Source organism: Tenrec ecaudatus, chromosome 2, assembly GCF_050624435.1.
Source record: "Tenrec ecaudatus isolate mTenEca1 chromosome 2, mTenEca1.hap1, whole genome shotgun sequence".
Lineage (NCBI taxonomy): Eukaryota > Metazoa > Chordata > Mammalia > Afrosoricida > Tenrecidae > Tenrec > Tenrec ecaudatus.
Window position 1 is genome coordinate 125,244,995 of NC_134531.1, and position 144,179 is coordinate 125,389,173.

Genomic DNA, 144,179 nt, shown 5'->3' on the forward strand with positions numbered 1-144,179 from the left:
GCAAACAGACTTGGAATGAACCGGAAAGAGATTCACATTTGTGCCCGTTTCAAGAAAGGCAATTTTTAAAAAAAGGCAATTTAGCAGAAAGCAAAGTCTTGAACACCATCACTAATCTCACATGCAAGTAGAATCATGCTGAAGATATTTTTAATGATAATGTGCATAGGGCACAGCCACAAATTCTAACTGGATTCAGGAGAGGATGTGGAACAAGAGACATTCTTGCTGATGTCAGATGGAATTTGGCTAAAGAGAAACGGAAATACCAGGAAGATACTTGCCTGTTTTATTGACTATATAATTGGACTGTATAAATCACAACAAGATTATAAAAATGTAAAGATCGTGAATTTCAGAGCACTTAAATGTGCTCATGAGTGGAAACTGTACATAGACCAAAGGAAGTCATTAAAATGAACAAAGAGTAACTGTCCCTTAAACTCAGGAAATATGTGTGTCAGCCTGTGTCCCTTCATCATACCTAACCTGTATGCTGCACAAAACTTCAAAGAAACTAGACTGTAAGAGGTATGGGGATAGGAGGACGGCTAATAGCCCACAACACTTAGATGACACAAGCTAGCTTGCTCAAGTAAAGAGGACTTGAAATACTTGCATTTGAAGATCAATAGCTGTAGCTTTCGATAAACGATTGGACTTCAGCATAAAAAATTATTTTAAAAATCCTTCCAACTTAACCATCAAGCATCACACTAAACTGAGAAAATACTGAAGTTGTCAAAGTTCTCATTGTACTTGGATCCACAACAATTGTTCATTGAAGCAGCAGCCAGGAAATTAGATAAAATATGGTGTTGGGCAAATCTGTTGAAAAGATCTTCATAAAGTGTTAAAAAGCAAAGATGTCACTTTGAAAACAAAGCCAAGCCATAGTGTTTTTGACTGCCATATATGTGTATAAAACCTGGACAATGAACAAGGAAAACAAAAGAAAAATGGATTCCTTTAAATCATGTTGACAAGAGTAATCTATCACTAACTGCCAGAAGAGTGAACTCCTCTGGACAAGAAGAAGCACAGTGAAAATGCTCTTTAGAATCAAGGATGGAGAAACTGCATCCCAAGTGCTTTGAACACGTAATCAGGAGGGACCAGTCCCTGGAAAACAGTGTCATTGTCGGGAAAGAATCAAGTGAAAAGAGGAAACCACATTGAGAGGGCTATCCCCAAACCCACTGCCATTGGGTTGATTCTAACTCATAGTGACCCTAGAAGACAAAACAGGACACCCTCTTTGGGTTGCCAAGGCTGTAAATCTTTACAGGAGCATGAAACATCGTATTTCTTTGTACAGGGAATGGTGAGTTTGAACCGCTGACCTTGCAATTAGGAATCCACTACAACCCCAGGGCTCCTTTTGAATTCACAGTGTCTACAAAAATGAAATCAAGCAAGAACAGCTGTAAGAATGGCACAACACCGAGCAGTGTTTTATTACACTCCTTTTACTTGGACATACAGGGCATCACTAATAAATAGAAACCAGCCCCCAAAATGGAACAAAATTCCCCATTTATACCTATCTACCTTGAACACGTATGAACTTTTTTTCCATTGTAAACTGTTTTGTTTCATTTTGTTTTAACAAAGCAAATAAGTGGTGCATTGGTCACGCTTTGTTTTCTAACTCAAGGTCAGCAGTTGGACACCACAAGTGGTAAGAGGGAGAGAAACAGGGCTTTCTACTCCTGTAGAGTTAAAGTCTCGGAAACTCACAGGGGCAGTTCAATTTTGTCCAGTGGGATCGCTATGAGTCCACATCAACTCAATGGCAGTGAGTTTTGTTCTTGTTTTTTTTCTCTCAACATGACATATTCGCTGCTTAATCCCCTCAATTGCTAAGTGAAAGGGTGGAAGTCTGAGTCTGGGGAAATGTCTGGCGATATACCTTATGAAACACAGTATTACTCTGATTTACACGAGGTCACCGTGAGTTGGAAACAAATCAATGGCAACATTTTTATTTTACTTTTTAAAATTATATTTAAATATAATAAAAAGAGAAAATTTAGTTTTTTCCTAAAATAGTCCTCAAACATATTTTGTATCTGTCTATAAATAAATGTTGAAACAGTAATATAAAATATTATCTTATTTTGAATGTAAGTGGGTTCTTCTAATTCATATCAATAAAGGAGAAAATAAAGGACCTTCAATTGTTTTATATCAGGAAAATTATTTATCCATATGAATCCAATGATCGACGTATAACTCCCTCCTAGGGGGTTTTTCAGACATGCAAAAATAATAATTTATAAATTATCAAGGGTTCATGAGGGAGGGAGGATGGGGAGGAGGTGAAAATGAGCTAATATCAAGGGCTCAAGTAGAAAGAAAATGTTTTGAAAATGATGATGAGAATATACGTACAAATGCGCTTGACCCAATGGATGGATGGATGGATTGTGATAAGAGCTGTAAGAGCCCCCAATATAATGATTTTTTGAAACCTCATAAATGATAATGGAATGTTAAATACCAAAAAACTTGAACTCAGGTATCACTAACATTGGTCACATTTTTCTGCCAATTAATGGGATTGAAAATGCACCAAAAAAGTAAGAATCTTGCATAATTAATTTTTATTAATGACTATAATTGAATTCATAAATCATCTAACCTTTAAAATTCAGCATGAAGTGCACATCCTCAGATGGAAAAGAATCACAATGTATTTCCTAATTCAGACAAGGAACTCCTCGTGGATTTGTCCTTGAATCCTTTCCTGGGAAGCAAAATGGTATAATGAAACCATCAGAACCTTAATTGAGAGCCCCTGGTCTGAGTCTGGCTGAGCCACTTGCTAATATTGTGACATATAAGCTTGACATATAATATTGATAAGCTTCTTTATTAGTGAGACAAGAGCAATACCAATTTTGTGGGATTGCTATGAGAAATAAATAAGTAATGTAAGTAAAAGGATGTCACAAAATGAATACTTTTAATTAATATATAAATGATTAATGAATTTTAAACATGAACATAGTCACTAATTCTAACTTATTTATAATCAAAATAAATTTCTTCCTATGCATTCTTATGTATTCAAATGGGGAAGTGGCCACAATGACCAGACAATAGTTTTTGGAGTGATGTTCTTATGAAAACCACTAGTTTGTTCAAACTTTAGTTAAAATATAGACATTTTTGCTTTGCATGTTAAAGCAAGGTAGTAAAGGAAATGAAGTCCTGAGAAGTGAGCATTATAATTGTTCTACCACCTTTATAACTTCTGTCCAAATATCAAACATTCCCTCACTCTTGGTTACATATGAACAGGGATAAAGGAATAGTGGGACCTCTACTGCAGTATTACATTAGAGTTTGATTCATCAAAAATATTGAAAATGACAATGTGTATGTTGATAAAGGGGATCAAAAGGGGTTTGAATCATGTTGTCTTTTGGAACAGTGCTTCTCAGAGTGCAACGTACTACATAAAGCACTTCTGTGCCTGGGAAAACTGCCATATTCCTTTCTAAGTTTGGTGCTTTATTTTGTGTGCTTTTATTTTTATGGAATATCTCCAAAAGTATCTTCTTTTAATATGAGGTTTATTTGTTTGTTTGTTTTTACTGACTCCGTTTCTTATTTTCCCTGGGATAGCTTCATATTTTTCGCCGTAACTGTTCATTTAGGTCAGTAAGTTCTAATAACATGAAATTCCACTTGCAGCGTTACAGTTTTTCACTTCTTTTCTACATTTGTTTGTCTTACTAATTTCCTCTTTCAATTATGCATTTTTAGATAAGATGTGTTTATTTATCACTGAAAGAGGGACACATTGCTGCATGTTTTATTCACTGTGAGTAATGCACAAAGACTGATAACTAATAGATTTCAAAAGAAGTGATATAGGATCACCAATCACGTTGCGCATCGGTCATTTGCAAAGTGATTTTCTAGTCTGAAGATCTAGTGGCAAAGTTTAAACTTTATGCAATTACTTATGTTAATACAAGGGGTACCCGCCCCCCCCCAAAAAACATGTGATGTGAAGGGGAGAGTACATTTAGTACATTTGGAGTTTGTTCCACCAGATCAGACTGCTAATCAACTTTCTATTTTGAGGCTCTGAAAAGATTGTGTAAAAGTGTATGGCAAGGAGGCTCGATCTGTGGCAGATGAGGGACTGTTTTGCCATCGCAGCAACGCGCCTCCTCACCAAGCATTTCAATGAGCAAGAAACCAGCACACCTCTCCTGCCCCACACACCTTACTCACCTGGCTTCACTGCAGGCAACTTCTTTTTGTTTCCATGAATGAAGAGGGACATGAAAGGACAGCAATTTGACGATGCAGAAAAGGTGAAGAACAAAACAAGGGAAGTGCTGTCAGCCATCCAAACAGATGAGTTTGAAAAATGTTTCCAAGAATGCAATTGCAGGTTTAACAAATGTATTAAGTGGATTGAAGAGTACTTTGAAGGTGATAAAGTTATTTCATTAAAAAATTAAATACTTTGATTTATTGTGATAACTAAAATCAAACTGTTGTTTGATTCTCGTGAGGTGTTGTCCAATTGGCTCCAACTCATATTAACCTTATGTACAACAGAATGAAACACTGCCAGTCCTGTGCCATTTTCCCATTTGTTGCTATATGTGAGCTCATTATTGCAGCCACTGGGTCAATTCATTTTGGGGAAAGATCTTTTTAAATTACCCTTTATTTTCCAAGCATATTGCCCTTTTGCTGCAGATTTGTCCAGTTCAATATATAATTTCACCATAACTGAGTAATGTCAGTGTCACACATTTAAAGAAGGTTTGTGTTCCTAAGCATTTAACTGGTAGTTTTGCACTTCCTTACATTAATAATTGCACACAGACCTCATCCAAAGACGGGTGGTTATAAGGCATAAGGTGCTGTATGAATCTGAAGGGGGAAAATGCCTGGTTGGCAGTCTGTGAGAAGATAATATTTTTTAAGTCAAAAGGAGGAGGTGGGTTCATTATGGAGAACAAACAAATGAAAACATCATAATTATATATAATAAATTAAGACTTCCAAGAAAAGTTGATAAAAATGTAGAGATTCAACATTGCCAGAAAAGGAATGTCAAAGAGTCACTGAAACTTGCCCTTGATCATAGAGTAGCTAAGGCAAATGAAAGCAATGATGACGTCAAAGCACTGTAAAAATTAAATATTGTGATGCAATCTGTCGAGATCTAGAGTTAGAATGCCAACCGGGAAGAACACCTCTGTCTATCTTAAACTGAAAGAATTAAAAAAATGCAAGCCTTGAGATGAAATATTCTATGGACAAAACATTAAGTGGTACAGGAAGCATCGAAATAGGGTGGAAAAATGCAGTTTCTGTGCCAAAGAACTGGTCGACATTCCACTATTTCAAGAGGTAGCTTATGAGCAAGAGTCAATGGTGCTGAAGGCAAAAATCCAAGCTGTATTGAAAGCATTAGCTGAAAACAGGATCCGGAAATTGATGGAATACCAATTGAAATGTTTCAATAAGGTGATGAAGCACTAGAAGCAGTTACTTATCTACGCCATCAAGTCATTTCCACCTTATAGCAACCCTATGTATTCTAGAATGGAACACCGCCTGGTCCTGTGCATCCTTATGATTGTTCTCAGCCTTGAGTGCCTTGTTGCAGCCACTGTGTTCATCTGTCTTGCCGAGGGACTTCTTTTTGACTCACCCTCTACTTCACCAAGCATAACATTCTTTTCCAGGGACTGGTCTATCTGAGGGAAAGGTCCAAGATATCGGAGATAAAGTCTCATCATCATTATCTCGAAGGAATATTCAGGCTCTACTTCTTCCAAGACAGCCTTGTTGGTTCTTTGGATAGTCCCAGTATTCTTCAAAAGCACCGTAATTCAAATGCATCGATTCTTCTTTGATCTTCTTTTTGCAATGTCCAACTTTCACACATGTAGGAGGCGAGTGCATCTTAGCCCTCTAGTTTTTCAACACTTTAAACAGGTCTTGTGCAGCAGATTTATCCACTGTCATGTGTTTGATCTCTTGATAGCTACTTTCATGAGCAATGATTGTGAATCCAAACATAAACTTCTTGACAACTCCCATCTTTCTCCATTTGCCATGATATACTTATCGGTTCAGTTGTGAGGATTTTGGTCTTCTTACATTGACTTGTAACTCATAATCCTGACTTGAGTACTTTCGCTGACAATCTATCTAATATGTCCCACCCCTTTGATTCTCTACCCTAGAGAAATGGACTGACATTATTTTCGTCTCTGAGTCTAGCCTCACTGTGTGTCCTCCTGCCACAATTTTTGCCATTTTGCTTATCTACTTGGAAATTTCTCAATTCCTTTCATCTAGTTACCTCCTAGTTAATCTTAATTCTGCAACTGCCACTTAAACAGATAATGTATCTTCGCTTTGCCTCTACAGATCCACTCTTCACCCTTTTCCACTTTTCTCCATAACTCAAGATTCTAAACTTTAAGGAGCCATCAGTGTACTTCCTTGCCCTATGATGATTTAAAGAGATTTACTCTCCTAATTCCTTCCTTTTGTGCCACTGTAAACGATGTCATCCCTTTACTGAAGGGAAGGGATGTCCCTATCAGGCAGCTTTTTCTGCTAATCTCCTTTAACTATATGTTCTAGTATTTCTCTAACTCTTCAAGCATGGGTCTAGAGCAGCGGTTGTCAACCTGTACGTCATGACCTTTCTGGGGATTGAACGACCCTTTCACATATTTCCAATGGTTTTAGGAACCGAGATGCTGCTCCTCTATCCGTCTCCAGGTGGGTTCGCCCACATGCAGATACGCCCACAGATGAGTACCCGGTGTGAAGATTGTTACCCATGCTACACCATGCTCCCAGACAAAATTTCATTTATTTGTCATTAGAAAAAAACATTTCACAATATATAATTGCATATAGTTTTTGTGATTCAGAACTATGCTTTAATTATGTTCAATTTGTAACAATAAAAATACATCCTGTATATCAGATATTGACATTACAATTCATTATAGTAGCAAAATTACAGTTATGAAGTAGCCACAAAAATAATTTTGTGGTTGGGGGTCCCCACAACCCGATGAACTGTATTAAAGGGTCACAGCATTAGGAAGGTTGAGAACCGCTGGGTTAGTATGAAATTGCACAACTCTTGTCTTCTCCCATATCCACCCATCTCTCTATATATCTGTTTTATTATGTTATTTTCAAATCACCCAGTTTGACTATTCTGTGTGTTGTCCTTCAGGACCTTAACATGATCCTGTGGCAGCTTCTTTCTCCAATATGAACTCTTGATATCCTCCACCATGTATACTGTGAATTTTTCCTATTTGTTATATATTTTGAATATTTCCCCTTATTATTCACCTGCCAAAATTACTGCCTACCAGTAATTTTTTTTCCTTTCAGGCACACCAACATCTTCAATATCCCACCATTTGAATTGAGTCTCAGTAGTCATTTAATTCCCATAGGATTTTATTTATGCCATAGCCGTTTTCATTCTGTGATTGCCTGTTTATTCATCCATCCATCCTACAAGACTCTGAAATACAATATCTTTGGTTTCTAGTCCTCAGGGCCTAATAAACTATCTGGCATATGATAGCTATTCAATAAATGAATCAAACCGCAAAGCTGTGTTTATAGTCAAGCAAAAGTAGTTGAAAGGTATTCAATAATATATAGCATATTATCAAGATACTTACCTTTTTATCCAAAACAAAATTTTTTCAAATATGACACTTTAGTAGAAAATATAGTTATATGACTCAAATATTTCAAAGGTGTATAAAGTGATGCGATTGCCTTCATCAGCCATTAACTTCTTCCAAAAATCATTATATTTACATATATCAATTATACTTTATTGCGAATTATATATCTTTAGTATTGCCAGAGAAAACTTGGTATATTTATATGTAAGAATAGCTCTGAAAACTGGGTCAAGAAAGGTTTTGGTGAGAGGGTTTTTGCAATTAAAGAATTTCCCATAGATTCCTTCTTTTATGTAGTGAATTGTAGGGGTGTGGGGAGATGAAGGAGCATGGAGTGGATGGGACTAAATTGCTCTTGAACTGCTTGTTACATGTTTATTTTAGACCATATAAGCGCTAGATGTTGCCATGGAATTGTTTGAGGCCTTTATTTGTCCATATTACAGCCCAACTGATTCTATCCTAATTATCCTAATGAAACATCGTTTCCCTTTCTTCAAGAATTAACCCTGCAAGCGCACCCCCCCTATATTCTTTCTGAATGCAAGTTTCTGTATTAGAGCCAGTTTACCAGGAAATCTGATTGTGACAGACTTCAAAAACTATCTCATGTTAATAAACAAACAGGCATTGTTTCATATTTCCTTCTATAACAATTCAATCATAAACAAATATATAGGTACACACATGCAGCTATGTATCATAAACATATAAGACTTCTCTGATTTGCTTTTGAAGTAGGATCATATGAGGAACTTCTTGGTTTGCAACTCAAAAACATATTGCGTAAATTCTTCCAGGATGATCTTAATGGCTTTCATAGCTTTAGGTCATTCTTTTAGTAAGTTATATTCTATGGCGTGTATAAAACATAATGTATTCAAATATTCATGTTTTGATGGACATTCACTTTTGTTTACAGTTTGCATTTTTTGTTTTTGTTTTTTTTTTTAAGAGAGGAATACTTCATGAGCAATTCTGGAGGAAACATCCTGGTACATCGTTTGTAGATTAGATTTCCAAAAGTGGTCCTAGGTTAAAAAGTATGTATACTTTTAATAACTGTCTCAGATTTCTTTTCAATATGCTATAAAATTCACAGTTGTACCAATAATGCAAGAGAATAACTTATGAAGGAATTCTATATATCTCACTTTGATCGATCTCTTTCTTGCACTCTGACACAGCCTTGTGATTTTATATGAACTTATTTTTACAAGATAAAAATTTGGAAAAGACTCAAAAATATTCTTAACTATTCATAGTATAGTAGAAATGGAGATAATAAAAATTGGAAACATCTTTGATTCTAAGTTTTACTTTGAATTGTAAAGTAAACCTAGTTTTCTTTTAAGCTATTTTCAGAACTGAGGTATAAGATATTATTGATCTACTTGATTTATCTAAGAACATTTCATTTTTATTCAGTAGGGCCAGTAGCTAAGACCTAGCAATCCATGTTGAGTTCTCCTCAAAAGTATGTCCTGCAGCCAATATAAATGACTGCTGGGGAAAAGTTTGCTTACTTTTTCTCTGGGTTCGGAACTTGAATCTGGCTTATCAATTTCCGTTTCTCTGGACTTGAGCCTGCACCTTGCTGATCCTGGAAGTTGTCAGAAATTTGCCATCTTACCTGCAAACCTTGAATTCATTCACCTCTGCAGCCAGAAGCTTGTCATCTGACTTAAGAATCTTGGGTTTGGCAGTTTCTGCATCAAAGGAGTCACAAACCTCCCACCAGGACATCCGACCCATAGACCCATGGAGTCACGCCTCCAAAGCCCATTTCTTTGGTCTAATCCAATCTCTCATTTTGCTTCTCTAGAGAACAGAGTGACATTCAAATGGTCTTAAAAATAACAGAGTGCATTCAATCTCTTTTCCTGTATGGTTTAATATTAGTAAATCCTGACATGTTCAGAACTTAGTGACAACCAAGCATGGGTTAGAGAACCAGGTATTTCTCAGAATTTTTAGGATAAATATTGATTTCTGAAAGCAGAAACCAAGTATGTTCAGTTTCACAAACGTCATACAATTGACATGTCTTTGGTTTTGTTTTTATTCAAAAAACATTTTATTTGGGGGCTACTACTGATCTCATATTGTTTCATAGTTGAACCACATCAAGCAGTATTGTTCCACAATCAGGTTCAAAGCATTCTCTTCCTTCTTGAACTCCTTGACATCAGCTCCCATTTTCCTTCCCTCCCACTCTACCCCCAGAAAACCTTATTCTATGTGCTACCCCTATATGTTCTTTAACCCTGACTTTCATATACTGAAAAGCAGAAAAAAGGTGAAAAAATTTCAACAGGGTCACAATCAATGACAAAATACAAACCCCAATATGAACAAATAAACAAACAAAAATACAGAAAATGTTGAAAACCAGATCAGGCTCAATGTGCATAAGAGGGCAGGTCAGCTAACAAAGTTTTAACTGCTCAGTCAAGTGAAATAGTTAAGGTTTATTGTGCCAAGCTGGCCAATAAATACATGTGAGATTAATTGACGGGCAGAGAGATAAATGGCTCCATGAGCCTCGTCTTTCTAGTTCACTGGACTCTTGCTCTCTGGTGGTCCGACCAGTGTTGCGGCTTCCTTAGCTAGTTCTCTGCCTCAGCTAGCAAGGCTCACTTCCTGCGAGGCATTCTTGAGGAGTATCCACATGGACCTACCCCGATGCAGCCCTGGTTGCTTGGAAACTCCTGGCAGCGCTGAAATGCTTACAGATTCACTGATTCAGCTTGCCTCCTGCAGTTGGCATCATTGCATGTGTTTTGTGAGATTGAGGAGGACTTTGTAGATTGGTATCGAACATATGGGCTAATGTTGGATTTATGAGCTTCGACAGCACTGGGTTGGGATGCTGTCTTAATGTACACTTACCCTTTATATAAAACTCTCCCTTATATACATGGATTTCTGTGGATTTGCTTCTCTAGTCTACTCAAACTAATGCATCAAGGTTTTCATTTTGATTGTCTGTAGTCATCTCTCCCATGCACTCTGCTTGATAACCAGTTTCCTCCCATCCCTCTATTATGGACAGAGGGAAATCACGGGAGGCTTATTTCCTATGTAGAGCCCACAAATGTATCTCGGGTTCCCACTGTCATCCACAGCCTTCTATAAATCAGATTCTCATAGTTTAGACTGATATTAATCTCTTCTTCAGTTTTGAATTATTTAATTTCAAGTCCTTCTGTCACTGATATTGCCGTGTTTCCTCCATGTGTTGATTTAGTTGACAGCTTATTTGGAAACAAGCCTTTAAGTCCCCAGGCACTATTTTATCTGATAGCTGGGCACCAACTAATTTCTTCACCGCACTTGGCTATAGCACTCATATATTTTGTGTTCCCTTCCTGAGGGTAAGCATCAGGCAAGGCCATGATGCAAGGACTAATGCGTCATAAATTAGAGCTAGAATTTACTGTGAGCCCAAAGCCCATTCCTAGATCTATGTATTTTTGTTTGTGTGTTTTTTAGTCTACTTCTGGTACCCTTTCAAAACCTCCTTGTTAATTGATGGTAGAGAGGCTTATCAATCATTTCCCTGGGGCATAAATATCTTCCACTAATATTATCTTTGATCACTCTGGTACTAATTCTTAAAGTCCCGTTTTCAGAGGGATATTGGGCCAATGTAGGCTAACTCCATATCGTAGTATCTGAATCATTCACGTGCACAGACGCAATCCTTCTGTTGCTGGACACTATTTACACAAACAGTGGGAGTTGAGTGTCAGGAAAAATTTGCAATAATATTCATGGAGAATGTCAGTCACAGGTTTGCAGAAATTATACCTATCTTTATATAGTATATAGGGAGGGCATTGATGTAGCAAGACCCTGATTGTCATTCGACTCACAGTTCAACAATCTTGGCACAGCTGTCTCTCTCGCACACCATGAATTCTCAGTCTTAAGCTCTCAGGTTCCGAGTGTGTTGGAGGTAGCGTCCAGTTCGCCCAGCAGATTTTCCACATCAGAGCTCACTGGAGCAACCTCTGGAGCATGCCAAGTGCCGTGAAGGTCCAGGATTCAATGCCCCAGACAATCGATCATTTGTAAAGCTTCCATTTACTCTGGTATGCCATAAGCTAGATGCTACCTTTCTGATTTCAACAACAAAAATGAAAATCTAATGTTCTTAAGTTTATTTCTGCTGACATGCAAAAAGTATACATCACACAAAGTTCAACTATTGTGCCATTTGAAATTCTGTTATGATTTGCAAGGAAAACAGTTTTCCTCCCTGTTTCAGCTAAATTGGAAGTTAATGAACTGCCCGTTCCACTGTAGCATTAACGTAAATAAATACAAATCAACGACAAAGAGATTTAATCAAATTGAGTTGAACAATGCATTTTCCCAAGTACATTTTGCACAAAACTACAGGCCAAGGAGTAATTATTTTTATGCATGGGTACTTGGCAATTTCAACTTGAGAAACATTTTTGCCAAGTAAAGTCAATTCTATTTGCCAGCTCCATCTATTGGTTACTAAAGGCAGAACACCATCTTGTGGACAAGGCATCTAATTGGGAAACCCATCTATTTGAAAATCTCTTATATAATGAATGGTCTAAATTTTTACAAGATTCACAGAGATTGATCGATACCTTCACCCTCATTTTATTAATCTTTGCATATGATGTCAGGCAAAGAATACGGAATGGATTTATCAAAATAACTTTATTCTTATTGAACACCAGCAACAGAATAAATGTTACACTCTAGGATGGTAATTTGTTAGAAAAATGTATTAATGGAAATTTTTCTCTCACAAAAATGTCTTGTTAGTAAACGAAACCTTTCATTTGCCTCTCTAGGAAAGTCTGATAACACTTTTATCTAGTGCAAATATTAATTGCTTATGCCATATGGTCAATATTCAGTCAAATACCTGAGGGATATGAGAATATCAAATATCAGTACGGTTATCTTTCAAGAGAAATTACAGTTTCATGTTTCCTTAAAATCTATCTAAAAATTTAAGGTTGTATTACTTGCAGGGATGTTGATAAGTTGTACATTAAAAAACACAAATGCAAGAGTTTATGAGAGTTCAGCACTAATCCTCCCCCAGGATCACCACCCATCTTGAGTAAATCAATTTCCTCGTTGCCTTAGTTTTCAGGGTTGTCAAAAGGAGCACTGGCAGCTATACAGTGGATTTTTGTAAAGCCATGAGTAGAGTGTATAAAACTGCTGGATCACCCATAATGTAGAATATTGTTAGATTTCAGGATAGAAAAAGAAAACAGGAAAAAAAGGAGAGGAGAGAAGAGGCTACTGGAGGGAAGGGAAGAGGAGGAAGAGAGAGGAGAGGAGAGGAGAAGAGAGGAGAGGAGAGGAGAGGAGAGGAGAGGGGAGGGGAGGGGAGGAGAGGAGAGGAGAGGAGAGGAGAGGGGAGGGGATGGGATGGGAGGGGAGGAGAGGAGAGCAAAGAACAAAAGCTGATCATATTCTAGATTCTTATTCTTGGATTTTGAAGTAACTACAATTTTTTAGTGTCTCTCTGTTTCAATAAACCACCCCTATCTCCTGCCAATATATACCGTATATATTGTTCTTTCTTTATTAAACCCTTTAATTTGGATTCTATCTTGAAAGAAACATCTTGGTGAACACACTTTCCTTGAGACTATGGTCAAGTAATTACACCTACTTAATTCCTAGGAACTGAAGTTGACCGAATAGAACCTAGGGATTAAAAATACAGATTTTGATCAAATAGATCGTACTTTCAATTCTGACTCCTTATTTATCAGTTGTGTTAGTTTACTTGAATTGCTATAATTCCGGCCACTTGATCTTCTCATTTTCCTCCCAGGGTTCTGATTAATATGAAACTGAAGTATGTCAGGCAGTTACCAGTGAGATATGGCCAGTGGAAAAAATAAAAATGGCAGCTTATTATTATAATATTATAAATGGATATTTATCTTTTCTAAAATCTGAAAATAGACTGGAGCATGAAATATTCATCATTCATGATATTTATAAAGAAAAAGAAAGCAATTCTGAAATGATGCCCACAAAATATCTGGGCAAAGGACTTAAATGGTTTAATTTGATGTAGTCTGAATTGATTTCCTCTAAATGACTGAAGCTTTAAAACAACTTGTAATTTCCTAACTGCACCATAGTACACCGAACACAGCATGTGCAACTCTTTGAAAAATTTTAATCTTCACAGGTCATTAATCTATAATGAAAATAATTTATGAGAATTTTTGACTTACAAAGGTGACTTACCTTCCCTGTAATGGATTTGAGACTCCTTCAATTAATGTAGTAAATCAAGGTTCCGTAGACTGTTCACACAGCTTAGTCACGAAAGTTGCCAGATGTCTTAGTGAAGCACCCTGAGGAATAAAAATGATAGCCATTAGTGTCTGTCTGCCTGCTACATGAGCTCTTTAAGAGCTGCCAATGAGTTATTTTTGAAGAGTGAGAGTATTGTTTTCAGCTACATATGTGATTTTCTTAGCTCTGATTACAATTAACCAACACAATAGCCATTCATAAATACACAAATTAAGTTTCAGAGAGCAATTCAATATTCTTTCTTCACATCTCCCATTCCTTTTTGTTTTCTTTGCTAATTCAATTCCTGATCTTCCTTTAAATGTTAAGCTAAGATCCCAGTGCTTCACTAGATTCTTCCATGTCTACACTAGGCTCTGTTGCTATTGTTAGGTGGCATCTAGTTGGTTCCAACCCGTGGCAATCCCACGCACAACACAAGAAAACACGGCCGGTGCTGTGCTATTTTCCCAATTGTCCCTACGGCCACTCTGTCAATCATCTGGTGAGGGCCTTCCTCTTTCCCACTGCCCCTCTAGTTTAACAAGCATCATGTCCTGCTCCAGGGACTAATCTCTTCTAACAACATGGCCAAAGTCTGTCAGATGATGCCCCACTGGCCTTGGCTCTAAGGGGCATTCTGGCTGCACTTCTTCCTGGACACCTTTGTTTGTCCCTTTGACAGTCCGTGGTGCTTTCAATGCCGTATCCATCACCCCCATTCAGAAACACCAGTCCTTCCTAAGTCTTCTGAAGTTGTGTGGACCTAACACAGGAATCTCGCATGGTTCAAAATCAGGAAAGATGTGAGTCCAGGTTGTATTCAGCGGTGGGATTCAGGTTCCATGGGACAGATATCTAATTTTTTGCAGAGTTTGGTGAACTGATGGATAAAATGGCACTTGCCATCAGGGTTCCAGCTGCCAGCTGCCCACTATGGAAATCACAAGTTTACATTCCTTACACTTTTTCATGTTTATGTATTCTACATGCCCAGAGTAATGTTCAGTATGCCCATAGGTGTTAAAAAAAACAAACACCGAACTATGCTTGTAAATTTTTTACTCATTTCATAGAATTCATTACGCATTTGATGAGATGCTATATGTTTATTCCCTTGCATTTGTTACGTAATAAGCAAGTACATAACATAAAGAGGAAATGTGCCAAATAACCAGAGGTTAGTCCTGTTGTTTCAGCTTTGTGTTATGCCCCAAGTTCCCATGAGATATTAAGAGTGAATTATGGAATTCCTGAAAGTGTTCAAAGAACTAAAACTATTCTCAGAACATTAGAGGAAGTTCAGCAGAACCAGAAAGGTGCGGGCGGGGGGGCGTGGGTTCTGAGATGAACAGTGTTCAGAGAAGAGAAATTGCCAGTTTCTAATGTATCCAACGCAATGCTGTTGTCTAATTGGCCTACCTCTAAAGGAGTGGGAGTCCACTTCCACCGTGAAAAAAAAATGGTTAAGATGTAGATAGTGAAGAATATTGCAAGGAAGGACATCAATCAAAAAGCAACAGGAAAATATCTTAAATAGCAGGTTTTTATTTCCCAAATCATTGTATCAGTCTATAATCCAGAACTCATACCAATCAATAGTTCAGTCATGTCAAGCACTATTGGGCCGCCGCTACCACAATCATTTTCAAAACATATTCTTTCTTCTTGTGCTCTGCTTGGCTCCTCCGACCCCACCCTCCCCTGTCATAATCCTGAGGAATGCTTCTTCTAGTTATTATCTCTATAGAGTCACCCAACCAGGGCTTCACATGCCAAAAAAGCGTAGAAAGATACAGAACCGAGAGTAAAGAACACTGCCAACAATAACAAATAGAGCAGAGATAAGCCCAGTCAGGAAAAAAAGAAAGAAAATGTTCAAAACCAGAGCAAGCTCAAGTGTACCCAAAGGGAGATCAAATAAAACTAGGCTTTAACCATTCCAGTCAGATTAAATATTATAATTAACATATTTAATCTCTTTCTGCTAGCATAATCTAGTTTCATGTGCCTCTTTATTCTTAAGTGTTAACTGTACAATAAAATAGCTTTCTGTATATATTTTTTTAATGCTTAACATGGTGATTAGGGCAGCCTACTGTTGTTAAATTATTTGAATCCCAGCACCAGTTGTTTCCTCTCATCGTACCTATTCCATCTGTATGCTGAGCAAATCATCACTGAATCTGGGTTATACAAACAAGAGTGCAGCATCAGGAGAGGAGGAAGGCTTATGAAGTACCTGCCATATGTAGGCAACATACCCTTGCTTGCTGACGGTGAGGAGGAACTGAAGCATGTGCTGATGAAGGTCAAAAATCGCAGCCTTCTCTATGCATAACAATTTAATGTAAAGAAGAGAGAAATCCCAGTGACTGGACCAATAGGCAGCATTACGGTACATGAAGAAAAGTTTGATGTTGTCAAGGATTTTGTCTCTCTGGGATACACAATCAATGCTCATGGAAGCAGTTGTCAAGAGATCAAATGATGTGTTGCATTGGGTAAATCTACTACCCATGACCCTGTAGGGTATTGAAATGCAGGAAGTTTACTCCAAGGATTAAGGTGCACACGACCTATCCACTGTATTTTCAATTCCCTCATATGCATGTGAAAGTTGAACTTTGAAAAAAGAGGGAGGGGGAGGGGGAAAAATGGGAAACCAAGCTGATTCCAGGAACCCAAGTGGAAGGTGAATTTTTGAGAATGACGAGTGTAACGAATGTATAAGGGTGCTTTGCTCAATTGATGTATGTACGGATTGTGATGAGTTGTATGAGGCCCAATAAGATTTATTAAATAAATAAAAAAGAAAAGGTAAAACCTACATGAGATCATATTTTTATTCTGTGAGGGGCAAACCAAGACATATGAACACAAGTAGGCAAAAATTCAGGATTCCTTCAAATCCATAATTTTTAAATATGAATTTAGCATTTACTTTGGGAAATCAATCGGATTTTTTTTCCACTCACAAAAGTATAAGCCTCTTTTGTTCATATTCAGGCTGTTGATCCTGTTACAGGCACAATATTGGAGCTCATTTAGATTGTCTTTCATTTCACATTTTCACACCAATCATAGCTGAAGCACATTACTCTCACTCAGAAACAATAAAGGTAACCTTCAAAAGTACGGTTCCGAAAGTGGGTAATTTTTTTTTCCTGGTTTTCATGTCAGCAAAATATTTCCAACAAGTCTGTAGCTTTTTCCGTGCTAGATTTTTTTATGCAACATCCTAAATAAGCATATTCTTTGGAGGTATATCAAAGAGGTTAAACACTGGATAAAAGTAAATATTCTTATCCAGTAAATTATACTCTTCCATTTATCATTCATTTTCAGAAATTCAGCTACTTTGACTTATGCCTTCACATTAACTAGTAGCTGGCAGGCTGGCTCAAGTTTGGTCTCATGGCTCACAGTTACTCTCGGTGCCTAGTAAATCATAAGCTTTGGTGGTTAATAATATAAGGTGTTCCCATTTTGAAGTTTTAGTTATATAAACTGACTAGGTCACTTAGAGAGGTTGTAAAGGAATCAATGCATATTTAGAAGGACTCTACATATTCTTTCTGAGGCTTTAAATCTTTAGGGGAGCAGGTGGCCTCTTCCTTCTCCCCAGGGTTGGAACTGCCCACCCAGCAATTAGCAGCACCGGTACTCAACAGCACCCCCAGGACTCCATTAAATCCATCAGTGTAAATCCATCACCAAAAAAAGGCCAGATGACATGCTTCCGACAAATAAGAAATCCATGGAGCATAATTTCGCTCTGAGACAAGACAGAGTCTCCATGAGGAATCAACCCAATGGGTAACTTGTTGTAAACACCCCCGGCAAAAAATTATGAAATATCTATAATTTATAATTTTTATCAGCCCCTGCTTCCTTTTGGTAATCTCCTCTAGAAGCAGTTATATGAAATATCCATTAAAAGATTATGTAATATCCCATCCCTATTCTTTCCAACTCGTCCAAGAGTGCTGTCCTGAACTACAGTAGGGATGAGGTTGAGTTGGTGGATACAATACATTTTCCATGAATTTGTTGCTATCACGCCAATCCTAAATTTCTCTGTTCCTCTACGTACAGCTCTCGGTCACATCCTCTGGCTAACAAAGAGTGCCGTGTTTCACTGAGCCGTAATTTGGGATACCTTTTAATATGTAGGAACCCTGGTGGCATAGTGGTTAAGAATTGGGCAGCTCACCCCAAGGTTGGAAACCACCAGGCACTCTGCCGAGAAATACAAGGTTTTCTAGACCCACGAAGGGTTACAGTCTTGTGGGTTTCCACAAGGGAAGTTCTGCACTGTCCTATAGGGTTGTGATGAATCAGAAGCGACTTGATATCAGTAAGTTTAGTTTTGGTTTTTAATATGTATCTTTCAATAATTTCAAAATTAGCACTTTTGCTGCATGGCTACTCCATAAATATTATTCAAAATGTACTTTTATCTACTCACAAATCTCCACTTTATACTTTTCTTATTGAAATCAATAGTGCATTCTAACATGAGCTGACTCATTGGCAGCAAAGATTTCAGAAAAATCTTCTGCTTGTTTCAGTATTGCTTTCAATTGACTCCAGATTGATCCAGTACATTTACATTAAGAATTCTTCATTGAAAGTAATGGAGCTGAGCTCAATCTAAGAATGCTCTATTGCTTTTGAAGAAGTCCAGTCATAAAACTTAATATATTTAAGATCAGCAGCCCATTTTAACTCCCATCTTTTTACAACAATATATGCACTGTTCTTTAACCTAAGAGAACTCACTAGAATTATTTCTAAAATTTATTGTACAGGAAACTTAAGGTTAGTCCAGAGCACCAGTTGAGTATTGTTATAAAGAGTAGTTACATTTTTTAAAATTAAAGGTCCTTTTCTTTTTTTAAAATTCTTCTATCTAGATTCTTAAAACCTGAAATTAAACTCACTTTTATGTGACGGTCTGTGTTAGTCAGAGACTAAGTTGACTAGAGAAACAAATTCATAGACACTCATAGGTGTATAAGAAAGGGCTTTAAATAAAAGAGCAATTATATATTGAGAAAACATCTCAGCCCAATCCGGATCAAGTCCATAAGTTCAATATTAGCCCATATGTCCGATACCAACCTATAAAATCCTCTTCAGAATCACACAACACCGGCAATGATACTGAATTCAGGAAGATCACAGTACACTGGGTGGAAAGTCTTGTGGATTCAGTGGCAGTGGAAGCATCTCAACACTGGCAGGGATTTCCATGTGGCTCCTCGAGCTCCAGGGGTCTAGCATAGCTCCATGTGTCTTTTCAGCAGGAAGAGCAAGCAGAGAGTCTGTGTGTATCTAGCCTCCAGTGTGCTATTTATCTCCTTCATGCCTCCAAATGAGGTCAGCAAGCTGAGACCTTATTGACAGGCTAGACTCCACCCGTTAGCAAGATGACAGCAGATTATGTAACTGCCACACCATCTAATAACAGAGATAACACCTCAGGGATACTATTAGAGAAAAGCACACTCTAAGTTGCTTTTCTTCAGTTCTGGTTATGTGTTTTATTGCGTTTTTCACCCCACCTGATGCTCATGACCATGGTTACAAAGAACACACATTAGAATCTACAAAGTGATTGAGTTGGGGGTATTCATCTAGGAAGTTATTAGAAGAGAAAGGTATCTTCAGAAATGGCAGAGCAACATAATGTTAAAATGAACAATTTTGACCTAATTTGCATCACAGTTGAAATAGATAAAAACATAAATTTACAGCAATTAAGTGGATTTCTACTGACAGTGGTTCTACAGGACAGAGTAGAAATGCCCTCTATAGTTTCTGAGATTATAAACATTGACAGAACACACAGCATCATCTTTTCCTGGATTTGGCCTGTGAGTTTGAACTTCCAATCTTAAAGGTAGCAATACAATGTTTCGCCCACTTTGCCAATAAGGTTCCATAAAGGGTCACAATTTGCTCTAAATGATTAGATTAAGCACTTCTATATGCTTATCAAGATCCCTATCGTGTCGGAGAGTGTTAAAAAAAATTCTAAAGTTTCACAGAATCATTAATTATTTTAACTAAAAAAGTTATAATGTGACCTCCTCCAATGTTTCTGACTAATCCTTTGTTCAAGTGAAAACAAGGAAAGGATACATTTGTGGCAAATATTCCTGTTAGGTGCAGTTGAGTTGGCTCTGATTCATGCAGACGCTATACATCGAGCGCTTTTTAAAGAGAGGCAAGTCCCTGCAAAAGCACAGCATGTTTGGTTAAGTAGAAAAAGTGAAGATGAAGACCCTTGGCTGCAACAACAGCCTCAAGCATCACAATAATCGTGAGGACGTTGCAGGACCTGGCAGGGTTTTGTTTGTTGTGCATAGGGTCATTACGGGTCAGAAGCAACCCACTGCCAGCTATTGACAACAACATGTGTCACGTTCTACTTCTTTTCCCTTCTTCTTCATATTACCCCACATTTAAAATATCACTTCTAACACTTGCTGCCGCCAAGTGGATTCCTCCAACTCATTGTGATTCTATAGCACTGGGTAGATCTGCCCCTGTGACTTGCAAGACTTTTAAGACCCCAGGCCCGGCTCATCAAAGTAGGTTTTAGAACACAGTCTTTGTAAATAATATTCCATCACTTGATCTTAGTGTGCTCAAGACTGTAGTCCTTCGTTGGAATGACTTTGGACATAAACAATATTTAATGGTGACTGTAGGCATTTTGGGTTGTAACCACCTGGAAAAAAGGGTACTGGCCAGGATTCGCTTGAACCTACACATGATAAGGCCAACAATAAGTAATCATCTGGTTCAAAATGCTAACAGTATGAAAGTAGAAGCACCCTGCCACAGCAAGTGCCAAGTGCCAACTGTCATCTTCGAATGCTCCAAAATGTGTTTGGAATGATTTGCTTTCGATTTTTAGTTGCTATTAAAATACAAACTTTAAAAGACCATCTATATTTCTGAAAAATATCTAGACTCCATCAGATTACTAAAATATTAAATTTAAAACATTTCAAGAATCCAGAAAAAAATCAATTTTGATGAAATATTCTTCCTGATATAGTAAGATTTCCAACAGGAGCTATGATTTCTGACTTCTGGACTATGTATAAAACACACAAAAAATTAAGTATTTACTGAGAAAGTTAACCAGTATGTTCATACATTTGTGAAATTACTCTAAAATGTCTGTGAATTAAGACCATAACAGAAGACATTTGCTATCCACTTAATTGACTGTGATGATTCACCACTGAGTCAACGCCGACTGACAGCGACCCTGTAGGACAGGGTAGAACTGCTCCTCTGGGTTTCTGAGACTGTAACTGCTCATGGGAACAGAAAACCCTATCTTTCTCCCGCGGAACAGCTGGTAGTTTCAATGTGCCGACCTTGCAGATCAGAGCCATTGTAGGAATATAGCCATATCTGATGATCTGAGATTTACAAATCATGATTATAGTTTACCTTAAAATAATATAACAATTTTCTATCACAATATTGCCTATGGTGTATTAGAAGAGTATTAATTGAACACCTGCTTATGTGACATGGTCTTCAGAAAATTCGATCACAGGTCAAATACAATGTGTATTTTCCCTCCCTCTCAGTACCCATATGTCTGGGAGATATGTCCTTGTCAAGAATAAAGAAACTAAAATAGTTTGAAAGTCAATTTTTTAGTTTACTGCCATGGCATTTCCCCCATGGCGCTTCTATTTTCCTCCCGGGCTTAATCAATCCATTGCAATGACTACACAGGACTCACATCCGACCTTCACACTGATGGGACTGATTAGGTAAGTAATAGGTTACAACCAGGTTTAGAAACAACCCACGACACCGTTCTTTAATAAGGACCGCATCTTCTCGGCTTTGCCAAACAGACGCACATCCCTTCGGCTTTCACCCACTCAGCTTTGCCCACTCAGCCCTACATTCACTTGGCCTTGTTTGGGTCAAAACTTTAGTTCCGCAAATAAGGGCTCAGGGGCACCCTACCAGGAAACCTCTTGCCCAAACGCTCTGCTCTTTCCTGGGCTGGGAAGCCAGGTGCTCTTTCTCTCACCAGTCTTCTGGTTTTGCTCAGCCTTCTCTGGTTCACAGTGCTCTGGATGGTAGAGCTTCAGCACAAGGCTCTTGGGACTAAGGACCAAATCCACTCATGGTTTTTCTTTCTTGGCACACATATAATCCCCCTTTGTACCTCTGAGATGGCTCATTTTATTCTTACGAGGATGGCAAAAGTCATCCGTCATCATGTGGGCATTACATATACTTTATTGCATGGCCCCATGGGTCATTGAATGGGCGTTAAAGGACTACAGCTAGAAAAGGCAGGTTAATGAATCATTCCACAAACGGAAAATTAGGTTCCCAAATCGTAAGCATTTATTTCCACATCTTCTGGCTAGTTGCTACAAATGGTAATCATCTTTAGTCTCCATTGGTGGGCTCACACCTTCTCTAGAGGCAGTAGTAATTAAGACAGAGGCCTGAAATCTACGCATCTTCATTTGACCCCAGAGTCTCCTGTTAACTAGTTCTGTGACTTTGGACAAGTTATCTGACCTCTTTTAAACTTATTTCCTCAGTTATACAACAGAGATAATGTTAGGTAGCTTAGCCTAAGGAATTGGGAAGTCCATTTACGCATGCCCAGGAGAGCCAGCAAAGGACAAAAGCTGGATATTCCTGCCGGTGGGCTTGGATGGGCGTTACACCTGCAGCAGCCCACCTGGGCCAGGTGACTGCAATTCAGCCAATGGGATCAACCTGGGGTCATTCACCACGCCTCCCCCGGAACCCTTGAAAAGGCAGGGACCAAGAGGGAGAGGGGTCTTTGTCTTGGCTTGCTTGTGCGGTCTGGTCGTCTTCGTGGGAGGAGAGAGATCCTTGCGTGACCCGGAGCAGTCTCTGCCAGGCCGCATGGTCAAAGGAATCCTATGGGTGCCGCGTAAAACCTGATGCTTCTTTGAGCTTTCATTAAATTCACTTGGATCACGAGCCCGGCTTCGGCGTGAAATCTTTCTCGCGTGGAGCCAAGGACTGAGGTTGGAATTTAGGCCCGAGAGAGAAACCTAACAATAATATTAATTCTATTAGTTTTGTTATGGGTAAATAAGTGAGTATAGAATGAGATTAGAATAATACCTAGAATTTGATAAGCACCAAATGTTTTCTATAATTATTTATTCATTTAAGTGATTATAATAGGAAGTAATTAAAAGATTATTAAAGCTCAATTTTTAAAACACAGCTGGATTTTTAAAATAAACAGCATTATTCTGCTTGAAGTAAAGCATTTTCCTTTTTCTCTCTGGACAATAATTTTATTAAAAAATTTTCCCATTAAACCATATTTGAATAAAATTGTTATTGTTTTCATCAATTCAAAAAGTAAACATGTGCCTACTACCTCCCCAATATTCCAACACACATACTTTGGGGAGAAATTCAAAAGAAAATAGGACAGAAGCTTTCCCTGCAGAAGCTAATAATCTAATGAGAAATTAATATTGACACAGAACCAGGTGACTAAAAACTGCATTAGTCAACTACCTGATTCACAGACTTGTTTAAAAATTTAGTAAACAGGCAATAGCCACTGATTACACAGGAAAAATAAAGAGCAATGAACTCTCTCTAGGAGAGAACTATTGATTATACTTGTAATTCCAATTTTCTTTTGTGTGAGTGAGCACACACGGGCCACATAGGCTTCCTGCAACATAGAGGTGTTTTTCTTTGAATCTCACATTAGATTCAAGCTCAGAAAACTCGCATTTCAGGCTGGCCTCCAGGAAAGCAAGTGGCAGAAATTGGTCCAAGTCCAGAAAAAAAAAAAAAAGGAGCAGCGAATTAAAATGATAAGCACTGCATTTAGAAGCTTCCTGCATTTACATGCTTCCCCACAGGGATGTGAATAAGGATGGGCTAGAAAAGACTTTGTGCATGTATAGGCCTGCTTAGCTTCTTGATGTCCCAATGCTTTGCTGCTGGGAGATTTGAAAGGAATAACAATGTGAGGAGGTGAAAATGCTAGACCTCTATGCAGAAGCTTTGTAGAAGGTGGTGCTGAAAAGTGAACTAGAAAGCAAAACAAAACAAAGCTCACTCGAAATTACCCTAACAAAATAGTCCTTGGGCCATGTTGCAGCAGCATTTAAATGGTAGCATTTGAATCAAATGGTAGCATTTAAATCGTGGCCTTTGCTTTAGTCATAAATATAATTTTAAAATTCTATCACCTTTGGAAAAAATAGGATATAAAGTTGTTGATGTATAATCCACATTTTAGTGTAGTTGTCTCCATAATATCAAATCAGCTGAAAATTCTCCTGTTAAGTGTTGTAAAGGGCCTGAGATTTTTACTGTACTTGGATTGGAAACAAAAATCTGCTTATTACTCAGAATATAAGCATTAGGCAGAGATCACCAATTTGTGCTGTTGCTGTTGTGGTTGTTTTGTCCCAGTTCCTTGCTCTCTGACGTGTGAATGTGCCTTCGGGCTAGGTGACACATGTGCAGAGAGACAGATATTACGTGAAAAGAATGTTGAAATCAAGAAACCCAAATGTTATAGAAGGAAAAATAAGAATGTCTCATCTGTGGGAAATTGGACATCCCCTGACAGAAGGGTCATTGGGGAGGAGACAAGCCAATCGGGGTGCAGTGTAGCAATGATGAAACATACCATTTTCCTCTAGTTCTTGAATGCTTCCTCCCGCCACCTCCACTGCTCCCCCCATCATGATCCCAATTCTACCTTACAGCTGTGGCTAGACCAGTGGATGTACATGTAAGGTCTCTCTCTCCTGGCTAGATTTTAGCCTCGGTCCTTGGCTCCACATGAGAACGAATTCACGCTGAAGCCAGACTCTTGATCCAAGTGAATTTAATGAGACTTAAAAGAAGCTTCAGGTTTTACACGACACCCATAGGATTCCTTTTGACCTTGCGGCCTGGCAGAGACTGCTCAGGGTCACGCAAAAATCTCTCTCCCAAGTTTCCTCTGAAAAGACCAGACAAGACAAGCCAAACCCCTCTCCCTCTCGGTTCCTGCCTTTTCGAGGATTCCCGGGGGGAGGCGTGGTGAACGACCCCAGGTTGATCCCATTCACTGAATTGCAGTCACCTGGCCCAGGTGGGCTGCTCCAGGTTTAGCGTCCATCAGAGCCTACCGGCGGGAAAATCCAGCTTTGTCCTATGCTGGCTCTCCTGGGCATGCGTAATGGACATCCCATCCCTGATGCTAGCTAGCTACCTAACATACACTGGTACACTGGTACAGATAGGAACAGGAAACACAGGGAATCCAGAATGGATGATCCCTTCAGGACCAGTGGTGAGAGTGGCAATACCAGGAGGGTGGAGGAAGGGTGGTGTGGAATGGGGAACTGATTACAAGGATCTGCACATAACCTCCTCCCTGGGGGATGGACAGCGGAGAAGTGGGTGAAGGGAGACATCGGACAGTGTAAGATATGACAAAATAATAATTTATAAATGATCAAGGGTTGATGGGAGAGGGGGACGAGGAAGGGAGAACATGAGGAGCTGATACCAAGGGCTCAAGTAGAAAGCAAATGTTTTGAGAATGATGAGGGAAACAAATGTACAAAAGTGCTTGCCACAATGGATGGATAAATGGATTGTGATAAGAGTTGCACAAGCCCACAATAAAATGATTTTTTTAATGTCTCACTTTGCCTCAGAGTGAGATATTATCTTTACTGTCCATGTTACTGGAGGAGGCTCCGAGTTCCAAGCCTCTCTACTCCTAAATTCCTGTCCCATTCAGAAGAAAGACTCCAGGCAGGGAATAGAACTCAGCCAAGAGTCAGGGAAAAGATCTGTAACAAAATAGTAAGTTTACTGAAGGAGGGTAATTTGGAAAAGAAATCCAAAGAGCCCTTAGCTAGTCTAAAAGGCCTGGCAAAACATAAAGCTGAACCTTACATTCAGCTAATGGCATGCCTCCCAGCCATAACTGGCTCTCTGGCAGGCCTTCAGCTATTGGTCGGTCCTCCAGAGTGTACTCTCCTCTTTTTGGGATTGTGCATCCAACACCCCAGTACCCCAGACTTCATGCTGTCTCTTGTCTTAGACTCCAAACCTGAGTCTATTCAGTCACTGTGGGATCTCTCTGACCATTCTCTCCTCCCCCAGTCGTTTCATTATTATCAAGAGCTCTGGTTCGCTTCTATTGAGAAAGAAGAGGGTTTATGCTTCCCTTTGGACTGGAAGGGTATATACAGAAAGAAGCATCTCCCTACCTCGCTTTTGTGGTAAGATCCCTGCCAGTTTCCTTCCACTATCACCTCTTCCCCTCTGGCCAGCCTCTGACTACCCAACATCCTTTTTCCTAAGAAGGAGATACTATCTTCATCTTCCAAGGTTGTTCACTGTACAAATATCCCTGAAAAGGTAATCAGGGAAAAGATAGTGCCTTTGCTCTGAAAACCTCTAGAAATGTAAAAGGTTGATAGCTGCTCACACATGTCATAACTCCAGAATAGTTGACAATGAACAACCTCCTTGAGGTTTAGAAATTCTATTTTGTTGGACAGAGATTTCTGGAAACACAATACCAGTGACACTTATATAGGGGTATTGAAAAGAACTTTATATCAAGAAATCAGCCCAGCCTAACTTAAGGCGGTGGTTCAGATGCAAGCCAGAAGGTCCCTCACATACATGCAGCTTCCAATTGATGAAGCATAAAGCCAAAGTGCAAAGCTGGGAGATCATAGGCAGGTGGGTGCAGAATCATGTGGATGCAAGGTCTGCAGGACCACAGCATGGTGGATGGGTCACATGGGTCACTTGTCTGAGATGTGAGACACAGTCACCCACAAGTAGACAGCCTCAGGCTGTTCCCTTATGAATAGACTGAACTCCTTCCATATTTTCTTGGAGGTGCCAGGTTTGTACAATAACTTCAAGTCAAACCTGTGTTTCTGCATAAGTATATAATAAAATTTTGATACCATGATGCGATTGTTAGGTGCTAGCGAGTCAGTTCTGGCTCACAGAGACCATATGTACAGGAGAATGAAGTTTCCCCGGTACTGCGCATCCTCACAATTGTTCTTATGCCAAACCCCAATGTGTCAACCCATCTCAGTGAGATCCTTTCTTCTCTCTCTCTCTCTCTCTCTCTCTCTCTCTGCTGTCCCTGTACTTGATCCAACTTGAAGCCCTTCTCCACAGACTGGTCTTTCCTGACAACATGTCCAAAGTATGTAATATAAACCATCCTTGCCTCTACAGAGCATTCTGGCTCTACTTCTTCCAAAACAGGTCTGTCCTTTTGGCAGTCCATAATACTTTCAATATTCTTCACCAGCACCATAAATCAAATGCGTTGGTTCTGTCTTAGTAACTTTCACCAGCATATGAGGTGATGGAAAATACCATCACTTGGGTCAGACACACTTTAGTCCTCAAAGTAACATTCATGCTTTTCTAAACTTTAAAAGGTCTTGTGTAACATATTTACCAACTTATATGGGCAGAAAGAAAGAGGAATTAACTTCTCAACGCGTACTGATTATGTGTTTGGTCAATTTCACAATGAAGATATTGATAAAATTCTTCAAATTCTTCATTACTAGCTTTAGTGGGTGGTGCATAATTTGAATAAGAGTTGGTATTTATTGGATTTTGTACTATTCAGAAAGATAAAATCTTATCACTCACAGCATTATGCTTCAAGATGTATCTTGAAATGTTCTTTATAGTGATGAATGCAACACTTTTCCTCTTGACTGTGTCATTTCCAATATAGTAAACCACATGATTTACTAATTCAAGTGACCAATATTAGTCCATTCCAGCTCATTGGTGCCTAAAGCATTGACCTCTATGTGCTTCCTCTGGATTGTTGATGGCTTGCAATGTTCTAGATTCAAACTCACACATTCCAAGTTCTGATGGTTAGCAGATTTGGGCAGCAGATTCTTTTTGTTTGCCATGCCTGTTAGCAAACGAGGGCTGGACGACCTTTATTTCCACAGGGTTTCCTCCATCCTCATCATTATGGCAGAGACTATTTGAGAAAGTAGCTCGTCGTCAGTCGTTTTTAGTGTGCCGCCTGCCTTGGTGGGCTCCGCTTCTGGCAGTTTCTCTGACAATGTCCTGCTGCTATTCATGAGATTTGCAGTATTTGACAATGTTCTGATTCCATCCACAAGATTTTCAGTGGCAAATCCCTCAGAAATGGATGGCCTATTCCTTCTTCAGAGTCTGTTCTTAGCCCTACCCAAACCTGGTCCCTTAGGCAACCCTTCTGGTCTTTGACATAGTGACCAGTGACATAGCTTCCCTTGTCGCAGTGGCACAGAAGCCGCCACAGTGCGACAAATGATCACAGTGATGGATGCCACCATGGTAGCTGGGTTTAATGTAAAGTAAATATAAACTCCTGCAAGAATAGAAGTAAACCTTAAAACAAAAACCTCTAAAGCAGCAATATCCAAAAGAACTAAGTATAATTAGAACTCTTTTTCAGAGTCAATTCAAGCACAGACCCACATTAGCTATCACATTTTCATTAATTAGAATCTGAAATATCTCACCATGCTTGCTTTTTGCTAGTAGACCCGTACCTTGGTTTATTTAATAAGCCAAAGCTTTCTCATGCCCTACAATTATATTTGTTATTGGGAATAAAGGCATGTTTGTCTCCATTTGTTTCCCAACCCAATGCCAATGCTACAATGAAACTAGCTTAAGCAAAAACATGTAGAGAAGGCCATTTTTTGGGGGGGAGGTTATTATAGTAAGGTGTCAAAGATCTAGAATAATGAAAAGTATCAAAACTGATTTACCCTCTCTGATCAAATAAGAGATTTCATTTTCTAAAATGACTTTAATGTGAAATCTAACTATAGTATTTCTCTCATTCTAAAATATAAAACAGAGTAAATGCCTAGTGTCACACATTATGGAGTTAATCAAGAGAATAATTGATAGGGTTTTTTTCTTGTTTGTTTTAGAAAAATAAATGGAATTCCAATGTCTTATTAAGTATTTACCTTACTTGAAAACTGGGAATTCATCTTCTCTATCCTTCTATTTCAACTCCTTACCAAAGATGTTAAAACTCATTGAAATGATGAAATATTTTTTTTTAATTTATGTACTTGTCAATGACTTCCTAACCATAGTAACATACCTTCGGGCTTATAATTGAGGGTTAACAGTTAAACTGTTGAAATATATTTCAAACAACCTTACGTTGATTCTATGAAATAAAATACGTGTGAAAGTGCCTTGCACGGGCTGCTTTGATTCAAAAATCAGAAACGCGGTTCCTGTCCTTCACAAGCTGACAAAGAAATAGACTGTGAAGAATAGATCGAGTACTTAATGTCTTTAATAGAAGATAGAAATGGGGGATTTTCATGAGTTAAATAAGGATGTATGTAAAACATTAGTGCCCTAGTTACTAAAACTGAAAAACCACAATAAAAAAAAGCAAACGCAGTCATTGAGTCCATTCAGACTTCTAGCAACCCTCTGGGGCAGAGTAGAGTGGCCCCTGGCAATTTCTGAGACTGTCTGTCTTTACACAGGTAGAAACCCTCCTCTTTCTCCCATACAGCAGCGGGGGTTTCAAGCTACTGGCCTTGAGGTCAACAGCTTAACACATAACCAACTACAGCACCAAGACACATGTTATCCTAGTTATGAGTAAGGATTTTGTTTATACACCATTCCTTAAAAAATAATTACTTTCTACTCCAGTTTTTCTGACTAAAGACAAAAAATTTCTTCTGTATTCTTCCAGAAGCTCATTGGAATAACAAGAAAATACAAAATGAAGAATATGTAGTGAGGAACATATTGAGTGAGAATGTAGCTTAAATTGGTTATTATTCTTTCTCAATAAAGTCATATTCAGAAATATTAAAGCATCTGTCAAACTTCTGATTCTTTTTTCCCTTCAAAATAGTCATTAAACTTTTTAAAATAGTGACTTGAAAAATTCATGGTAACCTCAATGCAAGAATACTTTCTTCTATTAAATTGGCATTCTATGATGCTCACCTTCCCGACACAACCACTGAAGACAAAGTGGGTGAATAAGCAAATGTGGTGAAGAAAGCTCATGGTGCCTGGCTATCAAAAGAGATAGTGTCTGGGGTCTTAAACAAGCGGCCATCTAGCTCAGAAGCAACAAAGTCCACATGGAAGAAACACATCAGCCTGTGCGATCACGAGGTATTAAAGGGATCAGGTATCAGGCATCATCAGAACAAAAAAATCTTATCATAGTGAATGAGGCGGGGAGTACGGAGTGGAAACCCAAATCCCATTTGTAGGCCACTGGACATCCACTTACAGAAGGGTATCGGGGAGGAGATGCGCCAAAGTGTGATGTAGCAACGATGAAAAATACAACTTTCCTCTAGTTCCTAAATGCTTCCCCGCTACACCCCACCCCACTATCATGATCCCAGTTCTACCTTGCATGTCTGGCTAGACTAGAGGATGTACACTGGGTACAGATAGGAACCAGAAACACAGGGAATCCTGGGCGAATGATCCCTTCAGGACCAGTGGTGTGAGTGGTGATACTGGGAGGGTTAAGGGAGGGTGGGTTGGAATTGGGGGAACTGATTTTAAAGATCTACCTATGACCTCCTCCCTGTGGGACAGACAACAGAAAAATGGGGGAAGGGATATGTTGCACAGGGAAAGATATGACAAAATAATAATTTATAAATTATCAAGGGTTCATGAGGGAGGGGGGAGTGGAAAGGGAGGAGGTAAAAAGAGTAGTTGATGCCAGGGGCTTAAGTGGAGAGTAAATGTTTTGAGAATGATGAGGGCAATGAAAGTACAAATGTGCTTTACACAATTGATGTATGAATGGATTGTGATAAGAGTTGTATAAGCCCCTAATAAAATGATTCTTAATGAAAAGTTCAGGGTAGCAAAAGAAATTTTCAAAAATAAATGTCAATATAACAAGGAATTTACAATGTGTCTTCATTAATTATCAAAGGCAATACCAAAAAAAGTCAGACTCTATTCCAAATGTTTCCATTTTTCTACCAAAATTGTGAGTTCCCAGCTAGAATAATTATTATCTAGAACCCTCAACAAGTCTAACTCACTGCACTGTAAATGCCAGGCAGAGGAGGTTGGTCAACAACCCCCTGCCAGGCTCTATGGCTATATTTGATTCATTCTTTAAAAGTAGAAAGAATTTGTTAGTCTGGGTACTTTAGAGAAATAAATCCACAGAAACTCATAAGTATAAGAGAGAGTTTTATATAAAGGGTAAATGCATATTATGAAAATATCCCAACGCCCTCTACTCAAGCACTTGCTCTATGCATGAATACTTTCTTCTATTAAATTGGCATTCTATGATGCTCACCCTCCCGACACAACCATTGAAGCCAAAGTGGGTGAACAAGCAAATATAGTGAAGAAAACTGATGGTGTCCGGCTATCAAAAGATATAGCGTCCGGGGTCTTAAAGGCTTGAAGATAAACAAGCAGCCATCTAGCTCAGAAGCAACAATGCCCACATAGAAGAAAACACCAGCCTGTGTGATCACGTGGTTCCAAAGGGATCAGTTATCAGGCATCAAAGAACAAAAAAATCATATCATTGGGTACACACTTCCATGATACGATCGCTGAAGACAAATGGGTGCGTAAGCAAATGTGGTAAAGAAAGCTCATGGTGCCCAGCTAGCAAAAGAGATAGTGTCTGGGGTTTTAAAGGCTTGAAGGTAAACAAGCAACCATCTAGCTCAGAAGCAACAAAGCCCACATGGAAGGAGCACACCAGCCTGTGTGATCACGAGGTGTCGAAGGGATCAGGTATAAGGCATCATCATCAGAAAAACACCTTACCATAGTGAATGAAGGGGAAAGTGCAGAGTGGAGAACCAAAGCCCATTTGTTGGCCACGGGAGATCCCCTTGCAGAAGGGTCTAGGGGAGGAGATGAGTCAGCCAGGGTGTGATATAGCACCGATGAAGAATACAACTTTCCTCCAGTTCTTAAATGCTTCCTCCCTGCCAACTACCATGATCCGAATTCTACCTTGCAAGTCTGGATACAGTAGAGGATGTATACTGGTGCAGATAGGAGCTGGAGGCACAGGGAATCCAGGGCGGATGATACCTTCAGGACCAGGGCTGTGAGTGGTGATACTGGGAGGGTAGAGGGTGAGTGGATTGGAAAGAGGGAGCCTATTACAAGGATCTATGAGTGACCTCCTCCCTGGGTGATGGACAACAGAATAGGGGGTGAAGGTAGATGTTGGAGAGGGCAAGATATGACAAAATAATAATTTATAAATTATCAAGGGCTCATGAGGGAGGGGAGAGCAGGGAAGGAGGGGGGAAAAAAGAAGACCTGATGCCAAGGGCTTAAGTTGAGAGCAAATGCTTTGAAATTGGTGAGGGAAAAGAATGTACAGAAGTGCTTTACACAATTTATGTATGTATGGATTGTGATAAGAATTGTATGAGTCACTAATAAAATGTTTAAAAAAGAATGATGAGGGCAAAGAATGTACAAATGTGCTTTATACAATTGGTGTATGTATGCATTGTGATAAGAGATGTATAAGCCCCTAACAAAAAAATATATTTTTTAAAAAGAAAGAAAATATCCCAACCCAGTGCTGCCCAAGCCCACAAGTCCAACATTACTCCATATGTCCCACACCAATCCATGAAGTCCTCCTTCATCTCACAAAACACATGCAATGATGCCGACTGCAGGAGGAAAGCCGAGTCAGTGAACGTGAAAGCCTCTCAGCACTGGCAGGGGCCTCTACATGGGTATTCCAGCACCCAGGGCTGTATCAGGGTAGGTCCATGCTGCTTCTCCTTGAGATGTCTTGCAGGAAGTGAGCCTTGCCAGCTGAAGCAGGCAGCTGGCTAATCCAGCTGCACCCTGGTCTGACCATCAGAAAGCTAGAGACCCAAGAACTAGAAAGGCGAGGCTCACCAACCCATTTATCCCTGTGCCCTTCAATTAACCCCACATGCGTTTTTCGGCCAGGTTGGCACAATAAACAAACTAACTCAGAATTCTTAATGAATTTTTATTACCTCTTTTGGATGAAACTATATGTTCTTGATGACATTTCTCTTAAGTGATGTCAACACTCTTAAATCTTTCAGATAAGTTCAATGGTCTTAACTAATTTAGAACACTGAAATAAATGAATTTTTCTGTTCTCTGATAAAAATTAAGTATCAAGAGGACATACTTCCAGGAAGAACACACTCAGCATATCTCAACTTAGAAGAGTTGAAGAATCAAGTTGTAATATTGAAGGATTATCTGGGCAAATTACTGAAAGATGCAGGAATCAACAAAGAAGATGAAGTAAAACTGGTTGATTTTCAACTCTATCAAGAGGCAGCTTATGGTCAAGATCTGATGGTATTATAAGTAGAATTCCAAACTGCACTGAAAGCATTAGTTAAAAACAAGTTCCCCAGAATAGACTGATAACCAACTGAAATCAACAAACTGATAAAGCATGAGATGCACTCACTATTCTGTGTCAAGAAAATTGGAGAAAGCTATCTTGAAGAGATGGTATTTGTGTCCACTTTAAAGAAAGGTGATTCAACAGAGTACAAAATTTCTCAAGAAATCTCATTAATATCACATTCAAGTAAATTTTGCTGTAGATCCTCCAACAGTGATTGCAGCAGCATATCAGCAGGGAGCTGTCACTAAAGGCCATTCAGAAGCTTTGGAACCATGGACACCACTTTTGACTTCAGATGGAGCTTGCCTGTACAAGGAGACCAAAAGGATGGCTATTTGTGTGTTTTGTTAACTAAGCAGAGTTGTTCAATTCGGTGGATAATAATAACCTACAGAGAGCACTGCAAACAATGAGATTCTAATTTTCCTAAGTAAAACTCGGTATGTCTCTTTACAGAGGGGGTGAAATGATCAGACATACAGCAACAAGAAATGCAGCATGTAGTGTTTGCAAAATGATTTTGAGAAATGTTTCTATTTTCTTCTAGGGAAAATTACAGCTTCTTCTTGTTCTTAGGTGCTATTGAGTCAGCAGAGACTCATTGCGATTCATGTACAATAGACCCAAGCACTGTCTGTCCTGCCCCAGGCTCATAATTACACTTTGGTGTCACTCTGTCTCCTTGGGGAGCTTTCTCGATTTTGCTGACTTTCTTTAACAAGCATACTGTCCTTTTCCAGGGACTGGTCTCTCCTTATAAGGTGTTTAAAGTATGAGAGGTGAATTCTCACAATTCATATCTAAGGAACATGTTAGTTACACTTCTTAAAACACAGATTTATTTGTACTGAAATTTCAATATTCAGCATTCAATATTCTTTACCAATACCAGTATTCAAATGCAGTAATTATTATGTGGCCTTCCTTATTCATTATCCAGCAAATAACATGGCTTCAGTCAGGTGTGCCTTAGTCCTCAAAGTAACATCTTTGCAGTTTAACATTTTAAAGCAGTCTGGTGCAGCAAATTTGCCCAATACAATGCATGATTTGATTTTTGAACTATTGTTTTCATGAGCATTGACTGCGGATCCAAGAAGAGTGAAGTCCTTGACAACTTCAAGCTTCTGTTTATCATGCTGTTGCTTATTGGTGCAGTTATGAGGATTTTACTTTTCTTTACATGGAGTTTCAAGTCATACTGAAGGCTTTATTCATTTATTTTCATCATCAAGTGCTTACATCCCTCTACTTTTAATTGAAAATTTTAAATAAGCCTTCTTCCAATGTTGATGCTGTGTGGTACTGGTGGTGGTTGCCGTCCTTGCCTCTAAGGAGCGCTCAGGCCGCCTTTCTTCCCAGAGAGATTGGTTTGTCCTTTAGCAGTCCATGGTACTTTCAATATTCTTCTCCAGCAGCACAACTCAAATGCGCCTATTCTTCTTTGGTCCTTCTTATTCAACGTCCATCAAGCTGAATGGTTGCTCTCTCCTTGAGAAGATCACACATTGTCAAGACAGTCACTTCCCCTACTGTTCTCGTCAAGCCAGAAAATAGGAGCAAGCAATCCAGATGCTGGAATGCATCCTGGGTTTGGGATTGATAAACCATGACACACAAAGGTAAGAGGAGTGAAGTAAAAGGGTTTGTAGACTGGAAGGGTCTTGGTTGAATAGACCCTGGTGGACTTTATAAAAGGCTGAAATCCTAGGAGAAAATCAGTCAGTAAAGGAATGATGATCAAAGGAAACACACAATGTGCAGCATGACAGCAATGAAAGGATATGTGAAATGGTGTGGAGGCCATGTCTGGGGTCTTTTGGCTTCAGTAGGGAGGCGAATCCAACTCCACACCAGTCCAAGGTTGATGGACGTATGGCAGAGGCCAGACATGCCTCCACCTGCCCTGCTTGTGTGTGCTGCTCTGACTCCAACCAGCTCTCCTGCGGCACTCTGTTTCTCCACCGGGTTAGGGAAGTCCTTGCAGTGGCCACAAAGAACACACAGACAGCACTCATGATCACGATGTTTACTTGGGAAGCTAACACGTCACACAATGTTAAGGATAGAATTCTTTCTCATGCAACACATCGTCCTTGTCCGTTGGCCAGCCTGTCCCTCTCCTGTCCTCAGCTTCTCAGCCACATGGCCTCTCGCCCTCTGCCTTATTCTGTTTCATGATTCTGCTGAAAACAGCCTCTGGTGCCTTTTGGATCTCCACTGCCTCTGCCATTTTGGGCAGGTACCTCACAGAGCATCTCTTGGTGGCTCTTCTTTCTTAATGGTCACAAGATTCTCTCTCACCCTGCTTCCAAGCTGGCATATTTATATACCCACATGGAAGGGCAAAATTGCTCACTCCCCTCTATTTGGGTTTCACACAGCACGACCTATCTGACTGGCCCCTCTGCTCATTTTGTTGGCACTATGAAGACATGGATAAAAGAGCTGTATAAAGTAATGTCACTTGACCACAGTGTAAAAGGCACAAGATCTTTGAAGTTCTAGAATATGATGAGCTTCTCTTGACGAATAATTATGGAAATTAAATGCATTTTGATTAATTTTTTATGAATGTCAAGGAGCTATAAGACTCAGGTTTTTTAAAGGTCAGGTAGATCAAACCATCCAGGTAAAGGCAGAGGAGAGAGTTGAGAGGAAAGCTTTGCTCTAAAGGTGGAGGCACCACTTGGGGGGAGTCAAGAAGACGGCGCCGAGAAGGTAAATAGATGAGGTCACGACATAACACAGACCCCAGTGGACCAAAACACCCACAAGAACTCTGCCACACAACTAAAGGCATTTTTCAACAAAATTAGGCTTTGAATAGTTATCACCCATGCGATACTTCCCAGAAAAATTATCCATAGAGTTTATTTGTATTTTTATAGTTGGTTAAAATTAAAAGATGGATTTTTAAAGCAAAAAGGCAACAGAAAGAAATCTCTCTTGAACAAAATAGAGATGGGTAAGAGATATTAAACTTCACAGCAACCACAGGAAAAGGCTCCAGAGTGAAATGTCTGTGTGTAACTCATGTTAAGATAACTAAGCATTTAACTTTTGGATAAAATTTTAAGGACAGCAATAAAAAATGACTTGATAGATGTCTAAGGAAACAAGAAAGAGAACCCAACCCATGCTGTATGAGTTGATTTTTTCCCCAGGATCTTTTTCAGCAGAAGTGGTATGACACTGATGACTATTTCATGCTTTGACTGTGCCCACTCACAGATAGATGAATAGATTTTTATTAGACATGTATTAGATAAACTTAGAATACTCTAAGCTGCCTGTCAAAGAAAAGAAAGGGGCCATAAATCATTAAATTACAAGAAGGCAAATGTTATTTCAATAGATACCTTAAAAGAGGATGTCACTTTAAAAGCATTTTAAAATTGTCACATTATAACCACATTTTATGCCTACAATTATCAATCTCTTTAAAACGTGAATAAAATGAAATGAAAAATAAGAGTGTGTAACAGCTAGGTAAAGTGCAGCCTTCCAGTACATTCTGACTTATAGTGAACCCAAATAGGTTTAAACCCAAACCAAACTCACTGCCCTCGAGTTGATGCTGACTTGTAGTGACCTTATAGAACAGGGAAAAACTGTCTCTGTGAGTTTTCAAGACTGTAACTCTTTATGAGAATAGAAAGCCCCATCTTTATCTTGCAGAGTAGCTGGTGGCTTTGAACTACTGACCTTTCAGTTAGCAGCCCAACTCATAACCACTATGCCTCCAGGACTCACAAAATTGTAAATCTTCACAATGATAGACATGTTTCTCCTATTGAGCAATAGGTGGGTTTGAACCATTAACCTAGCAGTTGGAAGCCCAATACTTAATCCAAAGTGTCACTGGAGTGTAGGAAATGGAAATCTAATGATAGCTACATATGTTTAAATTCAAAGTTATTTTAAAATTTTTCTATGACTGTGACCTAAGTTACCAACTAATGTTGATAAATATATTGTCACTTCTAATTATTACATAATTAACAATAAGTTTTTAAGAAATATTATGTTGATCACCTTGTGTTTTCATTAGTAAACTGACTAGTTACTTAAAATGTTGTGTAGGATTGGTGTGAAGAGTCAACATGATAAAGCTTATTAAAATTTGGTGAAGAAAGCTGATGGTGCCCAGCTACCAAAAGATATCGTATCTGAAGTCTTAAAAACCTGAAGATAAATGAGCAGCCATCTAGTTGACAGACAACAAAACCCACATGGAAGAAGCACACCAGCCTGTCCCAACTCGATCCCTGAGGACAAGGTGGGTGCATAAGCAAAAGTAGTGAAGAAAGTTGATGGTGCCCAGCTATCAAATGATATAGCATCTGGGGTCTTAAAGGCTTGAAGATGATCAGGCAGTAATCTAGCTAAGAAACAACAAAGCCCACATGGAAGAAGCACACCAGCCTATCCCGACATGAACACTGAAGACAAAGCAGGTGCATAGGCAAATGCGGTGAAGAAAGCTGATGGTGCCCAGCTGTCAAAATCTGGGGTCCCATAGGTTGGAAGATAAACAAGGGATCATCTAGCTGAAAAACAACAAAGCCCACATGGAAAATGCATACCAGCCTGTGAGATGACAAGGCGTCGAAGGGATCAGGTATCAGGCATCAAAGACCAAAAAAATAAAAAATAAAATCATAGCATTGTGAATGAGGGTACAAGTGGGGACCCAGGGCCCATCGAGGGGGAAATTGGACATCTCCTTGCAGAAGGGCTGCAAGGAGGAGACTAGCCAGTCAGAGTGCTGTGTAGCAACAATGAAATATGCAATTTTCCTCTAGTTCTTAAATGCTTCCTCCCCACCCTGCCCCTCACTATCATGATCCCAATTCTCCCTTACATATCTGGCTGGACCAGAGGATGTACACTGGCACAGACAGGAACTGGAAATACAGGGAATGCAAGACAGATGAACCCCTCAGGACCAGTAATGAGAGTGGCGATATCGGGAGGGTGGAGGGAGGGTGAAAGAGAAAGGGGAAATAGATGACAAGGCCTACATATAACCTCCTCCCTGGGGGATGGACAGTGGAGAAGTAGGTAAGGGAGATGTTGGATGATGTAAGATATGATAAAATAATAATTTATAAATTATCAAGGGTTCTGAGGGAGGGGGGAGCGGGGAGAAAGGGGAAAAATGAGGAGCTGATACCAAGGGCTCAAGTAGAAAGCAGGTGTTTTGAGAATGATGATGGTAACATATGTATGAATGAGCTGGACACAAATGATGTATGTATGGATTGTAAAAAGAACTAATGAGCCCCTAATAAAATTATTAAAAAGAAAAACTTTAGTGTAGTGCTTGTTAAAACTTTAAGTAAGTGTTCAATAAATGACATTTTGCATTACCATTGTTATTAAAAACCTATAAACAAGATAGGACAAGCACACAAGGAGATACACTATCATGTACAGGGAGAAGTGTCAACGATAGAAGTATTCATCTTAAAGAGAAAATCCAGAAAAAAGACAGCTCCCAAGAGATGACTTTCTTTCTTTCTTTCTCTCTCTCTCTTTCTTTCTTCTTTCTTTCCAGTAGAGACACTTTCATTAAGCTTTGAACAGGACAAACACAAAACAGAGACCATCACTTGAATGAGGGAAAACTACTACTTGAGGTTCAAATGAACTTCATTGATTCAAGGTCATGGGGCTAATTATAGGTAACAGCAAACAAAGAAATGCATTACAAAATCATGGTGTGTGGTAAGTCAACTAATCACTGTAACAAGTGAGACTAGAAACAGGGAAAAGACCATGTTGGGCTATACACACAATTTCATATTTTGAAAGCTTATAGGTTTGGTTTGGGATCTTTGACTAGCTGGCTACATGGTGGTCAAACTATGATTCATACCATAAGCCCTGAGTCATAGTAAGCAGAACCCCAACTTTTAACTCAACTAGATTAACATGTGGTATTTTCAGTATCTCACTAAAGACACTCCCATAAAAACACACCCAGGAAATGTTCGCCGTTTTCTGAGAAGGCCTGGGGACACAGCTATCCTTTCTGGGCGTCCTTGCGAGTCATAGCCATGTTGCTGGTTTAACGGTCAGAAAGAACTCAAAGGGAGGCTGAATTTATGTTAAGACTCAAAATAGGATTAGTGGTCTCACTGTAGACCTCAGTCTTCCACAAATCAAGTGTGATGGCATTTAAGATCTAAAACATGTCTTCCTCTTATCATTCCTTCCTCAAAAGGAGAAAGACTTTCGAGAACTCTTGTTTGAACATAAGTCTTTACATGCCCAGCTATGCTTTTTGATAGCTGAGTGCCATTTTATTCCTCCACTGTGCTTTACTATTGCAGCCAATCTTCAATGACACCATATGAAGATGAAGCAAAATTACTCAGCAAGGCTCTCTTATTTATAGTCTCTGTAATTCCAACTAAATGAGCAGATGGGATCATGCAGCTAACATATAAAAGGGCTTTAAACAAGAGTGTTGTTCATTTTGCCATTCCGCTGGGTATAAGGATTGGCCATCCCAGAAACAGGGAAAGGAATCCAATCACCATCAACAAAGAACGATCACCCACAGAGTACGTGTGTCATATCTGCCAGAAGTGACAGAGTAGTGGGGACACTAGCAGCACCGGAGATGCCAGCGGTCGAGGAAGAGAGACTGTGAGGCAGAATGGTAGGGAGAGGCCATCAAGTCATATGGCTGAGCAGCTCACGATCAAAGGGAGATATGGTTGCTGGCATGACTGAGAAGAGGCACCACTGTGGACAACGAACTGTATCCACACTGTTCTCTTATCATGACGTGTAGCAATGTCTTAACTTCCCTAGTAAACCCCGGCAATAATGAGTATTTTCGATGAGCTCTATCTGATCATTTCAATGGATTATCGTACTCTGCAGAAAAGTAGAATGTCCAAATAGAAAAAGGAAGAATGGTTGATGGAGGTATATTTGACTTCTGCCTCATGGGAATACTCCTTGGGGGGGATGTGGATGTGCCTTCCCACAATAGAAGCTGGAAGAGATTAGACGTGGTCACCGTAACGTTTCTGCAGAGGTTAAAATGAAGCAAGGGTACATTGTAAGAATGACGTGACCTGTGTCTAGCGTCAAACCTTAAAGTGGGAGCTCAAGTCCATTCATAAAATACGTTGTTTATATGTGTTTTATGTATGTATCTACATAGATACAAGATTCCTATCAAGGGCAGCATATTACTTTCTGATAAATTCCATTAAGAGTAACCTTCATACCACATTTGATCATTCTAATAATAATAGCAATTGCATGATTACAATGAGTGTCATTAATCCAGACAATAGCATAGAGTAAAATAGTAATAAAAATATAAAAGAAATAATTTTGTTAAAACACATGTAAAGATTTACTTGAAAAACTTAATAAAATTTAAATGATAAAACAAAACTACTTCAAAAACAATAAAAATTAGGTACAAAGCATCAAGAACATCTACTCACTAAGGGAAAACTACTGCTCTACAGAACTTAAAGACATTTAAGACAAATACAAAAATATGAAAACAAATGACAAATATAATGGTAGTCTTTATGGATAAATGTTACTACTAAATTCAAATTGTCAGTGCAAAAACTCAAAAATCAAACTCACTTCTTCAGAGTAGAACTGCCTTTGTGAGTTTCCAAGGATGGAAATCATAAGCAGAGTAAAAAGTTTCATCTTTTCCCCCAGGAGTGACTGATGGTTTAGACCTACTGACCTTACAGTTAGCAAGTAGCCCACCTTGCCACCAGGGCTCCTGTGTAAAGCAACTTCAAACACAGTAAACATTTTAAAAAGTCCCACGACATCAATGTCTGTGAGTTGGGAAAGCTGTCCTCTGCTTGTGCCCACCAGGGCATTTCAGCTTTCAGTCCAACCAAGTGCTGCCATTCCTTTACACTGTGTCAACGGTATCGAAGGTTTAACACCTCCTACTCTGACTGCCTGCAGACTGCTGAGAAGAACAAAGTACCAGTCTATTCCAGTGGGGTTCTAATGAGTCGTTTAGCCAATTCTCCTCCAATAAAAACATTTTGGGGTGAAACCAGGTAGGCCTGACAATCAGAAGCCTCTCTCCGGAAAGGCATTCTTTGAGATATTGCACATTGCATAAGCCTCAAGAACAACACACCAGGCAGGATACTAAGATCCTGGAGCCCGTGGACATGATGTGCTCTGATTACAGAGCAGTGTGGCCACAGGAGGCTATTGGTAGGGATAAAGGGACTTGCAATTAAAGCGTAAGGTGGAAATCAGGTAGTTTAAGTCTGTAAATGTGAAGGCAAGGAATCTGAATATATCTAGCTAGTGAGGAATGTGTGTTTATGAATACTGCCAAATTAGTTAGTATACACTGTCAAAAATTGCATGAGACTTTTTTGGATACGTATTAAAATTTTTTGAATTACAAGATAAAGTGTATCTTTCTAATCTTAAAATAGTATTTAGTGCCATTGTAGAAATTTGCTTGCTATTAAAATTAAAATTACAAGATAAAGCATATCTTTCTAGTTCTTATTTTAACACCTATTTAAGCACTTACTGCCATTAAAAATAGCACATAGTAGGTGCTCAATAAATAGGTGAATTTTAAATTTTAATATAATTTTAAATCATTTATCAATGACAAATGAAAAGTAAGAAAGTATGTATAAAATCGGGCCTTTGATTGCGAGCCGTTATGTTTGGCCTTTCCCTACTTAGGTAGCCATTAAGGAGGGAAAAGGAAATGATTAGAATTCATCTCTTCTCTGTTCTTCCATTGGAGATACTAGTAAGCTTCAGAATTGCAACAGAATTACAGGAGAAACAGGACAGAGGTGAGGTCGTTAATGACAAAAAGCAAGTTAAAAAAGGAATGATCACCTTCTAAGTAATATAAACTGATTGGATCACCTTATGGATAAGTACCCTTTGGAAAGCTCTTAAGACCATGAATATCAGTTGCAAACGCTTATCACTGGTGCAATTCTAAAAGGACGTATATTCTCACTGCTCTTGCTGCTACCAACATGGGACTGGAGTCTTCCCTTAATGTCGGGCAGGTGTCTGTGGCACATGGCAGCCCACCCATGGACATTGCTCCCGCACAAATCGGTCAAAAGAAAAAGCCAAAGGAAGTCCAGCTTTATTTAGAGAGAGGAATAAACCTATTATTTGGACACATTGTGTCATACCTTTTGCTAGTATGGTTTCAATCTAATGATAAAGTCTAAAAGAGATTCAAGCTTGATACACCAATTTGAGACATCTAAGCGCTATTATGTTGGTACAATAAATGGAAATACTTTTCAACACAATTCAGTCCCATTAAAGGAGCCCTGAGCACTTACTCTGAGTTGCGACGAATAGAATCCTGCCCTTGACCTTTAGGGGCTTATTATTGAGTGGGCACAGACATTAAAAAAAATCATTCAATAATAATATTCGCTATAACGTTATTAATAATTGTAATAAATAAAACAATCCTATTAATGAAATTTTTATAATAAATCATGTTGATTGTGATTCCTGGAAGCCAATGAGGAACAAATAGACAATTACGTAGACAAAGGAGCCAGAGTGCCCGGGTTCGTAGTCTAACTTTGCCATCATGAACTGTTTAAAAATGAGTCAAGTTTTTGTAACCAATCTGTGTCTCATTTCATCATCTTCAAAAATGTGAATAACAGTACCATGTTTTAGATTATACAGAAGTGCATGCATGTATAACCCTTGGAGGTTGCCTGGTATATTATAAAATTCAATGAAACTACTTATTCCAACTACCTGTGTAAACAAATAACTAATGATTGTCAGAGCATGCAGAAATTAATTCTCTTTAAGGTAATGGGTTTCAGAAAAGCTTAAAAGTACAAATAATAATTAGATTTTAAAGCTTGTTATAAAAAATTACATGGAGCAATGTAGGCAGACAAAAAATGGAATAAGCTAAAATAAACTTCAAGATATGATGTTAATTTGAAGATCTGGTGGATTTAAAGTATTTATGGGACTTCAAGTCACATATTTTGGCCATGTTATCAGGAAAACGCAATCCCTGGAAAAGGACACCATGCTTGCTAAAGCAGGGGACAGGGAAAAAGAGGAGGACCCATGAGGGATGGCTGGACTCAGTGGTTGCAACACTGGCTCCAACATAGTAAGAGTGGTGAGGGTGAGGATGGTCTCGGGTCAGGAGCGTGGTTTTACTGTTGTACGTAGAGTCACCGTGAATCAGACCCACTCAATAGCAGCTAATCACAGCAGCAACAGCAACAGGGGTCCATTCGGGGATACCCATTGACACGCAGGGACCCAGCTTACCAGAAAGGGTATCCTGCAAAAAGACACTTACATGCTATTAAAGATTAGGTGAACATTGAAGAAGAAAAGAGAAGTTTGCAAAAGAGGAAAGAACAGAAGAGCTTTTATGAAAAGATACGTCCTTAGTTTTTGAAAAAATCAACCATTTTTATCCCTCTGACTCCTGCCATCGAGTCAACATTGACTCATAGTGAGCCCTGTGGGTTTCTGAGAGTGTAATTGCTTATAGGAGTAGAAACCCAGTCTTCCTCATGAGAAGCTGTTGGTGCTTTCAAACTGCTGACCATGCGGATCACAGCCCAACTCGTAACCACTACACCAGCTCCTATTTGGATTTAAATAGTTGGTTTATAAAACAACAACAATAACTAAGGTCTGTCTAACTGTCTCACACTCGTCTTTCAAATTGTTGTACTGTATTGACAAGTGTGGTTATGCAGCAAGAAGCTATGTCACGTATTTCAAATACCAGCAGGGTCCCCCCAGGTGAACGGGTTTCAGAGGAATTTCCAGGCAACCAACAGACTATGAGGAAGGAAAGGTCTACTCTGAGGATGTAGGCTTTGAAAATCATCTAACAGTAGCACACCATCAAATATAGTGCCAGAAGATGAGTCCCAGAGTGGAAGGCCCTCATAATGAGCGTGAGGAAGAGAGGCAAAGTATTCCAGGCAGAGTCAGCCCTTATGACATGGATGAAGTACAACTTTCAGGACCTTCATTTATTGTAGGGCCTACACACAAAACGATACGAAACAGCTAAAAATATCTACTAGTATTGAAACCTGGAATATAAGATGTATGAATCTAGGAAACTTACAAATAATCAAAAATGAAATTGACTGCATAAAGATCAATATCCCAGTCATTAATAATCTGAAATGGACTCATGTTGATCATTTTGATTCAGACAATTATATGATTTACTATGAGGGAAATGACAAATTCAAAAGTAATGGCATTGAATCTATCATCAAAAAGGACATTTCAAGATGTATCTTGAAGAACAATGCTATCGGTGATCATTTGATAGTTATATACAGACAAGGAAATCTAGTCACTACATACTAATTTATGTGCAAGCTACTAAAGCAGGTGAACAGAAAACTGAAGAATTTTATCAGTTTGAAATTGATCAAAACATTCATTAAAATGTGTTGGTGATTATTGACTATGGAAATGCAAAACTTGGAAATAAGGAAGAAAATATAACCTTGGTTGGAAAAGATAACCTTGGTGATAGAAATAAAACTAAAGTTAGCATGAGAGAACACTGCCATACAATCTCTTCATCATGTTGGGGGTGGGGTAGGGGAGGGGTGGGTGTCATCAGGTCAGTTCCAACCCACAGTGGCCTGATGCACAATAGAAAGCACGGCTCCATCCTGCACCAGGCTCATAATCATTCCCATTCCTGAACTCATTGTTACAATCACAAGAACAGTTCGTCTGTAAGTCCTTTTTGGATTGTGCCAATGATAAGTGTTTGCAGCTGATATTCATGGTCTTACGTGCTTTCAAAAGGGTACTTATCCATAAGTATAATATAGTATAATGAATATAATATAATGAACTTGAATTCCTTAGAAGGTGATTATTCCTTTTTCTAACTTGTTTTTGTCATTAATGACCTCATCTCTTTCCCGTTCCTCCTGCTTTTTGAAATTCTGATGCTTGCTTGTATGTCTAATGGAAGACATCTGTGGGAAGAGATGGTGGAGAAGCTCCATTTCAGAAGTCAAAACAAAGCCAGGGGCTCATTTTGGAACAGAACATCAGTGCCTATTCTACACCATGTGTAAGCAAGTTCAAGTTGAAGAAAATGAAAGCAAATCCATGAGAGTCAAAATATTATCTTGAGTATATTACACCTGAATTTCAAGAGCATATCAAGAATAGATTCATGAACACTAATGACAGAAAACCTGAAAAGCTGTGGATGACATCAAGAATATCATACAAAAAGGTCATTTAAAAGACAAGGAAAAGAGAAAAAATCAGTGTGAATTTTCAGAAAAGACTCTGAAACTTGCTCTTAATCACAGAGGAGCTAAGTCACGTGGAAGAAATGATGCCAGACAAGGGCTGAATAGAGAATTCCAAAGGGCAGGTTGAGAAGATAGTTACATATTATTTAAAAAGGTGAAAAGACCTAGGGTTAGAAAACCAAAAAAGAAGAATATGCTCAGCATATCTTAAGCTGAAAGAACTGAAGAAAGAAAGTAAGTCCCATGGGGTAATATTGAAATCTTCTATGAGTAGAGTATTGAATAATGCAGAAATCCTCAAATGGAGATGGAAAGAACACAGAGTTACTATACAAAAACAAACAAAGAGAAAAACCCTAGTCAATATCCAACTACGTCAAGAGGTAGCATATGATTAAAAACAAACACAGGATGTTGAATATCAGCAGTTCAGATGAAGCCAGGGACTTACTGTGGAGCCAGATAATCAATTGTTCATATGTAAGCTCAGGTTGAATGAAGAAAATTAAAAACATGTCCACTAGAGCCCAAATACCATCTGGAGTACATCCCACCTGAATCTCCAGAACAGATTGGACTCACAGAACACTAAGGAAAGAAGCCCTGAGACGCTGTGGGATGACATCAGGGACACTCTGAATGAAGAACAAAATGAATGATCATTCAAGAAAAGGAAAGACGGGAAAGATCAAAATAGGCATCATAGGAGAATCTAAAATTTTGCTCTTAATCATAGAGTAGGTGAGGCAAACGAAATAAATGATGAGGTCAAAGAACTGAACAAAAAATTCCAAAAGGAAGTTCAAGAAGACGAAATTATCATGATAAAGGCATGAGGGGATTGAGGAGGAGGCCAGAGTGGAGACCCAAAGCCCATTAGTAGTCAGTCAGACATCCCTATCAGAATGGCCACAAGGAAGAGAAGAGTCAGTCCGTCAGGGTGCAGTAGAGCACCGATTAAACACACGACCTTCCTCTAGTTCTTCAATGCTTCCCACCCACTCCCATGACCCCAATTCTATCTTACAAATCTGGCTCAATCAGAACATGTAGACTGGTACAGATGAGAGCTTGCAACACAGGGAATCTAGAACAGATAAACCCCTCAAGACCAATAAGGGGAGCAGCGATACTAGAAGGGTAAGAGTAGCAGGTGGGGAGTAGTAAGGGAGAACCAATCACAATGATTGACATATGGCCCCCATCCCGAGGGATGGACAGCAAAAAAGTGGGTGAAATGAGACAGCAGTTGGTGTAAGACATGAAAAAAAAAAAGAAGTAGAATTTATAAATTATCAGGGGGCATGGGGGAAGGTGGGTGGGGAAAGGAAGGGTAAAAAATGAGGATCTGATGCCAGGACCTCAAGTAGAAAGCAAATGTTTTGAAAAAGATGATGAAAACATATGTATAACATATGTGTTTGACACAATGGAGAGAAGTATGGATTGTGATAAAAGCTATACCCAATAAAATAAAACTTTTTAAAAAACTGATATTTCATACAAAAAATGAAATGTACAAAGACCTAAAGTTAGAAAACAAAAAAATGAAGAACATACTCAGCATATCTTAAACTGAAGTAACTAAATAAAAACTTAAAGCTTTGAATTGCAATATTGAAAATGTTATGGGAACATTACTGAACTATTCAGAGAGCCTCAAAGAAAATGAAAGAATGCACAAGGTCAACTATGCGGGAGATATTAAAAGGGATGGAATTAATCCAGAGTCACTGTACTAAAAAGAACTGTTTGTCATGCAACCATCTCAAGAGGCAGCATTTGAGCAGGAGCCAGTGATAATAAAGAAAGAAGGCCGATCTGCACTGGAGGCATTGGCTGAAAACAAGGATCTAGGAATTGATAGACCACCAACTGAAATGTTTCAACACCCTGATGCAGCACCGGAAGCACTCACCTGTGTATGCCAAGAAATTTGGCTCACTGTCTAGAAGGGATGGAGATCTGGACCCATTCCAAAGAAAGATGATCCATCTGGAATGCATAGCAATATCATCAATATCAAAATTAATATTAAAATCAATATAGTCGATGTCAAAATTAATATAAAAAGTACTCACAACTGGACCAGTAGGTAACATCATGATAAAGAGAGAAAAGATTGAACTTGTCAAGGGTTCCATCTTGTTTGGATCCACAATCAACACTCGTGGGAGCATCAGTCAAGAGATCAAACGACAAACTGCATTGGGCAAATCTGCTGCACAAGACCTATTTAAATTGTGAAAGCAAGGACTTTACTTTGAGGTCAAAGGTGCACCTGACCCAAGCCATGGCATTTTCAATCACCTCATATGCATGTGCGAGTTGGAGATTAAATAAGGAAGACCAAGGAAGACTGTGTGTGTTTGAATTATGGTGTTGACAAACACTATTGAAAGTACAATAGACTGCCTAAAGAACCAACAAATCTCTAGGAAGAAAGTGCAACCAGAATGCTCCTCAGAGGTAAGGTTGATGAGACTTTATCTCGATTCCTTTGGACTTCTTGTCATGAAAGACCAATCCCTAGCGAAGACATCATGTTGGTGACGTAGTTGCACAGCAAAAAAGAGGAAGACCTTCAACAAGATGGATGGATTGACACGACGACTGCATCTATGCATTCAAACCTAATAGCAAGTGTGAGGGAGGCACCGGACCAGGAAATGCTTCTTTCTGTTGCACATAGGGTTGCTGAGTCAAGACCAACTCAGGGACCCCTACAACGACAACTAAATACATCGATCCATGTTAGTAAAATGTTGCTGAAGATCACTCAGCAGTGACTGCAGCAACACATGAACAGGGAGCCACCAGCAATTCAAGCTTCAGTCAGATGTGGACTTGGAACATGGGAGATCACTGTTGATGCTATATGGACCTTGGCTGAAAGCAAATATATATATTTACTTGTGTTACAATGACTATGCACAACCACTGACTGTGTGGATCACAACAAACTATGGATAGCCTTTAGGAGGATGGAAATCCCAGTACACTTAATTGTGCTCATGCAGAGCCTGTATATGGGCCAAGAGGAAATTATTCAAACAAACAAGAGAGTACTGCATGGTTCAAAATCAGAAAAGTGTGCGTTAAGATTGTATCCTATCGCCAGAGTTATTCAATCTGTATGCTGAGCACATAATCGGAAATACATGAGGGAGAGCTCAACTTCAGTATTGAAGGGAGGCTTATTAACGACCTATGATATGTAGATGACACAGCCTTGCTTGCTGAGATTGAAAAGGACTTGAACCTTACTGGTGAGGATCAAGAATTGCGCCCGTTGATATGGACTACAACTCGGCGTAAAGAAAACCGAATCTTCACAACTGGACCACTGGGGAACGTCATGAAACACAGAGAAGATTTAAGTTGTCAAGGATTTCCTCTTGTTGAGGTCCACATTCAATTCTCATGAGAGCAAGCAGTAGTCAAGAAATCAATGGACCCATTGCCTTGGGTAATTTGGGTGCACATGACTTCTTTAAAGTGTTGGAGAATAAGAATGTCACTTTGAGGCCAAAGTACACCTGGCTGAAGCCACGGTATTTTCAATTGCCTCTTAGGCCTGTGAAAGTTGGACACTGCATAAGGAGGGCCAAAGAAGAGACGGTGCATTTGAAATATGGGTCTGGAGAAGAACATCAAATATACCACGACTGCCAAAAGGACAAACAAATCTGGCTTGGAAGTGGTGTAACCAGCATGCCCCCTTGAAGTGAGGATGGTGAGAATTCATCTCCCGTGGTTTGGACATGTTGTCAGAGAGTTGACTCTCCAGAGAAGGAAAGCAAGCTTGGTAAAGTACCGGGGCAGTGAAGAAAAGGAAGCTGTTCCATAAGATGGGCAGCAACACTGGTTGCCACGAAGACCTCAAACAGCAATAATTGTGAGGATACGGCAGCATGCGGCAGGGAGTCTCTCAGTTGAACACAGCACCTAGCAACAACCACTGCTACTTAATTATGCCACACGTCTGAATCATAACAATATCCATTAATGACTTAATTTTTCAATTCTTAACTGTATCCTAAGGGGCCAAATACATCATAGATAAGCAATGCAATATCTTCCAAATTTATCAAGTACACTCATAGAATTTATTGGCAGTCATAATCTCCCTAATTTAAAAAAGTAAGAATTGTGAATTTAACAAGAGATAAAGACATTTGCTATAAAGTAGGAGTTCTGCAAAATTCCTTGGAGAACTGGAACACAGATTCAGCTCCCCTGATCCACATTTCAGAGCATTAGTCAGCGGAGTGTCTGCATCTGCTGACTTGATGGGCTTCTGTCCCTCCTTGGACTGAATGGAAACCAGATCAGTCCACACTGCTGTCTTAATAGCTCTAAAATTGTAATTGCTATTTAATCACTACTAAATTAGCCTTGGCCTTGATTTCCTGGCAAGCACATTTAATTCATTAGTAGTATACTGAATTTCTTTTTTTTAATTCTATTTTCTACCAAACATGTCATTCTAAGATTATAATATGCCAAGTATGATTTTTGTATTAGAAAAGTATGACTACAGAGTAAGGCAAATAATCTTTTGTCTCAGTATCCTTTTTCACTTAAGACCAATAATGCTATCAGTAAGCATCATAAAATGTAAAACTAAATAATAATAACAGTCCCAATGAATGTCTTTTCCATTTTGCATAGCAAATTCCCTTTTGCATAGCAAATCAACTTCACTGAAACATAATATGTAAATTATGAAACTAATTTAAAATACATCTCACATTCATATTTAAATTTAATCAAATTTCTGTTCTACAAACACATTAAATGTTACCAGCTTCCTTGGTAACCATATCCCTACACCAAGTGAAGAAAGAGCATTCTCAGTAACAGTCTAAACTGGAAACATAAGAATTTTTGTTTGATTCTGCTCTTTTTCTTTCTATTTTTAAGAAGAGTGAAGGGTACATGTGCATTAACAAATAATTTATTTTTTAATTATGAGCTGTGTTAATGACATTAGAGCACAGAGAATTAAATTGCAGTCTGGTCTGAAGAATTCTAACTTCTAGCCATTTGTGTTATTAACTATAAAATATACAGGTAAATCTGGAAAGGCCTTTTTAGTTCTAATATTTAATATAATGTGGCAGTACCGAGGCATGAAACAGGGGAATTACTAAAGCAAATTCCTAAGAGCACTCAAGACCACTCTGAAACGAATGTACCATAAAAGTAAAATCAGTGAACAACATGCAAGCACAGTTTGAAGCTAAGTTCCCAGACTGTTCACCCAGCAAGTTGCTGTCTTCAACTTTCCCCAATATAGATATTATTCAACTGAATGGCTCCTCATTTTTCTTTCTATCCAATAATTGTGTATCACAGCAAGGTGTGGACCAGAACAAGTATTTGTAAAGCAAGGAACATTACAAACACATTCTCATAATTTTAAACAGTAAAGGATAATTCTGTCTTCTGTAATCAAAGATATAAGAAACGTTGTGAGACTTTTTCCACTAGCATCTCTGGGAAATAAAGAAGAAGAAGAAGACTATGTCCACAGTTGTGGATCAAAAGTTTTACTTTGTTTCCCATGAGGACACAAGAGGTCCTTTAATAAACCTTTCTTTTCAAGGTCACTGACAGATGCAATTGAAACACTTGAGAGGTAATTCAGTATTTGATTTAAGAGATAGAGCTGAACAAAAATAAGCATATTGAAAATCACTGGATGTTAAAATATTCACTCAGTTCTGTAACTAGAAAACTTGAATTTGCTAGTGCCTTAGGCACTGATACATTAAAGTTTTAATATAAAAAGTTCTGTTTATGACTTTGCCCTGATGACTTCTTGTCACTCATATGGCAAAAAAAGACCATCTGGAAAAGAGCACCAGGGCATGGGCAATAAGTAATTAACTGCACCTCACTTAACATCTTTTTTCACACAAGGCAGATACTCTGTCTCCCAATGACATTAACTTACTTAAAATGAATAATACATGGCAAGAAATGGGTCCCTGAAGTTCAAAAGGGGGATTTGCCTCTGTTTTACTGCACTGTGCAGACAAGGCCAGGACAAGACTCATTAACGTGTTGTGCATATAGTCTCAGGCCGATGAAGCATAGAATAATTACTTGTACCTCCCAAAAGACAAAGACCATTAATAATGTTACCTCATACACACCTCAAAGATCAGACTGCAGGAAGTAATTACATATAGCAATTGTCTCTAAATGTTTCCACAATGTAACCTGATTAAATTTTTATGATATGCTAAGGTATTCGTACTGTTAATATATTTTGAAAAGACAATGAGTTTAGAGGAATACGAAGAGAAAGGGGAAGTCATTTGGATTCTATTCTGGGCTACATCATTTCAATGAGTTCTTAAATAATGTATTTATTTCCTAGGACCTTAAATGAAAAATTGTAAGATAAAATAAAACAGAATGCTATCTATTAGTATAGTCTAATCTACCAGAGTTTTAATACTACATTGTTAAATTTGAGCATATCTTGATACTATTTCAAATATTTTTGCCAAGAGAGTGTTTATGTAACTCACTTTCATGTGTTAGTATGTCTAAATGGGTTTCCACATAAATCTTTATTCTTTTTCATGCCATTTTTCATAGGAAATTACTATTTGTTATATATGGTTTTGAATAATATTTTAATATGAAATTCAGCTTACATTAAAAAAGAAATTGCCTATAAAATTATATTTTCTAATAAAAGCAAAACATTATTTTAAGGCAAACATACTTCTAGTTTACTAACATACTTTATTTTGTTGAACTAGTGCCTCTGAAAATTTTTCAGGTCAAAAGCAAAATATTTTCTTTAACTGAGAACCTCTATGAGACATTTAACATTTCAGAGTATATTTCATTACTTTTTATGAGATCAAAGTGAATTCAGCACGAGTTTCTTATATAGCTTCCTGAAAGTAAGATTTCCTACAGTTGTTCTTCATAATAGTTATCATTGGAAGGGGAGTCAATGCCTGTTTGCAATTAAGGTATCATTTTTAAAAGAGATCAAATTTTGATTTTCATTTAAAAAGAGTAAGCAAGAGCTTTAATTTATGTAAAATAAATAAACTGTGTGTGTATGGGAGTTCACGTGTTAAACCTAGTATTCAAAAGATTTTCCTTGAATAGCTGGCACAAAATTGTACCTTTCCCCCATCCAGACACCAAATTGGGGGAAAAAAAAAACTCACTTTGGAGAGGACTAGGTGTTCATATTCATACCACTTAATTCTGGTGGCATGGCGAGCTGCACAACTTCAAAGCTGCCACTCAAAGTAGCAGTTTGAACTGAAGCTGTCTGCTTCTTCAAAGAGTTAAATGTCTCAGAAACCCAGTGGGGCAGTTCTGCTCTCTCCACTGGGGCTGCCAACTGGCTTGGAGTTGGAATCAATGGATGACAGTGAGGATTTTTGTGAACTAATCCCTTATTCTCGGGTTATGAGCTAAACACAAATCTGGATTGAAATTTTTCTCAGCCGGACATCATACAATGTTGCAAGGTAGTGGATATACGATACAAATGACCAGGAAAAACAAATGACTTGGTAGCACGATTTTGCCCTGGAGCATGGCACCTTCATACAGGGGCACAGGACATGGGAATCGAGAGGGATTCCAAGTGTGCGCTAAACCAGTATGAAGCCACCTATGAATACCGCATGGTGCCCAGGTTAAGTCCTAACCAGAAACTGCCAACAGAAATTTTAACCTATGCTTAGGGATTGTTTTGTTCATTTATAAAGCCAAACAGAACCGTGGACTTTTGTTTATGGAGATTAAAAATTTCACCAAGATTATTGGTGAAGGCACTGAAACATGAGTAATGCAATTGCTCTCAACAAATTTCACACATGAACAATGCTGAATTGGCCAGTGTTGTGTGCTCTATATTTTTACAAAGGAACGATAAATTGGTTTAAGAACAAAACAGAAGGGGTGTTTTTTTCTGCTATGAGCAGGTCTGGAATCCGTAATGGTGTTGGCTGTGACCAGAAAGACAGTGGTTCTACTCCACCCAGAAGCCTCTCAAAATGCAGACCCAAGGATCTATTTCCCCCAAAATAGCCACCGAAAACCTTATGGCGTGCAGTCCTACTCTGACGCACAGGGAGTTCCAAGGGGTTGGAATCTATCCCATAACAACTGTTTTGTATTTTTTTCACTATCAGGTCTCATATTGTCTGGGAGTAAAACTATTGAAACAATGCCAGGCAGTTCTCTAAGCGCCAGAACTTGAACGGGAGCCTTAGTTAGTTGTTATGGTCTCTGTTCTTTCCAGTTGAGTTTCAACTCATAGTGACCCCATGTGACAGTCACACAGGGTGGAATCTTCCAAGAAGCAGATAACTGAGTTTTTCCCTCAGCGTAGCTTCGGTGTAGGTTCAAAATACCATTTTGGTTGGCAGCTGAGCACTTACCTATTTGTGGTACCAGAGCTTTTGGTTAGTAATTAGATTCCCCAATGTCTATCTGTGAGCAAATCCCCCCATTCTAAAGTGGGATTGCCTTATTAGGAACTGGGATATGATAATAGCATTTCAATTTCAACATCTGGGATAATATCGCATCCTGTTCTGCTTCATTATTGTTGAGTTTACTGTATTTAGTTCATTCATTTTCTCCTTTATCTGAAGTAAGGTACAAAAGGAAGATTTTTAGTCAGTGTGATAAACAGTCTGGGAGTAAGATCATACTGTCTACTCCTATAAAAAGTTACGGTCTCAGAAACACACGGGATTGCTGCTACTGTCTCCTATTGAGTCTATTGGAGGGAGGGAGTGAACAGTCTAGGAAGCTAGATAAACAATTTTAATTCTGAAATGGACCAGTAAATTTCCTGAAAGGTTTTAACTTTTAAAACCCTGCTTCTATCATCTTAGTGGATTAAGTTTTGGACTGCTAGCTCGCCAAGGGCAGCAGTTTGAACCTACCAGTCACTGGATGAGAATGCTGAGCTGTCTGCTCCTACAGACTCGCAGTCTCAGTAACCCTAAATACTAATTCTACTCTGTCCCATAGGGTCTCTGTGAGTTGGAATTGTTGGTTTTGTTTTGTTTTTTTCTGCTTATAGATTCATAGCTTCAGCTCAGGTGAAAGATTCTCTTTCCTCCATTGAAAAAGCATATAAATGTGTATTTATGCCATTTTGAACATTAGGCAATACCAATGCGTTGAATTACCAGCAGGGAGTTAATCCAAAGCAATATTTCGTAGGCTTTAGGAACTTGGGCTCCCCTGAAGAGCTGCTTCCAAGGAGAGTTTCCCAGGGTTTATCCTGCTAGACACAGGCTCAGTAGGTGTGGGATTAGAGCCAGGAATTTGCTTTTAATAATTGCTCAAATTGCTTCTAATGTTGGTGGTCTCCGGGGCACCTTTTGAGAGGCACTGATCTAAAAGCTACGAATAAGCAGCTGGGTAACTCCTGTTTACAATATCAATCTGTTGACATCCTTTCCCTAATTGCTTCGTTTAAGAGTTGTTGGAGAATATTAAAAGAATGAGAAAATTTTGTGGAAAACAGAATAGCACCTCCAATGTTTACTCTCGTACGGATTCTACTGTCAGAGCTTCAAGGAAGTCTTTATACCCTCCTGCCTGAGCTCACAATCTCATTCTCTGGGTTCCTAGGGAAGTGTTTGCACACACACACACACACACACACACACACACGACACATACCCACACAAAGGTAATTAAAAATAAACAAGCCATCGCTGCTCGTGTTCCAGCTAATACATGCCTGAGCTTATTCCAAACAGAACATACTTCCACATGTCTCTCTCTCTCTGCCAATCAGTGGGTGGCTGCAGGCAAGGGCTCTCAGTAAAGTACTCGTCTTAGTCTCACTAGGTTGCCATCGAGCAAGCTACTTTAGAAAAACATTAATTGGAGATGAGCTAACTCAGACAGCTGATCATGCCATTAGTCTTCTAAGCTTGAAATGAAGAGATTCTGTAGAACAAATTGTAACCAGGGACAAGTCTTGGATTAGCCAGAGCCAGATTTAATCAGCACGGTGAGTTCGGAGCGAATCTGTTAGATCAGCTCAGTCCAAGTCAGAGAGGTCAACTGAGAAGGTGACGGCAACTAATTTGGGGAATTCCGAAGGAGCAATCTTAATAGATTTCTTAAATGACACAGGATAGTCACAGGGGCTTGGAATAAAGAAATTAAAAAAAATTAAAACCTGTATTGATGATAAAAAGTCCAGGAATGGTGTGTTTGTTTGTTTGGTTGTTTGTTTGTTTTTCTCCCCATTACAACAATAACCTGCTTTTTCTTCAAGGCCAACAAAGACTGTTCTGTGGGACTTTTGTTGGAAAACCTCCCCTCATCAACCCTGTAGTCTCTGAGCTTGCCCCTATAAACTTCTTTGTATTCCCCAAATCAAAACATTTAAAACGAATATTGTTTGAATCATTCAAAAATACCACAAGTCTTATTTTGATAGAATGTAAATGGAAGAATGAAGAACTTTTCAGGGAAGGGTTGAAGAGATGGGAATACTGCCTTCTGGTGTGTGTGGACTTATATGGAGGAAATGAGAGGAAATAGTAACTGCACAATTTGATATATATATTTTTTTTTGTTTCTTTTTTTCTTTTTTGTTTCTCTCATCTTTGTTACAAACCCTTGTGTCGAGGGCTGACTTTCAATAGATCGCAGCGAGGGAGCTGCTCTGCTACGTACGAAACCCCGACCCAGAAGCAGGTCGTCTACGAATGGTTTAGCACCAGGCTCCCCACAAACGTGCGGTGTGTGACGGGCGAGGGGGCGGCCGCCTTTCCGGCCGCGCCCCGTTTTTGATATATTTTTTAATAGAGGTTTCTATGATTCTGTAGCAATACTTTCTTATTTATTATCAAAAATACATGATTTGCTTCATTATTTTCCCATTTAAATTTTAAATAAACCACCAACTGCAACTTTCTAAAATTTTAGTATAGTTCTTTGCAGTACATGCAGTATTATGTTGCTTCCAACCTTCTTTGGATCAATCTCATTTTAAGTAATCTAGATGTAAAAATATGTATTTGAAGCATGGAAAAGCTACCCCACCGATTTCTAAAGAACCATGAGTAGGCAGTGAGAAAATAGGAACAGACAAAAGATGCTCAAGGTCTGCTGCATCTCATCTTCACCCTTCCTTCCAACAAAGAAGCACTAAGTCTCGAGATGTTTGGATTCCAAAAATAAATCCCAGTTTAGAGAGCCAAGGGTTTTCACAGGTAAGGGTGATCTCAATTTCTAAAGATAAGAAACAAGGGAGAAACAAGCTAATTCAATGAAAAACATGAGTCATATAAAATATATATGTAATATAAATGAAGAAAAATTCTGCCAAGATGGTGAAAATAAAATTTGTACTTAGCATAACGATTTACTGCAGAATTCAGAAACAAATTTGAAATAGCATCTGCTCTTTGGAGTCAACTATATCTAAGAAATTATAGATTCTGAAGGAACAAATATGTTGAGAAAACATAAAAGTAAAATTTAAAAGGGCAGCAAAGAAGGGAAAACAAACACTGCTATCAAATCCATTTTGACTCCTACCTTCGCAGGCTGTCCATAGTTACAGGAGCCTCCAGTCTCAACTTTCTCCTGCTTCCTGGAAAGTGTCTGCTTCCGGAAGCTGCTGGTAGGTTTAAACCACTGACTTTATGATGAGCAGCCCAGGCTTACTCAACCATAATGCCACCACGTCTTCTTGGAAAAGAGGCTAGCTTACAAAATGCACTCCATATTAACAGCATTTCAGATTTGCTGAAATCAGTGAGCATACAGCAAATACCATGGAGATTTAAATCAGTGACGTGAAGATCTGATTGCTGCTCCAGAATTCAAAGATTCAGGATGAATGAAAAAGAAGAGGAAGATGAAGGAAATAGCCCCTGACGTCTTCTTAAATCCCAACAATAGTTTAACTCAACTAGAATAAAAACATCTGCGTTGAGGATGAAAAGCCCACTAGTCGGAGTGAAAGAGAACAAGCTGAAGCCAGAGCGAAGAGTGAACCATGGTTAGATCACAGACACCAATGAGGTGAAACTCGAGGTCCAGGGTCTGCAGCTCATGGCCAGTGAAGCCAAGCATAGGGCCACATGCCTTGAGCCAGAAGTGGAGGGGAAATGTGGGGCTGGGGAGAGACTGAGACTGAGGTGGCCTCCTTGAACATGCAGGGGAGCTGGACCAACCTCAGGAGGGCCTGGCCACTTCTCTGACAAAGCTAAAAGAGGTAGAGAAAGCTTTTAAATAGGAGAAAGGTGTGAAGGTTAATGGAAACCAGGCCATAAAAGATGAAAGTAGTAACTCTGGGATAGCCAACACAAATAAACTAGGCACACTGCACAAGAGCAGATCAGAAGTACGAAGAGGTGACTCACAAGTTACTGTTTACTGCAGGAAATGTGAACACACCCACACCACGGAGTCAGCGGAGCTGGCGGTCTGGTTGTTGAGAGATGGAGATCAGACGGTGGAACAGACCGGAATGTGTCGTGTGCTGCTGAAAAACCAAAACACCAAGCTCACTGCCACACCCACACCACGGAGTCAGCGGAGCTGGCGGTCTGGTTGTTGAGAGATGGAGATCAGACGGTGGAACAGACCGGAATGTGTCGTGTGCTGCTGAAAAACCAAAACACCAAGCTCACTGCCATCGAGTTGATGCCAACTCTTAAGCACCCTATAGGAGAGGGTGGAATTTCCTCCATGAATTCCCAAGACTGTAACTGCTCATGGGAATACAAAGCCCCATCTTTTTCCTCAGGAGAGGCTGGTGACTTGAACTGCTAACCATTCAGATCACAGCCCAACGTGTAACTACTAGGCCAAAGAAGTACTCTTTCCACATCCACTAAAAAAAACCCCACAAATATGAAGGCAGAACGACTCATACTCATGAATAACTCATATATGCAAGGAGGCAGAAACCCATATCTAGTTTGTTGAGAGATTGGTAGGAAACTGGGAGAGACAGCTGATGACTTGAAAGATAAACTGAAATGTACCAAAGTGGTGCACCACTTTACAAAGGATGCTGGACCAGACTCTGCTTTCTCTGATTGACACGTGAAGCACACCAGACCCACCCTGGTTGTTCTCCCTTTGACCCCATTACATCTGCGTTCAGGCTGCCTGAAGCTGACTTTATAAAGCACTGACCTGTCACAGGAATGCTACTTTCTCCCATAGCTTTCCACCCTCCTCTCTAATCACCTCTTTTTCTTCACTTTGCTTCGCTTCCCTTCACATTTCTGCTTTGCTAAATTGTCTTTGCCTCTCTTCAGACACTCCAGGCATGTTAAAGGCTAAGAACCTTTGGGTGCAATATTTCAATGAACATATTGTTGTTGTTGTTGCTATTGCTGTTGTTGGGTGCCGCTGAGTTAGTTCTAACACAGAACTAAACACATCACAGCCCTGCACCATCCACATTTTCCAATTGCTATTTCATCCTTTTGGTTTCCAACTTTTGCTTTCCAATCATCAATAATTATCAATGCATTGTGACTGCAGGTTAGATAAATTCCAGGCTGAAGATGGTGGCAGAATTCGTCCTTTTTGCAGGATTAGCTTAAGTGGTTGGTGCATAAATTTGAGTAATAGGTCAATGGGCTTGATTTCCTTGTCTGTGGATAGATATTACCCAATCACAGACCACATTGTCCTTTAAGATAGATCTTGAAATTTCCTTTTGGACAAGGAAGGCAGTGTCATTCCTCTTGTTTCATTCCCAGAAGAGCAAACCCTGTGATTTTCTGATTTAAAATGAATGATGACAGTCTATTTCAGCTCACTAATAATGTTTAGGATAACCATCTTTATGTGGTCCATTCTGTTTTTTGACAACGTCCAATTTTACTAGGTTCATACTTCATGCATTCAAAGTTCCAATGATTGATAGACGTTGTTGCTGCTGCTGCTTTTGGGGTGTCATGCCCCATCAGTGACTGAAAGTCCCGAAAGCTGTACTGGCACAGGCTTCACTCGATCCCTGTCGTTGAGGTTGACTCTACTTTGAGAAAGCAGCTCCTCCTCATGCATCGTGTGAGTGCCTTCTGCTGTGAGGGCTCATCGTCTGGCACTGTAGCTGACAGTGCTCTGCTGCTTTTCCTGAGATTTTCAGTATCTGAGAATATTTGATACTAGCCATAATGTTTTCCGTGACAATTTCCTCAGAAGGGCACAGCCCATTCCTTCTGCGTAGTCTGTTCTTGTCTTTTCATTATCTATGGGTTTGTGATTTTTAAAATATTTTTGCATAACACCTTTTTTCACCCTTTAATATTGGCACCCCTCTCAGTGACATATTTTAAGATATTTCCACTTGAAGGCATTTTTACTCATTCTCATTTTCTGCTAAGGGAGTTGACATAATCCAAGGCTTGGATGACATTCCCAAGCAGGGCACTCATTCAGCAGCTGCTACAGGGAAAGCATCCTGTAAGAAGCAGCCGGGAGGACCCAGCACTGAGAGATCACACGCTGGCGCAGGGAACTTCTTAGCTGCTCTTCCCAAGCCCATGCTTGATGGAATTATAGAACATCAAAAGGAATGGAAAAAGCAAATCTGGACATTTTTACTTATTTTTTTCTGCGTGAATAAAGTATATGTAAGTAATCTCAAAGCTCGGGTGAAATCTGTCCACCTGGGTGACACTTCAGGTATTTGAAAATACCAGCATCATAGCCTCCAAAATCACAGCAACATACAAGCTAAGAAGTATGACAAATTAACACACAAGTTGTGGAAAGAAACATGAGCACAGAGCAAATGTCTTGTAAGCATGTTGGATGTACACATTTTGTCACTGCCTTTTTTCGCTGCAGTTGTAACCATTTATAAAACATTCCAAATGACACTCCTGCTCTGAAGCAACAATTTACTCCCTTTCTTAGATTTTTGCACTTACTAATTCTGTGTTGGGAATTTTATAGTATTTCAAAACTTTGGTTTTTTGGGCAGGGCCACTCTGATCACCCCATCAGAATGTGCGTTTCTCCCCAGTCAACAGGCATTTGTAAGAGTCCCCCCACCTGAGTTGACCCTTTCTGGTGATGTTTCTGTGAGGTATGTTAGGGATTTGTGCTGCTGCTGTTTATTAGCTTAGACTATACTGTCCTTTGGTGTGGTCTCTTTGGGGGGGTCAATGGGGAGAAAGAGAAAGTGTTTTGATACAGATCATTGACAAATGTACTACCTGAACGAAAGAACAGTTGGTCCTACACTGCACCCCACAAACGTCCACCTTACACACTGTGTTCTTTTAATAACTATCTGTATGGGGCCACAGCAACGGAAATGGAAGGTAGAAGCCTTAGGGAGCAGGGAATTTGTTTTTAATCACTACTAACAGAAAAGGAAGAGAAAACTGGTTGCACAAGGTGAAGAATGGAGTCACTGCCACGGAACTGTGCATGCCAACGCTGTGGATTTCACCTGTGCTCTGCAGCGTAGATTTTCAACACCAAAACAGCTTTAACATTGTTTTATTCCCAGCATGTGTGACACAGGGAAGTGTGCCATTCTTCATCTCTATTATTTCATTGAATCCTCAAAATTATTCGTGGGGTAATAGAATCACCATTTTATTTATAAAAAAAAAAACAAGCGGATGAGAGACCAAAATTGAAAGCCTGTGCTCCTACTTAATTCATTACACTTCCTCCCCACTAAAAAATTATAAATATGGAGAATAGACTGAAAAGAATTCTAAAATATGAAAATTTGATGATCCTGAATTGTAAACTAGAAAACAATGCAATGTTCAGAAATTTAAAGAGAAAACTTCAATGAGAAGAGAAAATATTTTATATCCAACATATTTTAAAATTACATTAGATCTTAAGCAAAATAAACTATAAAAGACCAACCACCAGGCACTACTCAAGATTTCTTCAAGCTTGAGTATCAAAGAAATGCTAAATTTGGATGGGGAAACAGTGTTACCAGAAAGGATGAAACATCTTACTTGCCTCAGACATGTACTTGATCATTTTAAATGTCAGCATGTTTACAGAGATAAGAAATGATTAAATTTGTTAAACATATATTAATATTTGTATTTCTATCCAGAGAGACAAGCAGACTTAGAAATTTATCTATTATTCAATAGAGAATAAGCCATAAAGGAAATGAGGATGCAGACCAAACCCAGGGGTACATATGGTAGCCAACTAAAAACAAGTGGGGAAGAGGGAAAAATAAAGAAAAAAGAAAAGAAAGGTGTAGCAGGGCCACAGGGCATCAACCCACCCAATGGGAGGGTATTGTTTATATCTCCACAGGGAAAGAGGGATCAAACTTCAACCCAGTGTTCCAAGATGTGAATGCAACATGCCGGCATGGAATAGGGAACCAGTAGAGAGGTCCGAGGGGCTGGCCCCAATCCCAACTATGTGGACACATGCCCCCCACCCCCAGAAGAATTAATTTCAGTGGACAGCACTGAATCAGCAGCTCAGGAAGAGGGACATGTCTGATCAGAGCACACCAGAGCAGATGAAGGGGGAAGGAGAGTGGAACACATCCTGGCCTACCAAGCCTTGATAAAGAGATTCCCGCTCAGAGCAGCCAATCCACAGAGAAGCCCATATGGCCAGCCCAGCTATGAGACACAACATCCCTCACTGACCCATAGTCCTACAGGGGACAACCCTGTAGACACAGTGTGGGAATTCCGCCCAATCTGATCCCACCATCCCAAGACAAAACACTAAGGGCGTGTAACTGAACAGCCAAGGGAACAGAGAAACGAAGTCCCTAGGGAATACCAAAAATAGACTTTGGGGCCAGGGCTTAGTGCCCCATCAGACTCAACCGCAAAACATTCCTAAAGGTCAACAAACAGTTCTTGAACTAACTACAAGCTTTTCTTTTGTGTTATTGTGGGTTTTTTTGGTCATTGGTTTGTTGTTTTGCTTTCTTTTGTTGCTTGGTTTTGCTCTGTATTGTTTTGTGCATGTTATTTTCTCCACAGTTCTGTCTAAATAAGATTGGCTGGATAAGCAGTCTGGAGGAGAAAACAATGCGACCGACAGTTCCAGGGGACATGGGATAGGGGGGAGGTGAGGGGATAGGAAGTGGTGTTAACAAACCCAGGGACAAGGGAACAACAAGTGATCCAAATAGGTGGTGAAGAGGGTGCAGGAGGCCTGGGAAAGCTTCATCAAGGGCAATATAACCAAGAGGAATTACTGAAACGCAAATGAAAGCTGAACATGATAGTGGGACAAGAGGATAGGAAAAGGAAATAGAGGAAAGAGCTAGGAGAAATAGGGCATTTATAGAGGTCTAAATAAAGGAATGTACATATGTAAATATATTTATATATGAGGCTGTGGAAATAGATTTATGTGCATATATGTATAGGTTTAGTATTAAGGTAACCGATGGACATTGGCCCTCCACTCAAGTACTTCCTCAATGCAAGAATACCTTGTTCTATTAAACTGCCATTTCATGATGCTCACCTTTACCACATAATCGCTGAAGACAAAGGGGGTGCATAAGCGAATGTGGTGAAGAAAGCTGATGGTGCCAGTCTATCAAAAAATATAGTGTAGGGGTCTTAAACGTTGGAAGGTAAACAAGCAGCCATCGAGCTCAGAAGCAACAAAGCCCACATGGAGAAACACCAGTCTGTGTGAACACGAGGTGCTGAACAGATCAGTTATCAGGCATCAAAGAAAAAAAATCATATTGTGTGCTCACCTCTATGATATGATCGCTGAAGACAAATGGGTGCATAAGCAAATGTGGCGAAGAAAGCTGATGGTGCCCAGCTATCAAAAGATATAGCATCTGAGGTCTTAAAGGCTTGAAGGTAAACAAGCGGCCATCTAGCTCAGAAGCAACAAAGCCCACATGGAGAAAGAACACCAGTCTGTGTGATCACGAGGTGTTGAAGGGATCAGGTATCAGGCATCATCAGAACAAAAAATCATATCATTTTGAATGAGGGGGAGTGTGGAGTGGGGACCCAAATCCCATCTATAGGCAATTGGACATGCCCTTACAGAAGGGTCTAGGGGAAGAGATGAGCCAGTCAGGGTGCAGTGCAGCAACAATGAAACATACAACTTTCCTTTAGTTCCTAAATGCTTCACACACCCCCACTCCACCCCCACTAGCATGATCCCAATCATACCTTACAAATCTGGCTAGATGAGGGGATATGCACTGGTACAGATAAGACCTGGAAACACAGGGAATCCAGGGTGGATGATCCGTTCAGGACCAGTGGTGAGGCTGGTAATGCGGGAGGGTGGAGGGAGGATGGGGTGGAAAGGGGGAACTGATTATAAGGATCTACATATAACCTCCTCCCTGATGGATGGACAACATGAAAGTGGGTGAAATGAGATGTCGGACATTGTATGAAATGACAAAATAATAGTTCATAAATTATCAAGAGTTCATGAGGGAGGGGGGAGTGGGGAGGAAGGGGGGAAAATGAGGAACTGATGCCAGGGGCTTAACTGGAGAACAAATGTTTTGAGAATAATGAGGACAATGAATGTATAAATGTGCTTTACACAATTGATGTATGTATGGATTGTGATAAGAGTTGTATGTGCCCCTAATAAAATGAATTTTTTTAAAAAAGAAATGAGGATGAAGAGGCAGTAAATCTAAATATCAGTTGTACTATGTTAAAAAAGAAAAAAGGGTGGTAGGGAGATATAAGTATAAATAATCATGAATAATACTTTTCTGAAAGAAAATATGCATAATATGCCAAATACATAGGCTCTGTTTTAATTCATATGACACATGGATAAAACAGAATGTTTTCATTGCAATTATAGAACACTTAGGAAGTAATAATTTTGATAAGAAGATTGCACATCAGAACATTGAGATAAATAGTACTCAGAAAAATTAACAATAATCAAGATAAGTTTCACAGTGTTAAAAGGACACAATTAAATCATGTTACCAACAAAATAATAAAGCAATCATTATTGATGTCTCTGAACTATTTATAAAAATAATTACAAATAAAAATGATAAAAATTACTGTAAATAACAAAAATAGAAAAATTATGCATTGGCACAAGCAAAAAAATAATCATCCACTAAGTCTATAATAGTAGTAATTTTATTTATGCATGGTGCTTTTGATGTCATCCCACAGCTCATCGGTTCTTCTATCATTTGTATGCAAAGAGGCAAATCTATTCTTGAGATGTTTTCAAAATTCAAATGGGTTGTATTTTGGTTATCGTGGAGTTGTTCTCATTTCCTTCAGCTTCGACCTGAACCCACATAGTCTGCTTCACAGTCAGACCATGACTTCATTTGACTGGATATTGAGTTTCTCCATTGCTTCTCCCAACAGATGTAATTAACTTGATTTCTGTGTATTTCATCTGGAGACGTCCACATGTGAAGACACTTTGGTGGTGCTGAAAAAAGGTGATTTCTTCCCATTTGTGTCCAACTTTCACATTCCTATCACCAATGATTATCTTGATTGCATCTTTGACCAACTTCAGACAGAAGATGTTGGTAGAATTCATCAATTTATTCATCACTAGCTTTAGTAGTTTGTACACAAATTTGAATAATAATTGCATTTACTGGATTTCCTTGTATGTGTATAGGTATTATTCTATCACTGACAGCAGTGTATTTCAAGATGGAGCTTCAAATGTTCTTTTGGATTTAGTCATTTTCAGCATGGTAAATCATATGATTGCCTAGAGTAAAATGGCCAGTACTAGTCTATATCAGTTAATTAAAACCTAGGATATTAAACTTTATGAATGCCATTTCATTTTGACAACTTCCTATTTTCTTTGAGTCATAAAGTGTACATTCTGAGTTCCAATTATTAATAGATGGTTCCAACTGGTCCTTCTCCTTTTGAGTCATGCTACATCGGCACATGAAGGTCCTGAAAGCTTCATCCATCCATCTTACAATGGTTGACTCTATGTTGAGAGGGCAGCTCTTCCTCAGTCATGAGTTGAGTGCCTCCCAAGGTGAGGAGTTCATCTTCTGGCACTATATCTGAGCGTACTCTTCTGTGATCTGTAAGGGTTTCAGTGGCTAAATCCTCCAAAGTGGTTTTCTGATTCCTTTTCCATAGTCTGTTGTTAGTCTGGAAGTCCTGCTGGTATTTGAAATACCAGTGACACAGCTTCCAGCTGTACAGCCACATGCAAGCCGCCACAGTATGACAAACTGACAGACACATGGTGCACATGACTCAAGCCATGGTCTCTTCAATTCCCTCATGTGCATGTGAAAGTTGGGCATGGAATGAAGAAGACTGAAGAAGAATCATTGCATTTAAATTATCGTGCTGAGGAAGAATAGTAAAAGTACTATGGACTACAAAAACAATAAGTAGATCTGTTGTGGAGGAAATACAGCCAGAATGCTCTTTAGGAGCAAGAACGGAGCAAATGTTGTCAGGAGACACTAGCCCCTAGAACGGGACTTCATGCATGGTAAAGTAAAAGCACAGTAAAAAAAGAGGAAGACCCTCCATGAGATGGCCTGACACAGTGGCTGCAACAATGGGCCCAAGCATGACAATTGTGAATGGCACAGGACTCAGCAGTGTTGTGTGCATTGTACGTAGGATGGCTGAGTCAGAAACATTGACCTCAGCTAACAATCATTGCATACTAGTAACAGCATTCTGGCTGGTCTTCTTACAAGACAGATCTGTTTGTTCTTTTGGCAGTCCAAGGTACTTTCAACATCCTTCACTAACACCACAATTTGAATCTCTCTGTTCCTTTTCAGTCTTCCTTAATAAAAGTCCAACTTTCACGGGCATAGGAAGTGAATAAAATGCCCTCAATGAGATTACTAGGTCTTACCTACTAAACCACCCAGAACCCTGACTCAACCAAGTCGACGCAAGACCCAACTCCCCATCAGAGGAATTCTTGACATTAACACCCTACAGGGGAAAGTAAAGATCATTCGCAATGAAACTCATATAAGATGGGTCGTATCATAAATAGAATCTTTCCTTTAAAATCTACATTGTGGTTAAAGGAAAAATACTTTTTAATTATCTTAAAAATAGGGAATTAGGATAATGATAGTTCTTTGGTATTACTGAGAAAACTTGTCTGCAGCCAGCCACTGATCACAGGGACATTTTATTTGGAATTTATCCATGTATCCATGTCCTGAAACCCTCCGAGCAGTAGGTTTTGACTCATATTTACATCTGTACATACACACACACACACACGGGGGGGGGGCTTTAAAAAGTCCATGGAAAATTGTTATCTTTTAATCCCATGTTTCCATGAATTTTTTGAAGTCTCTTTGTTTGTGTATCTGTGTATATGATCTTGATAATCTAGGGAACCCAGAATCACCCAGGCTAAGACACTATCGGACCAGACACTCACAATTCTCAAGGTCGCCAAACACAAGCAAAGTCTGAGGAACAAGCTTATTGCTGAAATTGAGAGTGGTAAACTTCCAAGACATGGCCCCAATGCCAACTTCAGGCATGGAACTTAACTTACTCCCTTGGCTCAATTTTAAGTCAAGCAATAGATGGGTCTCTAAGGGCATAAATAAGACTAATGAGGTAAATACATATCTTAGAATAACAAAACATTTGAGATCAAAGGGTAGTACTTTCACATGAGCATCAGAAGGAAGCAGTGCTTAGGAAGGAAAGAACAGAAACCTGGAAAAACAGGGAGAACGTGAACTAAGTACTACAACGTTGTGAGGTTTCCATAAATGACTTGAATAAAATTTGTATGAATTGGTGAATAGAAATTGAGTTGACATGTAAATCTTCAACCAATTCATAATAAAAAGGGATTTTGATTTTTATTCCCCCTAAGTATGAGAAGCTGCACAGTCTAGAGCAGCCTGAGGAGACATAACCATGAATGTGATGTGGTGTCCGGGATGAAATTCTAGAACAGAAGCGGGCCTTGGGTAAGAATGAAGAACATCTGAATAAAGCATGACTTTTAGTTAATAATAACGTATTGTTTCACTTAAGTGTGCCAATTGCACCACACGTACTTGTAAGTAAAATGTTAATAATAGGGGAACAGGATGTGGGGCATATGGGAACACTGAATTATTTTTGTAAATTTTACCTACATAATTAAAAACCAACCTAGAGTATGAAGTTTATTTAAACAAAAGTATTAACTTAACATGTTGAAAAGATTTAGATTTTAAAAATCAGTTCTCAGTGCTTCAAAATATTTCTTATTCTTTATCATCATCCTTCTCAACATTCACCATTAAGGTTATTTGTTTTTTCTTTTAACAAAAACTTCAACCAACATGAGTAGATAAAAAATTATAACCATAGGAATAAAAAAAATCTGTTTCATTCCCAGCTTTGGCAAAAACAATGAATGTGACCTCAAACATTTTTGCTAGCCTCCTGTCACCAAATTCTTCATTTCTGCATATGTGATATAAAGTTTGTTTTGTTAAATGCTAGTGATCCCAGGTGTGAACACACAATCTTAATTATTAGTATACTTGAGGAAATCCTCGCTAGAGAGGTTTCTGTAGTTTGTACTGGACAGAGAGCGATAGCAACCTTGGATACAACAGAGCACAGCACTGTTGGTCCAGATTCACTCTCATGATTGACAGCGTGTGCAAGTCCATCTTGTTAGCCACTGGGCCAACTAACCTCAACAAGACTATCCCTCACTCTTGCTGGTCTTCAACTTTTAAAACATGATGTCCTTCTCAAGTGATTGATCTTTTCAGATGATATGTCCAAAGTTAAGTCTAACAATGTTCTGTTGTTATCCATAAATTTTTCATTAGCAATTTTCATACAGGGATCACCAAGTCTTTCTAGTCTGTCTTAATCTGGAAGAACTGTTGAAACCTACCTACTATAATTAATGCTGTTCATATTTAAGCAGCATGCAAGTTGCCACAGTAAAACAAATTAACAGATGGGTAGAAAATACAGACAGCCATTAACAGTCCCTGATAGTGGAGAAAGTTAGAGAAATAAAATTCAAATAACATGTAATTAATTGTACTTCTTAATAGATTAGATTGAACACCTCAGAATTTAATTATTACCAAATGCACTGAAGATTCTGAAATTAAATTTAAATTCTGAGCATAATTTCCAGGTTTGTGCCACTTCTGGAAAAATTACTTATTCTGATATAGTATTATATATACCAGAATTGTAGACTACAGCACACATTTTTTACATTTTATTAGGGGCTCATATAACTCTTATCACAATCCATACATATACAAACATCAATTGTATAAAGCACATCCGTACATTCTTTGCCCTAAACATTTTCAAAGCATTTGCGCTCCACTTAAGCCCTTTGCATCAGGTCCTCTTTTTTTTCCCTCCCTCCCTGCTCCCCCCTCCCTCATGAGCCCTTGATAATTTATACATTGTTATTTTGTCATATCTTGCCCTATCCGGAGTCTCCCTTCCCCACCTTCTCTGCCGTCCATCTCCCAGGGAGGGGGCCACATGTGGATCCTTGTAATCAGTTCCCCTTTCCAACCCACTCACCCTCTACCTTCCCAGTATCGCCCCTCACACCCCTGGTCCTGAAGGTATCATCCACCCTGGATTCACTGTGCCTCCAGCTCCCATATGCACCAGTGTACAACCTCTGCCCTATCCAGTCCTGCCTTGGTTTGTTTCTTGCCTCTTCTGGGTATATGCCCAGTAGAGGGATTGCTGAGTCATATGGTAACTCTATTTCCATCTGTTTTAGGTATCACCATATTGATTTCCATAGTGGCAACTGCAGCACACTTTATAAAGACTTTGCTACACTCTGATTTTCACCGCTTTTTAAAATCAAGAGTTTCATAAATGTTGGTTCATAAATATTTTTACAAGAACCATGCTGTATATTCTGATGTGATACAAAATTAAAATTTTTTAAAGTTTAAAATGAGTTAGGAAAAACCTATTCATATTATATATCATAAATATTAAAACTGAAATAACGAGTGAGCATCTACATTTACATCTGTAAATCTACACCTATATCTGTAAATTTAGAGGCATTTTAACTGGACCATTTGAAATATTGCAATACCTTAGCTTACAAAAAGGGGAGGGAGAGAAATCTCTCACATTTAAGTGCAAATGTCACACAATATATTTGAAAAATGTCCCAGCTTTCTCCTCCCCTGAAACCCTCATATAACACTCTTCCTTTAGTATCAGTTAGACTACCAGAACATCTAGATGTCACGTTATAAATGCCCAGACCAGAGTGAAGATAAGATGCCAAGGAAAAACAACTTTTAAAAAATCAGGAAGCCTGAAAATGGAGATAGCTAGTTGTCCTGGACGAGGAAGAGAGGGTGTGTTAGAAAGAAATCCAGCCAGACTCATATGTGTGCAAGAGAGTTTTATATCAAACAATAATTGTATATTGAAAAAACATCCCAACCCAGTCCGGATCCAGTCCATAAGTCTGATATTAGCCCAAATGTCTGGTACTAGTCTATAAATTCTTCTTCAGACTCATGCAACACATGCAATGACGCCGAATGGAGGAAGATCACAGGCAAGTGGGTAGAAAGTCTTGTGGATCCAGTGATGGTGGAAGCATCTCAGTGCTGGCATATGTCTCCACTTGGGTCCCCGGCCCCAGGGCTCTGACTCCATGAGCATAACTCCATCTGGCTTATCTATAGGATGGTGAAGCAGAGAGAGATAGTGTGTCCTACCTCCGGGGAGGAAGACAGTAGTTCCCAGAATCCTCAGGAGAAGGTCATGCCCACACAGAGGCCTCATTGGTTATTACCTGATTGACAGGCTAAACTCCACCCCTTCACTTAAGTTGACAGAAGATTATGCCTGTGGTGGGTAGGTTTGTTGTGCCAACATGGCCAATGAACACATGTGAGATTAGATGAAGGGTGGAGAGATAAATGGCTCAGAGAGCCTGGACTCATTCTCTCCTGCTCTTTGATCATTGGACCAGTATGAGGCTGCCTGACATGTTCTGTGCCTTCATTTGCAAGCTACACTACCGGTGGGACACCTAACCTGTGGACTGTGTCACTATAACTTGAGGTTCCTGCAAGACCTGCTTCGCCACGCTACTGGAAGGTACATCTCTTGAGCTGGGGACTGTGGGACTCTGTCATCTGGCTGACTGTTGGTGACCTGCTTGCTGTTTGCTGCCTGTGGCATTGCTTCATGGAGGACTACCCCACGGCCCTCAAAACTTGAAGAATTGCCAGTGTGCTAGTTGTCTCACGAAAGTGAGTTGTACTGAGCCATTTGTATTGCTTTATAGCGTAATTAACTTTTTTTCTTATGTTATCTATTTATCTATATAAATATATATAAAATTATAAGTGTCCTGGTTTTGTTTCTCTAGAGAACCCTGTCAAAGACACTTCCACATTGGGTATTGAGTTAAGGAATTGCCCCAATCTGAGTATAATGTAGTAAGACACTGTCAAGGAAGACATAACCCCAGCTGTGATATTTCAGAGACTAGAATTTTCTCAAAATACAAGAGGCTGGCACTATAGACCCAAGGACAAATGCATGCAGAATCAGGAACCAGACTCCTTATATCTTGCTCTTCAGTCAACCCCAGCTCCTGACTTATTTATCATGGTCTAAAATTGTTATGGGATGGCAAACAGCATGTCATTGCTGTGTTCTCATTCATCGCCTATCTTGCTATGGCTTGATTTTTGGTGCATATTATTATCTCTACAGATCTATCTAGATAAGATAGGCTGGATACATGGTGTGGAGGAGTAAACAACAGGACCAATGGTTCCGGGGGACATGGGAGAGGGGGAGGTAGGGCTAAGGAGGTGGTGCTGGTCAACCCAGAGACAGGGGAGTAGCAAGTGATCCAGAATCAGTGGCAAGGAGGGTGTGAGAAGCCTGGTAGCAATATAGCAAGGGTGATGTAACCGAGAGAAATTACTGAAACCCAAAAGAAGGCTAAGCATGATAGTGGAACAAGAGGAGAGTAAAAGAAAATAGAGGAAAGAACTTGGTGACAAAGAGTATTTATAGAGATATAAATACTGGCATGTACATATGTAAATATATTTATATAGGAGGGTGGGGAAATAGATATATTTGCATATATTTATAGGTTTAGTATTAAGGCAGCAGATGGACATTGGGCCTCGACTCAAGAACTTACTCAATGCAAGAACATGTTGGTCTATTAAATTGGCATTCCATGATGCACACCTTCCCGACACGACTGCTGAAAAAAAATGTGTGCATAAGCAAACGTGGTGAAGAAAGCTGATGCTTTCTTCAAAAGATACAGCATCTGGTGTCTTAAAAGCTTGAAGATAAACAAGGGGCCATTTAGCAGAGAAGTAACAAAGCACACGTGGAAGAAGCGCACCAGCCTGTGTGACCATGAGCTTTCCAAGGGATCAGGTATTAAGATCAAAGAACAAAAGATCATATCCTTGTAAATGAGGGTAAGTGCAGAGTGGAGACTCAAAGTCCATAGGTAGGCAACTGGACAACTTACTGAAGGGTTGTAGGAAGGAGATGAGCCAGGCATGGTGCAAGGTAGCAATGATGAAATATATAACTTACCTCTAGTTCTTAAATGCCCCCCACCCCACAATCACTCTCATGATCCCAATTCTACATTACAAATCTGGCTAGACCAGAAGATGTACATTGGTAGAGATAGCAACTGGAAACACAGGGAATCCAGGACAGATGACCCCTCCAGGACCAGTGGTGAGAGTGGTGATGCCTGGAGGGTGGAGAGAAGGTGCGGTGGAAAGGGGGAACCGATTACAAGAATCTACGTATAGCCTCTCCCTAGGGTATAGACAGCAGAGAAGATGGTGTGTGGGGGGGGAGACGTCAGACAGTGTAATATATGACAAAATAATAATAATTTATGAATTATGAAGGGTTCATGAGGGAGGGTGACATGTGGAGGGAGGGGGAAAATGAGGAGCTGATATTAAGGGCTCAAGTAGAAGGCAAATGTTTTGAGAATTATGATGACAACAAATGTACATATGTGCTTGACACAATAGATAGATGTATGGATTGTGATAAGAAATGTATGAGCCCCTTCTAGCTCAGAAGCAACAAAGCCCACATGGAAGAAACACACCAGCCTGTGTGATCACGTGGTCTCAAAGGGATCAGTTATCAGGCATCAAAGAACAAAAAAATCATATCATTGGCTGCACACCTCCATGATACGATCGCTGAAGACAAACAGGTGCATAAGCAAATGTGGCGAAGAAAGCTGATGGTGCCCGGCTATCAAAAGAGATAGTGTCTGGGGTCTTAAAGGATTGAAGGTGAACAAGCGGCCATCTAGCTCGGAAACAACAAAGCCCACATGGAAGAAGCACACCAGCCTGTGCGATCACGAGGTGCCAAAGGGACCAGGTATAAGGCATCATCTATATATATAAATATATTTATTTATTTATTTATTTATTTATTTATTTATACCATAGTGAATTAAGGGGGAAGTGCAGAGTGGAGACCCAAAGCCCATTTGTCGGCCACTGGAGATCCCCTCATAGATGGGTGTAGGAGAGGAGATGGGTCAGTCAGGGTGCAATGTAATATCAATGAAGAACACAGCTTTCCCCCAGATCCTGGATGCTTCCTCCCCCAACTACCATGATCTGAATTCTACCTTGCAGGACTGGATAGGGCAGAGGTTGTACACTGGTGCATATGGGAGCTGGAGGCACAGTGAATCCAGGGTGGATGATACCTTCAGGACCAGGAGTGTGAGGGGCGATACTGGGAAGGTAGAGGGTGAGTGGGTTGGAAAGGGGAACTGATTACAAGGATCCACATGTGGCCCCCTCCCTGGGAGATGGACGGCAGAGAAGGGGGGGAAGGGAGACTCTGGATAGGGCAAGATATGACAAAATAACAATCTATAAATTATCAAGGTCTCATGAGGGAGAGGGGAGTGGGGAGGGAGGGGAAAAAAAGAGGACCTGATGCAAAGGGCTTAAGTGGAGAGCAAGTACTTCGAAAATGATTAGGGCAAAGAATGTACGGATGTGCTTTATACAATTGATGTATGTATATGTATGGATTGTGATAAGAGTTATATGAGCCCCTAATAAGATGTAAATAAATATATATATATAAATTACACCAGAGGCATGTATATGCCAAAACTATTAATCAATCTATGTAACGTCATCATAGACAATGTTAAATATGATCATGCTTATTTTCTCTTAAAAATCTTTCATCTGCAATCAGCGCGCGGCTCAGCGGCCAGCAGCCAACCCAGGAGCAGCGGCCGGCCGGCGTCTGCAGGCACCCAGGAGTCGGGGATGTCCTACAAGCCCATCGCCCCGCCCAGAGCAGCACCCCAGGCTCCAGTACCCCTGGGCCTGGCACCCTGGTCCCTACAGCCGGAAGCGTCCCCTCGCCGTCGGGCTCCGGGCCGGGAGCCCCTGCCCCTTTCAGGCCACTGTTTCACGACTTTGGACTGCCCTCCATGGGCTATGTGCAGGCCATGAAGCAGCCAGGCACTCAGGGCTCCCAGAGCACCTACAGGGACCTGCTGTCTGTCATAGAGGAAATGGGCAAGGAGATCTGGCCCACCTATACTGGAAGCAAGAGTGCTATGGAGCGCCTGAAGAGAGGCATCATCCACGCCGGGGCCCTGGTCAGAGAGGGCCTGGCCGAGACAGAGCGCAACGCCAGAACGTAAGGAAAGCGCCCTCGCCACCTCGCCTGGACCTTGCCAGCCACTGCAGAGCACCGACCTCTCCCTGTCCTCCACCCAGAGTCGCACTTCCAGCCCTGTGTCCCTGGGTGGGCACCCTTCAGGAACCAGCTCACTCCAGCCTGCAGCACTGGTAGAGGGCCCTCCAAGTGTCAGCCGCCAGGTCACTGTGAATCCCCCCTCCCTATGACCTGCCATCAGTGCTGATCCACTGGGAGCCTTCACCTTCCCGTGCCCCCTCCCGCCTCAGCACCTAGCCAGCCAGGAGGACTACTTCCTTTCCAACCCCTTGACCCCAGCAGGCGCCTGGAAGGCTGGTCGCCTCCCTGCCTTGTCCCACTGGGCCACAGCGACTCTTTTCTCAGTGTGTCTTTTGCTAAATACATCCTTTTTGTATAAAATAAAGCTGATTTGGAGTTGTAAAAAAAAAAATCTTTCATCTGAATCAAATCATCATCAAATTAGTTACCCTTTCAAACAATTTTAATAAATCATTTTTAATTATTCTCAATAAGAAAATTCAAATCTTCACCAAAAAAAGAAAGAAATGTATGAGCCCCCAATACAATGATTTTAAAAATAAATAAAACCTAACAGCTATTCATCAAAAAAAGAAATATGAGAGAAAGCAGATACCTGTTGTTGATAGGCGTCAGTTCCTACTCATAACCACGCTCTGCACAATAGACCGAAACACTAACTAGTCCTGTGCCAGGTTAATAATGCTTCTGTGTTTGAGCCTATCTATGTGGCCACTGTGTCAATCCATCTTGTCGAAGGGCTTCCTCTTTTTCGCAGCCCTTCTACTTTACCAAGCATGACGTCCTTCTCTAGAGACTGGTCTCTCCAACATATATCAAGTGCATAAGACGTACAACATGTACAAAGTAAATAAGGTATACAACATGAACCAAATACATAAGATCAAGTCTCGCTGGCTTTGCCTCTGCAGAGCGTTCTGGTTGTACAGATTTGTTTATTCTTTTAGAAGACCATGTTACTGTCAATGTTCCTCACCAATAGCAGCAAGTGCATAGATTCTTCCCCAATCTTTCTGATTCAATGTCCAACTTTCATATGTATAAGAGGTAATTGAAAATACTGTTACATGGGTCAGATGCACCTTAGCCCTCAACATAGCATTTTTGCTTTACAACACCTTAAAGAGATCTTGGCAGCAAATGTACCCAATGCAATGTGTCATTTGATTTTTTGACTTGTGTTTTCATGATCATTGATTGTGTATCTAAGCAAATCAAAATCCTTGACAGCTTCAATATTTTCTCCATTTATCATGATGTTACTTATTGTCCAGTTGCGAGGATTCTGGTTTTCTTCACATTGAGTTGTCATCCATACAGAAGGCGTCAGCCTTTGATTTTCATCACCAAGTGCTTCAAGTTCTCTCCACTTTCAGCAAGTGAAGGGAGTCATCTTCATATAACAGGTTGATAATAAGCATTCCTTTAGTCTTGATGCTGCACCGTTCTTGAGATAATCCAGCGTTTCGGATGAGTTGCTCAGCATACACATTGAATAAGTATGGTAAGAGGGCATACCTTGATGCTCACCTTTCCTGATATTAAACTTTGCAGTATACCTTGTCCTGTCCACACAAATGTCTCTTCACCCATGTACTGGTCCCACCTGAGCACAATGTATGTCCTGGGATTCCCATCATTCTTCTCAAGGATATCCATAGTTTATTATGGTCAATACCATTTAATGTCCTGGCATAATCAATAAAAATACAAATAAATATCTTTCAGGTACTCTCTGCTTCCAGCAGAGATCAATCTGACATGAGAAATTGTGTCTCTTGTTCCACTTGCCCTTCTGAATCTGGCCCGAACTTCTAGCAGCTCCCTGTCAATGGACTGCTACGACAGTTGTTGGATGGTCTTCAGTACAATTTTACTTGCATGTGACATCAATGATATTGTTCTATAATTTGAGCATTCTGTTGGGTTAAATTTCTTTGGAATGGGTATAAATATCTGAGTCTGAGGCCGAGGAAGCAGACTGAATTTTGAAACTACAGCCTCAGTAAAAAAAACAGGAGGTGTAGATAAAGTATTATCTCTCATGTGTCATGGTTCCTATGCCTTCCTGTGTCCTTATATCAAACATGCTATGTGGGCTTTCATGGCATATGTTATTTTAACTGTTTCTATGGTTACTAGAAACATTGGGTTTAATTTCTAAAATCAGGTTTTAAAATAAGTTACAGGAACTATAGATTTGAATCTAATGTTTCATTAGTCTTTTCAGTTCTCTTCTACCGCCTATATTTTCTGCTGTAATTATGTAATTTAAGTCCTACCACAAAGCATAGTTCAATTCATTACTTGAATTTTCTATGTAAAGTTTTCAACATATGATTAGTTTAAAAACAATTTGTTATTAAAATTCTGTTTGCCACAGAGGAAGCACAAATAGACAAATGGAATAAAACTGAAGATAAAACACCTGTGTACATTGGAAGAATTTTCCAAAAGAGTAAGAAAAAAGCCCATACTCTAGGAAAACATCTTTAGCAGTGACACATCAGACAAAGACTTTATAACTAAGATCTAAAATACTCTGCTAGCCTACAATAAGAAAAAAGCAAATAGCCCATTGAGGAGATGGGGAGAGGACTTGAACAGAATGGAAATTGAGCCCCCATATGACCCAGCAGTCCTCTTACTGGGCAAATACCCAGCAGAGGTAAGAAACAGACCAGGGTCAGAAATCCATGCTCCAATTTTCATCGCGGCACAGTTCACAATCGCAAAGAGCTCAAAACAACCGAAATTTCCATCAGCTGATGAATGGATTAAAAATTCTTGTACATACATACAATGGAGCACCGTGTATCCCTAAAAAGCAGTGATGAATGCATGAAGCACATTGTCACATGGGAAGAGTTGGAGGAAATTATGCTAAGCGAAGTAAGCCAAGCACAAATGAACAAGTACAACATGAGTCCACTGAGATAAGCTTAAAAACATGAAAGGGGCATAGGGTAAATGCCTAATTTCACAGAGTGATGCCCAGACACTCTTGCAGGATCAGACCCAACCCAGGGATGCTTATGGCATCCAACATAAAAAGGGGGGAAGAGGGAGAGAAAAAAATAGGATGTTGATAGAGGGGAAACTGGGCACTAACTCACCCACAGGGAAGCTATTGTTTATGTCTCCACAGAAAAGGGACAGCGGGACCAGACCTTAACCTGGTATGCTAGGCCTTGAGGGCAACATACTGGCATGAAGTAGTAAACTAACAGAGAGGACTGTGGGGCTGGCCCCAATTGCAACTACATTGACCCCCTTACCCAGAAGATTACACTACAGAGGACATCAATGAAGATACAGAGCAGGGAGAGTGGCAGGTCTGCCCAGACCACAGGGAGCAAACGAAGAGAAAGAGTGGACCACCTCCTTGTCCACCAAGCCCCAAGGATGACACTCCTGCTCAGAGCAGCCAAGGCACAGAGAGAACCATAGGACCGGCCCCACCATGAGACACGATGTCCCTTCACTGACCTACAGCACTGAAGGGGACAGCAATGGAGATACAGTGTAGAATATGTGTCCGGTCTGCCCCCCAACACTGGGATGAAACATGAAGGGATAGCAATAGAGTAGCAAGGGGAGCAAAACAATGAAGTTCTCAACAAATCCCGAAAATAGATTTCAGACTCAGAAGGCAGGGCTTGGTACCTCCTCAGATTTAATTGAAAAACAGACATAAGGGTCAGCAGAAAGACCTGGAACTATTTATACACCTTTTTTTCATCTCCTCCTCCTCCTCCTTCATGTCTATCTATACAACATAGGCAAGATAAACAATCCTAAGGAGAAAACAATAGGACCACTGGTTCTGGGGGGACAGGGGACAGAGATAGGTGGGGAAAAGGGAGGAGGAGCTGAGAAACCTAGGGACTAGGGAACAACAAGAGATCTAAAACCAATAGCACAGAGGGTGTAGAACGCCTGGTGGGATTTCATCAAGGTCAATGTAGCTGAGAGGAATTACTGAGAGCTGAATGGAGGTCAAACATGATATTGGATAGACAGAAAGTAAAAGGAAATAGAGGAAAGAACTTGGAGGCAAAAGACATTTATAGAGGTATAAATACAAGCATGCATATCTGCAAATATACTAATACATAACAATAAGGATATAGGAATATGTACATATACTTATATGTTAAGTATCAAGGTAGCAGATGGACACTGCTCTATTCCTCTATTCCTCTCCTCCCTAAATGCAATAAAACAGCAAAGGTTTTGAGAATGATGATGGCAACAAATGTACAAATGTGCTTGACACAGTGGATGTATGTATGGATTGTGATAAGAGCTGTTCGAGCCCCCAATAAAATGATTAAAAAAAGAAAGAAAAACTTTGTTCTAATAACCTGGAATTCTATGATGCTTACCTTCCCTACACAATCCCTAAAGTCAATGTGGTGAAGAAAGTTGATGATGCCCAGTTTTACAAGACATAGTGTCTGAGGCCTTAAAGGCTTAAAGTTAAACAAGTGACCATCTCGTAGGGAAGTAACAAAGCCCACATGGAAGAAGCACACCAGCCTCTGTGATCCAAAAGTGTCCACAGAATCAGGTATCAGGCATCAGAAGACCCAAAACAAATGATGCACAAAGGAAGGATCAGAGTGGAGACCCAAAACACATCTGTAGACAATTAGACATTCTCTCATAGCAGGATCACAAGGAAGGGTTAAGCCAGCCTGATGCAGTATAACATTGATGAAACACACAACATTCCTCTAGTTCTTCAATGCTTCCTCCACCACTATCCTGACCCCAGCTCTGCTTCACAAACCCGACTAGACTTGGGCATATACACTGATACAGATAAGAGCTCTTGACACACAGAATCCAGGACAAATGAACCCCAGGAACATTAATGGGAATAGTGATACCATGAGGTAAAAGGAAGGTGTGGAGAGAAAGGGAAGAAAAGAGAAAACAATCACTATGATTGAAGTATAGCGCACCCCCCACCCGAACAACAAATACATGGGTGAAAGACAGTGGACAGTTTAAGAAATGAAAATAATAATTTATAATTTATCAAGGGTTCACAAGGGCGGAAGAGTCGGGGAGAGAAGGAAAAAAGGAGGAGCTGAAATCAAGGGCTCAAGCAGAAAGAAAAATTTTTGAAAATTATAATGGCAACATATGTACAAATCTACTTGATACAATTGATTGTTATAAGAATTGTAAGATTCCCCAATAAAATGATTTATTTAAAAAATCTGTTCGTAAATTAAACTATAAAGGTGTCATATATATAAATGTGTGTGTGTGTGTGTGTGTGTGTGTCTGTGTACGAGGGAGTACTCCAAAGAAAACCAGAATTGCACTTGGCAGAGTGGAGCTTTCATAGTACACATTTCCCTCTAGGTAAGAATCAAGCCACTTGAGGTGGTGCACCCAGTGGCATCGCCTGGGAAGATTCTCTCTGGTTATAGTGAATTTTCTGTAAAAGCAGTTCCACTCGAACCTCATTTGCTGTGTTGGCTGATTGAACAGAATAGTGTAAGGCTGTGATATTGTGTTTCCAGCTCAGAAAAAAAAATGCTGTAGAAACTGTTGTGATGTTGAACACAACTTACAAGGTCAGTACTATGGGAAAACTCAAGTTTTCTTATGATTTTCTTGTTTCAAAAAAGGTGAAATGTCAATTGATGACAGCCCTAGTTCTGGACATCCATCAGCTTCCCAAAGGAAGGACAATGTTGATTCATAGTGCATTTGAAGTTCATTCCACCAGGTCAGACTATTAATCAAGCTTTCTATTTACAGGTTCTGAAAACATTGTGTAACAGTGTGTGGCAAAAAAGCCCTGATTTGTGGCAGATGTGGCACTGATTTTGCCACCACAACAATGCACCTGCTCACACAACCATCTCAGTGCACCAGTTTTTGGGGAAAAAAACCCAAAACAGAATCAACAGCATACCTCTCTTGCTCCATGCACCTGACCTTGCTCAGTGCGACTTCTTGTAGTTTCCTCGAATGCAGAGGACATGAAAGTACAGCGATTTGAGAACATAGAAGAGGTGAAGTAAAAAATGAGGCAGGTGCTGTCAGCTATCCAAAAAGATGAGTTTGAAAAATATTTCCAAGAATGGAATCACAGATTTGACAAATATATTAAAGTGTAATGAAGAGTACTTTGAAGTTGATAAGGTTGTTTTGTTAAAAAAAATTTTAAACATATCTTTAAAAAATGTTCCAGTTTTTTGAGGGTACCCCCTCATTTATTGTCTTCCAATCAGATAGGCAAGTATCTGTCTTCCGAATTTCCTGGCATAGATGAATAAGAGCTTCCATTGCTTCATCGGCTTGTTGAAACATTTCAGTTTGCATTTTGTTAAAAAAATTTTTTAACATATCTTTAAAAAATGTTCCAGTTTTTTGAGGGTACCCCCTCATTTATTGTCTTCCAATCAGATAGGCAAGTATCTGTCTTCCGAACTTCCTGGCATAGACGAATAAGAGCTTCCATTGCTTCATCGGCTTGTTGAAACATTCAGTTTGCATTCCACCAGTCCCTAGAACCTTGCTTTTGGCTAACATTTCTTGTCTAGCTGGAACTTCTTCCTTAAGGATCGTTGGTTCGTGCTCATGTGCTACCACTTGAAATGGTTGAATGCCGACTAGTTCTTTTTGATACATTGACTCTGTATATTCTTTCCATCATCTTTTTTATTATTAATTTTTAACAAGCCACAGATCAATTGTATCAAGCATATTTGTACATATGTTGCCATCACTATTTTCTAAACATTTACTTTCTATTTGAGCCCTTGGTATCAGTTCCTCTTTTTTTCCCTCCCTCACCCCTTATTAAAGATTATTATTATTTTCATATCTTACACAGACCTCTGTCTCACTCCATCGTTTCTATTGTCTGTCTCCCCGGGGAGGAGTAGAGGAGCAGCATGGTGGTGGTGGTGGTGGTGGTGGTGGTGGTGGTGGTGGTGGTGGTGGTGGTGGAGGTGGAGGTGGAGGTGGTGGAGGAGGTGGTGGTGGAGGTGGTGGAGGAGGTGGTGGTGGAGGTGGTGGTGGTGGTGGTGGTGGTAGTGGTGGAGGTGGTGGTGGTGGTGGTGGTGGTGGTGGTGATGCATCAATCATTGCAATCAGTTCCCTCTTCTTCCCCCCCTCTCCTTGCTTTACTCCTATCCTCCTGGTATTGCTGTTCCCATTCCTGTTCCTAAAGGGTTTATCTGACCTGGATTCCATGTGCCCTGAGCTCTTATCTCTACCAGTGTACACTCCCCGGTCTAGCCAGAACTGAAATGCAGGACTGAGGTCATGGTCGTGGGGGGTGAGGAAGTCTCAAGGAACCAGAGGAGTGTTGTGTGTTTCATCGGTGCTATACTGCGCCCTGGTTGACTCATCCCTTCCTTGTGACCCTTCTGTGAGGGGATGTCATATTGTCTACAGATGGGCTTGGGGTCTCTTCTCCAAGTCCCCTCATTCTCAACATATATTTTTGTTTGTTTGTTTGTTTGTTTTGGGTCTTCTGATGCCTGTTAACTGATCTCATTGACACCTCATGGTCCCACAGGCTGGTGTGCTTCTTCCATGTGGGCTCCTTGCTTCTCTGCTAGATGACCAATTGTTTAACTTCAAACCTTTATTTGTTTGTTTGTTTTTAAGATCACTGTATTGGGGACTCTTACAGCTCTTATAACAATCCATATATCAATTATATCGAGCATGTTGTACATATCTTGCCATCATCATTTTCTAGATATTTCCATTCTTTTTTAAATCATTTTATTGGGGGCTTGTACAACCCTTATCACAATCCATACATCCATCCATTGTGTCAAACACATTTGTACCTTTGTTGCCATCATTATTCTCAAAACATTGGCTTTCTGCTTGAGCTCTTGGTATCAGTTCATTTTTCCCTTCCTTCCCCGCTCGCCCCTCCCTCATGAATCCTTGATAATCCATAAATTATTATTATTTTGTCATCTCCTACCCACTTCCTTCACCCACTTTTCTGATGCCCATTCCCCAGGGAGGAGGTCACATGTAGATCCTTGTAATCGGTTCCCCCTTTCCACCTCACCCTCCCTCCATACTCCCGGTATGACCACTCACACCACTGGTCCTAAAGGGATCATCCACCCTGGATTCCTTATGTTTCCAGTTCCTATCTGTACCAGTGTACATCCTCTGGTCTAGCCAGATTTGTAAGTTAGAATTGAGATCATGCTAGTGGGGGGAAGGAAGCATTTAGGAACTAGAGAAAAGTTGAATGTTTGATCGTTGCTACACTGTACCCTGACTGGCTCATCTCCTCCCTGAGACCCTTCCATTAGGGGATATCCAGTTGCCTACAGATGGGTCTTGGGTTCCCAATCTGCACTCCCCCTCATTCACAATGATTTGATTTTTTGTTCTTTGATGGCTGATACCTGATCCCTTTGGCACCTCATGATCACACAGGCTGGTGTGCTTCTTCCATGTGGGCTTTGTTGCTTCTGAGCTAGATAGTTGCTTGTTTACCTTCAATTCTTTAAGACCCCAGATGCTATATCTTTTGGTAGCCAGGCACCATCAACTATCTTCACCACTTTTGCTATGCACCCATTTGACTTCAGTGATCCTATTGGAAAGGAAGGCTGAGCATGATAGTGGGACAAGAGGAAAGTAAAAGCAAATAGAGGAAAGAACTAGGAGGCAAATGGGCATTTATAGATCTAAACAATGGCATGTACATATGTAAACTTCAAACCTTTTAAGACCCCAAATGCTATATCTTTTGACAGCCAGACACCATCAGATTTATTCACCACATTTGACTTTCCATCTTCTTTGAAGCTTTCTGCGTCATTCAATATTTTGCCTAGAGAATCTTTCAAATGCTCTGCTGGCATTTGAAATATTGGAGGTATTCTTTCCAGCGTCACGGGAACACATGGCTACCAAAGTACACCAAATCTACGGGTAATTGGTTGGAAAGAATATTAGGGATAGATAAGTAGCAATGTCATGGTTCTATTATTGTTTAATATTGTAGATATATGGCGTGTTCTGAAGACAATGATGCTAAAGAATACTTATTTGCTAAATTTATATTGTTTTTCGGGTGCCATCTAGTTAGTTCTGACTCACAGGGAAGGAAGTACAATAGAAGGAAATATCATCCTGTCCTACACCATCTTCACCATTTTTGCTGCGCCTGAGCCCAATGTTAAAGCCACTGCATTAGTGCAATGCATGGAGTTCTTTCTCTTTCACACTGTCCTTCTATTTTAATGAGCCTGAAGCCCCTTTTTTCAGTAACTAGTCTCTCTTGATAACATGAGCAAGACACACTCTTACCATCCTTGTTTCTAAGGATAATTCTGGCTGTACTTTGTGTAGGACATATCTATTGATTCTTCTTACAGTTTGTTTCAATGCTCACTGTCAGCACCACAATTTAAATGCACAGATTCTTCTCCAGTCCAGATTTCCCATGCATATGGGACAATCAAAAATCCTGTGACTTGGGTCAGCTGGATCTTAGTCCTCAAACTGACATCCTTGCTAAGCCACACTTTAAAGAGACCTTGTGCAACTGATTTACCCAATGAAATGTGTCATTTGATTTGTTGACTATGCTTCCATGAGCATCGATTGTGCTAGCATGTGGAGGACTTAAATAATATTAATGTTGAGGAACTGAAAGACAAAGTTGAGAGAATTCTATACAGGAGCATTGGAATCATTCAGTATCCTGGTAGGATTAAAATTTAAAAAAGGAAACCAAGCCAGAGTCAAGACTTTACTGAATTTTGACAGGAACATGAAAGGTGATGGATAACTGTCTATTCAGGGGGTGTGATTTGTATAGGAGAAAAGTTGTTTGTTTTTTAGAAGAGACGTACATGATGTAGAGTTAGCCGGCTTTGAGCTTTAACTCTCCAGTCCAGGGGCTACAGAATGCATGGCTCGGGGAAGAGCTTTGAATAATGCTGGTAATGCAAGGAGTGCAGTCCTCTAGGTTTTTAGTGTAATTGAAACGTTGTCTTTCACTAGTTCTGTGATGAATGATGAAGTGCAAAATCATCTTTCTTCCTCTTTATGAGTAAGAATAATTCCTTTCTTGACTGTGGATGGTAAAGAGTAAACAAAATTACATGAAAACATCACTGAGTTCCTAGCAGACTCTCAACAAGCAAAAGCCACACTGTTCCCCAATCTACGACTCCCCGTCTTTGCGTGGCAGATGTTGCTTTTGTTTCATTTTGCTTTGAGATGATCGTGCCTTCTAGAAAAAAAAATGAAGAGTGCAAAAGTACGGATGATAGATAATACATTAAATAACCTTCAATTAAGAAGGTTCATATTAGGCATAATTTATGATGAATAGAGAACCTCGTTTAGCGCATAAGTTCAAGCTCTTGTTTTTCTTAGTACCCTTTATTAGGCATTAGGGAAGAGAGGGTGCTGTGAGTCTCAGTGCCATGTACGAAATATAAGCAAATACCTTCCCAGGGTGCCACTTTGCTAAAAGCTTGCCATATGTCCACAATGCACTGAAGCATTAACAGCACATCTCATTTTACATCCCCATCTGACAAGCACAACTTAAAGCAAGGATGAGCCTGCTCTAAGTGTGCTTGTCTGATTCCCATTACTGCTAATTATGTGCACACAGCAGGACCACAGCTCTGCAGAATGAAGCTGCCTTTCTGAGAGAGGGATTATGAAAGCCAGCAAACTTTCAAAGTAGAGAAGGATTTCTTACATTAGAGCTTTATATACATGTGGATATTTTCTTATATAGACTTACCTATTATTTAGTGTGGCCATGCTAAAAATAAAAAAGTCATTTTGAATCTACTGCCTGGCAAAACCGAGGGAGCAAATCTTTTTCATAAAGAACCTTTTGCCATGTTATTTCCTGAATTTCAGAATAGGAAAATTCTCATGGATAAGATGCACCCGTGGAAAGACTGGAATACATTAAAAAATAGATACCTCCCGGGCAGAAAGGTTGTTTTCATGGTTGTGGAGATTGACCTGAGCCTCTTTCTGGAAGGGTGTGTCCACTGTGGCTTGCTGTGGGGTCCAAGCCTCTGGGTACGGCAGGCCCTGATCCAGGGACCCGCCAGAGCTTGGTCTTGACTGTGAGAGGAAGGAGAAGAAGCTGGAGCGGTGGAATGAGACCTGCTTGGTAGAAAGCCCTCTGCCTGAAGCGGTGGCTCCACCCAGCCAGAACAGGCCACGCCCACTTCACTTAGGGTGTCTTCTTGCCACCACAGCTGACCTCCATTTCTTCTCACTTATCATCTGGGACACAGAAGCAGGTATTCAGCTACCTTAGGAAGTGGGCCAGGGGCTGTATTGCTTGGCAGACTTTTGGACATGATTGGTCTAGGTGTTAAGAGTTTTGGAGAGTTACACAAAGAAGGGCTAAGCAGGCTGACCTGGCCCCCTGCTCCTACTGAGAGAAGGAACAGAGCTGTGGGCTTTGTGATTTAGATCTATTTTGCTTGCCCGCCTGGCCTCTGCTATTGGTCCTCTCCTTCAGTGCCCTGAAAGGACCACAAAAAGCAATCCTCTTCTGGAAAATTCAGAGGCAAATTGAAGCACCAACTGCCCTGTCCAGGTCCCAGACTTAAAAAGCCTTGGAGCAGAACCAAGAATATTTACATTTGGAATTTACAGAGTCCTCATCAGTTCCTTTATTGATTTGTCTTTGATAGCACTGTTGTGATCCGAAGGGTTTGGTTGTTTTTTTAAAGCAAGTTTTGTACCCACATTAGGGCATGCAGTGAAACAAGATCAAACAGTTCTTTAAAAAAAAAATGGATTCATTAGTTCCTCTCAGTTACCTTGCTCTTGGTCACTCCCTACTGAATCCAGAATGAAGGCTAAACATGGTAATGGGTCAGGAGGAAAGCGAAAGGAAATAGAGGAAAGGAGTAGGAGGCAAAGTGCATACAGAGAAGCCTAAATACAGACATGTACATATGTAAATATATTTATGATTATGGGGGCAATAGACTTATATGCATATATTTATAGGTTCAGTAGTAGGGTAGCAGATGGACATTGGGCCTCCTCATGCATAATCCCCCAATACAATAGCACCTCACCCTGCTAAACAGCCATTGCAGGATACCCATCTTCCCGACATGATCACTGAAGACAGCCGTGTGTGTAAGCAAATGTGGTGAAGAAAGCTGATGGTGCCCGGCTATCAAAAAAAGATATAGCGTCTGGGGTCTTAAAGGCTTGAAGGCAAATAAGCGGCCATCTAGCTCAGAAGCAACAAAGCCCACAGAGAAGAAGCACACGGCCTAAGCGAATACAAGGTGTTGAATGGACCATGTAGCAGATACAAAGGAACAAAAACAATCATTGTGTGATCACCTTCCTCACATAATTGCTGAAGACGAAAATGTGCATAAGCAAGTGTGGTGAAGAAGGCTGATGGTGCCCGGCTACTGAGAGATATAGCGTCTGGGGACTTAAAGGCTTGAAAGCAAACAAGCGGCCATCTAGCCCAGAAGCAACCGAGCCCACACGGAAGCAGCACACCAACATAGGTGACCATGAAGGACAGAGGAGACCATGTCTCCAACAACAAAGGTGGGGTGGTAGTGAGAATCACATCACCGTGAATGAGGGGGAGTGCATGATGGGGACCCAATGCCCACCTGTAGACAGCTGGACACCCCTTCCAGAGGGGTAGTGAGGAGGAGATGGGCCACTCAGGGTTCAGTGTAGCAACAATGAAACTCAAAACCTTCCTCTAGTTCCTGAACGCTTCCTCCCCTCCCAGTCATCATGACCCCAATTCTACCTTGCCTTGCGGACCTGGTTATACCAGAGGATATACAGCGGTGCAGTGGGGATCTGGAGGCACAGGGAATCTAGGACAGATGAACCCCTCAACACCAGCGGTGGGAGTGGCGACACCAGGAGGGAAGGGGGTGTAGAAAGGGAGAACCGATCTTGGAGATCTATGTGTAACCTCCTCTCTGGGAGATGGGCAAGGGGGAGGCGGGTGAGGGGAGACGCCGGGGAGTGTAAGATAAGATATAATAATTATTTATAAACTATCAAGGGACCAGGGGTGGGATCGGGGAGGGAGAGGGATGGGGGGAAAAAAGGGCAACCGAGCTGATTCTAGGAACCCAAGTGGAAGGTGAATTATGAGAGTGACGAGTGCAATGAATGTATAAGGGTGCTTTGCTCAATTGATGTATGTACAGATTGTGATAAGAGCCTTATGAGCCCCAATAAAAAGATTTTTTAAAAAAATAAATAAATAAATAAAGATTAAAAAATGGACTGACACAATCTCTCCAACAGATTTAAGCCTCTGGGAAAACCATGGCGCTTTTCCCAGCTGGTTACTCTCTCAGGAACTTGGCTGATATCCAGGGCTCAAGCTCCGTGTAAAGGTCAGAGTCGCAGCACGGTTTTTAAAATGATGGAGTGGAGCACTCTTAGCGCAGAGGGACCCAGGAGAAAGGGAGGCTGGGGAAGAAGTCACAGCCTGGAAAGGGTAAGTGAGAGCTTTGCCAGGTAGCCACCGTCCTGGGGCAGTGGGCGAATTGCAGAAGGACTCCGCTAGTGAGTGTGGGGGCGCAGGAAGCACTGACAATGAAGGATTGCCGCGCGAAGAGAAGTTGGAGGAGTTGAAAACAGAGGAGGCCAGCGACATGAACTTCCGGAGCAAAATAGTGCAGAGGGGACAGGAGATCCTGAAGAGCAGTGAGCATTTCCTTTATTACATTTGAGGCAGGGCTTGCCTTGAAATGGGTATGAATGGGTAAGAAGCAGCTGAGCAGATGGGTTTCAAGCTGCCAGGTATCCTGCTTATGGAAAAGACACTTGAGAAAATGAAGAAGTGATGGGCCTGGCATATGAGCAACAAAGAGCTGACTTGGGTTTGAATCTGACTAACTGGCAATTGGCTTCAGAGATGTGTAAGAGCCTGGGATGAATGCCAGGCTGGATAGAAGCAAGCTTCTTGGAGAAGAGTTTCAGATCTGACGTCAGTGCATCTTCTCTACGTACTTTTGTGGCTCTGCCTCTTCAGGTATTGACAGCCAGCTGTGTGCGCATGTCCTTGTGAATTCCGTGGCACTTGCCTTTGATCTCGTTTCCTTCTGGGTTTATGAATGCAAGCGATTCTAGAATTGCGTAGTGTAACAGTTGTTTTCATTATGTACAGAATAAATGGTAGGTGGGCAGATAACTTCCCTAGGTCTTTTTATATGTGTTCTACAAACCTAGCACATGTCATTTAAAAAAACATTTAATTGTAAATTAAGTGGTTTACAGAACAAATTATCAGGTTTTGTATTCAATAATACCTACACAATTATTTCAACTCACCCCTTCCAGTCCCCTCGAGGTCCCAATATTTATTCCACTTTCTCCTTGTGGTACCTATTTCCATGCCTCCTTTCCTCCTAGCCCTCTGAACTTTGGGTAAATGCTTCACTTCTGATTGTAAATGGTTGACCATTTTACCACGGGAGGTGGTTCCCTTCCAGATCTGAGGGGAGATCAGGTAGGATCCCACCTGAGAGTAAGGGTGACTAGACGCCTTTAGTCAGACTCTGAAAGAGCACCATGTCATTTTTCAAAGAAGATAAGGAAACGTGAAACCGTTTCTCGGGTGATGTCCTGTTTTCAGCCTTCTGATTATACATTGAGACGCCGTAACAGCCCAGAACTCCCATCTCACGATAGAACATACCATGTGCAGTCTCCCAGAGGGCATTTGGGATGCAAAGGAGTTAAACTCTAATAGCTTTTATAAGTCATTCAACATGAATTGCCTGTTAAAAGTGCTTAAAGTTGTGGGATAAAGAATACTTTGATAAGATCTGAGAACATGATATTGCCAAAACTGAGCAGAGATTCATATTGCCTCAATAATAGACCAAATTGAGTGTATGTGTTTATCAACATCTTGACAACTTTTAGAGAAGCACATTTTCTTAAAGGATACAATAGCAAAATAAAATCCCTTTTTACCCTACAAAGCAGATAACAAAATAAGCCAATGTGCACAGCTTGGAGATATATAGTTTATTCTTGAGTTTTATATCCAGAGATGGATGAGCACAGCATTTTCTTTTTATCAGAATCCCAATTCAATTCTGAATCTCCGAAAATGCTCAGTACTATACGATGCCTCTTTTTCCAAATGATGTTCTGTGGATGGAAACGCTCCCTGAGGTTTTCTATTGTGAGCCTTTCCAGATTTAAGTTTGGCTTCAGAATTGTCTGAAGTGTTTTCCTGGAAGGAAATCTATGTTGGACAAGTTTTTTTCTTTGAAGTCAATGCTCAAGGACGGCATGTTCACAGTTAAGGCAGATTCTCATTACTCGCAATCAACAGGTAAAGTAAGCTCGTGCTGCCGAGAGAAGAGCAAAGGCAGAGGATCGAATTGACGCACAGAATAGACTAGTCATGGTGTCTTTTCAACTACATCCCCGTCTCTTCAAATAACACCACTCTCGCCCTGCTATCTCTGAAAGGGTTAAAAAGAAAAAACCGTATAGTGAGACTTTCACTCTTCAACGTCTGTCAGTATTGACCAGGACAAAGCGGACAGCCCAATTCCAAGCAGGGAAAGTAGGCTTGGTGTCAGTAAAAATCTGGTTCTAAAATGTCCATTGTTCCAGTCGTGCCTCTCTTGTTGCAGGGTTCAGAAGAAGAATTCCTAAGAACCAGTCAGTTCATCTGCTTGCTTGCCCTCCCACACCCCAGGCCTTCCACACCAAGGGAATCTATCAAGGTAAACTTAGGAACACTTATTTTTCTAGTGCATGGAGACAGGTATCCTGGAATAGAGAAAATACCCACCTCTCTTCTACTGCAGGTGATTCACTCTTCCCATCTCTCAAATGTTGAAAGCAAATATAATTTCTAAATACAGCTTTCCAGTTAGAACATTTCCTAGCAAAATAGATCAGGATTCAATAATTGAGAGTCATTGACCAATATCTTCCACAAGTAAAGGTGAAATGTGAATGCTGATTGAATGAGCATGTTGACTCTATATACAATGATAGTAAACAGAATAAATCTTCCAGGAATAAACAAGCAAAAAGCAGCAGGGAACTAGCAAGGCATTTTACACAAGCTCTATAAGTGCAAAATAATTTTTAAAGAGATAGAGAATCAATTCAACCTGACCGGTCGTCCTAGGAGGAATGACTAGCTGATTCCTTCTTTTCTAATGGATTGGGCGGATATTCAGAAATTAATTGGAATTATAACTAAAGCTTCTGGAAATGTGTGTGGCTACACCTCATTAAAAAGACAGCCAAGTTACCCTCTCCTTACTTGCCTCCTTCCTTCCTTCTAGCATCCCCTCCCCCACTCAATCTACCCTCTCAATTCCCTTGTTCCCTTGGACGATCCTCCTGGGTTTTCTCAGGTTCGTGACCTTGTGCCTCTCATCCTGTTGTCAGCTTCCTGAACACCACCATAAACTAATTCCTCACCAACTCCACCTCAATGCTCTGACCAGGTCCCCCTCCCAAGGAAAGCTTTTGCTGAAAACCCACAGTAAGTTAGATGTCTATTCCAAACTCCCCTGGCTTTCGAGGTTTCTCTTTTGTAGTCTCCATGACACGTGTGGTTAACAATTTGCTTGTGTTGAATTCTTTTTCTGGAGCATGCCAACAAGGATCCTAAGGGGAAAGATTGGTGTCAATTTTCTCCCCCTATTTCTCTGAACAAAGACCAAATCATTGCCACTGAGTCAATTTTGACTCAAACTGACCCTACATAGACTGTGGCTCTATACAGGAGAAAACAACCTCATCTTTGTTCCACAGAATGGCTGGTGGGTTTGAACCCTGGACCTGGTAGTTAGCAGCCCAATGTACTTGTGAAATGCAATAATCAATCCTTATCTGTGTTTCTATGGAGAAGTATGTCTGCTCTGACATTAGCTCTCTAACCAAACATGCACCAGAGCAATTCATCATGCGGATGTGTGTACACACTTTATCTGTAGACACCACGTTTTATTTATCTTTGTCTTCTTGACAGCACCTTTTGCAATGCTGTACAGTCAATGTTCAGTAAATATTTATTTAATCTAGTCAAATACAAAAATCATTAAACAAATGCTTTTTCAAGCTATACGATTTACATGTAAAAACGGACCTTTGGCAGATTAGAATTATTAACTCTGACTTCAGATAAGCAGTGTAAATTCTTGTCGATGTGAGAGTAAATGAAGTTATCATTTTCTGTCATTTCATTAAATTGGAGGCTTAAACCCTGATTCTAAGAGTTGTAAAATAAATTGATCTTTGTGTGTAATGTATTTACTCTACTGATAGGGTTTATTTCACATTCGTAGAGTTTAAATTCCTTTCGAAATATGTTAAACTTTCTCTTTGCACTGTGTACATATTAGATGTCTTCAAATTAAAATATATCAACATGTTAAGAGGCCAATTTTAAAATTTTTTTTAAATCGTTGTATTGAGGGCTCGTACAGCTCTTATCACAATACATACATTATGTCAAGCACATTTGTACATTTGTTGCCATCATCATTTTCAAAACATTTTCTTTCCACTTGAGCCCTTGGTATCAGCTCCTCATTTTCTCCCTCCTTCCCTCCCCCACATCCCCTCCCTCACAAACCCTTGATAATGTATAAGTTATTGTTATTTTTTTCATGTCTTACACTGACAAATGTCTCCCTTCACCCACTTTTCTGCTTTCTGTCCCCCAGGGAGGGGGTTATATGTAGATTATATAACCTTCCCCACCACCCACCTTCCCCTTCCCCTCTTGGTATCACTACTCTCATTATTGGTCCTGAGGGGGGTTATTTGTCCTGGATTCCCTGTGTTGCAAGCTCTTATGTGTATCTGTGTACATGCTCTGGTCTAGCCAGATTTGTAAGGTAGAATTGGGATCATGATCATGGGGGGGGTGGTGCGGTGGAAGCATTAAAGAACTAGAGGAAAGTTGTATGTTTCATCAGTGCTATACCGCAACCTGACTGGCTCCTCTCTTTCCTTGTAACCCTTCTGTAAAGGGATGTCCAATTGTCTACAGATGGGTTTTGGGTCTCCACTCTGCACGCCCCCTCATTCAAATTGATATATTTTTTGTTCTGTGTCTTTGATGCCTGATATCTGATCCCATCGACACCTCATGATCACACAGGCTGGTGTTCTTCTTCCATGTGGGCTTTGTTGCTTTTCAGCTAGATGACTGCTTGTTCATCTTCAAGCCTTTAATACCCCAGATGCTATATCTTTTGATAGCTGAGCACCATCAGCTTTCTTCACATTTGTTATGTACCCATTTTGTCCTCAGCAATTGTGTCAGGAAGGTGAGCATCACGGAATGCCAGGTTATTAGAACAAAACATTCTTACATTGAGGGAGTACTTGAGTAGAGACCCAAATATCCATCTGCTACCTTGATACTTAACATATAAATATATGTACATAAATCTATTTCCCTATCATTGTGTACAAATATATTTATATATGTACATGCCTGTATTTAGACCTCGATAAATGTCCTTTGCCTCATAGTTCTCTCCTCTATTTTCTTTTACTTTCCTCTTGTCCCACTATCATGTTCAGCCTTCATTCGGGTTTCAGTAATTCCTGTCAGTTACAAGAGGCCAATTTTTTCAATAGCATGAAATCGCTGCTGGGTTATGAGTGAAATCCATCCAAAAATTCTTTCTTGGGGGTCTACATTGTGCCAGCATCGATGCATTGCATTTCCAGATGTTCTAAATATAAAGTTTGCAATATGGTGGGCTTTGTGAGAAGACTTGTCTTGAGGCTGTACTTGCATAATAAATATGCTGTATTTGTTTCAAGCCTGTGTGCATTTGGAGTAGCTTGGAGGCAAGATGTCGAAGAATAGGATGTGGAAATAGACTTCCCAACCAAAAACAACCAATGGCAGGGTCAAGGACAACCTAGTATCACTGTGGTGTTACAGATAATTTTCATGCTGTTTTTAATTTTTCCCCAATCAGAAACCTTGTAAAAATGAGAATGTGTATTTATAATTAAGGAATTGGAGCTTTGGTCAAACACTACTTTGTACAAAGTTCAATTATTATTTATTTTATTAGCAACCTTTGTTTAAGCACCATACAACTGTGGAACAGATTCTATTCAAGTAATGTCTCATAATAAAATTTTACCTTAGAAATGCAAGTTTTCATTTTATATTGATAAGTAATGCTTTTAATTCGTGGATCAAAAAATAGTATAAAATAAACCATCTTATAAAATGTGTTTTCTTTCATTTCTATTCACCTCAATGAAAATCTTTTTCAGAAGAAAAAAACCCCTCAATCAGTGCTATCTGCATACACTAACAACTGATCAACTAAAATTAAATCAAGGAGAAGAATGATCTGTAGCATGTTTCTTGGCCGTAGAAATTATGTTTGTGCTTCTTCCAATCTAGTACATCATGCCCTCTCTTACACATGCTAATTTCACTCCTGTTAATTACACTTAAACAACAGCACTTCCTCTAGGATGCTTTGCAGGTTGATCTAGTGCTCCCTAACTCTGTTCCCGACTTAGATGTGTCTCGACCAAAACTTCTACTACATTCTAACATTATTGTTTAAGGTTAATCTATCCATCTCATCTCTCGAACTAAGAGCTCTCAAGCATAAAATATATCTATGTCTCACACTATTTTTATTACTTAACACAGTCTTGTTCATATTAGGAGCTCAATAAGTGAATTAATAAATCAATAATAGAATGAAGGAATCAATGAATGAATTAAAAAGAGATTCTGTTCAGATCTTGGCAGTTTTTCCATTGCCAAACAGTATATTTGGCAAATATCATTGTAGAGATGTACAAACTTCTTGGATAATGCTTGGTCTTGTTAAAATATAAAATGCAAATGAAGGAAAGAAATTTAATTGGATTACTTCCTGCAAAAACAGGGCTACATGCAGGATCACTTGTTCTTGTGGACCTAACCCAAACCAAACACACTGTCAGCACGGTGGTTACTGACTCACAGTGACCCTGTTTTCAAGACTAAATATTGATGAGAACAAAGAGTTTTCTCTTTCTCCCTGTGAGAGACTGATGAACCTTAGATCAGCTTAATTGCAATGCAGGTATTTATATAAACACAATTATGCTTCTTGTAGTCAAGTCACCTTAAATGCTTTCTTTAATTGATTACAGAAGTGTAGGGAGGAAATGAATGTCATTATCATCACAGAAGTTATTATAATTGAGCTTTTAAATAATGAATGAAAGTGTTCAAAAGTATACTCTGAGTAGTTTGTCAGGTGTAGTATTTTTATATTAATTTGCATTGTTTTATGATAAATATTATGTCAAGTGTTATATAATAGGAAAATATTAACATTAACTACATCACTGAAAGCATAGCTTGAAACATATTATAATAAAATTGTACTTCAAATTTTCTTGACTTCAATTTAGTATAAAGAAAATACGTTTTGAAATATCCCTAACATTTGAAACTTTAAAAAAAGTGGTGCGGGTAAGCACATACTAAGAGGGTGAATATGTTTACATCTGTATTTCTTACTGATTAGCATGTTTTACCATAACCGATAAAACAAGGTGTGTCATTTACATTGAAGTTTATTTGCTGGTTGTCTGTCTACTTCTGTCTTTATTATTCCTCTATAATTTACTTTAGAGGGCAGTGTGATGTCACGATCTAGTTCTCCACTTCCCTGTGGCAGTCTCAGGTTCAGTTCCTGGCTAACACACCTCATGCGCAGCCAGTACCCTGCTTGTCAGGGTAAGGCTTGCTTGTTGCTATGATACAGAACAGATTTCATCAGAACTTCACATTATGACATATTAAAAAGAAGGGCCTGACAATCTACCCCCAAAACTCAGCCAGCGGGATCACTGTGGAGCACAACAATTGAACTCCATTTTGCATGGGGTCACCACAAATCAGGGGTCGACTGAATGCCAGTTAATAATGACATAATTCATTTTACAATTGAGAGATAAATTGCTTCATAGCCTCCACCTGAATTATACTGTTTCCAATAGCTCAGATGCACATACCTGAAAACCAAGAATGTGTTGAAAATAGAATTATATTTTTGACAATTGTCATAATAAAGGACAAAGAAGGCTGGGTGTTTTGAATATACACATATCTACTTCCCTTATTAAAGCAGTGAGCATCCGGGTGTTCACTGCTCCAAAAGACAGGTAGACTTCATAAGCTTACAAAAGAGATATGCTTGACGTCCTGCCACCAGTCAATGCTGACTCATAATGACCCTCAGTGGGTTTCCAAGACTGTTATTGTCTCCAGCAGCAGAAAGTCCAGTCTCTCTCCCGCGGAGCTGCTGTGGTTTGGAGTTACTGTGGGGCCCAGCCCACCATCTAACAACCCTACGGAGCAACGTGCTCACTTGAAGAAGATGGAAGCAGAGCACAGCGGACTCAGTCTCCAAAGAAAAGAGAAGGGGGAGAAGAGCCTCGAGGTTTTTTAACAATTGGGTTTATATAGCTCTTGAGGCTACAAGCCTCCTGTTATATGTGCACATCAAAACATAGGCAATGTACTAATCTTGAAAATCCCAAGCCCCTCAAGAGGAATACTTCAAAGGGAGTGCAAGGCATGCAAGAGACAGATGTGCAAAATGCTCCTCACGGTGAGGGACGGAGGGAGCAGTGCTCTTATAGATAAGCATCCTTTAAGTGCTTCCGTGGGGATCCAGGTGGCCGTAGGAGACAGCCTTCTATTAGCATTTATGGGGGGTAGATGTGCTGTGGAGAAATATGTGCATTGAGGCTCTTTCCATAGCTCAAGGACTGTGGGGGCATGACTCTCACAGGATGGCTTACCAAGCCCTGTGGTCACCAGTGCTTAGAGCGAGCCACATACACATCCTTCCAGGGCCTCAGTTTCCCACCAACTGCCAACCAGGGGGATCGCAGCCCAATGCGTAACCACTACACCAGCAGGTCTCCATATAAACGAGCTATAGAGAAAGGGAAAACAAAGGGAAGAGTCACACATCTGTTTCTTACAATTTTGCGTTTCTCTGAGGCAGTGAATAATAATAGAAATCCTGTCACTGGCAAAGCTTCTAACGGCAGTCCATGTTCTCAATTGCCACCTATAACTAGACCTTGTATATTGTCCACATGCAGTTACTTGTTTTCAGTTTTCCTATTGTTATAAATTCATCAGAAAAATGAGTGGATTTAGGGATTAAATATAATTTTTGCTCAAAGCTTTGGGGCAGATCTGAGCAACTGTACTTGTGAAGAAAGGTATGCGGCAGTGAAGCTGACTGTCCACAGAAGACAGTACAAACTGGTCAAGGGGGAAGGAGGGGTGTGATGATGTGTCCCTTGAGGGCACAGTTTAAGTGACCACTGCAACACAAAGGTCACTGAGGTGTCACCTAAGAAACCTCACGGTATCAATCTGAAAATAGAAAGTTCTTCTTTTTACCTCCATGAGCAAATATCAAATGATGTCTGTAAGTTCCCCAGATTACTGGATCACCATTCGGCTTTCAGAGTTCTGACAGCAGTAAGAGAAGTTCTTTATATAATTAAATGCTTTTGACACATCACTAACGATTATTCCATTATCCCAAAGATAGTCTCAAGCAGGAATTCCTCAATAATTACTTACATGCAAATGTTATGCTTTGGACTCATAAGTTTTACTCTACTTCATTTTGACTATGTATTATTATATCATTGCTATTTAAAATAATAGCTGATATTTAGGGACTGAGTGAGCACCAGGATGAGCATTTCATGGGAAATCATTCATGTGTTTCTCACAACCATTTTATCTTCCATTTGTACATGAGGAAACAGCATCTTACAAAGGATTGCTTGAACGTGTTAGTGGTAGAACCTGGGTCCTTCCTGGATCTGTGGCTCATAATATTTGAATAAAGAACAAAAGAGTATTGTTCAAAATCTCATTATAATAATCTCTGTTAAATATAATATTTTCATTTTAATTAGATAAGTACAAGAAAATAAAATTTTCAGTTGTAGAAAGCTCCCATTTAACTACACAAAACAGGTAGAAAAACCGTAATTCTTGATTTTACTGATTCCTCCAGTAATTACCATTAGCACTTTGTACTAGATGCAGAAATATCCTGGGCCAAAAAATCATAGCAAATTTTCGACTCAAACCAAGCTAGTCTATATTGAAACTAATATGTCTAATAATAAATGAGCATTAATTTCAGAATCAATTCTATGATGCCTTTTCTACTTATCCATGTCCTAGTGACTTTCTTACCCATATTGAGAAGTTTCATCTTTGTGATTCCTCTCTCTGAACTCTGTTGGCATGGAGCAGTGGTTCTTATCCATCCTAATGCCGCGACCCTTTAATATAGTTGCTCATGTTGTGGTGACCCCAATCCTAAAATTATTTTTGTGGCTACTTCATAACTTTAATTTTGCTACTGTTATGAATCTTAATGTAAATATCTGATATGCAGGATGTATTAGGCGACCCCTGTGAAAGGGCCATTCGACCCCCAAAGGGTCACGACCTGCAGGTTGAGAACAGCTGGCATAGAGGGTTATGCATTGCAAAATCAGTACTTGAAAATTCACCAGCCCCTCTTCAGGAGAAAGACATAACTTTGTCCTCCCATGAAGAGTTCCAGTCTTAGAACCCCACGGGGGCAGTTCTGCCCTATCCATAAAGGGTCGATATTAGTCAGAATAAACTCGATGGCAGTGAGTTTGGTTTTATCGGTCTGGAAACAGTTAACTACCCAGTAGCTTTAGCAGGCAAGGTTTTATAATAGAGGTGTTGTTGTTGGTGGTGCCACTGGTTGATTTCAAGTCCAAGAGGTCTTCTGTGTGTGTAACAGAACAAAACATGCTGGGCCCTGCACCAACCTTCTCACCGTCATTTCTAAGTAAGAGCACATTGCTGCAGCCACCATGTCAATTCATCTTACTGAGTTACTTCCCCGACCCCACGTTGGTTAATGGGCCTCTGCGTTACCATATGATAGCCTTTCCAGCCATATGTCACTCCTGATGGCATATCCAAAGTAAGTAAGGGGAAGTCTCATTCTAAGGAGCTGTCTTGCTATACATTCTCTAAGGCTGATTAGTTAGTTCTTCTGGTAATAAAGATTGTATTTAGTACTCTTCATCAACATTGTAATTCAAATGCATTAATTCTTCTTTGGACTTCCTTTCCCGTAGTTCAGTTTTCATATATATGTGTATGTATATATATACATATATACACACACACACATATACACACACACACACACACACACACATATATATATCGCTGTTTTCAGGCACAAGTAAGTCGGTTCCAACATACAAGGATTCTATGCACAGCAGAATGGAACATCGCCCATTCCAGCACCATCTCACAATATCATGCAAATGTGGAGAATAAAAATACCATGGCTTAGGTCAGGCACACTTAAGTCCTCAAAATTACAGCCTTGCTTTTTAAGACTTATGAAGACATTCTTTTTGCCCCAGTAAATTTCTCCAATGAAATACATTATTTGATTTCTTACCTGATGCTTTTATAGATGTCAATTGTTGAACTAAATAGAATGAAATTCTTAACAACTTCAATATCTTCGCTGTTTATCGTGAAGTTGTTTATGGGCCCAGTTGAGAGGGTTTGTGTTTGCTTGACATCAAGTATACATTATACTACAGGCTACAGTATTTAACCCCCTCAGTCAATGGTTCAAGTCCTCTTCATTACGCGTATCTGAGGTTGAGTAGTCTGCATACTCAAGGTTGCTAATGAGTCTTCCTGCAGTCCTAGCCCTTCATTGTCCATATTGCATAGCTTCTCCCATTATTTGCACAGCATATAAATTGAATACGTGAAGGCTACAAGCCTCCTGCACATCTGTTCTAATTGTAAACCATTCAGAATCCCCATGTTCTATTTGAATGATTCCCTTTTGATCGATGTACAATTTCTGCATAGCATAATTAAATGTTCTGAAATTCTCATTCTTGGCAATGTTGTCCATATTGGGTTATGATCCACACAGTCAAATATCTTTAAAAAATTGACAGAACATAGGGAAATCAACATCTTTCTTGTACACTGTTTTTATTAGTATCCGTCTGACATCAGCAATGTCCTTTTTTTAATAAATCTTTATATTGGGAACTTTTACAGCTCTTATGACAATCCACATGTGTACATATGTTGCCCCCATCATTTTCAAAACATTTTCTTTCTACTGGTATCAGCTCCTCTTTTTTCCCACCCTCCCTTTATCAGCCCCCCTCGTGAACCCCTGATAAATAATGAATTATTTTCATATCTTACACTGTCTGCTGCCTCCCTTCACCCGCATTTTTGTTGTTCGTCCTAGGCAGGCTGAAGAGTGGGTGGGAATTAGACGTCTATCATTGTAGATGGTTCCCCCTTTTCCTCCCAACCTCCCCCTAACCTTATGGTATAGCTACTCCCATTAATGTTCCTCGGGGGTTATCTGTCCTGGATTCCATATGTTGAAAGCTCATATCTGTACTAGTGTTCCTGCTCTGGTCTAGCTGGATATATAAGGTTGAACTGGGGTCATGAGAGTCACGGGGGAAGAAGCATTAAAGAACTAGAATGTTGTGTGTTTCGTTGGTGCTATGTGGCACCCTGACTGACTCACTCCTTCCTTGTGACCCTTCTTTGAGGGAATGTCCAATTGTCTACAGGTGGAGTTGGGTCGCCTCTCCAACCTCTATCTTTTGTATTGATAAATTTGTTTGTTTGGGGTCTTCTGATGCCTGATACCTGATCTCATCAACACCTTGTGATCACATAGGCTGTTGTGCTTCTTCCATGTGGGCTTTGTTGCTTCCCAGATAGATGGCTGTTTGTTTAACTTCAAACCTTTAAAACCCCTTTACTAACCCTTGTAATAGCCAGGCACCATCAGATTTATTCAGCACATTGGCTTATGCACTCATTTTGACTTTGACGATTGTGTCGGGAAGGTGAGCATCACAGAATGCCAGGTTATTAGGACAAAGTGCTCTTGCATTCAGGAGGACTTGAGTAGAGGCCCAATGTCTGTCTGCTACCTTGCTACTTAACATATAAATGTCTGTACATAGACCTATATCCCTATCATTATATGTTAATACCTTTACATATGTACGTGCCTATTTTTATACCTCTAAAAAAGACATTTATAGAGGTATCAGTAATGCTCTTGTTTCCTTTACTTTTCTGAATCTGGTTTGAGCATTTGGTAATTCCATGTGAATGTAGTCACTTTTAAATTATGCAAAAATTTACTAGCATGAAATATTATTGGTGTGGTTCAATACTTTTCACATTCCATTTGATTGCCTTTCTTTGGAATGAGTATGGATGTGAATCTCTTGAAGTCGTTTGCCAAGTAAACTGTTGCAAAATTCTTAATTTAGACTAAACACTTAAAAATGCATTCCTTTCTTGAAATGTCTTCATCTGGTAGTCCATCAGTTTCTGGAGACGTTTCACCAATTTCATTGCAGCTTGTACTTCTTCCTTCAGCGCCAGAAGTTCTTGGTCATATGTTATCTCCTACAATGGCTGAACACTAATGAATTGTCTTCCTTACATTGACTCTGTGGATGCCTTTCATCATCCTTGGAGGCTCCAATGTTTATATTTTGCCCATAGAATCCTTCAATATTTCAACTCAAGACTTGCATTTTTGTCTTCATTTCTTTCAGCTTGAAAAATGCCAAGTGTGTCCCTCCTTTTTGACTTTCTAAATCCACATTGTTTTACATCTCCTTCTAGTACTTGACCTTGTATTCCTGAGCAACCTTTGGAATGCTCCTAATTAGATACATTCTTCATAACTTCTTCTGGTCTTTTCAGGTACTGTGAACTCAAAAGCAAGTTTGAGCCTCTTGTGGAATCCATTTTTGTCTTATTTTTCCTGTCGTTTCAATGATTTTTCACTTTCTTCGTGTGTGGTGTCTTTAATGTCATCCTCCTCGCTCTTCTGGTCTCCAGCCATTAGTGTCCAGTCACCAGATCTCTGCTTGAGGTGGTCTCTAGATTCAGGTTGGATGGATCCTATGTTCTGCTTTGCTGTCATGGACTTGTTTTGATGTTTTTCATCTTCACTATGAATTTTTATATGCAAAAAGAAAAGTTTATTCCTCAGTTGGCCCCTGGGTTTGCCTTGATAATTTTTATAGTACCTTTCTACCACCTCTTTCAACAGTATATTTGGTTCCTGTGTAGCCTATCTGGTAATGTTCACATGTGTTGTCACTGTTTGTGCTGTTGGAGAAAAGTGTTTTCAATGAATAAGTCATTGGTCTTACAGAATTCTATCATGAAATATCAACAATCATTCCTATGACCAAGGCCATATTTTCCAATTACTAATCCTTTTTTTGTTTCCAACTTTTGCACCCAAACACCAGTTATGATCAATACATCTTGACTACACAGTTGATCAATGTCAGATGGTAAAATTCTTCAATTTTAAAAACCTTTGTCACTTGTGGTTGGTACACAAAGTTGAGTTATAATTGTGCTGCTTGGTCTCCTTTGTAAGCATGTGGAGAGTAATCTATCATTGACCACATTGTACTTCAAAAAACTTATTGAAATGTTCCTGGTAGATGATAAATGCAACACTATTTCTTTCCAATATATACTTCCCAGCAAAGTAAACAAAATTTTTGTCTGATTCAAAATGGTTACTACTAGTGCATTTCAACTCCCTAATGTTGAATTTCAAGTGTTCCATTTCATTTTTTACTATATCAAACTTTCCTATATTCATACTTTGCACAGTCTAATGATTAAAGGATGCTTCCAGCTGTTTCTTCTCATTTTGACAATGGACCTTTTGAAAGCTTTGCTCTGTCCTGTCATTAAGGTCCACTCTGCTTTAAGAAGACAGCCCTTCCCCAGGACGATTCTGAGTGTCTCCCAAACTGAGGGACTCAGTGTCCAGCACTATACTAGAAAATGGCATGCTGTCATTCATTAGGTTTTCTTTGACTCATTTTCAGCAGTGAACTCTCAGTACTTCTTAAATCTGTCTTCACCTGGAAACTCCAGTGAAACCGGTCCAGTATAGATCACTGTTGGTATTTTTAATAGCTTCCGATGCTCAGCAACAGGCAAGTCGCCAAAATACAACCAAGGGCCAGACAGGTGTCAAAGAAATTATACAGCCTGGTGTCATAGTGGTTAATCATTGACCTGATCATTGCAAGGCAGGCAGTTTGAAGCCACCAGGCGCTTCATGAGGAAGGTTGCTGTCCCTGTAAAGAGTGACCGTCTCAGAAACCCACAGGGCAGCTCAAGCTTGCCCTAGAGGATCACATGAGTTGGCATCTACTCGATGGCAGTGAGTTTGGATTGCATTTTGGTCCCCACCATAATTCTTAATTTTTATTCTAACATATGGGCTTTTAAAACCAAAAATTAAGGTGATTTATTTATATTTTCTGGAGACTGTCATACACTGAAATTAAGACCCTAACAGAGATTGCTTTTACCAATTCCAATAGCTCCACCAGGGTCCGACACGGAGCCTGCAGCTTTTCACAGCCCTTTCATCTAGGACGGAATATATCATCAAACAGCCTCATTTCCTCAAAACATCTTAAATCATGATACTACAATAATTCCCCAAATGCCGTACACTTAACACTGAGAGTCTCTGAAGTGACTTACTTGCCGTACAGATAAACTTTTAATTAGTTAACAGTAATGTGTCAAAATATATTGCTGTCACATCAAAACTGCGATGTTATTGTTTAGGGAAAAGATAAAATAATATGTATATGTTTCTGGAATTTTTAAGAGTCATCTTAATGGACAATATTAAGAAAATGAAAGGGGAAAGGTGCTAAATGGACAAGGCAAAACTCCTGAAAATTCCTTGGGAATTACAGAGGTTTTAAAAGCCAGTAATGTAAATGTAAGATAATTAAAAGTTGACTATAGACTTAAAAGATGCATCCAAATTGCCGGTAGCACTTGGGTTAGGAAAAAAATTCTTTCCTAATTGCACTTTTAAATCTAATTTGTGGCTAAGTCAGGAAAGGTTATGTAGTTCTTATTTAGCTTTTAACACATGAAAATGTGCAAAGACTTTTTAATGATTTAAAACTGCACATGAAGCAAGTAAAAGTGGTTGTAATAAAGGACGTATTAGGCGTTGTTTCAGTCATTTCAAAGTGAGGGAACATTTCCATAACATGAAAAAGAAAGTCCATGTTGCTCGAGTTGTCCTAAGTCTGACATTCGCAACCCAGGGACTGTCTGTAGCTAAGTCACAATTGTTACTGGACTTAAAAAAGGGAGTTTAGGGGGAGAAATGATTTGGTTCCATATTAAAAGAGATTATTTTCAGACCTGTCTTAAAGCTAATGTTTTATTAAATGTGACATTATAAACATTAATTGCTACAAACAACCAAGAAACAAAATATAGTACATTCTAAATAATTTATAATATTGATACATTTTTCTCCCTCAAACATGTGTTTACTCTCTAAGGATAATAAATTCCAAGGTCCTGAAAAGATTTGTAAGTGCTTGTTAAAAGGCTTTCTAGAATTTATTCCACAAGAAATATTAAGAACCACATAAAACAAAATTTGAAAAGTGAGAGCAAGTAGACTCTATTCCCACGCTGAATCATAATAAGAATGTGAAGCAATTCGGGTTCTATTTAACGGGTACTAAGCAGGAGCGCTGGTGGTATAGTGGATCATGCTCTGCTGCTAACTGTAAAGTTAAGCAGTTCGAACCCAGCAGCCCCTCCACAGGAGATAGATAAAGGTCTCTACTCCCATGAAGATGTGCAGGCTTGGGAACTCACAAGGCTAAATGCTGCTCAGTCCTATGGAGTCACCGTCAGAGTCAACCAGGTGGCAGTGAATTGGGTTTTGCTTTTGGAGGGAGGAGAAAGTGGTAGAATTTGTTAGGCTAGGTGAAGCTCTGATATTTGTCCACTCAGCATTCTTGAATGATATGCATTTGTGGCTTTATTATTTACTTGGAAAGAAGCAGGATAGGAGTGGTCAGTATAAAACTCTTTTTAAATAAAACATGAGTTCTTTCTTTAGTTGTATTCTCATCTTGAGCACACCCATCTGTTTCTAGCTATTATTACTGGAAGAAATGGCAGATTTTAGATATTATAAACATGAAGACACCGGTACTTCAAAAGATTTCCAGAAAATGGAATTCCAAGATAATGATTTTTTTCCCGTGATCTTGTTTAAGCTCCCTCATATCAATTACTGATAGATTTTTCTCCAACTCACGGCAATTGAGTTGATTCGGACTCATACAGGACAGAGTAGAATTGCCCGCTCAACTTTCTGAGACTGTAACTGTTTCGGATTAGAAAACAACAACTTCCTCCAGCAAACATTTGGGGGATAAATTATAGGAAGGACTGTGATTGGTAAAATTGATAGCAACAACCACTGTTTGTGTACTTAGTGTGCAGTAACATAAGGACTTAATCTGTGCAAGTCAATAATCGATGTATTGGTATTTGTGATTATCCAACACTTGATTAACCTCTCTTTTCCAATTGTGTTTTAAACAAATTAGCATGAGCTAAATCAATGGCACTATAGACAGAAAGTTGTTACCTCCAAGGAGATGATCAATACCATTCTCTACCATAAACAACAAATATGTCTCTAAAACGAACCAGTGAACCAGAGGCAGATAAAAAACCATAAATTCGGGAATGGGTTCAAACTTAATCCTACCTCTAATCTAAGAGCTATTAGCTGCTGTGTCATGGCCCTGCTCCACACTCTCCCTTATAAAGGAAACACGGAAGATCATGCGCTACAGCAAAGTGTGGTGAAGAAATTGATTACGGCTGGCTATCAGAACCAAATGGCAGCTGGGGTCTTTAAGGCTTGTTTTCAAGCAAGCAGCCATCTAAGTGAGATATCAACTAAGCCCACCTGGAAGAGACACACCAACATCTGTGATTGTAAATAATACCATCCAAATCTGAAGCAGGAAACGGTGTCAGAGCTTAAATTGTGACATTCCGGTTTGCAGAGGCTATGGTTGAGAGTGGACGCTCAGAAGACATTTGCAGGATCTACATATGAAATAAGCCTCTGGTGATTTCCCTCTGACCATAACTGAGAGATAACTGACCATAACTGGTTTTCAGGCAGAGAGGATTTAAAAGATGAAAGTGGTAAATATGACATAATGGTTTGATTGCCCTTTTGATACACTGTGAGATTAACCTGGTTTTTAATATTTTCTGGAGAAAGATATTTTCTGGGGTTTTTTTTTCAAATTGGGATTCATTTATGTTGCTTTTTGTCACTGGAGCATTCTTGACTCTTCGTTATATATTCTTCTCTCCTTTTTGAGGCTTAATTATGCACCCTTTACATTATTGGGTTTTAAAAATCTTTTTATTAGGAGCTCATACAACTGTTATCACAATCCATACATACATCAATTGTGTAAAGCACATTTGTACACTCATTGCCCTCATCATTCTCAAAACATTTGCTCTCCACTTAAGCCCCTGGCATCAGCTCCTCATTTTTCCCCTCCTTCCCCGCTCCCCACTCCCTCATGAACCCTTGATAATTTATAAATTATTACTTTGTCATATCTTGCCCTGTCTGACATCTCCCTTCACCCACTTTTCTGCTGTCCATCCCCCAGGGAGGAGGTCACATGTAGATCCTTGTAACTGGTTCCCCCTTTCCACCCCACCCTCCTTTTACCCTCCCGGTATCGCCACTCACACCGCTGTTCCTGAAGGGATCATCACGCCCTGGATTCCCCATGCTTCCAGCTCCTATCTGTACCAGTGTACATCCTCTGATCTAGCCAGACTTGCAAGGAAGAATTTGGATCATGATAGTAGGGGCATGGGGGAGGGGAGAAGGAAGCATTTAGGAACTAGAGGAAAGTTGTATTTTTCATCGTTGCTACATCACAACCTGACTGGCTCATCTCCTCCCCAATGTTATGTATTTTTCTATGTTTTCTTGCATAAGAAACCCAGGTTACGACAGGGGAAGTGGAGAAAGGTAATGGGGAGCTTATGTGAAGGAGTACAAGAAGAAAATGTTTTGAAACTGATTGTAGTAGTGATTGTACAATACTGCTTGATATGATCAAATGGTGTAATGTCTGGATTATGTCCTAATAAAATGACTCAGGAAAAAATTTGCAGAATTAGCCAATTATTGGTTATGGGGAATTGTAAATAAAAATTCTTGCAAGGGAATAATCAAAAGACACCAAATTATACTTCAAGAAGATTTGTCACAGACATTGTGATAGGTAGTGGGTACAGGGCAAATTAAAGAACTGACCCTCAGGCACTCTAGTCGGCTAGTGAAACGTCAACTCTATGTCCAATGTGACCAAACTGAACACAGCTTCCATATAGTGTGAGGATTGCCGAAGTCATGAAGAATTATTTTTAGAGTATAACTTGTACACGGTGGAACAGGGGTTTCTGGTTCTTGACAAAGAACCAATGCTATTTGAGGGAAAGGGTCGGGCTGTACTGAACAGATTAACAAAAAACAGGGCTTTAGAAATTGACAGAATACCAATTGGAAGGTTCCAACAAACTCAAGAAGCACTGGAAAAATTCACTCATCTCTGCCAAGCAGTTCAGAAGACAGCTAGTTGACCAACTGACGAGAAGAGATCCATATTTGTAGCCCATTCCTATGAATGATAACTCAATAGAATGCTTAAATTATAGCACAATATCATTAATATCACATGCAACAAAATTTTCCTGATGATCATTCAACAGCAGTGTTGACAGGGCATGGACAGAGATCGACCATAAATCCAGGCTGGATTCAGAAAAGGACTTGGAACAAGGAATATCATGGCTGACATCAGATGGATCTCAGCTGAAAGCAGACAGTACCAGAAAAATGTTTACTTATTAATTTGCCAAGGCATTCAAGTGGGTGGGTCATGAGAAACAGTGGATAGCCTTGAAAAGGATGGGAATTACACAACACTTTATTGTGCTCATGCAGAACTTGGATCAGGAGGCAGTTGTGTGAACAGAACAAGGGGGTAGTGCATAGTTTAAAATAAGGAAGGGTGTGTGTGTGTCAGACTTGTTGTCTCTCACCATACTTACTCAATCTGTATGCTGAGTAAATAGTCTTAAAAGCTGAATTTTTAAATCATTTTATTTAATCATTTTAGAGCTCTTATAACAATACATACATACATCTATTATCTAAAGCACATTTGTACAGATGTTGTCACCATCATTTTCAAAACATTTTCTTTCTACTTGAGCCCTTGGTATTAGCTCATTTCCCCCCTCACCCACCTTTCCTCCCTCATGAACCCTTGATAATTTATCATGATTTTTTTTCATGTATTACACCAACCACTGTCTCCCTTCACCCACTTTTCTGTTTTCCTTCCCCCTGGGAAGGGGTTATATGTAGATCATTGTGATCTGTACCCCCAGCTTCCCCCCACCTGCCCCTTACCCTCCTGATATCACTACTCTCATTATTGGTCCTGGGGGATTTATTTATCCTCGATTCCCTGTGTTGCAAGTTCTTATCTGTACCAGAGTACATGCTCTGGTCTGGCCGGATTTGTAAGGCAGAATTGGAGCCATCATAGTGAGGGGAAAGAAACCTTAAAAAGTAAGAGGAAAGTTGTATGTTTCATCAGTGCTATATTGCACCCTGACTGGTTCATCTTTTCCCTGTGGTCCTTCTGTAAAGGATGTCCAATTATCAAGAGATGGGTTTGGGGTCTCCACTCTACTCTCCCCCACATTCACATCAATATCATTTTTTTTGTTCTGGGTCTTTGATGCCTGATACCTGATCCCATTGACACTTCATGATCACACAGGCTGGTGTACTTCTTCCATGTGGGCTTTGTTGCTTCTCAGCTAGATGGCCGCTTGTTTATCTTCAAGCCTTTAAGACCTCAGATGCTATATCTTTTTACAGCTGGGAACCATCAGCTTTCATAAGAAGCTAATTTCTATAAATAAGAATGTGGTATACATTTTGAAGGAGGTATTGTTAACCATCTTTGATATGCAGATGACACAACCTTGCTTGCTGAAAGTGAAGAGGACTTGAAGCAATTGCTGATTGAGATGAAGGATTGCAGCCTTCAATGTGCATTAGAATTCAAAGCAAAACAAAGAAACCAGAAATCTCCATGATAAACTGAAAAAAATTGTAGTCAAGGATTTTATCTAGCTTGTATCCACAAACAATTATGGAAGCAGCAGTAAAGAGATCAAAAGACACATTGTAATGGGTAAGCATTGTGTATAATATCTCTTTAAAATGTTAAAAAGCAAGGAAATCACTTTGAGGACTAAGATGCACCTTCCCCAAGCCAAGACATGGTCAACCGCTTTATATGGATGTGAAAGTTGCATATTGAAAAGGGAAGACCAGAGAAGAATTGATGCCTTTGAATCATGGTGTTGGTAAAGACTGTTAGAAGTATCAAGGGCTTTCAATAGAATAAACAAAGATGTTTTCAAAAAAGGGAAACCAAAATGCTTCTTAGAAGGGATAATGGTGAGACTTCATCTCATGAACTTTGGACTTGGTACCAGGAGAGACCAATCCCTGGAGAAGGACATCATGCTTGGTAAAGTATTGGGAGAGCACAAACAGGAAGGCCTTCAGCAAGATGGCTTGACACAGAGGCTGCAACAATGGGCTCAAGTATACTAGCCATTGTCAGGATGGTCAGAGCAGGCAGTGTTTTGTTGTATTGTGCATATGGTCGTGATGGTGGGAACCATCTTGACCAAACTTAACAGTAAACATATGGAAGTTTGATAGAATGGAATATTGTTGCTCTTAGGTATTGTCAAGTGAAAGAATTGTTTTGGCACTCTGTTTTCAGCCAAGATCCATTTGACATCTGATGTTACCTGTGAGGCCAATTTTGAGAAATTTGACCTTCTTCCCATTGTAAAAAGTATAGTCCATACTGAAGGTTGCGGTTCTTGGTCTTCATCGGCATGTGTTTCAAGTCCTCCTCACTTTCAGCAAGCAACACTGTGTCATCTGCATAAGTCAGGTTGTTTGTAAGTCTTCCTCTAATCCTGATGCTGCATTATTTTTCATATAATCCAACTTCTCTGATTATTTGATCCTCAAAGAGATTGAATAAGTATGGTGAGAGATGCAAGCCTCACACACACCTTTCATGATTACCATGTAGTATGGCCTTATTCTGCTCACACAACTGCCTCTTGATTCATGTACAAGCTATACATAAGCACAATGAAGTGTTCTAGAGTTCCCATTCTTCTTAAGATTATCCATAATTTATTATTCATATTTTATTTGCATAGAGCCACCCAATTATTTGATGGGAGTTAGGGAGGGGGGTCACAGGAAATAAATGAGCCATTCAGGGTGCAGTATAGCACTGATGAAACTCATAACTTTCTTCTAGTTCTTTGATGCTTCTTTTCCTCCCCTATCATGGCCTCAATTCTAACTTATAAATAGGATTAGACCAGAACATGCTCACTGCTACAGATAAGAGCCTTCAACACAGGGAATCCAGGATAGACAAACCCCCAGGGCCAACAATGAGAGTAGAGATACAAGAAGGATAAGGGGAAGGTGGGGAGAGAAAGGGGGGAATCTATCCCAAGGATCAACATATACCCCTTCTCAGGGGGATGAACAATGGAAAAGTTGGTGAGGGGCGATGGAGGACGATGTAAGATATGAAAAGAATAGTCTATAACTTATCAAGGGTCTGTGAGGGAGGGTGGGCAGGGGAGGGAGGTGGATGAAATGAGGAGCCGATATCAGGGGATCAAGTGGGAAGAGAATGCTTTGAAAATGATGATGGCAGCATATGTGCAAATGTGCTGGACGCACTGGATGAATGTATGGAGTGTGATAACAGATGTGAGAGCCCCCAATAAAAATGCTACATGGTGTGCAAAAGTATGTGCATTAAAGAAGATCAGTAATCTTTATATAATATCATATAACTCTCAAAAATTAAAGTTTTAAGGTTCTCCTACCAGCTAAATATCAGATATCATTTCCTTATATCTTAACTGTCCAAGTTGATTGATGATATTTAAATTTCTTGCTTAATAGTTGTGCAATAGTATTTGAATGGTTCTTTAATTTCCATTTTCTGATTATAATTTATGGCGAACATGCCTGTGAGCCATTTAACTTTTAATATATCTTGATAGTGTCTTTATATCCTTCTGTCAGTTTTTGTATTAGCTTTTCTGACATCTTCTTAATGAAGTGAATTAGTTTCTTGAACATCGTAAGTATTGGGCTTTGTTGAATATTAACTTTGCCATAACCTTCAGCAACCTTTAATCAGCTTCTTAATATTCATCTAGATATTTAATTATGTTATAATCAAGTTTATAAATTTGTCTGTGAGGCTTTTGCTTTGAAGTCATGTTTTAAAAAGCACTTCTCAATTGATGGTTACAAAAATACTTCCTCAATTATTCCTCCAGTAGCATCAAAATTTTATAGTTCATGTTACTCCTTAAGATATTCATCTTATAAATTCCTGGGGTGAGGTCCAGGCACTCTGGCGGGGGTCAGACCCAAGCAGGGATGCATATGGCAGCCAACTAAAAAGGAGGGGGAAAGAAAAAAGAGGACATGGGTAGTGGGGTAACAGGGCACTGACCCACCCACTGGGAGAATATTGTTTATGTCTCCACAGGAAAGGCGCAGAAAGACCAGACCTCAACCTGGTATGTCAAGCCTTGATAGTCGGTCTGCCCAGTCACAGGAGCACAAGGAAAGAGAGAGAGAGAAAGAACTACACCAAGGCCTACCAACCCCTTGGACTAGATGACACTCCTACTCAGAACAGCCGAGGCACAGAGAGGTTGTCCCCTCACTGACTCACGGTGCTGCAGGGGACAGTACAGGATACATGTCGGTCCTCCCTCCTCATACCAGGATGAAACACAAAAGGAGCGCAACAGAGCAGCAAGGGGAGCAAAGTAAGGAAGTCCCAAGGAGTCCTGAAAATAGACTTCAGACTCGGAGGGCAGGGCTGGGCACCTCTTCAGACTTGATTAGAAAACAAGCAAAGGGTTCAGAAGACAGACCTGGAACTATTTATAATGCACCCCTCGTTATTTTTTTCTTCTTCTTCCTTTTTTTTATGTCTATCTATATAAGATAGGCAAGATAAACAATCCAGAGGAGAAAACAATGGGACCAACAGTTTGGAGTGGGGGGGAACCGGGGCGAGGAAGAGGTGGGAGGTGGGGGAAAGGGAGAGTGGAGTCAACGAACTCAGGCACAAGGGAACCACAAGAAATCTAAAATCAATGGTAGGAGGGTGTAGAACACCTGGTGGGGTTTGATCAAGTGCAATGTAGCCAAGAGGAATTACTGAGAGCTGAATGAAGGTCAAACATGATAGTGGACAGGAGAAAAGGAAAAAGAGGAAAGAACGAGGAGGCAAAAGATATTTATAGAGATATAAATATAGACATGTAAATATATTAATTTATAACCATAAAGATATAGGTTTATGTTCATATAGGTTAAGTATCAAGGTAACAGATGGACATTGGGCCTCTACTCAAGTCCTCACTCAATGCAAGAATACTTTGATCTAATAACCTGGCATTCTGTGATGCTCACCTTCCTAACAGGATTGCTGAAGGTAAAATGGGTGCATGAGCAAATGTGGTGAAGAAAGCTGCTGGTGCCCAGCTATGACAAGAGATAGGTTCTGGAATCTTAAAATCTTATAGTTAAACAAGCGACTATCTAGCAGGGAAGCAACAAAGCCCACATGGAAGAAGACACCAACCTATGTCACTACAATGTGTCAACAGGATCAAGTAACAAGAATCAGTAGACCCAAAACAAACTATCATATTGATGTGAAAAAGGGGGTTGGAGTGGAGACCCAATGGATTGACTTGAGGCAGATAGTAATGCTAGACCTTTTTATTGTGCATATGTGGAACTTGTACATGGAACAAAAGGCAGTTGTGCAAATGGAACAAGGGAACAGTACGTGGTTTAAGATCAGGAAAGGTTTGTGTCATGATTGTATCCCCTCACCATGCTTATTCAATTTTCATGCAGAGCAAACATCAGAGAATCTAGATTGTCTGGAGAATGTAGCATCATGATTGGAGAAAGGCATAACAACCTGTGAAACGCAGATGACACGGCCATGCTTACTGAAAGTAAGGAGAAATTGAAGCACTTGTTCATGAAGATCTAGAACTGCAGCACTCAGTATAAATTATAACTCAGTAAAGAAAGACAAAATCCTCACAACTAGACCGAAAAGTAACATCATGAAATGATTTGAACAGAGAAATGATTGAAGTTGTTTAGGATTTCTGTCTTGCTTGGATCCATAATCAATGCTCATGGAAACAGCAGTGAAGATATCAAGACATGAGTGAGTTGCATTAGGTAAATTTGCTGTAGAAAATTTAGAGTATTGAAAATCATAGCTAATTCTTTGAAAAGTAAGGGTGTGCCTGACCCAGTTCATGGGTTTTCAATTGCCTCATATGCATGTGGAAGTTGGATATTGAATAAAGAAGATCAAATAATTGATGTGTTTGAATTGTGGTGCTACAGAAGAACATTGGACATGACATGGACTGATAAAAGGACAAACGGTTCTCTCGTGGAAGAAGTATGGCCAAAGATTTCAGCTTATATACTTTGAATAAGTTGTCATGCAAGACCAGTCCCCGGAGGAGTACATCACACTCAGTGAAGCAGAGAGGCATGAAGGCCCTCAACAAGAGGGACTGAGACAGTGTCTGTGGCAATGGGCTCAAGTATAGGGCCAATTGTGAGGATGACACAGGACCAGGCAGTTTTTGTTCTGTTGTGCATGGGTTGATATAGGTCTTTAAAGATATTTTGCACCAGAGTCTGAAAATTATCGATTCTTTCTATTAGGCTGGCTCCCTATGAGAAATTTCCTCTTCAGATTTTGCTTTGATTGGACCTCTTTTCTTCTACTTTGTGCTTTACTATTTTGTTGCAGCTGTTAAACTTGGCCATTTCATTATACTTGGGTTTTGTGTTGGGTTTGTTTTTGTTTTACGTTAAATTTCATATTTTGAGTTTTCTGATTTTCACACTAGAGGCCGTGGTGCAGCAGCAATCAAGTGCCTGGTTGCCCGACAAAATGCCAGGCAGGGAGTGCTCAAGAGAAAGAAAGAAGCTCAGCTCACCTCCACCGAGACGCACCATCCTACCAACCCTAAAGAACAAGCCCACCGCCATGGAGACATCCGAACTCATAGTGACCCTGGGGGGCAGGGCAGGACGTGCCTAGTGGGCTTCCCAGACTGTCATGCTTTACAGCAGTGGTTCTCAACCTTCCTAATGCCCCAGTCCTTTCATACAGTTCCTCGTGTTGTGGTGACCCCCAACCATAAGATTATTTTCATTGCTACTTCATAACTGTAATTTTGCTACTGTATGAATCGGGCGACCCCTGTCGTTCAACTTCCAAAGGGATCGTGACCCACAGGTCAAAAACTGCTGCTTTAAAGGACTAGAAAGCCTCACCCTCTCCTGCAGAACAGACTGGCCTTGAGGTCAGCACCCCCATGGCTGCCCCACTGTAAGACCCCAGGGCTCCAGTAGGGACATATTGTCCCTCTCACAAGGTCTCTCCAAGTTGGTTGACTCAGGTTTCTCTGGTGGGAAGTCAAGAGCTGATTTGCGTACCCCTAGAGGGCACTCTGATCCTAATGTGTTTTGGTTTTAGTCTGGTTTTGTTTTCCAGTATTGATAACTCATTCACTCACTGACTTTCACTGCCATTCAGTCAATGCAAACTAGATTACCTGTTGGGCTGCTAACCACATGGTCAGCAGTTCCAACCCACCAACTGCTCTTTGGGGGAGAAATGAGGCTTTCTTCTCTGCTCTCATGAAGGTGTATAAATATGTAAACAGTTCTACCCTCCTATTGGGTGATATTCTGAAATTTAATATGCACTCAAGAGGAGGCAGACGATTGGTTAGCTGGTCACCAGAGGTAACATAAACAGTGAGGCTGGCTTCCCAGTGGGGTAGGGGGCGCCCTACACATTTCCTTTAAGGATGCCCTTCCGCAGGACTCTCACAGCATCCATAAGTGGATACGAAACCTGCTGTGTCCCTCTGCGTCACCCACTGCCTTGGAGTTCCTCCCAGTGCTGGACCCTCTCTCTGCGCAGCCTCAGAAAGATTCGACACACTCTCTTGCGGCACTGCCGTCTTCTTCACCCCTCCCATTAGCAAGGCCCACAAACACTTATGGTCAATTTGCCCTCTTGAGAAATTAATTTTTAAAAATGAGCTACAGCTTCCTTGCATTTGCTCCTGTTCTGTTTCTGGTTTGAGATGTTTTCCAATCCTTCCCTCAAAGACCGCCATGCACAAATGCTCCCCAAGTTAGCAGGTAGGGTCTCACAGGTTCTGTGCTGCCCTCTCCTGCCCCTTCCCTGGATTGTTTTTGGATTCGCCTCAACTCTCCAACACCTCAGGGACCACCTGGCATTCTGAACTTGTGGTGGGTTCGTTGCGAGGGGTGTAAAGAGCGTGTGCATTCGCTTTGCCACCCTGCGCTGTGCCAATGAACCATCTACTTTTGAACAAACTAGGACAAATTGTCTAACTGTTCATCTGACTAAATCTATCTGAACGGAGTAAAACTGAGGCTTTCTTCCGCAGTACAGAGAAACGGTCTCAGAAACCCACAGGGGGCATTCTAGCCTATTCTACGGGGCCACTCTGACAGGGAATCCATAAGTTTGCTTTGGGTTTAACCCCTATGCAGAGTCACTAAAAGGCAGAATTGACTCAATGGGTATGGGTTCCCTGTTACGCTTCCTGGTTTTCCATTCGATTTTATTCACATTTTTAGAGGTTGGATCTGTGGACAGCTGAATTAAAGATTTAACAAGCCCATGGCCTCCTCAACAATTGTGATGCTTAAGCCCATTGCTGCAGCCACTGTCAATTCATCGCACTGAAGGTCTCCCCGTTTCACTGAAGCGTCACTAAACCTGATGTCTTTGCCACGGACGAATCTCTTCTGATCCTATCCAAACAACGGCAATGAGTTTGGGATTTATTTTTTAAAGCCAAACTCTATTTGTGGTGGCATTTTTTTTGTACCAGTTAAGGAAAAATAAACACTTTTGTGACTTTGAAATGGCCACTGACAATAACTAGCCAGATCATGTAAGTAACAGAGTTTTCAGAAACTAGCTGTCTTTCCTCAATTGTTTTATCTAATTTGTAGATGTAGTATTGATTCTGTGCCACCTCAATCAGATGTCATTATGGGGTGGCAAGGATCATTTGAAGCATTGCGGATGACCAGGAGAACAAACAAGCCTATCATGGACAAAGCGCAGCCGGAATGGAATGTTCCTTAGAAGTGAGGCTGGCAGCGCTTCATCTCATAAATGCTGGACATACCAGCCAGCAGAGCCAGTCTGTGGAAAATGATGTCATGCTTGGTAAGGGAGGGTCAGCAGAACACACTCGTTGAAATAATGGACAGTGACTCCCATGGGTCCAAGCATAACCATTGCGACGATGGTGCAGGATCGAAGAGGGTTTGCTTCTATGGAACATAAAATTGCTCTGAATTAGAGTCAACTTTGAGCTAACTAACAACAAAATCAGGTATCAGATGCTTTCGTTTTGTTGTTCCTTAAATTACTAATAATCAATATCCTATCAATATCATAATTTTCATTCTCTAGATACTGTCAGCCCAAATCCAAACCCACTGCCCTGGAGTCCTGTGCATCTTAAAGCCCCCAATCAAGCAGAGCAGACGGGCCCTGTGGGTGTCCCAGGACAGGAAAGCCTGGTCTTTATCCTGCAGAGTAGCTGTGGGGTTGGAATTGCTAACCTTTTGCTTAGCAGTCGCCTCATAACCCAACCATGCCACCAGCGCTCCTGGTCTAGGGACTGTAGAGAACCAGAATGAAGGACGCCCTTATAGAAGGATCTGTGCGGCGAGTCTTTGGAGACTTCTAGTATATCGAGGCTAAGGACACGACTTTGGAGCCCAGCTACTCCTGGGCAGTAGTGCCTCCAAATGTACTCACTGTGTCACAAGTGTTTGTGAGTTATGGAATGTCTTGGTGCTTCAGGTTCTAAGACTATAAATAAGGTTTCTGTTGTTGTTGTTTTAAGTTTCTCTTTTTAAAAGTAATAATGGCGCAGTCCTTAAATTATTTTGAGAGTAAAATCAGTTAAAACATATCGATGTATAAAACAGTGTTTGCCACTTAGCAAGTAGTAAATGACTGTCCTCACTACCATTTACTATAACTAGGCAGATATTATTATCCTATATCTTTTTTTTTAAATCTTTTTATTGGGGCTCATAAGGTTCTTATCACAGTCTGAACATACATCAATTGAGCAAAGCACCCTTATATATTCGTTGCACTCGTCACTCTCATAACTCACCTTCCACTTGGGTTCCTGGAATCAGCTTGGTTTCCCTTTTTTTTCCCCATCCCCCTCCCTCCCCGATCCCTGATAGTTTATAAATAATTATTATATCTTATCTTACACTGCCCGGCGTCTCCCCTCACCCGCCTCCCCCTTGACAATCTCCCAGAGAGGAGGTTACACATAGATCTCCGAGATCGGTTCTCCCTTTCTACACGCCCTTCCCTCCTGGTGTCGCCACTCCCACCGCTGGTCTTTTATGACTTCTAATCATTCCAGAAAGATAAAAATATTAAAAAATATAAGATTGTTTTTACTGTAGTTTAACCACACCACTTGCTGATTCTGAAATAATCCATTCTTTCTACTTCTTCTACTCCCTGGAGTCTATATCAAGTAAAAGTCCCTTCAGTTAAAAAGATATACATAATGAATAAATAAAGCATGTAGTTAATCTTTCACAACTGACCTTTAGCACAAAAGGACTGTCAATTATCTTCCTCCCAAACAATTCATCACTGTCTTTTATTTTCTGAATAAAAGGAGAGATGCCCTTGATCCTGAAAGCTTCACATGACATATTTGATTAGTTTTTAAGAAAAAAAATATGAAATGGCATAGAAATATTGCTACTCTAGACATTAGAGAACTTTAATGAGATCCTTCTCCTGTTCTATTACTTTTCCCTTGTGGATCCCAATCCCTTATCACTTTAACAACAATAAAAGACTGAAATTCCAATCCCTTGGCCCAATAAAGCCTTCAAAAGAACTGATCGTAATAAAAATAATCAGGCTTTTCTCCCATGTCTTCTCCCGGGAGATTAGGGGGTCACTTGTTCAGTTGCTAACCACAAAGTCAGCAGGTTGGACTCCCCAGCCACCCAGGGGGAGAAAGATGAGGCTGTCTGCTCTCTTAAAGATGTAGAGTTTCCAAACCCAAAGGGCCGCTTCTGCTCTTCCTTGAAGGGTCCCAATGAGTTGGCAGGGACCGGGCGGCAGTGAGTTTGGTTTGGGTTGGAAGGGATTCTACCTATGCCACCGGACGCCAAACCATACCAAACAGCCGCTGTGGGGGCAGTTCCTACTCCTGGTGCCCCGGCCGTCACAGTAGAGTTGTGCGCCATCTGTTTGCAAAGTCGGATTTTCTGCGGCACCGCTGGGGGCATGCTAACTTCCAACTTGAGCCTCAAAACTTTCAGTAAGCAACGTAGGACATTAGCTCTCTGCGTCCCCCAGAGAGTTTAAGCTCCAACTAGAAACTCACATTCAAACCAAGACCAAATCCATTGTCATTGAGTCAATTATGCAAAAATGATTATGCACATGAAAACCACACAAACTGATCAGACTTAGCTCATATAGTGGTTGAGTCGGTTAAATAAAATATGTATAGATAATGCCTAGGAAATTTCTTGGGGGACAAATAATTCAATGAGTATCGATTCCTGTTCCTACTTCCTGTTGAAATCCCCGTTAGATCTTGATTTAAGCTTTACTTTTTACGCTCTCCAAAATGTCCAAGGGGCAAAACCGTCTCTATCCTTGTTTAGTCAATTCATGTAAAGCCTTCTCAAGGGAGGCTCCTCAAATTACTCTTCCTAAAGAACTGTCGTTGCTCACTCCTCTAACAAGAAGACACGGTAGCACAACGGTGACGGAAATGTTCTGCTAACTGACCTACCACTGGCTCCCCAGAAGAAAGACAGTTTTCTGTAAAAACCACACCCTGGGAAAGCCTTGGGGCAGTCCTACTCTGTCCTGCAGGGTCACGATGGGTTGAAATCACGTCAACAACAACAGGTTTTTTCAGTTCTTCAATAGCCAGGACACTACTTTCTGTAAAAATGTCTAGAGTGTATGGATTGAACAAAGTTCAATTTATTGAATGAACAATTGGAAACTAGTATGATGGGACTGGATATTGGACTAGATTCAAATCAAGTAGACTCTAGCAACTGACAACTATGAAACATTACTGAAAGAAATAAAAGAAGATTTGAATAAATGGAAAGACATATGGTGCTCATGGGTTTGAAGATTTGTTATTGTTAAGATGGAAATACTACACAAAACAACCTATAGATTTGCTGTAATGCTTATGAAAATTCAACAACTTTGTGAAAATGGAAAAATTAATTCTCAAATTTATATGGAATTTCCATATAATTTCCAGGAACCCAGAGGAGCGAAAGCTTTCTTCAAAAAGGAAGGCCACAATGCCCCCCCCTTGTCTTCTGTCCTTTTCCTAGCGCTGCATCGCAGGTACTGCCCACCAGCACCGCTCACAAGCTAGGGACACTTCAACGAACGTGGCGTAGGTCTCCTCTCAGTGTGTACGGGAAACAGGGTGTGCTTGAGTTCAGTGGAATGATTTTCAGCATGCTGGTCCAGGTCACATAGCATTTAGCTGATTTTCTTTTTATACTGTGATTCTGAGTTATGGAAAGTTATCTAGCTATCTGCTTCTCTAAAGACATCAGCCAAGAAACCCTATGGAACAGCTGTACTCAGTAAAACATAGGTTCCCCAGGAGTGGAGAATGACTTGGTAGCAACGACCAACACTCTAGTTTTGCAAAAGACAAATTTTCCATTTCTGGTTATCATTCTCCCCATTATATTTCAGTTTGTTTCAGAGAGGAGAAGGAATACTTACACAGATTTCCCCAACTTAAACCAGAATTCTCGGTTTGACATTTCCTAATCGGCATTTGCATATTTACAATACACTATGATTTTTTTTTCTTCTGTAAGAGAAAAATGCATACATGCTGTGCACCTACGAATCAATTTAGATTCATCTCCCACCGCTGTCTGGTCACTTCTGACGCCTATTGACCCTGCAGGGAAGAGCAGGTTTCGGAGGCTGTCTCCTTGTGCCTGCGGAACAGCTGCCGGGTTAAACTCACTGATGACGCCACCAGTTTACGTGCGTGAGTGGAACATTTCCCTAGATTATAATCTTATGGATATCCTATGTATACATGTGTAAAAAGACTTCAAAATTCTCATGGAAATTGAAATTGAAAGATAATGGAATTTTTCCAAGAATTTTTTATCCGTCTGTGTGTCTGCATATACATATATATATGTATGTATGCATTTCTTTTCTTTTTTTGCTTCAACAGCTCTTTGAGTTATATTTCAATTCCATTTGACTTTTAAAAACTCTAATTCTAGTTGCCCGTGTTTGCATATTTCCTTAAAGAATTACACAGTGCTCTTTGGAGTAGTTATAGACAGCAAGACTTTTATTGTATTGAGCAAACAGGGTAGATTCAATTAGAACTTACCTGTACCTAAAGGGAGAAATCTGTATCCTCTCCCCCCCCCATACAGCATGCCTTACTTTTTGTTTTAAAAATTATCAGAGCCAGTCGTGTTTTGAAAAAATAAGTTCTGTAAGATAATCCATACTACCAACCTAATGGTATTTTACTCTATTATAAATTAATTCTACAATTTTCATTGGTGGCTCTTTTAGGACAAGGGAAGCTCAAACTAGTCTAAGAATGTAAGTGGATTGAGTATATTTTTAAAATGACAAGCAGTAAAAACATGTGCATTAAACTATTAACTATTATAAACCCCAAACAAGGGCTTAGAAATAAATATATAATGGAAATAATAGTATTAGAACCGCAAACAATAATTGCTACTATTAAAACATAATGCCTTCTTCGCATTGAAAGAGTAACAGCTAAGATCCCTTAGAACTCAAAAGGGCAAACTCAAGTGTTAAAATCACTCCAAGCATAGCTTGCAACTACTGAAATGATTCTTTGTCTTTATAATTTGTTAACCTACAAAAAGAATGCATGTTTCTGGTAAAATATTTTCACAGAGCACAACCACATATCACAGTAAGGTAACCTTTCTTTCCCATTATCGTTACCCAAAGTACGATAACAGATAAAAGTTTTGTAAGTGCAACCACGTGGGTAAAATCGTGTGTGTTTCCTTGGGGCTTTTGTTTTTTGGGGGGTGGAGGTGGAGAAAGGATGGTTTTTGTTCATTTATGAGCACTTAGTTGTTTTTATCCCTTTAGCAACAGATGGACATGGTAGGGGCATAATTAAATGATCATTTTTAGGCAACAAGTTTTCCTAATTTTCACAACTTATGAGCAAGATACAATGGATAAGTTTGTGTATGTATCTGTGCACATTTAAAATATGGATATGGTTTAGAAATAAAGTAAAAATGAGATATGATCATTTTGCATTTTAATACATATGAGTATAAAAAACTAAACCCCATGCCATCGAGTCAATTCTGCCTCAGACCAAGTCCATATAAGGTGTCTGAGGTTGTAAGTTTTTATGGAGCATACAGCTTCATCTCTCCCATGCAGCAACTGGTGGGTTTGAACCACTGACCTTGCACTCAATAGTCCAACGCTGATCCAATAGCACCAGCACAGCTTCTCAAACATGATTACGTATCTCTAGAAAATCCCACATTCTAGATGCTCCTGGGGGTGTAAAGTTTAAAGCAATCAGCAGCTATCCAGATGGTGGGTGATCCAAACCCATCAGCAACTCCATGGCAGAGGAAGGTATCCGTCTAAGTCCATCAAGAACACAGCCTTGAAACCCCCATGGGCCAGTTGTACTCTACCCTATAGTCACTGTGGCGAAGCGAAAACACTTAAACATGGCTCTTCTCTCCATGAGTTTGTAACGCTGAACAATGAGTGGGTGAGATGATGAGACAAGAGTGTGTAAACACCGTAAGCGAGGGTACTGGCCAGTTTGACCATTCAACTGAGTATAAGAGTGGCAGGCTTCTCAGCCATGGAGCAAAGCAAAGGGTGAGAGAGGAGCATAACTGCCAGCGTGGCTGAGAAGAGGCATTCCAGACATTTTAACATTTTCTAATGAATATTGTCTGTGCGTTTTTGTGGTGGTTGTACTGAAATATGGAATGAGGCAGCGAAGTGGAGTGCCTTGGCAGGGATGCTTCGTGTCCGAATCAGGTAAAGAAGGATGGAGGAAGGAGGCAGAGCTGATCTGCACCTTGTGGCAATCAGCCATGGGCTGGTGTGGAATCGGACGCCCCTGCTCCCCACTGAAGTCCGAGGAGGTCAGCCGGGACCCTCCTGGCGTTTCCTCAGTCATTGTGAGTTGGAATTGACTCAAAGGCCAACAACACCACCAAAAGCATTGCCCCCCTCTGCCACGTCAACAATCCTGAATAAGAAAAGTATTTTAAAATGTGGTCTCTTTTTAAATGGTAAAACATTAAAATAGAAACACTCCCTCGTGTTCCCTATGAAAGAAAAAGGATTGGTATTTAACTGGAAATAATGACATGGATGAGAAAGACACGCATACTAATTTATATCCCAACTAATGAGAGCTAATTTCCTCATTTGAGGATTATGACGAGGAGAGTCTCTGAGACTGGATATAATGCAAGTAGTCTCCTTACATATATAAAAATTGTATACAGGTTGCACATTTTAAAAACAGACTTTTAAAGCTTTTTTAAAATCTGCTCAAAGTTAGAAATCATAGATGGCTTGCTCTATGTTAATTTATCACCTTAAGTCTTGTTTTATCCTTCAAAAATATAGTCATCATATATGACATTATGATTGAAGTAAGATCTTTAGTGCAGTTGTGTTTTCTTTGCTTTTAATAGGAAGAAATAATTTAAAAATAAAATTCTACTCAGTTTACAAAGTCAAATGGGAAACTATCACATAGACTTGAGTCCTTCAACCATCTATTTCATCAATGTGTGTCTTTTTAACGCTAACCATGATCATTTGAGAGCTTAATTAAGAAATACAATGGTGAAATAAATGCAGGTATTAAAGAAAGCCATATGAACATTTAGTCTCTCGATCCATAGAGTATCTGCGTTCACTTTCTTTTTAAAGTGCATTTAGGAACAATTTGGTGAGCCAATATAGTAATACCAGATGTACTCTGCAAGTTGATTCTGAAGCAGATGGTTTTATGATCACACTTGTGTTTTACAAGGTGTTCTTCTATTATATAAGGTTCACATTTACAACACATGTTTCTTGTTTAGTATAGTGGATGGTGTCATCTTGCCAGAGCATCTCACACATTTCTCTTTCTTGCATCTGTGCAGTAAGTATGCTGACTGATCCTCTCTGCAGGAGGGATAAATTATCCAACTCCATTGCTGAGAGTGTGAGTGGGGTAAATGACATAGTGCTAATTTTCTTATTAAGATGATGACATCAGTATAGCTAATACTACAGACAACCAGGAGAAATCAACACAGACATCTAAAAGCTAACTTGGCACCATCCGGTTTACTAAATATTTGATCCATGAAATTATCAAGGTTTGACCTGCAAATAAAATTCCTTAATTATGTATTGGTGCTACAGACAATACAGTCTTATTTAACAAAGCTTGAAGGACTCTGGAAGTAATTTCACATTAAGAAACAATATCCATAATTATTCTTAGTGTGCTAACTTAATAATGTAAATATTAGCCCTATTTAGCCATAATGGGAAATAAATGTGGCTACAGAGATATTCATGCCCTCCTGAAGAAAGCAATTAAGCATTATGCCTTTTGCTCATGCAGTAAATTTCAATTTTGTCAGGTCTTTAGGATGTAGTGAAACGTAAGAAAATGATTTCAGCGGGGGGGGGGGGGCGCTGCTTGGTCTATAAACCCAGCCTGTTATCCTGGTAATAATGCTCCATGTCTGATATGTATAGGTAACCTAATCCTTGAGTTGAAGGACCCAGTGGGAATAAGCCTATCATATGAACTGAGGGAAACGTTGAGGTTGGCAAGGATTTCATTTTACATGGATTCACAATCAACACAGCAGTCAAGAAATCAAAAGACTCGTTGTATTGAGGGCATCTGCATTGCATGGGAAAAGGGCCTCTTTCAAATATAAATGAGAAAATATGTCACTTTGAATAATCCAAACCATGGCATTTTCAATTGCCTCAGAAGCATGTAAAATCTGGGCAATAAACAAGGATGACCACAGAAGACTTAATACATTTGAATTGTGGTGTTGGCAAAGCACATTGAAAGGACTATGCACTGCCAGAAGAACAAACAGCTCTGTCTTGGGAGAAGGACAACCAAAGTACTTCTTGAAAGCAGGCAAGGTTGGAGAGGCTGTCCTTAGTACTTTGGATAAGTTATCAGGAGGGACACGCGTCTAAAGAAGGATATCACACTTGGTACAGTAGTGGGTCTGTAAAAAAAAAAAAAGGAAGACCCTCAGCAAGATGAGATGACACAGTGGCTGCAACAAAACAAACCACAAGCCCCAGGGAGTAGGGCACATTGGAAGAATTCAGAAAATTCAAATGGATAGCACTGGGAAGAAGTCAGATGGTGTTATATGCAAATCATTTGCACAAGAGAGTCTCAAGTCCCCTATGGAGAATTAAATACATAGGAATTGGAGTGTGCAAAGCCCACACGGAAGAAGCACACCAGCCTGTGAGATCACAAGGTGTCTAAGGGATGAGGTAGCAGGCATCCAAGAACAAAAAATCATATCATTGTGAATGAGGAGGAGTACAAAGTGAGGACCCAAAGCCCATCTGTAGGCAACTGGACACCCCTTTACAGAAGGGTCGCGGGGAGGAGACGAGCCAGTCAGGGTGCGAAGTAGCCATAATGAAACATACAACTTTCCTCTAGTTCCTAAATACTTCCCCCTCTCCCCAACATTATCGTGATCCCAATTCTACCTTACAAATCTGGCTAGACCAGAGGGTGTACACTGGAACAGATAGGAACTGGAAACACAGGGAATCCAGGGTGAATGATCCCTTCAGGACCAGTGGTGAGAGTGGAGATACTGGGAGGGTAGAGGGAGGTTAGGGTGGAAAGGGGGAACCGATTACAAGGATCTACATGTGACCTTCTCTCCCATGGGGATGGACAACAGAAAATTGAGTGAAGGGAGACGTCATACAGGGCAAGATATGACATAATAATTTATAAATTATCAAGGGTGCATGAGGGAGAGGGGAATGGGGAGGGAGGGGGGAAAGTAAGGAGCTGATGCCAGGGGCTTACCTGGAGAGCAAATATTTTGAGAATGATTCGGGTAACAAATGTACAAGTGTGCTTATACAACTGATGTATGTATGGATTGTGATAAGAGTTGTATGATCCCCCAATAAAATGATTAAAAAAGAAAAAGAAAGAAACTGCAGTGTGGCAGGAATAATCCTAGAAGCCTCGAAAACTAACTGGAATGGTCACTGTAATGACGAAGGAGAGAAGAAGCTATGGGTACCTTACCAGAAACTAGCAGAATGGTAGAGATTTTCATCTCAGTCAGGAGAAGAGTTTTCCAATTAGCCTGAGCAGAAGCTAGCCAGCTGGAGACAGTCGGGTGTTTTAAGAACGAGTGCTTGAGCATTTCTTCTGTATGAACTGCGAGGGTGAGGCATATAATAGATGAGGCGGCAGCATTCATTCATCTATAAGGTTCCAAAATGTGCTATGGGAAAGGGGTTTATATTTTTATCCTGTAAGAAGTGGGCAAGCATTGAAGAATTATCTGAAAGAACATATGGTCAAATGCCATTTTCAAAAAGATCCCTCTGTGTACAGTGTGCAGCAGTGCTACCCAGAGTGGGCGATACTATCCCCCAAGGAGTACTGGAATGATCCAGGGGGCTTCAAGGGCAGATACCTACACTTTATCCCTGGATTAGGCGCCATAGTACGTGTGCTTCATTGCCAGGGAAGAGGGGGCACTGCGTAATATTTTCCGAAAAAGCGTCAGTGGGCCGAGTAAGTTTGGGAACCTACATAGAGCATGCATTGAATAGTATTCTTCTGAAAGACAGAGAAGGTGAGGTGAATGGTCCAAGGGCACAGGAGAGATGATTGACATCCGAGCTAGATAGGTGGCAGTAATGATGGAGAGGAATGGAGAGAAGCGAGATATTTAGAAAGCGGAACCGTCAGGCTGTTGCAATTGATGTAGAAGACATGTCAAGGGGAAAATGCATGACAGCTGTTCATGTTTCTGAAACAAAGAGCCAGTCAGCACAGAAGTAATGAAGGGAAAAGGTGTAGGGAGGGGGGCATGAGGCATTCCTTCCTGGCATGGATGGGATACCATTGTTAACTTGTCTCGCAGTAGTTTTATTCCTGAAAGTCGGGTGTTAGTATAGATTGATAAATATTTTTAGTAGTTTTAAATATTGAACTAAAACTTGACCACTTCCTGCCTGTCAACTGCTAGCCCAAGCAGTACAATAACGGAATGCAAATTAGACAGGGAGAAGCATAAAAATCAAGAGAGATTAACAAATTAACATAGAACACTTTATTTGAAATAAAAGTGTATTCAATACTGCTTGAAATCTGCCATTAGTTAATGCTATTGATTGAATCATGTCTCCCCACATTACATGTTATTAAATGTGTGTCTGTGGTGTAGGAGCCTTGGTGGCACAGTGGGTTAAACATTGAACTATGAATCATAAGGGCAGCAGTTCAAACCCACCAACTGTACCAAAGGAGAAGGATTAAGTCATCCACTTTGGTAAAGATTTAAGCCTCAGACACCTAAGGAGCCGTTCTACTCCATCCTACAGAGTCACTACGCATTATAAATGACTGGGTGGTGGGGGATTCGGATTATATAGATGGTTATCATTCCATCTGGAAATTAATTTTATTCGTATAGACGTAGGGAGTGTCTTAAATAATTTTTGAGATGTAAAAGACAAATTGTGGTAGGCCAGAACGACTAAAGAAACAAATCCAGTGACGCTCATACATGTGTAAGAAAGAGCTTTCTATCAAGAAGCGATTGTATATCACCAAAACATCCCAGCCCAATCCAACACAAGTCATAAATCCCTCTTCAGACTCACGCAGGCACAAGCAATGACGCAGAATTCAGAAATATCACAGGCCAGTGGATGCACAGTCCAGTGACTCCAATGGCAGTGGATGCGTCTCAAGGGTCTGGCAGCAATCTCCTCCAGCAGGAAGTTGAAGGCAGAGAGAGGGAAAGGCTTCCAGGACCCTCCTTATGAGAAGGCCCCGCCGACAAGGAGTCCCCATCAAGCTGTGACCTGATTGACACAATGACTACCACCCCTACACTTTTATTTATCTTCAAGTTGACATGAAAGCATGTAACTACCACACAGATTCAGCAAGCAAGCAAACACAAATGGAGGAGGAGATACAAGCCACATGATTGCCCAGGAGCTGAGGAACAGACACTGAAAAAGAGACCAGGCTCTTCCTTCCACTCCATCTCTCAGAGAGATAGACTTCTCGCTCTGGGCCATGAACTTGGAATAGGCAGAGTGCTTACATGTTGGGCTGCTAGCCAAGAAGTCAGCAGTTCCCAACTCCCAGCTGTGCAAGACGGGGCTTTCTACTCCCCTAAAGAGTTACGTTACAGTCTCAAACCCACACGGGCCTACAGGTCCACCCTGTCCAGGCAGGTCACGATGAGTCAGAACTGACTGGGGAGTAGTAAGTTGTCCTTAAATTTGTTTGTTAAAGCCACCTACTGTAGTGTTTTGTTAAAGGACAGCCAAGAGAACTGTTCTGCTGTAATAAGTATGTTCTCACTGCCATTGTATAGTCCACTCCATCATGGAACCAACAAAACTAGGATTGACTTTCTTAGAAAAGTTACAGAGTTCTATCAAAGTGTAAATTTTTACTGAATATGGCAATATGTACATTTAGATTTTACTTCCTGGAAAAAAAAGTCAAATGTGCTCCCAGAAGAAGTGCAATTTCTTTTATTTTGTTCCAAGATACGGATATAAAAATCTTAGTTATGAGTTATAAATTTTAAATGTATTTTTTAATCATTTAGAATGCTATGTTTCTTTTGTTTTGTGTTTTAAAGAGCATTTACACCATTGTAATGATAGCTTTCAGCTCCTTTCATCTGGCATTAAATTCTTTTATATGGGTAATCCATTATTCTGCTCATGTAGTAAGTCTATTTACCCACTTCTGTTTAGGTACATTACTCTACACTGAGTGGACATAAAATCTTTTAATGCTAGAATTCAGAATCAAAACATACATTTTTCGAAATACTTTTGTCAGTTCTTAGATTTAAAACACTATCATTAGTAAAGACATTCAGTAATCTCAGTAAAAAAAGATATACAATTTCTTTAAAATTCTTTTCATAGATTCTAAGTATCAAATAGTTTTTGTTTTTTCCCCCATATCTGCTTATTCTTGTTGGTCTATCTTCACAGGAAGAGAATGTATTTATTGCATTATTCCTTTGGCCTCTATCAAGGACCCCTGGTGCTCCTATTGAGTCAGCATTGGACTTCTACCCACAAGATCAGTGGTTCAAACTCACCAGCGGCTCCACAGGATAAAGGTGAGGCTATGCTCTCCAAGTAAAAATGTGCAGCCTGAGAAACCCTACATAGGGTCACCCTGAGTCATAATTGACTCCAAGTAGTGGATTGGCAATATTGCATTTACAAAGGTGGGTGGTTTTTGGTTTCTAATGCAGATTTGTGTCATTTTGCTTTGCTTTTACCCTCACTGTTGGTAGGTGTCACGGGGGTGTGTTCCATCCATAGTGAATCTGTGCACATACAGCAGAATGGTCCTGTGCCACCATCACACCTGTTCTTACGTTTGAGCCCATTGCTCATTGTAGCAGCCATGTGGCAATGCATATCCTCTCTCTCACTGATGTCCTTTATGCGGAGCTAGCCATTCCGATAATGTGTCCAAAGCACATGTGGCAAAGTTTCACCATCCTTGATTCTAAGCACTCTAGCTCTGCTTTCAAGTCACATCCTTCTGGCCGTGAGTGGTAATTTCAATATTCTTTACCAGCATCATAGCTCAAATACCTCAGTTCTTTTCCAGCCTTCCCGAAAGAGGGTCACTGTTCACCTTGCACATGACTATGACACTACTGAATATAGCACAGGTCGGGGCAAGCACACTGCGGTCTTCAAATGGACGTCTTTGCTCTCCCACACTTTAAAGGTCTTGTGCAGCAAAATTGCCCCACACAAGATATCATTTTATTCTTGATGGCTACTTCCATAAACACTGCTTTTGGATCCAAGAAAAAATGAAATCCTTGACAAATTCAGTCACTTCTCTGTTTATTGTGATAGTGTCTATTTGTCTAACTGTGAGGGTCTGGGTGGACCCCCCATTGAAGGCTGCAGTCCTCGGTGTTCATCAGCAAGTGCTTCCAGACTGCGCCTTCAGCAAGCACGTTTGTGTGTTCCTCATATTGCAAATCGTTAACCAGCCTCCCTCCGATCGAATTCTAAATTCTTCTTCATACAGTCCAGCTTCTCGGGTTATTTGCTTAACATACAAATCGAGCAGGTGAAGTATGGTGAAAGGATACAGGCCCTATACACATCTTTCCTGGTGTTAAACTACACAGTACACCCTTGTTGTGTTCAGAGGACTGCCCATGGTTTATTTGAAGGTTCTGCATGAACACAATACAGTGTGCTGGATTCCCAGTCTTCTCTATGTTATCCATAATTTATTATGACCCACGCAGCTTTGGGCAGCCAATAAAACACAAGTAGCCATCTTTATCCTAGTCTCTGATCCCAGCAATACGATCCCTCTTGCCACATCCTCTGCTGAATCCTGCTTTATCTCTGGCACCTCCCTTGGATGTACTGCTTGTAACCATCTTCTAATTATCTGCAGCAAAACTTTACTTTCATGTGATATTAATGAATCTGCTCAATAATTTCTGCACTCCCTAGGGCCACGTTTCTTTGGAATGGGTACAAATATGGAGGTCTTCCAGGCACTTGGCTTGTTTAGGTATCCTGGAACTTCTTGGCAGAGAGGAGCGAGTGTTTCCAGTGCTTCATCATCTTGTAGAAAATTTTCAATCTGTGCTTTGTCAATTCCTGGAGCCATATGAGTGTTTCTTATATTAATGACTGAACATGTGTTAAGCAAAATATGATCGTTTTATTTACAATCAATATAACAAAAACGCATCCCCAAAGCACTGCTATTGAGTTGATTCCTACTGATAGTAAGTACATAGAACAGAATAGGGCTGCCCATAGTGTTTCGAAGGCTCTGAATCTTTATGAGGACAGGCCACCACATCGTTCTCCTGTAGATTGGCTGATAAATTGAATCCACAGATCTGCTGGTGAGCCACTGAGTGCTGACCGTCTGTGCCACCAGTGCTTTGTAACAGTAAAATAGTATTCTGACAGCTTCCTTCAAACTCTATGAAGAAACAAACCCTCCGTGGCTGAGTCAATTCTAACTCATAGTGCGCCTTTACAACCAAGTGGGACTGTTCCTATAAGGTTCCTAAAAGGCTACATCTTTGTGGGAATAGATCTTCTCCCATAGAGGGGGGGATTAGAACTACAGACCTGGGGCTAGTCGTTCAACATTTAAATCTACTGTGCCACCAGGCTTGCTTCGTTCCCTGAGAGGCAGATGGTACTTCTGCATCAGGGCTGAGGCATTGAAATGGTGAAAATTGAAAAGACCGTTTGGAACTTGACAAGCTGATGTTATCAAGCAATTGTAATCGTTGCTTTCAGAATTTCTGACAAGGGGCCATTATTCACAATTGCTTAATTTGAGCACTATTAGAATTAATAGTTGCTTTTGTAATCCAAATAGCACAAATCGTGGCAACTCCATTTGTATTCTCTTCTTATAAAGATATATTCACCATTTAAATCAGTATATAATCAAACATACATAATCAACTCTCTCCACAACCTAAAACAAATTGGGTCACCTCAAGAATAAATTAAGGAGTGAACACTTTCACATCTTAAGAATTTCTTCCTTCCAAGACCTGTTTCTGTTCAAGTCTTATATAAATGACTCAGCAAAAATTATCTTTGAAGTTTTCAAATTCTTAAAACGATTATCATAGGACCTTTGACATTACCATTGATTTTACTCTTCCCTGCATTCTAAGGCCTAGTCAGCCTTTGATTTTCTTCCATTCGCCTCCAGTTTGCTGCCTAGCAATCATGTCTTGAATTCAGCAGTGAAACTTTCTCTGTTTTTATAACCTTCGATACAGATATAGTCTCTCTCTGGCCCTACTTCCGGTTCCCACAGTGAAATCACATTCACCTGCAGATCATTGTGACCGGCATTCCCAGGAATGCCACCCTGCTGCGTGTGAAATCAGCCCTCTGATAAACCTGAGGGAGGATCTCATTACTACCAAGAGCCAGGGGTGAAGGACATCCTCTGCACTCAGGATCCTTGATCCAGAAGACAGGTGTGACATCAGAGGAGCTCGGAAAGTAGAGCTGACTGGAGGGGGTGGCTCTGGGCACTTAGTTCAGAGAACTAGTCTTGCTGACCTGCAGACCCTGAGCTGAACGCCTTTGGATTGAAGCTTCCAGTGGCTAGTAGGCCCTTTGGGCATCTGTTAGCAACCCTGGAGGAATTTTGTAGTATGATGGTGAACAAATCTACCCTGAGTATTTCTCACTGACATTACACTCTGCTTACTGCTTTAGTAAATCCTCTGGCCGTGGCTTTTGTCTAGGCGTCCTGTGTAGCCATGTGTAGGTGAATATCAGAGTATCAGAGTTGCAAACGTAGAGAATTGCAGTGGAGACAACACAGTGGCATTTCAATGTGTCTAGAAAGAACTTAGAAAAAAGAAGAGAAAGCAAGTAAGTCTCCCATATGTAACTTCTGTAGCTGCTGGAAAAACACAATTTAACTTTACTTAATGCTCTAATCACTGTTCAATGAGTAGAATTAAGGCTCCCCGAGGTAGATTTTTTTTCCTTACAAAGATGTAGGGCAGGAGATTGTTCTAAAATGAATATTTAAAATAATTTTTAGAAAAACAATTAGTCAACTTTGAAGCATGCCAGGAAACCAATTTATTTTTTAAACAGATGAAGACTACTGAATACTTACTCTCCATTAAGTGTATCGTTAGATAACCAAATAGCTAACAAGAGGAATTGCTTTATTTTTCAGCAGGGCAATCCCTAAATTAAAGAGAAATGAAATTAAAATACTGACATTTGAGAACCTTTGAGACATTTAAGCAATGAGTATCAATAGATGCAGATTTCACAAAAGGAAAGAGACAATTATTCCCAACTTCTTTTAGCAGCACACAATATTAATGAGTTGTTTTTATTAAAATCTGAGAATCTGAATCTGACTTAGCTTCTGTTTTTAAGCAGCAGTACATAGCAGCAAGAAGGGTTAGGTAACATAGTGAGTGACACCAAGTTATTCGGAGTAATTTTAGTGTTTCACATAAAGGGAGAAATACCATAAAACAACTTTTAAGTATGACTTTTAAACTCAAGAGTTTCCCCAAAACCGTAAAGTATATCTTTTCCCAGAATCTTTCCCCAGTTACTTCGTAAACATATCTATAAAAACGTGTCCTACTCTGATCTAAACTTAATAGCAACTAGGAGGACAGCATCAGATGCAAGCGCAGAAAGAGAAACATTGGTGAGGAATGTTGTTTAGAAGAAGCATAACTAATAGGGATTCTGAGAGCATGGGAAAAATACATCAAATGGATCGTTTTACAAAGAGGAGGCCAGTATGTCATCTAATAAATTTGTTTGTTTCCTCTCAGCGATTACAGCCCTGTGTTTCCTGCTGTCCAATATAGGAAAATAGTGTTTCAGACATTTTACCAAGTTTCCTTGTTTACAACAAGAAGTAATTTCAGAGTCTGGTAGTCTCGGGGACTGGAAAAATGATCCCTCTTCTTTTTAACTTGATATGTAATATTTTGAAACAATACTTTTGGATAATTAAATTCTAGAATGCCCTTCAGCTATAGCACATAAAAATATCAGCATTCTAAGGACAGATCCCTAACAAACAATAAAAGCAGCAGGAAAATGACTGTGGCGACATAGGAGGGGGTACCCCCCAAAAAAAACTGAAAAAAAAAAAAGCTCCTCTGGGCAAAGCTTTAATATTATGCATTTTTCCTATGGGACGAGCATTGAGCAACTTGCCCTGAGGTGGGGCGCCCAATGGTGTCGACTGGGAAGGTCACAGTAATTTTTTTTGTAAAAGTTGCTTCGCATGAACCTCATTTTATTTTTGAGGACCATGTTTCTTTTCTTGTTTGTTAGGGATCTGTCCTTAGAATGCTGATATTTTAATGTGTTGTATCTGAAGGGCATTCTAGATTTTAATTACCCAAAATTATTGTTTCAAAATATTACATATCAAGTTAAAAAGAAGAGGGATAATTTTCCAGTTCCCGAGACTACCAGACTCTGAAATTACTTCTTGCTGTAAGCAAGGAAACTTGGTAAAATGTATGAAACACAATTTTCCTGCTTGGGGAACAAATGCCACAGAAACTGCTGTGATGTTGCACACAGCTTACAAGGACAGTCCTGTGGGAAAAAATCACATGTCTGAGTGGTTTTCTTGTTTCAAAAAAGGCGAAATGGCGATTGATGACATACCTCGTTCTGGACATCTAGCAACTTCCTGAGCGGATGAAAATGGTGACTTGTAGTGCATTTGGAGGTCTTTCCTCCAGGTCAGACTGTTTATCAAGCTTTCTATTTTGAGACCCTGAAAAGATAGTGTAACAGTGTGCAACCAAAAAGGCCTGATGTGTGGTGGACGGAGGACTGATATTGCCACGACAGTGCACCTGCTCTCACAGACATCTCAGTACACCAGTTTGGGGCAAAAAAATAGCATGCCCCTCTTGCCCCCACGCACCTTACTCACCTGACCTTTTTCCATGTGACTTCTTTTTGTTTCCAGAATGTAGAGGGACATGGATGGATAGCTACTTGACAAAGTAGAAGAGGTGAAGAAAAAAACAAGGGAGGTGCTGTCAGCCATCCACAAAGATAAGTTTGAAAAATGTTTCCAAGAATGGAATCACAGACTTGACAAATGTATTAAGTGTAATGGAGAGTACTTTGAGGGTGATAAGGTTGTTTTGTAAAAAAAAAAAATTTAAATACATACTTTGAAAATAGAATCTGATTTTTCGTGGGTACCCCTTAATATATTTTCTATGACTTGATAGTTTCAGGGAGGAAGACTTACTTAGTGCCAAGTGGTAATGACTTTAGTATCAAGCAGTAATTATACTTTTAAACACACACATTTTGTATTGTGGACACTTGGAGTTTCAGATTAAGTAGACTTCTCCCTTCCTTTAGCACTATAAAAGTTAAACCCAGGGTTCTTCCGGAAAACCCACAGAGTGACGTGTGGCATCCATTGTTGTGTATCAATCTCTCCTTTGTTTCCATCTTATTTCCCTCCCTTTCTTTTTCCATTTGCTTCATTTGGTTTCTAATTTGTGTTTACACCACGTTACCTGTATCTTTCTAAACACCAAATATTTTCACTCAGTGTGATTTCACACTGTCATTCAAACCAACTTGAACAGATGTAAGAATTCTTTTTCACCTTAGAAATCAAACATGAGTGTCCAAGTTTCTCACCCTCCATTAGTAGAGGTTTACAATTGTCCAGGGCCATCAGGAAAAGGATTACCTTGAAGGGGATGTGAGACTGGCACAGACAAGTTTTCATTTAAACCTGACACTCAGCAGGCAAGACCGGACGTTTATCTATGAAGAGCCCCAGTTTCTGAAGCTTCGGCAGAGCCTCTGCATCTCCTCGGCATTTCTCTCTTGCCCCAGGACGTCTCAACTACTCCCTCTGTCCATTACCAGTACTTACCAAGTTTAGCAAACAGGAAAATTCATTTTACAGTGTGTATTCTAAGATCTTTGAATCCTACTTTGTACTATTTTGTTCTCCTTGCTTGTTTATTTTGTTGTCTTAATACTTTCTGACTTTGTCTATGTTATAAGCGATTTTAACCCTTCTAGGTAGGGTGGAGTGAAAGTAAAAGTACTGGATGGGATAGGGTAAAAGACCAGTGATTGTTTTTATCTTTATACTATTTAAGTTTAATATTTCATAAAATTATTCCACCAAACTGTATTGCATTCTTTAGAATGAATGCATCATTACATACAGAAGGAAATGTTCGATGTAAGATAACACTTGAAGCCTAAATTTGAATAAAAATCAAGACTCGTGGTATCAAAGGAAAAAGTTCAAGATGCACTAAAGGAATTGGACAAAAACAAGGTTCCAAAATGTATAGAATACCTAGTAAGATATTCCAACCAACAGATGCAACAATGCAATCACTCACTCATCCATGCTAAGAAAGTGGGGAGACAGCTACCTACTCAACGGACTAAAAGAGATTCATGTTTGTGCCCATATCAAAGAAAGGTCATCACACTAAATGTAGAAGTTATCAGACAATATCACTAATATCACAGCATGTAAAATTCAGACTGGATTCAGAAAAGGACATGGAATTTGTCATGTCATTGTTGATATCAAATAGGTATGAGATACCAGATAATATCAGAAAGATATCTACCTGTGTTTTATTGATTATGCAAAAGCATTCTACTACGTAGATCATAAGGAATAGTCACATAACTCTCATATCGCATCAGGACAAAACTGCAAAACTCCTGAGAATAATGACCCAGTCAACTTGACACATTTTGGGGGAAACACAATTTACTGTATGACATTCCACTCTTTGGTTCCCCAAAGTGCATGTCCCTGTCATGTGCAAACCACTTTTCCTTCATCATATCTGCCCAAAGTATTCCAAGTCCACATTCCAACCTGGAACAAAATTCCATTGTATTCGTGATTCTAGAATACAAGTCTTCTGCTTCCAAAGAATGATGGTGGAACAGACACAAGGAAAACATTTCTATTCCAAATGGAGCGATTAGAGAGAAATAAGGGATAATAGGGAATAAGCAGAACCTAGCAGAAAAAATTTACAGTAGCCCTCCAAGTCTGAAAATAATCATATCTTCTCTGAGTCATACAGGCCTGTCTCTGGATGTTGGCAATGCTCGCTAGACTCTGGGTAGCGACCCCTGGACCCCAGACTTCAGCTCCACCCCCAGGCCCGCTAAAACAGCAGTTCTACTACTTCAGCTTTGCTGTTGTGGTTAGGCGTTTCCAAGTCAGTTCAGACTCACAGGACCCTCTACACAACATCCCCTGTCCTTTGCCATCCCCACAATTGTTGTTTTGTTTGAACGTATTTTTTGCAGCCGCTGTGTCAATCTATCTTCTCGGCAGTCTTCCTCTTGTTGGCCTGACCCTTCACTTCACCAAGTAAGATACACTTTTCTAGGAACTGGTCTCTTCTTGTAGCATGTCCAAAACGCTCGCCACTGTCAAGGAACAGCCCAGCTATGCCTCCCCAACCTAGATGCGCTCCTTCTTCAGCCGGCCGTGGTATAGCCCAAGTTCTTTGCCAATCGCATCACTTCAAATGCATGCACGTTGGGCGGCTTCATTTTTAATCCATTTTTGTAATGACCCTGCCCATTTGGCTCCAGCACCTTTAGTTCTTCTGCCTTCTCAGGCATGGCACCTGAGAATGGGCACTTTTTGCCCCTCATTTCTGAGAGGCAGTCCATGGTAATGGCAGCTCCACACCCCAAAACAGAGTTGGTGAAGATTCAACCCTCTGAAAAGTAGGAAACCGTGACCCTCCCCGCGGCTCCTTAAAGGCCCTGAAACTGTCCTACGTTTTTTCATTGGAAAACACTGCATCGCATGCTCCTTGTCTCTCGAGCTGGTCCCTAGGTTGTAGGAGACTGGCCTGGCTTCTGCGAGATTGTTAGGTTTCTCGAGTGGGCAATCCCTCAGGTCTTGGCTTCGCACGCACGATGAAAGAATTCCTGATGGAGCCCATTTTGTAATCCAAGTGGCTTTGTATGAAGGACGGAGAAGTTTCCGGTTTGGGTACACGCTGTGTCAGGGAAGCAGGCCAAGCCGCGCAGAAGCTATGCTGGGGCTCCCCACTGGTCATGAGCAACAGGTACCCACAAGGGTGGAACTGGGGGAGGAATCCTGGGACCGAGGGGTTGAGGGAGAAAGGGCAAGAGGCCATGGAGGGCTGAGCGTGGGGCAAGAGGCCTGGGGCCAGAGACAGCGCAGGGCACAAAAGAGAGGCTATAGTCCCAAGTAGGCCCGGGTGGGTGCATATGCACCCGTACAGGGGAGGGAGACCTCACCCCCCAACCTGCCACAGACCAGGAGCAGGGTAAAAAGGGGCCAGCCTTCCCTCAGGCAGAATATTTCAACCCGCTGGCTGGGGAGGCAGGGTTGAAGGTATTGGCTGACCCAATGGGCTGTGTTCGGCCCACCTGGGTAATGCGATGGGCCTGGCTTTAGTTTGCTCCGCCCAGTGTACCTCCCACTTGGCTTTGGAGCCTGAATTTGAGCATGCTCACTTAGGGTCTTCACATTAGACACCTGTCTAATGATCACCCGATTTCCTTCCAACCTGGGGGAGGTATGCCCAGCGAGTATCTTCATAGGGGTCTAATGGTTGCCTGATTTCCCTCCAACCTCCTCTGGGGGGCCTGTGCAGGCATGGGAGACGCAGCGCACCCTCCTGCCCTTGCACTTAACAGTGCTTCCCTAAGTGCTACCAGGCTCCTTAGCTGTACTGCTAAGTGCCCAGAAGTATCCCACGACACCACTGCGCCAGTAAACCTGGGTCTGAATGCACTCCTCTGGCCCCCGTCATCTGTTGGGTAGGAGCGCCTTCCTCTACGGGCAGCAGGCACTGCCCCTCTGGGAGGCTTCCTGCCCAGCTCATTCTGTGGATGGGCTCCTGGACCTTTTTGTGTTGTCTCCGTTTGGATGCTGCCTTTTCTCCGCTACTGCTGTGGCTCCCTTCCGCACTGTTTCTGGTGTTACCGCTCTCCCTGCTGTCCCTCGTCGGAATTGCATTTGGCATCCATAATTCCACCAACAATTGCTTCCAAGCTATGTCGAGTTTTACTTTTAGTCACCTCTCACCCTGCACTGTCTGACTCCAGGTGCTTCTCGGACACGAGACTGGTGAAACTTCATCACATAGACTTTGGACATGTTATCGAAAGGGACCAGTGTGGGAAAATGAGAACCTTGGTGAAAGTGTAAGTGGTACAACACAAGATACACATGCTCCACATACAAAGAGGCTTCACCACAGCTACCCTCCCTCAAGATGCTAATAGAAAGTTGTCTCCTACAGGCACCTGCCTCCTCACTACCCAGCTGACAGATGCCTATCTGTAAGAGCACTCCCTGGGTGCTTATCGCTAATGGAGTCAACTACTCCTTTGTCTCTTAGAAGCCCAACATTTATCATGAAATTTCTTCGAAAGAACTGGGGATATCTCAGATTCACCCTTTGCCCGTTCTATTATCTATGGGCCTGATGAGGCTCTGTTAAATAAACTCACTCTTATTTGGACATTGAGATGAGACCCCTGTGGCATCTTTTCTGTCTTCTTTATTTTCCTTAATTGCCCACGCCACTCCTAAGGATACATTCGACTGTGGGGCTGGGTCCCACAGACCAGAACATGGAGAAGGACGTCATTCTTGGTAAGTAGAGGATCAGTGAAAAAGAGAACGACCCTCAATGAGATGAATTTTAAAAGTACTTTTTTCTTATTTAATAAATCATTTTATTAGGGCTCATACAACTCTTATCACAATCCATACATTCAATTGAGTAAAGCACCCTTATACATTCATTGCCCTCGTCATTCTCAATATTCGCCTTCCACTTGGGTTCCTGGAATCAACTCGTTTTTCTTTTTTCCTCTCCCTCCCTTTCCGCTCCCCCCTCACCCATAAACCCTTAATAATTTATAAATTATTATTTTATCTTACACTGCCCGGCGTCTCCCCTCACCCACCTTCCCGTTACCCATCCCCCAGAGAGGAGGTTACACGTAGATCCCCGAGATCGGTTCTCCCTTTCTACACCCCCTTCCATCCTGGTGTCGCCACTCTCACCGCTGGTCCTGAGGGGTCCATCCGTCCTAGATTCCCTGTGTTTCCAGATCCCTACTGCACCGCTGTGCATCCTCTGGTCTAACTAGGTCCACGAGGCAGAATTGGGATCATGATAACTGGGGGCGGAGGAAGCGTCTAAGAACTAGAGGGAGGTTTTGAGTTTCATCTTTGCTACACTGAACCCCGAGTGACCCATCTACTCTGCACTACCCCTCTACAAGGGATGTCCAGCTGTCCACAGATGGGCATTGGGTCCCCATCACATGCTCTTCCTCATTCACGGTGATGTGATTTTTTAAAGTGATTTTTAACGGCCTCAAAATAGTAAGAATTCTGAGATGGCATCAGACCAGGCAGTATTTCATTCCGTTGCACAAAAGGTTGCTATGAATCCAACAACACGTGGAGGGGCCACCACTCTTTAATTTTACAAATGAGGACCCTGAGGTTCACAGAATTAAGTAACTTTCTAAATGAGTTAAATGTTAGTACTAGATATAGAAGCTTCCTAATTCTTAGTCCTTGGCTCTGATATCTTAAATCGACTTATTTAAGATATTTTAACTTCCTCTATCTTGAAAAGGCCTCAGTACATCAACTTTGAATTCTTGTTTCCAGTGTTTAGGTTACATTGAGTCAAAAGTCACCTTAACTTAGAAGTTTTTATAATTAGCTAAATCATGCATTTTTATGAGGATTTATTTAAACCATTGTTCAACCTCCCTTTATGTTCACACTGATATAGCTATTTAATCGCCTTCTATTAATAAAGACTTGGATATTAAGAAGTCTGACTGTGCTGTTCACCATTCACAATGCCTTCAATTGAACCGGGAACTCAATTCACCCCTCACTTCTCAGGTAACTGCAAAGGAAAGCTCTTCACATAATAGTCTGTCAGTCACCTACATAGTCCGCTAGCGAAAACAAAATCCTCTCTCCTTGAGTGAATTAGACTCAGAGAGACCCAATAGGCAGGGTAGAACTGCCCCCTTGGGTTTCTGAGACTTCAAGTGATTCCAGGAGCAAAGAGCCTCATCTTTCTCCGGTGAAGCAGCTGGTGGGTTTGAACCAATGACCTTACTTTGTAACTCACTACCCACCAGTTCTCATTATTCTGCTAGATGATGGGCAATAAAGCATTGAGCAAAAACAAACACAAACCTGCTGACACTGAGCTTAGAGTTTAAATGAGGTGACTAGATTTTAACACTGGAAAAGCGGGACATTATTGATAAAACTCGTATCCTAGTGAAATAGCCACATGGCAGCCGAAAACCGTATACCCTAGTCCAAAAATCGGGACTTTTAAAAAACGCCACGGGATATGGGACAAATTGTTAAAAATTGGGACTCTCCCACCAAAAGCGGAGATCTGGTCACCTTAGTAGGGAAAAATACACTAAATTAATGACTATATAATTTGAAAAGTCAAACACACACGCACAGGGGTACCCCCCAAAATATGGAATTTATTTTTCAAAGAGAAGTTGTTTTGTTTCTTTTTGTGAAAGAACTGTGTCATCTTCAAAGCACTCTCCATTACACTGAATTCATCTGTCAAATCTGTGCTTCCATTCCTGGAAACATTTTTCACACTCATCTGCTTGGATGACTGATGACAGCACCTCCCTCGTTGTTTTCTTCACCTCTTCTACATAATCAAATCCCTGTCCTTTCATGTCGTGGAAACAAAAAGAAGTTGCACATAGCAAAGTCAGGGGGGTGGGGCAAGGGAGGCACACTGAAATAGCTGCATGAGCTGGTGCATTGTCATGGTGGCAAAACCAGTCCCCCGTCTACCACAAATTAGCACTTTTGTTACACACTGTTACACAATCCTTTCAGAATCTCTAAATAGAAAGCGTGATGAACAGTCTGACCCGGTGGATTGAACTCCAAATGCACTATCCCCCTCATATTAAAAAAAAACCACAAAACAAATGAGCATTGTCCTTCAAAAATTGGGTTCAATGCCACAACAGTTTCTATGGCATTTTTCCCAAGCAGGAAACAAAATTTAATAGCCACACGCTGTTCTCTTAAATCTGCCATCACAAAAACCAGGTTTAAACCAAATGGCTTTTACCAAAAAATTCACTATGACCAGTGGGAGCCTTCCCAGGAGATGCCTCTAGGTGCGCTAACTCAGAGCGAGTTGCTGGATGCTCTTGTAGCAAGGGAAAAGGAATACTATGAAAGCTCAACCCAGCGGAGCTTTTGTCCACTTTGGGGCGGGGGGCGGGCAGTTACCCCGTGTATATATATCTCATGGTCTAATGAGAGCACATAATACAGACTTGAAACAAATATTTATCAAATGAACTATTTGGGGAATACCCTATATATGGGAACTTACGGATTGGCATAGGGTGAGATGTTAAAGTTAAGATATATCAAATTGCTAAGGGCCTTATAGGGCATCATAGGTGTTTAAACTGTTTCCTGTAGATAAAGTGAGTCATTGAGACTTATAAAAATGAGTCCATAACTGTCCCATTTACGTTTGAGGGAAACATTTTGATAGTAGGAAGAAATCGTCATGAAAAGCGTATGAATCTAACATCAGGAAGAATGGCTGGCTGACAATCACAGTAGCCAGGTCAAAGAAGGCGAGGACCTAAACTGAGAGTGAGAAGGGAGAAGCATAGATGAATTTGAAAGACATTTATTGGATGTTTATAAGAATACTTATGACTAATACCCCTCTATGATGATAGAAACATGAGAACCTAAAGTTAATCAAAAGTTTTCCATTTGGAAAACAAAGTTGATGGCAGTAAATAAAACAAAACAAAGGTAAAAGGACTCAGAAAGATAAAACCAGCCCCTGGCATTGAAAAAGTTACATGTATGAAACCCACAAAAGCCTCAGTGTTACTGCAAGCCAGTTTGAGGTTCACACCTAGGCCATGTTATTCTGCTCTTGGGCATAAGCCATCTCACCAAGCATCGATCTCAAACAAGGTGACTCTAAGACTATGACTAAGTGAGGCAAAAGCAAGATCATTGTTGTTGCTGTTATGGGTCGTTGTTTAGTTGGTTCAAACTCTTAATGAGCCACACAACAGCACAAAGCACGGCCCAGTCCTGCACCATCCTCACAACTGTTGCCATCCTTTAGTCCATTACTGAAGCTATTGTACCAATCCATCCCACTGAAGACCATCCTCTTTTTTCCCTGACCTTCCAACAAAAATGATGGTCCTCTGCAGGGACTCATCTCTTCTGAAAACATTTCCAAAATACAGGAGATGAAATCTTGACATCCTCATTTCTAAGAAGCATTCTGTCTGTACTTTTATCAAGACAAATTTATTTGCTTTTCTGGAAGTCTATGGTACTTGTGACATTCTTCTCTGACACCTTAATTCAAACGCATCAGCTCTTTTTCAGTCCAGCATTCACATGCATGAGGCATTTGAAAATGCCAAAACTTGGGCCAGGTACACTTTAGAGCTCAAAGTGACATCACTGTTTTTAATCTTTAAGATATATTTTGCAGTTTATTTTCCCAAGCAATGCTTTGATTGATTTCATAACGATTGTTTCCATTGGTGGATTATTTGGATTGAGTAAAATTAAATACATGGTAACATCAACATTTTCTCCACTTGCCATGATATTGCTTATTGGTCCAGTTGTGAGAATGTTGATCTTTTTTATGTTGATGTGCAATCCGTACTGAAGGCAGCATGTAAACATTGATCTTCATCAGTAAGACTTTCACATCCTCTTTACTTTCATTCAATAAGATTGTCTTCTGTTTGTCACAGGTTGTTAATGAGCCTTCCTCATAGTCTTCTTCATATCATCAATTTACTGATTATTTGCTGAGCATATAGATTGAAAAAAATATGCTAAAAGGATACAACCCTGCAGCACACTTTTCCTGATTTCAAAATGCAACTTCTGCTTGTAGGAACCACATCGTGGTCTATCTATGCACAGGTGCTTCATGAGCACAATGAAGGGTTCTAGAATTTCCCATTTGTTTGCAATGTTATCTATCATTTATGATCCACAGTCAAATGACTTTGCATAACCAATAAACGCAATTAAACATCTCAACACCAATTCTTTGGGTATAGTATGACTCTGTATCCATTCCATCTTATTTTGATAGTTCCTGTGTCATTTTGACGATAGTATTGCAACTTAATATTTGCATTTTTCTTCAGTTCTTTTCATTGAATAGATATATTCTTCCCTTTTGATTTTCTGACTGTAATATGAAATATTTTACACTATATAAAGGTAATATATTAGTGGTTTTGAATGACTTTAAATTATTTCTACTAAATTATCTTCACTCAAAAAAGCATCATAGGGTACGGTGGAGTACAAGAAGGAAGATATGTTTTGAAACGGATTTTGGTAGCCATTATACAATACTGATTGAACTATAGAATCATAAGGTGTCTGGATTAGCTCCTCATGAAATAGTTTGGGAGGAAATAATCATCATAAATTTCTCTAGTACTTAAGATGTTTGTTATTTTTTTTCCAAAAAGTCAGATAAAATTGCTGAATCATGGGAACCGAAGACATGATTTGATCCATTGCTGTAGAACAAGTGTCTATTTGTGATGAAAAAATTGAAGTTTTCAAATATTGGTCCTTTGACGTTTTTTGTATGAGTGCTTTTTGTTGTTCCTCGTGAAACTCTCCTTCAAGGCTGGATTCTTACCTCTTGGTCGGCGGTTCTCAACCATCCTAGAGCAGTGACCCTTCAATACAGTTCCTCATGCTGAGGTGACCCCCCAACCATAAATTATTTTCATTTCTACTTCATAATTTTGCTACTCTTATTAATCGGGCAACCCTTGTAAAAAGGTCATTTGACCCCAAAAGGGATCACGACCCACAGGTTGAGAACCGCTGCTCTAGGTGAATGTCCATTGTCATACTTCTGTATGTTGTTGACCTTGCATAATTAATGACCTTTCACACATTTTTCATATGCCCATCTTCAATAAATGATTTTAAAGTTTTCTGCTTGAATGTACAGTATTCAAGACTAATTCCAGCTACTGGCAAATATTATCTGAGTAACCACATCTCCAACTTCACACTAGGGGAGAAAAAAACAAACAGATAACCCCATAAATTTGCATAGTTTACATTGTTAATATTCAAGCTGCTTTAAATGCAGGAAGATGTCATATCACAAAGGTTGAACATGAACTCCATCCCAAAGTTATCTCAAATGACACCAAATCATTATGAACTACTATT

At 40.2% G+C, this 144,179-nt stretch overlaps 1 pseudogene; it reads left to right on the forward strand.

Annotated features, from left to right (window-relative positions):
• Nucleotides 1-74,169: 74,169 nt before the first annotated feature.
• LOC142440954 (cyclin-dependent kinase 2-associated protein 2 pseudogene) lies at nt 74,170-74,552 on the forward strand (annotated as a pseudogene).
• The last annotated feature ends 69,627 nt before the right edge of the window (nt 74,553-144,179 follow it).